General features: G+C 66.5%; 7 protein-coding genes across 15 annotated transcripts in view; 5 read left to right on the top strand and 2 right to left on the bottom strand.

The window, feature by feature from the left end:
• ELFN1 (extracellular leucine rich repeat and fibronectin type III domain containing 1) overlaps positions 1–26,690 on the bottom strand; it is a 38,797-nt gene extending 12,107 nt beyond the window's left edge. The window contains exon 1 of one of the 2 annotated variants that reach the window (XM_036315575.1): positions 26,558–26,690. The gene's annotated coding sequence lies outside the window, so the exon portion shown is untranslated. Of the gene's footprint in view, positions 1–23,103; positions 23,180–26,557 lie in introns of those variants that run through there. The other variant, XM_036315576.1, reaches the window with a different exon arrangement.
• On the top strand, positions 3,894–16,085 carry LOC118657823 (skin secretory protein xP2-like). Its single transcript, XM_036312458.1, has 3 exons — positions 3,894–3,931; positions 7,689–7,903; positions 15,400–16,085. The coding sequence occupies exons 1-3, from the start codon at positions 3,894–3,896 to the stop codon at positions 16,083–16,085; spliced, it is 939 nt and encodes a 312-aa protein (XP_036168351.1).
• Positions 26,691–46,658: 19,968 nt separating the features above from the next.
• On the top strand, positions 46,659–49,812 carry PSMG3 (proteasome assembly chaperone 3). Of its 2 annotated transcripts, none has more exons than XM_036314715.1 (3): positions 46,659–46,731; positions 48,615–48,857; positions 49,358–49,812. In XM_036314715.1, exons 2-3 carry the CDS (start codon positions 48,642–48,644, stop codon positions 49,508–49,510), a joined length of 369 nt encoding a protein of 122 aa, XP_036170608.1. In that variant the 5' UTR covers positions 46,659–46,731; positions 48,615–48,641; the 3' UTR covers positions 49,511–49,812. The 2 variants fall into 2 exon arrangements, with proteins under 2 accessions (XP_036170608.1, XP_036170609.1); XM_036314716.1 differs by lacking the exon at positions 46,659–46,731 and adding an exon at positions 46,891–47,136.
• Positions 49,813–56,973: 7,161 nt separating this feature from the next.
• Positions 56,974–67,625, top strand: TMEM184A (transmembrane protein 184A). Of its 3 annotated transcripts, none has more exons than XM_036313349.1 (9): positions 56,974–57,073; positions 57,667–57,894; positions 61,486–61,651; positions 61,964–62,054; positions 62,141–62,216; positions 63,090–63,181; positions 63,687–63,856; positions 64,257–64,454; positions 65,063–67,625. In XM_036313349.1, exons 2-9 carry the CDS (start codon positions 57,667–57,669, stop codon positions 65,560–65,562), a joined length of 1,521 nt encoding a protein of 506 aa, XP_036169242.1. In that variant the 5' UTR covers positions 56,974–57,073; the 3' UTR covers positions 65,563–67,625. The 3 variants fall into 3 exon arrangements, with proteins under 3 accessions (XP_036169242.1, XP_036169241.1, XP_036169243.1); XM_036313348.1 differs by having other exon boundaries at positions 57,043–57,161; XM_036313350.1 differs by having other exon boundaries at positions 57,043–57,161; positions 64,959–65,320.
• MAFK (MAF bZIP transcription factor K) lies at positions 67,317–78,920 on the bottom strand. 3 transcript variants are annotated; one of them, XM_036313351.1, is made up of 3 exons: positions 78,753–78,920; positions 70,424–70,503; positions 67,317–69,663 (listed from the first exon to the last, which is right to left on the bottom strand). In XM_036313351.1, the coding sequence occupies exons 2-3, from the start codon at positions 70,457–70,459 to the stop codon at positions 69,244–69,246; spliced, it is 456 nt and encodes a 151-aa protein (XP_036169244.1). In that variant the 5' UTR covers positions 70,460–70,503; positions 78,753–78,920; the 3' UTR covers positions 67,317–69,243. The 3 variants fall into 3 exon arrangements, with proteins under 3 accessions (XP_036169244.1, XP_036169246.1, XP_036169245.1); XM_036313353.1 differs by lacking the exon at positions 78,753–78,920 and adding an exon at positions 71,053–71,426; XM_036313352.1 differs by lacking the exon at positions 78,753–78,920 and adding an exon at positions 70,628–70,870.
• A 7,843-nt stretch (positions 78,921–86,763) lies between these two features.
• On the top strand, positions 86,764–110,614 carry INTS1 (integrator complex subunit 1). 3 transcript variants are annotated; one of them, XM_036313466.1, is made up of 46 exons: positions 86,764–87,103; positions 87,421–87,714; positions 89,369–89,565; positions 89,698–89,835; positions 90,092–90,251; positions 90,398–90,503; positions 90,674–90,860; positions 90,942–91,087; positions 91,182–91,323; positions 92,123–92,299; positions 92,830–92,938; positions 93,124–93,244; positions 93,671–93,748; positions 94,259–94,416; positions 94,721–94,817; positions 95,533–95,624; positions 95,822–95,882; positions 96,497–96,694; positions 96,927–97,056; positions 97,240–97,419; positions 97,500–97,649; positions 98,015–98,305; positions 98,930–99,097; positions 99,290–99,401; positions 99,894–100,055; positions 100,465–100,611; positions 100,891–100,989; positions 101,131–101,255; positions 102,083–102,337; positions 102,696–102,855; positions 103,119–103,259; positions 103,523–103,694; positions 103,771–103,894; positions 104,227–104,357; positions 104,884–104,971; positions 105,066–105,277; positions 105,381–105,504; positions 106,534–106,667; positions 106,943–107,135; positions 107,612–107,739; positions 107,884–107,996; positions 108,686–108,799; positions 109,469–109,539; positions 109,954–110,045; positions 110,165–110,274; positions 110,363–110,614. In XM_036313466.1, the coding sequence occupies exons 1-46, from the start codon at positions 87,046–87,048 to the stop codon at positions 110,476–110,478; spliced, it is 6,561 nt and encodes a 2,186-aa protein (XP_036169359.1). In that variant the 5' UTR covers positions 86,764–87,045; the 3' UTR covers positions 110,479–110,614. The 3 variants fall into 3 exon arrangements, with proteins under 3 accessions (XP_036169359.1, XP_036169358.1, XP_036169357.1); XM_036313465.1 differs by having other exon boundaries at positions 90,668–90,860; positions 99,897–100,055; XM_036313464.1 differs by having other exon boundaries at positions 90,668–90,860.
• Positions 110,615–117,426: 6,812 nt separating this feature from the next.
• The window catches only part of MICALL2 (MICAL like 2), a 20,192-nt gene continuing 4,749 nt past the window's right edge, over positions 117,427–132,869 (top strand). The window contains exons 1-14 of the mRNA XM_036314714.1: positions 117,427–117,751; positions 123,766–123,814; positions 124,440–124,581; positions 125,253–125,440; positions 126,208–126,323; positions 126,502–127,281; positions 128,476–128,744; positions 129,038–129,131; positions 130,487–130,647; positions 131,067–131,222; positions 131,869–131,933; positions 132,011–132,134; positions 132,446–132,536; positions 132,612–132,685. Of these exons, the coding sequence (XP_036170607.1) occupies positions 117,609–117,751; positions 123,766–123,814; positions 124,440–124,581; positions 125,253–125,440; positions 126,208–126,323; positions 126,502–127,281; positions 128,476–128,744; positions 129,038–129,131; positions 130,487–130,647; positions 131,067–131,222; positions 131,869–131,933; positions 132,011–132,134; positions 132,446–132,536; positions 132,612–132,685 (2,452 nt within the window). The 5' untranslated portion in view covers positions 117,427–117,608. The remainder of the gene's footprint in view (positions 117,752–123,765; positions 123,815–124,439; positions 124,582–125,252; positions 125,441–126,207; positions 126,324–126,501; positions 127,282–128,475; positions 128,745–129,037; positions 129,132–130,486; positions 130,648–131,066; positions 131,223–131,868; positions 131,934–132,010; positions 132,135–132,445; positions 132,537–132,611; positions 132,686–132,869) is intronic.

The raw sequence follows: 132,869 nt of genomic DNA, 5'->3' as shown, positions 1-132,869 counted from the left end.
GGCAAGTCACCAGCACGTCGCGCCAGCTCAGCCGGGGGGAGCATCACCCCAGTTCAGAGAGGGAAACCGAGGCCGGGAGGAGAGGGGGGCCGGGCTCAGCTCCACCAACCTCCAAACCCCTCTCCCTGCGATGGGGTGCCCACGGGGCGCCCACAGGCCCAGGGTGGCTCTGTCCCTGGTGCTGCACAGAGAGCCGGCCAAGGGCTGAGTGCCCAGCAGGTCACCTGGGGTCAGCAGAACAGAGACGGTTCCTCTGGACTCTTAGTCACGCTCAGCACAAGCACTTCCAGGGCCCGGCCGGCGTGGCTCAGTGGGTGAGCGTCGACCTATGAACCTGGAGGTCAGCGTTCGATTCCCGTTCAGGGCACAGGCCCGGGTTATGGGCTCGATCCCCAGTGGGGGGCCTGCAGGAGGCAGCCCATCCATGATTCTCTCTCATCACTGATGCTTCTCTCTCTCCCTCTCCCTCCCTTTCTGGAATCAATAAAACGTGTATATATATTTAAAAGCAAGTTCTAGGGACAAGGTCCCAGGAGCAGGAGCTGCAACTGGGGGGAGGGAGGCAGGAAGGGGAGACGGTTCAACATGCCGAACAGCAGACGTTCCATCTGGGAGGAGCTCCAGCCTCGTCCTGAAGGAGACCCGGGAGACGCGCTCCTCCCAGACCCGCAGGACTCGCCGTCTGTTCCGCCACCTGCCCTCCCAGGTGGGCGCCGAGACACCCACCCACCCGTCCCCAGGCATCGCTCCGTGTCTGCCGCCTGCTAGGAGGTGAGGGGAGCAGGCAGCCTGGGCTGGGAGAGCGAGAGGAGGTGCCTGCCGTGGGGTGAGGGCGCGGGGCCTGACTTGACCCGGGCTGGGAAGGCGGGACCTGGGAAGTAGGGGGAGGAACCTGAGCGGGTGTCTGCGGGGTGTCGGTGTCACGCTTAGGGGGGGCACCCGCCACTGTACGCTGAGCGCCCGCTGTATGCTGAGCGCCCACTGTATGCTGAGCGCCCACTGTGTGCTGAGCACCTACTGTGTGCTGAGCGCCCGCTGTGTGCTGAGCGCCTACTGTGTGTGCTGTGTGCCCGCTGTGTGCTGTGTGCCCGCTGTGTGCTGAGCGTCCACTGTGTGCTGAGCGCCTGCTGTGTGCTGTGTGCTGTGTGCCCGCTGTGTGCTGAGCGCCCACTGTGTGCTGAGCGCCTACTGTGTGCAGGATTCACACCCCCACTGAACGCTCGCCTCAGGGGAGAGGGCGCCTCCACTTCACAGATAAAACCCAGGAGTTGGAGGTCAGTGACCTGCCCGGGCTCTGAAGACCTGCAGAGCGGGGACCGTCCAACACGTCTCCCCAAAGGCAGGCGGACTTGGAAGAGGGGCTTCCAGGCAAAGGCACCGGGTGGGAGAGCACAGGGCTGTTGCCAGGAGTCCCCGCCAAAGCCCAGCTCTGCTCGCCTGCCGGTCCTGCACCGTCATGGCCATGACAATGGCCTGCGGTCAGCACCGCCGAGCCCGCCAGCCTGGCCCTAACTGTCCGTGCTCCACCGCAGCCCGGGCCCGGGGTCCTGTCCATCCCCCGCTGCCACGACCACGGCCGTGTGGTCTCCGCCTGATGCCCGTGAGCACGCTCAGAGCTGATGCCCACCCAGCTGCCCGGTCCCCTCCACACCTTCTCAGTCATCCGTGCAGAAGGCTCTTGGGGACACGCCCATGCTCCAGACAGGGAAACTGAGGCCCACAGAAGGGAACCCAGCCCCAGGGCTCCTGATGATGTCGGCTGAGGGAGGGCGGGTCCTCACACCCCTCCCTCTTTCTAGACTTGGAGTGCCCGAGACGGGGTACCGCCGAGCACGGCCTGGCCCACCGCAGCGCTCGATGGAGCAGCGAGGGAAAAGTGACCATGGCCTGGCCGCCCGGCCCGCCAACGGCCCACCCCACCTCTGCCCGCTGGTTCCCTCTGCCCTCGGCCCTGTCCCCACCGTGGCCTCCCTCCTGCTCACCCTCCCCTCCCAGCCCCTCCCGAGTGTCACTCGAAGCCTCGGAGACGTGCGGGGTGCAACCGCCACCGGCAGAGAAAGGCAGGTCCTGGAAGGCGGAGTCGCCACAGATCCCCGGCCGCCCGCCGCAGAGCCGAGGCGCTGTGGTCACTTTAATGAGCAGGCGGGCCACCGACTGCGGAAACCAGGCCCAATGCCCAGACTCTGACGCCCGGTCACTCCCAGCAGCACCCCCCGCTGGTCAGGTGAGGGGTTACAGCCCAGCTCTGTCAGCCGCGCCAGCGGCGGAAACCTGAGCAGTCTGCGTCGCGGACCCGCGCCCAGGGCCTCGGCCCGAGCCGTCCGAGGACAGGTGACCGGAGGCCACAGCCGTGATCTGCAGGCGCCCGCGGGGCAGACACGGCAGACACGGCACAGCCGAGGGCAGACATGGCAGACACGGCACAGCCGAGTCACTGGGACCCTGGTGCCTCCGGGAGCTGGCCTCGGCACCGGGGAAAGCTTTCCCACAGAAGAGCCGTCTCAGGGACGCCGTGAGAGGCAGCACCAACGTGCCGTGCTGGACACGTGGTGGGCGGACACGCAAGTACACGCGCCAGACGTGTTCCCACCCAGCGCGGAAGGCGGGACCCGAGTCAGGAGGACCCTGGACAGGCCTGAGCAGGGCCACCTCCTCCTCAGACCCTTCCAGGCCCGCGAACCCCAGCTCCCCCGTCACACCCCGAGACAGCCCTTCCTCCTCCACCCTCCCCTCTGAACAGGAGCCCGTGTCTAAGGGACGTCCGCTCTGCAGAGCAGCGAGCGCCCCCGCAGGCCTGCCCCTTGGGGGGGCCTTACCTGTGGTCAGGGCCCGCCCGTGACCGCACGTCTGAGAGGGGCCGGCGCTGGCGTCCTCCCCCCAGGGGTCAGGAGCACCTTCTCATTCCTGGACACAGAGGACGGTGTGAGTCCGGGGGGGGGGCGGCCGAAGGGTCCCGCGGCGGGTCCACTGCAGAGGGACGGGGGGGTGAGCGGGCGGCCAGCGGGCGGCCTGCAGCCTCCGGCACCTGGAGGACCCGTCCTGGGTGCACGGACCATGTGGGAGTCAGGCCTCCGTGAACACAACGGAGAAGCTGGGACGTGCCAGCCCTGAAGGAGGCACAGGGGCACGGGGTGGGGGTGACGGGGGCACGGGGAGGGGGTGACACAGGGGCACGGGGTGGGGGTGACACAGGGGCATGGGGTGGGGGTGACACAGGGGCACGGGGTGGGGGTGACGGGGGCACGGGGTGGGGGTGACACGGGGGCACGGGGTGGGGGTGACGGGGCACGGGGTGGGGGTGACGGGGCACGGGGTGGGGGTGACGGGGGCACGGGGTGGGGGTGACACAGGGGCATGGGGTGGGGATGACAGAGGGGCACAGAGTGGGGTGACACGGGGGCATGGGGTGGGGGTGACAGAGACCAGAGAGACAGAGTGCAGACTGGCTGTGGGGCCCGGAAGCTCCCATGTGCACCGTATCCCTCAGCCCAAGCGCCCTGCAGGGTCAGCCAGAAACCCCCTCCCTGACGGGCTCTCTCCACCGGTGCCCTCCTCCCCCTCCTCCCCCTCCTCCCCCTCCTCCACCCCCCCCCCAGGGCACCCTCCTCCCGCCCCCCCCCCCAGGGTGCCCTGCTCGGGCTCCGGAGCCAGACCAGCTGGCGACTGACTCAGGACGCGAGCAGTGACCTTGCCGCGCCCAGGCCCACAGGGTCATGGTTCCCTCAGCCACGCGCCGCCCCCCCCCTCCCCCCGCAACACTGAGCATCGCTCTGGGCTGAGGACGGTCACGCGTCGCCTCACCTCGCCCTCACTCATTATTCACCCGACCCCCGTGTCGCAGGCGGGAAACTGAGGCTCAGAGGGGAGCCCTCTTCCCAGGGCCCAGGGCCGAGATGGGCATGGAGCCGGGCGTGGAAGAACTGGCCGCTGGGTGACTGGCCGCACGTGATCCACCAACTCCCATCGAGGAGGGAAGGGGAGAGGGGTGCCCAGAGGCCGCGGTCGGGGTGTCTTTGGGACAAGGGGGATTCTGGGAGCAAGGTTTGAGGGGGCTCGGGTTCACCTTGAGCCCCTGGAGGTCAGTGGTGACCCTCAGGAGGACCTGGGCGTGTCCCCTGCTCGGTCGGCCTGCACCCCCCCCCAGGAGCCGCTCCCAGGCTCCGGGGCTAAGAGTGGGAACTGAAAGGCAAGAAGGAACCTGCCTTGTGAGGGAGTGTGAGTGTGTGAGTGTGAATGTGAGGGTGTGAGTGTGTGTGTGTAAGAGTGTGAATGTGAGGGTGTGAGTGTGAGTGTGTAAGAGTGTGAATGTGAGGGTGTGAGTGTGAGTGTGTGTGTGTGTGTGTGAGGGAGTGTGAGTGTGTGAGTGTGAATGTGAGGGTGTGAGTGTGTGTGTGTAAGAGTGTGAATGTGAGGGTGTGAGTGTGTGAGTGTGTGTGTGTGAGGGGGTGTGTGTGTGAGGGGGTGTGTGTGTGAGGGGGTGTGTGTGTGTGAGGGAGTGTGAGTGTGTGAGTGTGAATGTGAGGGTGTGAGTGTGTGTGGGGGGGGTGTGTGTGAGGGGGTGTGTGTGTGTGTGTGTGTGTGTGTGTGAGGGAGTGTGAGTGTGTGAGTGTGAATGTGAGAGTGTGAGTGTGTAAGAGTGTGAATGTGAGGGTGTGAGTGTGAGTGTGTGTGTGTGTGTGTGAGGGAGTGTGTGAGTGTGAATGTGAGGGTGTGAGTGTGTGTGTGTGAGAGTGTGAATGTGAGGGTGTGAGTGTGTGTGTGTGAGGGGGTGTGTGTGTGAGGGAGTGTGAGTGTGTGAGTGTGTGAGGGAGTGTGAGTGTGTGAGTGTGAATGTGAGGGTGTGAGTGTGTGTGGGGGGGGTGTGTGTGAGGGGGTGTGTGTGTGTGTGTGTGTGTGTGAGTGTGTGAGTGTGAATGTGAGTGTGTGTGTGAGAGTGTGAATGTGAGGGTGTGTGAGTGTGTGAGTGTGTGAGTGTGTGAGGGTGTGTGTGTGTGTGTGTGTGAGTGTGTGAGTGTGAATGTGAGTGTGTGTGTGAGAGTGTGAATGTGAGGGTGTGAGGGTGTGAGTGTGTGTGTGTGAGGGGGTGTGTGTGTGAGGGGGTGTGTGTGTGAGTGTGTGTGTGTGTGTGAGGGAGTGTGAGTGTGTGAGTGTGAATGTGAGGGTGTGAGTGTGTGTGTGGGGTGTGTGTGTGAGGGTGTGTGTGTGTGTGTGTGTGAGTGTGTGAGTGTGAATGTGAGTGTGTGTGAGAGTGTGAATGTGAGTGTGTGTGAGTGTGTGAGTGTGTGAGTGTGTGAGGGAGTGTGTGTGTGTGTGAATGTGTGAGTGTGTGTGTGTGTGAGGGGGGGTGTGTGTATAGAGTGTGTCTGTGTGTGAGTGTATGTGTGCGAGGGGGTGTGTGTGTATAGAGTGTGTCTGTGTGTGAGTGTATGTGTGTGTGAGGGGATGTGTGTGTGTGCAAGGGTGTGTGTGTGTGTATAGAGTGTGAGTGTGTGTGTGTATGTGTGTGTGTGTGGGGGGGGTGTGTGTTAGGATGTGTGTGTGTGTGTGCACGTGGCACACGCGCAAACAGACGAGTGAGTGGCATGTAATTACCTAAAATTGTTGGTTAGAAGCAGATGTAAATAACCAAAAAATATGGGGAAGTGGGGGGAATGTTCATCAATTAGAGCTAATTACTTAACAGCTAATTGAAATAATAATAGTCTGTATTTGAATATGCAAATGAGACTGAACCTATCCTGGAAAAGGTAATTGGAATAAAAATTGAGAGGCTGTGGGAACTCAGAACTTCCAGGCGGCACCCCAGCCCCGGGCAGTGCCATGTCCCTTCCTGCCTCCAGGCCTTCGCCCCACTAGGTGCCCCCTGAATGCCCCCCCCCCGGCCCCCGCCCAGCACCACCTGCTCTCCCCTCCTGGGTCTGGTGCCCTGACAACCAGCTCCTCTCGGGCTCTAGCAAAGGCCGGGCGGATGGGGACCCCCCCACATGGGTCAGAAGCCAGGCCGTCCCCTGGGGAGCTCCGTGCTCCCTCCGGGATAGCCAGCGGGTCCTGCGTCCTCACCCCGGGCACCTCCCCGGCTCTCACTCCCCATCAGCATCACTGCAGACGCACAGACCCGGGTCCAAGGGCCCTGCCAGGCCGGAGCCCTACACCCTTCCCACCTTTCCTGTCCCCAACCAGCCCGAGGTGCCACCAGTGGCAGGGAGCACGGCGGGGGGGGGGGGGGGGGGGGGGCCTGGGGCTGTGCTCCTGGAGGATGGGGTGAGCCCGCTGGGGCGCTCGCCGAGCCGCTGAAATCGGGTGAAACTGGTCCAACTCCAGGAGCCCTGCCGTGGGGGGAGGGGGAGGGGGAGGGGCGCGGCACCAGGCGGAGCTGCCAGCGCACGGGGTGACCTTGACGCCCTGGAATGCTGTGCCTCAGTTTACCCCGTCAAAAGGGGGTGATGGTGACTGCCTCTGAGGGGGTCACAGCCCAGGAGTGTCTGAACCCACAGGCCTGGGAGCCCTGAGATCCTCAGAGGTCGCCTGGGCAGAGGGGCCAGGACACCCCACCCTGGAAGTGCACACACAGTGATATGTGGGGTCCACCTGGGCCCCCAAAGACCATCCAGGGCTCCAAGTCTCCACTTGCAGGTGGGAACCCACCTGGGGTTCCTCAGGTGAGAAACTGAGGCCCAAGCCCATCGACGGATTGTCGAGGCACCAGTTTAGTCTGGAGGAGCGTGGGTCCTGAGACGCAGATGGGTAAACTGAGGCTGCAAGCGGCAGCGGGCTGAGGCCCCTCCTCAGGCCCCATGTGCAGCTGGGTGGGGCCCTGCACCCCGCCATCCGGTGCCTCACAGGCGGCTGAGAAAGCCACAGGGAGCAAAGCCCAGCCTGGCTCCCCAGCCTCGGGAGGTGCAGGTTTGGGGGGAGGCGCCCCATATCCTCCTCCTCCTCCTCCTAGGACAGGCAAGCCGGGTAAGAGGGTGGAAAATGAGAAGCCCAAACTTGACATTTGCATTTCAAACACTTATATCAGCAAAACAAATAACAGTAATTATACCATTTGCATATTTTGTGCGGTGATTGTTTAGCCAGGAGGGAGGGGGCTCCTGCTGACGCCAGCAGCCTGCTCCCCACAGCTGCACCTGCCCCCCCATCTCCACAGCGTCCCAGCCCCCCACCAGGCCAGGAGACGGGGAGCGGGAAGACTCGACCAGCCCAGCCGCGATCGGGGTGACCTCCCTCCCCCACAATCTGGGCCTGGCCTGTCGGGAGCCAGGAGCCCTGTCTGTGAAGTGGGGGGCTGCCGGCTGCTCGGGGGCCTGCAGGTGCACCCCCATTACCTGCCACCCTCAGGCTACACCTCTCCCACTGCAGGCTCCGTCCTTCCTCCACCTCCCCCAGCATGTGGCCCCTCAAAACCTCTGCACCTGATGGTGCCCCAGCCAAAGGCTTCCTCCCACAGCTGCCCCTCCTGACTCCTCAGCATTCACAGTCCAGCCCAAGGTCGCTTCCCCACCGATCGACCGACCGACCGACCGACCGACCAACCGACCGACCACCCGGTGGGAGGAGCAGGGCTGCCCTCTCCGGACCAAGGGCTGCCAGGCCCCAAGCTGGCCTCACTGCAGGCCCAGACCACTGCCTGGCACACGGGTGGCCCTACTCACCATCCCATTGCGCCCCTCCCCTCCCCGTCACAGCGGGCCAGGCCCCCCCAGAGCCCCCACAGGAAAAGCCCTCGGACAGACGGACGGCAGCTCCCCTTTCGCGAGCAGCCAGGCCAGCGCCGCCGCCACTAAGCACCGCGTGGTCCCCCAGAGCCCGCCAGGTGGGGGCCGCGACGTTATTGTCCAGATGGAGAAACTGAGGCTGCGGGAAGGGACGTCCTTGCCCAAGGTCACAGAGGTGAGCCAAGGTTTGTGCTGGTCGGCCCGACCCTGGCTTTTCGCAGGACCTGCGCCCACGGCATGGACTGGCATGGACTCCCGGTGACGACACACAGGACGGGGCCATTAGTCCAACCCCCCCCAGTTCAGACACATGAAGACACGGGCCCCAAGCCTCTTCCCCCCCCCCCCCATCCTGCTAAGCTGCACTACCAGCTTTTGCTTTTGATTTGAATTTGGGCAGAGTCTCCGCCTGGGACTGTCCGGATGCTAATTAGGGCTCCGCCATCCCCTCCAGCTGCACCAGGCCCTCCCTCCTCCCTCTAATCCCCCCCCCACTCAGCCGGGACTGGGGTGGTGGGGGCTGGGGGTTTGGGGGCAGAGCCCCGAGACTCCAAAGTGCAAATGAGGTCCCTCCCCCGGAAACCTGAGCAGCAATTAACTCCCCGCTTCACACCCCACAGCCCACAAATTCCAGACGGAGTCAACAGTTACCTGTGAAATATTAAGCCATAAAAAAGCCAGATGAAAACAGAATCCAATACTTATCAGCCCTCGGGAGGGAGCGCGGCTTCCCAGCTCCGGGGCGCCGAGCTAATCGGAAAGAGAAGCGGGAGGCAGACCTGACCATGAGAATGAGGGAAGGGGCATAAAAGACAAAACAAAAACGAAAAGATGGGCAACGTTAAGGGGGGACGACTGTGCCAAACCGACCGAGAAACGATAACTGGCTTCGCTGGGCAGCGATCTCGGGGGCTGATCAGGGGACCCCGACGTGAGGCTGGCGACGAGGGGTGCAGAGCCGCGCAGAGGAGGGCACGCGGGCGGCTGGCAGGGACACGGGGCGACGGTCACCCTCCTGCATAACCAGGGAAACGCACGTTTGAAGGGTACAGTGCGACACCCTGCAGGCTCGTCAATGAGCGGGGATCTGAAAACCACCACAGGGGGCCCCAAGGTGCTCCGGGTGCCGGCCAGGCGACGGCGGAACGGGCGGGCCTCTCTGGGAAGCCGGTCGGAAATACAGACACGCGGTTCCAGCAGGCAGTACGCCAACAGCGAGACCTAAGCGTTTCCTTTGAGATCAAGACCGACCAAGGACTCCCACTGGCCAGTGTGGCTCAGTGGATAGAGCGTCGGCCTGTGGACCAAAGGGTCCCAGGTTCGATTCCCGTCAAGGGCAGGCTTCTCCCTGGGGCCCTGGCCGTGCAGTAGGCAACCCATCGATGTGCTTCCCTCACACGGATATTGCTCTCTGCCCTTCCCTCGCTCTAGCAATCAGTGGGGAAATATCCTTGGGTGAGGATTAAAAACAACGAAAACAAAACGACAGGCCTCCTGCCAGCGCCGCTGCCGCCCGCACTCGCCCGCACTCCGCCGGTGCAGCGAGGGGAGAGGAAGGAGGAAACACGGCAGGATTCAGAAAGGAAGACGCAGAACTGTGCTTGTTCTCAGTGTGCGACTGTGGGCATAACAAACCCCACGGACAGGTCAGCACAGCCCTGGCCACGGGCTGGAGACAGACACCCACAGGCCAGCGTGGCCTGGACTTCCTGGGGCCTCAGCCATGAGCGTCCGCGGGATCGATAGGCCCGATGCGTCGCCGTCAAACTCCCCGGAGCCTTTCCCGTGACACGCGGCTCTCAGATCCCTGGAGAGCGAGGGGCTGCGGGAGAGTCGCCCGAAATGAGCACACGGTGGAGGGGGCGGTGGCCAGTCCCTGAGCAGCCACAGGGCCCGAGGCCGCCTGGTCGTGGGACACGATCGGACCAAGGCTGGGCCCAGTGTGACCCTGTGTGGCCAGCCCCTCCCCACGCAGGCCAAGTGGACACACGGGACTCTGACGCCTTGACCGCCAGGTGGGCTGTGAGGGCAGCGTCCTTCCACCAGCCCACGGGGACCGCGGGGGACAGCGCCACGCCCCTGGCTGGCGGGCGATGGGGCCGGGGAGACGAGCCCCACCTCTGTGTGACAGAAGGTGTTTTTTCCCCAGAATGAATGGATCTAGTTCCCATGGGACAGGACCCCCACTGTCCCCTCCCTACCGCGGGGCCAGAGCTCACCGAGAGCCAGGGGGCCCAGGGAGGCGCCTGGGCAGAGGCACTCGGAGCCGAGCAGCCGGCAGCCAGGCCTGGTGACCAGGAGTCTGTGTGTCCCAGCCTCGTGCCTCGTGCCCTCGCTCCTGGGAGGGTCCCCACACGGGGCAGGCGGGTGTCTGGGTGTTGGGGGCCCCTCCTTGGAGGTGTATCCCTCTTGGAGCAGCGGGGGGGGGGGGGGCTCCAGTGTGGAGCGCACGCCTGTGAGGCTGAGGAGCCAGGAATCCCCTCCCGGGCTCGCCCACCAGCTCCAGCCTCCTGGGCCCTGGGTGAGGGCACCCGGTTGCCATGGGAACCCTGCCAGCTGCGCTGACTTCGCGGGCGGCCAGCAGAGGGAGAAGCTGGCTGGGCCTGCTCTACAGCAAAGGTCTCCGGACATCAGGCAAATGGCAGGGGGGGCGGGGAAGCCGCCGGCAGGAGGCAGAACCTGTGAAGGCAGTGAAGGCGAGGGCAGCCTCGTCCCCTCCTACAGGGAGGGGCATGGAGGTGGGCAGGGCCTGCGTCCACCCAGGGCTGGCCGGCGGGACGATGACTACAGCTGGCGGAAGCCTCAGTTTCCCTCCCTAGAAGGGGCTAGAGAGCACACACGGGGCCCCGGGGCGGTGCGGCTCTGAGCGCTGGTCCATGGCCGGGCCCGCGGCCTCGCCTGGCAACGTCCCAGCACCCAGGGCTGGGCTGCCCTCCCGCGTGAACCACAACCCAGCGGGGCCTCCCGGCTGACCCCACCCAATGCCTCCCACTCCTGCTGCTCACGGGGGACGGGGAGAGGAAGGACTTCCACACCACCGTCACGTGGGCCCCACCTGTCAGCACCGCTTCCATCGCCCAGACACCTGCTCTGCGCGCTTGGCGTTGCCATGGAGACGGTGGGAGGGGTGAGTGTGGCACACCTGTCTGTGTTCACACAAGGCTGCGGGCACCACCAAGGTATCCACACATGGTGTATACACAGGTCTGCTGGTGTGCCCACATACAGCGCCCGTGTCGTGTGCATGCTTGCACACACAGCTGCTGATCCACACACATGTGCATGCTTGCACACACCGCTGTTTGTATGCACACACATGCATGCTTGCACACACAGCTGCTGATCCACACATGTGTGCATGCTTGCACACACAGCTGTTTATATGCACACGTGTGCATGCTTGCACATAGCCATTTATATGCACATGTGTGCACGTTTGCATGCACAGTTGTTGGTCCACACATGTGCCCACTTGCACACGCAGCTGCAGATCTACACACATGTGCACGCAGGCTGTGTGCAAGCACACGTCAGCCAGGGGCGCATGTGGCCCAGCCAGGCCGCACACAGGCCTGACCACCATCTGTCACATTCTCACTTCAACTTAGCCCCTAACTCCTCGAGGAAGGAATTCAGGACACTTCCCACAACTTCCAATGAAAGAAATACAGACTCAGAGCAAGAGGGGAACTTGCCCAGTCACTGAGCCTCAGAAAGTCCAGAGCTGGGGGGGGGAGGGGGGGAGGCATCACCCGCCAGCGAGCGGCCGCTGGGCCCAAGCCTCTCGTGTTTGTGGCGCCGAGTCTGACACACACGCGAGGGGAGCTAATGTACTGGATTCCACGTTTACAGCCTCAGGCGCCTCCGCCCCGGGGAGAGCTCTCATTTCTCTTGGCTGCTGCTTCCCCAGGAGGCCGGCGCTGGGGCCTGGCAGGGTCCACACGGCAGCCTGGCCCGGCCCCGCGGCCACGCACGGAGCAAGTGGGGCCCTCTGAGAGCCGGGGCTTGGCCGGGAGGGCAGGAACCAGCTGTCCAGGCCCCAGAGACCAGCCCTGGGGGCTGGGGGAGGAGGTGCCGGCAGCCCCTCTGCCCCTGAGAAAGGCCAGCCTGCCCCTCACAGCCAGCATCTCCCCTGGGCACCCGGTCACGGAGCTGTGGGGAAACCGAGGCCCGGGGTCAGGGTGGCTTGTCCAAGACCACACAGCCAGGTGGCCCGGGAGAGGCGGCCGGAGCAGTGGGGACGACAGGAGTCCCTGGTGCCAGCACCGCCAGGAAGCCACCCTGGCGCCCACGCGCCAGCGCAGCCGGTGGCACTGCAGGCCGCAGGCAGACGGCGCTGGTCAGGAATGCAGAGTCGGCCTTGAAGCCCGTCGACTGCTTCATGCAGGGCCACCTTCCTCGTCCCGCCGCCCGAGGCGCCAGGCCGCGCTGAGGCCTAATGAGCTGTGAAGGTCCATTTTTCAAAGTTAAACACCTCCCAGGCTCCCCAGCCGGCCTTGCATGCAGCCTGGAGACAGCCCAGCGCGGGGCCCAGAGCCATTCGGGGCCTAGCCCAGGCCCGGCAACAGCAGGTGCTCAATAAGTGCTGCTTCCAGGGCAGGTCACTGAGGCTGCAGAACAGCGTGTGGGCGCCATGGATGGAGACCCCGGGCTCCTGGATCCCCCACCCCACCCCACCCCCTGCGCAGGCCAAGGTGGTCAGACTGACCGCCGTCTGCTTCCCAGGGAGGTGACCTGACCCCTGGGTGAGACCCCGCCACTGGGGGGAGGGGGGTATGAACCTGGACTCAGGCAGAGCGATCGCCTACTCCGCTCCTCCCAGGCTCCATGCAAGCCGCCCCTCTGGGCCCTCGGGGCAGCTTCTGCCGTCTGATACACCAGTCTCTTGAGCTGGGGTTTTCCTCACTCGTTTCTTCCAAGCCCTGGCCAAGCTCGCACTGTCTTCTCCCAATGTCTGCAGGTGTATCTACCTCATCCGTCCATCCATCATCCACTCATCCAACTTTCAGCCATTTTATCCATCTATCCACCCATCAATCCACCGTCCATCCACCCATCTATCCACCATCCATCCATCTATCCATCCATCCACCCATCAATCCACCGTCCATCCACCCATCTATCCACCCATCTATCCATCCATCCACCATCCATCCATCAATCCATCCAACCATCTATCCACCATCCATCCATCTATCCATCCATCCACCATCCATCCATCAATCCATCCAACCATCTATCCATCATCCATCTATCAATCCATCCACCATCCATCCATCATCACCTTTTCATCAGCCAGCCAGCCAGCCACCATCCATCCACCATCCATCCACCCATCCTTTTTATCCATCCATCCACCATCCATCCATCCACACACCCACCACCTTTACCCATCCATTCACCCATTCATCTATAATAATAAAAGCATAATATGCTAATTAGACTGGGCAGCCGGACGACCTTCCGGACGAAGCTGGGGCTGCGAGGTCCGAGGTAAGCGGCTGCGGCTGCGAGGGCCAAGCCCCTTGCACGAATTTTGTGCATCGGGCCTCTAGTTGGTCTATAAATACATCAAACATGTGAGGTACCAGTTCTGGACTAGAGCTAGAGCCCAGCTCCTCAAATCCTGGCCCAGCACCTTTTCAGGGTGCCAGGTACTCAAGCAGCTCAAGGAGGGCCCATTCTGTCATTGGCTATAGAGATGGAGACATATTAGGGGTCAGAGGTGGGGCTGGGGACGGAGCAGGGTGCGGCTGTAACAGAGCAACAAGAGGGAGCTGTGTGGACGGACTGTTCTGTGCGTGGTCTGTGTCGCTGTCGATACCATAGCTGCCTGCACCACGGTGCTGCAAGGTAGTGCCACTGCGGGAAGCTGGATAGAGGGCGCGTGGCTCCCTGAACTACTTCTCACAGCAGCAGGGGACTCTACAGTGATCTCAGCACTAAAACCCTAATTCTGAATGAGTTAAATAACCCCATTGGAAATGGTACTTTTAATCAAAGGTGGAAGATCAACTGGACTTTTATATATATATATACTAGAGGCCTGGTGCACAAAATTTGTGCACGGGTAGGGTCCCTAGGCCTGGCCAGCGATCAGGGCCAATCTGTGGGGCGACCGGTGGGACGATCCGGGGGGTGGGGGGGCCCGCTGGCATCCTTTTGGCTGGCCTGGGGCCTGCGGGCTGGGGGCAGCTCCTGCGTTGAGCATCTGCCCCCTGGTGGTCAGTGCATGTCATAGCAACCGGTTGTTCTTATGTTCGGTCAATTTGCATATTGGGCTTTTATTATATAGGATGGAGAAATGACACTTGACCCCTACCTCACGCCACAGGGAAAAATTTAATTCCAGGTGGAGGGAAAGTCTAAGAGCCAACAGCGAAAACGTGAAGCTTCTAGAAGGTGAAAGGCACCGTCCAGGACCCAGGGCAAGAAAAGACGTGGGACAAGCAACAAAACACGCTGCCCAGGAGGGACGGACGGCGTGGGCGGCGGGAGGAAGAGCTTCTCGTTAAACGGCGTGATGGGAGGCGTGGAGGGCCAGCCTGGAGGGGGCGGAGGGAGGCACTGGCGACCTGCACATTCAAGGAGGGAAGAGTGAGCCCGGCCGGTGTGGCTCAGTGGTTGGGCACTGACCTATGAACCAGGAGGTCACAGTCCGCTTCCCGGTCAGAGCACGTGCCTGGGTTGCGGGCTCCATCCCCAGTAGGGTGCATGCAGGAGGCAGACCCATGGTTCTCTCTCATCACTGATGTTTCTCTCTCTCTCCCTCTCCCTTCCTCTCTGACATCAATAAATTTTTTTTAAAACGTAAAAAAGAAAGAATGGAAGAGTTGCGGATACGTAGAGAATTCCTACAAACGTGCACGATAAAGACAGGCATCCCCACAGAAACGCGGATGAAGAGAAACAGATACTTCACCAAAGAGAACATCCAAATACCCAAACCTAGGCAGGGCTAAGGTTAAAAGGACCGACAAGCTCAAGTGCTGGCGAGGACGCGGGCAACCCGCGCTGAGCTGGTGCCGACGGGCGGCACTCACCGGGGGACTACATTGGTGCAACCGCTTCTGCAAACTCCTTGGCAATACCCACTACAATGGAACACACGCACAACCTCCACCCCACCTCCAGGTGACTGCCCAGCAGAAATGAGGGCGCGTGCCCCCAGGGGGGAAGCACAGGGTGTCACACAGGACGCCCGTAACTCCCGAAGCCGGGAGCCCGAGTCATCAGCAGCAGAAAGCTAAGCGGGGCGCTGTCTACAGCCCAGTGCTTAGGCCCCGACATGCTGAGCTGAACAAAGCCGGCCTCCGATGAGCCAGCGGGGGCTCCACCCCTAAAGCATAGAAACAGGAAAGCGATGTTTCCCTTTGAGGAGAGAAGGGGTGGGATCACAAGGGGGGGGCAGGGGGGCGTCTGGGGGGCGGGAAAGGTCTGATTCTTGCCCCAGATGCTTCTCATGGGAATCGCGCTCTGTGATCATCCACGGAGCCCCGATGCCAAGGGTGTTTTGTTTTTTCATTTTGTTTTTAGAAGCTGGAGTCACAGGGCTGCGCCTTCTGGCAGGCGGGAGTGAGGAGGCGCCAAGTCCTCCCCGAACAGCCACGAGCCAGTCAAAGCCATCAAAAGAACCACTCAGCCTCCTGAAGTTCACGAGGAGCTGCCGCCCTTGGGCTAGAAAGGCGGCTCTGTGCGCCCTCCCGGACGGCCCGGCCCGGCCCCTCCCCGCTCAGCGGGCGGCACCCAGCGCCCTGCAGGCCCTGGGCTGGCAGCTGCCCGGTGAGGCTGCGAGACTCAGAGCCGAGGCACCAGCTCCGGCTCGGCAGCACTGACGGCAGGATAGGCAGCCCCGCGGCCAGCAAACGGGCAGCCCCCGCGAGGCCCCAGGCCGAGGCCGGTCCTTCCCGGGCCTCGGGCCCCCGCTGCGACTGGCCACAGGGAGACGGGAAAGTGGCCATCTCGGCGACGCTGGGCGAGCTGTCCGTCCTCACGAGCCGGGGCAGCAGGCGGGCACAGGGGCCACGCCGCGAGGAGCCGGGACCGGCACGCCTCCGGGCAGGCAGGGAGTCAGGCAGCCGCGAGAACGCCGGGCCCAGCGAGCTCCCACCCCGCGCAGACCCGCCGCAGGGTGGCGGCCACCCCGCAAGCCAGGAGCACGAGGGGGCGTCCCGCCGGACGGAGGAAGGCCGTCCTGTGGTTTTCGTGGGACCCGCGGCTCCAGCGCCCGCCTCCCGGGAGACCGGCCGCCTCTGCGCTCCGCGCGGCGGGACTGATCCGGAGCCCCGTCAGCGCGAGGCCGGGAGGGTGCCACAGGCGCCCGTGCCCGAGGGCGGCCTCTCCTCTCCCGCTTGCCCGGGGCCGTGATGGCATGTGGGGAGCCTCCGGGGCCACGGGAGTCCCCTGGGACACACGTCACGAAGCCCAGCAAGGTCACAGGATAAAAGATCAAGACACGAAGCTCATTTTGATTCTGGTGCCCTGGCGACAACCCGGAAATGGAATTGGGGAATAATGCCACTCACCAGAGCACCCGAAAAACACAACAACAAATTCCGCTAAAGAAAATTCATCAGCCCGTACATCAGTGGAAAGAGTTGAGTTTGGAAACAAACCCTTACTGTGTACAATCCCCAGAAAGCTTACTGCAGAAAAGGTCGTCTTTTCAAAAAATGGTGCTGGGCCCTGGCTGGTGTGGCTCAGTGAAGAGAGCGCCAGCCGGCGGACTGAAAGGTCCTGGGTTCGGTTCTGGTCAAGGGCACAGGCCCGGGTTGCAGGCTCAATCCTCAGTAGGGGGCGTGCAGGAGGCAGCTGATCAGTGATTCCCTCTCATCGTTGATGTTTCTCTCTCTCCCTCTTCCTTCTCTGAAATCAACAGAAATATACATATTTTTAAAATGGTACGGAGACAGTGAGATACGCACAAGGACGCAGACCCTCGCACACCATCCATACACATTAAAAATGCACAACAGAACTGAATGCAAGAGCTAAGGCTACGAGAACCCTAAGTGAACGCACAGAGGAAATCTTTGCATCTTGGATGAGGCAAAGCATTCCTGCACACCGACATGCGCCATGAGAAAACAGTGGATACTGGGTTTTATTAGAAACAAAACGTTTGTGTTCTAACGGACACCTTTTTTAAAAAAAAAAAAATGGCCGAAACCGGTTTGGCTCAGTGGATAGAGCGTCGGCCTGCGGACTGGGGGGTCCCGGGTTCGATTCCGGTCGGGGGCGTGTGCCTGGGTTGCGGGCGCATCCCCAGTTGGGGATGTGCAGGGGGCGGCTGATCGATGTTTCTCTCTCATCGATGTTTCTGACTCTCTATCTCTCTCCCTTCCTCTCTGTAAAAAATCAATAAAAAAAAAAAAAATGAATGACACGCTATAGACTGGGAAAAGCTATTTGCAAATCATGTTTCTGATAAAAGATTTGTATCCAGAATGTGTGAAGAACTCTCACAATAATTCTGAATACTGTTAAAGCGCAATAATGAGATTTTTTTAAACCATTAAAATGGGCAAAGGAGTTGAATAGACATTTTACCAAAGAAGAAATATGCATGTCTAATGAGCACATGAAACAATGCCCAACCTCATGGGTCAGTAGGAAAATGCCAATTAAAACCCAGTGCGATCCCACGGCCCGCCCACCTGAAGACCGAGAACAGACAAGACGACCGCAAGGACCCTGGGGACGTGGAGGCACGGGCCCGTGCAGCCGAGGGCGTGGGAACCGGTGCCGCCCCTGGAGCCCTGCTTGGCCGTTTGTTAAAAAGTCAAACCACCACAGGTGGTTCCCGCCAGACTTGTCAGCCACACAGCATCACAGGACCCTCAGTTTCCTGATCTGTGAAATGGGCAACACGACCAAACCTGCTTTCGCCACTGGACAGGCGTGCTTTGGGGTTCTGGGGGTGTAGGGGTCCTGAGCAGGCAGACTGTGGCTGGCGGGGTGGGGGGGAGCCAGGGGTCCCCTGCACGGCCCGGAAAGGGAACAGGTCCCAGCCTGTCCCTGACCCGCAGCCTGAACCCTCCGCCTCCCCCAAGACCCCTCAGGGCACAGCGTGACCGCGGGCCCTGGGCTCCAGGCTCTGTGAGGTGTGGGCCAGGAGGGAAGTTGGGGTGGGGCTCTTGGGGGTTGTCCCACCTGCACAGGTACCTCAGGAGCACAAGCCCCCCAGAAAAAGGCAGTGTCAGGTCAGCGTGCTGGGGACACACCCGTATGAACGGGCACGCGCCCACGTGTGGAGACGCACCCGGGGATGGCATGGGGGGTGCATGCCACTTGGAGGGGCTGGGCACAGCTGTGCCCACATGAGCTCGGTGCTTGTAGGTGTGCCTGGGAGATGAGAGCATGGACATGTGCCGTGTGCTGTGCCCCCGGAGGCCACACTGTGCGCCCGAGAGTGAGTGTGTGTGCGTGTCAGATGTGTGTGTGCGTGTCAGTTGTGTGTGTGCCTGTCAGATGTGTGTGTGCGTGCGTGTGCATGTGCGTGCCTGCAGGTGTGGGTGTGGCAGCCGCTCGTCCTCGTCCTCACGTGTCAGTGCAGCCGGGACGTGGCCGTTCAGCTCCAGCTCGAGTGGCTGAGGCGGAGGTGACACTGATTTCTGGGGAGCTGTTTTTCTAAAAAGCCGTCTGCCCTTCAGAGGAGATGTGGCCTGTGCTTGCTCCGTGGGGACAGCCTGTCAGACAGCGGAGTCCCGCAGGCCTGAGTCCCCCCCGCCCCCCGCCCCCGCCCCGCAGACCCGAGGGCACGGCCGCCAAGCAGTGTCCCAAGAGCCCGAGGGAGCTCTCCACGCACCCCGATCCGCAACCTCGGGCCGCTCCACTGAGTCTGCAAAAAATAAAGCCAGAAACAGGTTCATTCCACAGACTGAGGGGCCCGGCATGGGGCGGGGACCCGGGCCGCACACGCACGCAGGTGTGCAAGGCAGGCACTCGGGCACACCCAGTGCCCGCGCTCCACGCTCACACTCGAACGGAGCCCTGAGCTGTGCCCCCCCAAGGAGCCCCCGCTGCACCCCGGCCCCTCCAGGCCTGGTGCCAAAGGCACCGTGGTTCACACCAGTCCATTCTCAGGGGTTCATCTCCGCCAGGAAGAGGCCTGGAAAGCGTGAGCGGCTGTCAGAGGGGAGACTCGGCTTCCTGCACGCAGCCCGGCCCCGCGCGGACGCGCCCTCGCGCCCTGACGGGTAGAGATGGGGCGGGAAGAGAGCGAGCGGGCGTCAGAGCCCCGTGTGGGCTCCCCGCCCCCCCCCCCCCCCCCCGTCTCTCCAGCCGCCGGCTCACTCCCACTCGTGCCCCTAAACACCCCTCCCAGCACCGGGAACCCCTGAGCTGTGCGCCCCCCTCGCCCTCGGCCGCTCAGGCCCCGGGGCCCGAGGCAGAGACAGCGCACGGGCTCCGAGCACCGCCACCCTCACGCCGGGCCTGCGCCCGCTGCCCTGGCCTCTGGCCCCGGACCCCACGCTGGCCTCGCCTCCCTCCACCGCCCCACGCTAGCTGCTGCCTCCGGCCTTCGGGCCTGGGGCTTCCTCCCGCACCCTCCCTCTCTCAGTCTCTCTCTTGGTCTCTCTCTCTTTCTCTCTCTCTCTCGGCCGCCTACCGGGCCCCCCCACGAAGGGAGACCGGCTACGAGGGGCCAGGCCTCCGGACGGCTGTGCGGGTGGGGCCTCTGCAGGGGCTGCTCCTGGGGGCAGAGGGTGGGGCCTGCAAAGCCCCCCTGCCCTCCCCAAGGGGGGTGTGGTCCGGGGGACGCGCCTGCCAGCTCCCCGTCTATGCAGCGGGTGCAGGGACGGCTGATACCAAAGTCCCCCCACAGAGTCCCTCACTGCCACTCTCCGGCCTGGGCCCCAGCTTCCCCAGCTGCTCAATGGAGGGGCTGACTCCGGGCCTCTCCGAGACAGTGGACGGGTCCTCACTGCCCGCAGGACGGTCCCCTGGCTGTCCCCACCCTGCCTCCCTGCCTGCCCTGGACACCGGACTCCCTCTCCCTGCACCAGCCTTGGTGGGTCTGAGCTTGACAGGGGAGGGGCCCAGTCTGGGGAGGGGGGGCGGGGGAGGAGCGGGGGGGGGGGGCGGTGGGGGGGGGACGGAAAGAAACCGGGCGATGACAGCAGCACCCTCTGCTGGCCGCTGCCCCCAGGCCTGTGCTGTGCTGGGGGCCCCTCCTCCCAGACCACCTAAGCGCTGCCACCCATTAAGGGCCAGCGCCCCCTCCTCTGGGCAGAGCCCCCCCCAAAGAGCTGGGGGCTACTCGGGGAGGGGAGCCCTGAGGGCGAGCTGGGCCTTAAATCCTGAGGAACTAAGGCTGGTGGTGGGGCAGGGAGGGAAGCCCCGCTGAGTCAGACTCAGGTCCCCCGCCCTGGGGGCTGCCCCTGAGCTGGGGCACAGATGCAGATGTGGGGCTGGGCTCTGGGACTGTCCCCCGCTCCCCCCCCCCCCCGCCCGCCGGCTCCAGCTCTCTCCAGCTGAGGCCAGCCTGGAGGGGGACTCCAGCCGCAGCTCTGCCTCCCTGCCCTGGGACCCTGGGGCCCCATCGGGGGATGAGGACACAGACTTCTGTCTGGGGCACTGCCATCTCCCACCTCCCACCCTGGACACGGCTCCACCACTGCCAGAGCCTCGTCCCCAGGCTCAGGCAGAGCGCACAGTAGGCCCTCAGCGTGGCTGCTGCATAAACCGGCAGGGACCCTCCCAGCTCGAATGGCCAAAGGTCCCGGTCAAGGTCCCGGTCCCTGCCCCGCGGGCTGCTGAGCCCAGGAGGTCTCTCCAAGCCTTCTCCTCTGCCCGGAGCTGCTCCGCCAGGTCTCAGCCGGTGGGCGAGACAGCCCGGCGCGAGGCCCCAGCAGCCCCCCTGCTCACCACCAGGGCCACCCTCTGGCAGCGGTGCCGGGGGGGGGGGGGGGGGGGGGGGGGGGGGGCAGCAGCCAAGGCAGGGCCTGCGCTGCTCAAATTCCCAGCCCTGAACCCACAGCCGGAGCGCTCGGCCCTCTCCCACCCCCTCTGCCCCACTCACTGGCGTCCTCAGACAAGCTCCTGCCCCTCGGCCTCAGTCTCCCCATCTGTACAGTGGGTGCTGGGATGGCTGATACCAAAGTCCGCCCACACGCCCACATCATGGTTCATGTCCCTGCGTGGGCTCCCGTCAGCCACCCCAGCAGGGCAAGGCCGGGCACCTGAGCTGCTGGAGAAATCGGAATCCACACGGAACAGAGAGAGGGGCACAGGGGGGGGGGGGGGCAAAGCGGCCGACGTGCATGCTTCGGGGCCACCTCGCCTCCAGGTTCCCGCCCGGAAATGTATGGCCCCTGCCCCCGCGCTGGCAGTCCATCTCCTGCCTGTCACTCACGCGTTTTTCCTCCCGCGTCCCCCCCACACCACACACAGGTGCTGCCCGCTCCCCGGCCAGCGGCACGGGCCTGCCGGCCTGCTTCCCCTGAGACAGATGAACCCCAGTCCACGCATCTCTGCTCGCACTTCCTCCCCGGCAGCCGCACCCCCGGGAGTCCTCGGCCGATGGGGGTGCTGCAGAGTCTGACCCCGGGTCCGAGGGGCAGTCTCCTGTGTGTTTAGAAACCCACGGACACCTAGAGCTGGTGTGAGTGCTCATGTGCGCGCTTAGTGCACGTGTGTGCACGTGTGAACGTGTGTGCGCTTTGTGTGTGCACGTGCGTGTGTGCACGTGTGTGCGTGCTTGGTGCATGTGTGTGCACATGTGTGTGTGTGCGCGCGCGCGCGCACGTGCTGGGGGGAGGGGACACAGCTGTGGGACCCAGGCCAACATCCCATTTCACCCTCTGACTTCCCTCCCTCGGAGCAGGTGACACTGACGGGACGTTTAGGGGCCAAAGGCTCAACCCCCTAGGAATCTAAGGGCAGGTCGTGGGGTCCAAGCTGTGGCCCAGGCTCTCCTGGGGGCCCAGCCACCTGTTTCTTGGGGGGAAGGGGTCCTGCTGCCAAAGGCACTTGTTGAGTTTTCCAGGGGGTCCTGCAGGGTGAGGGAGGGGTGCTGTTCTCCCTGCCCAGGCCCTGCCCTCCCCCTCCCCCCACATGCCCTCCCCCTTCCCTCCAGGGCTCCCAGGCCTTGGATAAGGTGCCTGAGCAGCTGCTCTGCTGCACGGGCAGGTCCAAGGTGGGGAGGCGAGCCCCTGACCTGCTGCCCCAGGAGCCCCAGGTCCTCTGCCCACGAGAATAAGGACCACAGAGCCCGGTCCTGGCCCCGCCAGCTGCCTCCGGAGAGATGGTGCCCGACCCTCCCCCCCTGCCCTCCCCGCCATCTCTGGGTGTCTCCTGTTCCCAGAAAGTGGGATACAAACCTGGAATTGGGGGGCTGTTGGTGTGGAAAGGGGGGCTGTGCGTCTGCCCCCAATACTACAGAATTATAAGGGGAAAGTTGCAGGACCCTGAGAGGAGGCCAGGCTGCCAGGAGAGGAGCCGTGGCTTCAAGGCCCGGCGCGCAGCTCCCTCGGCGCGGGCAGGGGGGGACCTGAGAGTCGGGGAGGCACCTTCCCAAGCCGGGGCCTGGGGGTCTCAAACCCTGCGCAGCCCTCAGCCCAAGGCGGGGGTGGGGGGGCGCTCCCACGCGGGGCCCCGCGGGCTCTGCGAACCGAGGGCTTGGGGGGGGGTCCCTGTGCTGAGCCGTCACTGCGCAGTTCCCTCCCTAACGCCCAGGTTCCCATCATCCCCCCACTTCCCAGATGTGGAGACTGAGGCTCTGAGCGGTGATCTGCCCCAAGGTCACAGCGGATGCCTCCTCCGGGGAGCCGGGTTTGGATGAGCCCCTGGGTCTGTGTCCGAGGGGAACCCCGGCAGGCCCCCCGCCCCTCAGCAGAAAGGCGGCCTGAGGCTTTTAGATGGAAGAAGGGACCCCACCTTTAGAGGCAGGCTGAGGCCAGGAAGCTCAGCTCACGCGCCCCCTCTCCCCCCAGGAATGACGCTGGCAAAGGGTTCAGGGCCCGGTGCTGGTGCCGAGAGAGGCCGCGCACAGCACGGGGTAGGGTGGGGGCGGCGGGCGGGCAGGGGAGGTGATGCGCACGGCGGCGAGTCAGGACAGCGGCCGCGGGGGCTGGCGCGCAGGGAGCCGCCGCTCGGGGCTTCGGCCGGGGGCGCAGGGCGGTGCAGGGGCGCTGAGGGCAGAGGCAGGTCCGCGCGAGGGAGCGTCAGTGAGACGGGGCGGCCAGGAGACCCACCGGACCCCGCTCCGCCGGCTCCAAGTTCCTCCAACTTCGCCCGCTGCGCAGGGAGGCGGCGCGGGGCCGGGCACACCGAGGCCGGGACTCCGGAGAGAGCGGGGCGCCCGCGGAAGCGCGACGTGCGGAGCGGCCGGAGTCGCGCGCCCCGGGGCCGGGTCCTGCTCCGCCGCGGGCTCCTCGCTTACCTGCCGCCGCCGTCCGGGCGCTGCGCCCGCCGCCGTCCTTCAGCTCTAACTTCGCTCGGGGACTGAACCGCCTCCCGGCTGCGCCCATCGATCCGCGCGCGGCCCCGCCCTCGCCTCGCGGGCAGGAGGGCCTCGTTCCCGCGCGCCGCCCCCCGCGCGCCGCCCTCCCGCCCGCTCCCCCCGCCGATCCGCTCGCGGGCTCGCCCCCCCTCTCCCTCCCGAACCCCCCCCGCCGCGCGCCCGGCCTCCACGCCGCCCCATCCTTCGCGCCGCGCCGGGAGCCCGGGGGGAGGGGACGGAGCCGGGAGAGGGAGGCGCTAGGAGCCCCGGGTTTCCTAGGTCCCGCCGGCCCTCCACCTCCCGGCGGCGGGGCGGGGGCGGCACTGGAGTGGGGAGCGCGGCAGCCGAGGCCCGGAGGCCCCCCACCGCCCCCTCCACATAAAGCGAAGCCCAGGCGCCCTCGGTCGGCCCGGCCCACGTCCGAGAAGGCGAGGACCCAGGAGCAGGGGCACGTGGGGGGCAGGTAGGGCCGGCCCCTCTCCCCCCGCCGGCCCCGTCCTGCGCGCACTCACCCCGCCGCTGCGGGTGCCTCCGGGAGGCTCTGCCCGCTCCGCCGCTTGTTGGACCCTCGCGACCCGGGTCTGCGGCTGCCCCGCTTCTGCCCGTCACCGGCGAGGAAACTGAGTCAGGAGAGGCCCGAGCGGCCCCAGGCCGCGCTGCTCACCCGAAGCGGAGCCGGAGAGGCAGCCTCCACCCCCAGGACGGAGCCGCCTCCTGCGGACTCCTCGCCCGGGCAGTGCCCTCGGCCAGCGGGTGGGCGCCCCCCGCGCCTCCGGCCGCTGTCCCCACGCACCCGGCGCCCCGGCCCGCGGCGCGCCCCTCCCCGCTTCCTGTCCCCGCCCGCCTCTGCCTCCGGCCTCAGTACCCCCAGCACGCTCCGCTCCGCGGCAGCTGGGCAATTCACCGAGCATACAAAAGAGTTGACTCAATTCAAAGGCAGCAAATCAAGATCAGTCCTATCGTGTGTGGCGCCGGGAGGGATGGACCCGGCACCCGCGGCACCAGCCGCTCCTGGACGGGCGGGCACAGGGCTGCCCGGGCCGGGGAGTGGGCGCTGAGCTGCCCTCCCCCTGCCTGCCCCTGAGGCTCCTTGGAAGGGGGTGCAGAGCCATAAGGGGGCGTTGGGACAGGAGCCAGGGTGCCCCACGATTACCTACAAGTTCCGGGGTCAGGCGAGGCACAGGAAGGAAGGCGGTTGGGCCCCCGCTCCCCTCCCTCCGCACTGAGCCCCAGCTTCCCCTCGCCTGCTCCCTACTGACCCTGTCCCCGCAGGTGCAGGCCGGGCGAGGGGCGGCCATGTGTCACCAGGTGGGCACTGCAGACCTCCGGGTGCCGGCCTGGGCACCGGAACAGAGCGGGCGTGAGCGGGCTGCGCTCCTCCTCACTCAGAGCCCCTCTGTGTGCGGCTCCCACCCGAAGAAACGGGCCTCCCCGAGGTCCGAGGTCCGAGAAACAGCCTGCCAGCCTCTGGCCTCGCGGCCGTGCAGGGCTGGCCACAAGGGAACTACAGCCCCAGGGCGGCTGTCCCCTGGCAAGCCCCGCCTCCCCCAGACCCTGGCCGTGCAGCCCCGCCGGAAGGGAAGGCCTGAGGGCATCCGATGTTGTCTCAGGGCGCAGGGACTGTGCGCGGTGCCTGCCAGCCTCGGATCACGACCTCGCTGGCTGGCTACCCCCCTGGCAGGAGGCTGAGCCCATCTCTGCTGAGCAGCCGAGGAGGAGGCCCTGGACCCGCACCCGCTGGGCCTCCCCAGCACCTGCCGCCCAAGGTCAGAGGTCCGCGGAGGAGCTCAGAGGTCGAATGGACGAATGGACGGGCAGTGCAGGTCCCCGCGGGAGCCTGGGCACTTGGAGGCTCCGGGAGCCAAGAGCAGCGTGGGGGGCACCCAGGTCCCCCCCACACGCACTCCCCAGCAGAGATTAGCCATCCTGGCGCCACCTCCTCCCCTGAGTCTCAGCTGGGTCGCCCTCCCCCGTGGCCAAGCGGATTGGGGCCTGCGTGTAAGTCATTAATCCTGTGCTGGAGACGTGGGCCCCACAACCCCTGACCCCGAACTGCGCCCCACAACCCGTGACCCCAAGCTGGGAGAGGAGGGACCCTCATTCACCAGGGGTCTGAGGCAGCGGGGCGCCCAGCGCTGGAGGCCCACGGGGTCCCAGAGCCACCGGAGGGGGCGGGGCCGGCAGCCCTAGGGACTCAGACCCCAAGCTGCTTGGGCCGGGGTTCAGCAGGCCCAAGGAGGGAAGAACAAGTTTGGGGTGCAGTGTGGTCGGGTAGAGGGAACCCAGTCCCCGGGGGCCTTCCCTGTAAGGGGGGCACCAGGACGTTGCCTGCTCCGTGCACTTGCATCTGAAGCTACACCCCAACCCGCTCAGGAGGTTCGCAGACCTCTCTGCTCCCCACCCCCCCTACACTGCGTGGGAAATCCCCACACCCCCAGGGGGAGGGCTCGGCTGGGCCCCTGCCTGATGGGGCAGCCACCGGCCACACCATGCAGTCTGAGAAGAGAAAAACTTGGGGGGTGACACCCCAAGACCAGAGGAGAAACAGTGGGAGGAGGGCAGGGGACTTGGAGGGAAGAGCGGCGGGATGGGGGGCTCTGAGCGCTGGGGAGCAGTCAGCCCTGGCCTGGGGTCCCACCCTGCCCGCAGCCAAGCCCAGCGTCAGGGCTCCGGGCCGGGGGTCCAGGTCGCTGGTGCCTATTAATAGCCGAGAGCGGTGGATCCCGCGAGCTCGGTGCCGGCTCGGAGACCGGACTGGGGGTGGGGGTCCCCCCCCCCCGCCAAGGACTCCAGCGGCGAGCGGTGCTCTGCCCCCTCCCCGCCCGAGGTGCGAAGGCTGGGCACCCACAGCCCCTCCCTGCGTGCCCTCCACTATGAGATGGGGTTCCGGATGGGGGTGCTCGGGCCAGCTTGGGGCGCCGCGACTCCCACCGAGCGCTCGCGGGCAAGGCCACCCCTTCCCCCGCTCCCCGCCCAGCCCGCCTGTGGCTCCGGAAAGTTACAGGGTCCCCGCGGCGCCGCGCAGCCCGAGGGGTCCGAGTCCCCGCCCTTTCCACCGCGGCGTCGGGGAGGGAAGTTTGTCCGGCGGGGCTGGAGGACGCGAACTTCGGGGGCGTCCGCCTCGGAACCGGGGCGCCGGGAAACCGCGGACGCTAGGCGCCGCAACAACAGCCCCGGGCGGGGGGACTCGGCCCCGCGCGGCCGCCCAGGGCAGGGCGCGGGGGGCTGGGGCGGCCGGGCTGGGAGCGCCGCTGGGGACCCGCGTCCACCCCCGCGGCTGCCGGCGCGCGTCCTCCCCGCCTCCCCCCGGGGCGGGGACCCACGGGCCCGCAGCTGCGGCAGAGGGACCCCCGCCCCCGCCTCCCCGCGCAGACCCCCCCCAGCCCCTTCCTACCTGGGCCGGGTGCGGGCCGGGGCCGGAGCGCGGTCGCGGCCGCGGGGCGTGCGTGCTCGGTGCCCGGGCGCGGCGGCGGCTTCCCCTCCTTCCTACTCCTCTTCCTCCTCCGGGCTCGCTGGCTCCAGACGGATCTCCTCCCCCTCGCGCCCTGCCCGCCCCGCCCGGAGCCCGCCCGGCTGGGCTCGGCCTGCGCCCGGGAGCGGCGCGGAGCCGGCGGGGACCCGGCTGCGGCGCTCACTGCGTCAAGCGCGGGGCGAGCGCGGGGCGGCGGCGGGGACCGCGCGCTCGGAGTCCGGGGCCGGCAGGGCAGGCCGGGCAGCGGCGGCGCCGGCCCCTGCGCGGTCGTGGTCGCGGTGGCGGTGGCGGTGGCGGCGGCGGCGGCGGCGCCGAGGTTGTGGCTCATTCTCTCTGAGCGCGAGCGCGGGTTCCGTGGCGGAGCGGAGCGGGGAGGGCGGGGGCGGGGGCGGCCGGAGGGGCGGGCGGTGTCCCTCCCGCTCGCCGGTGCGCCGAGGGGTGACCTGTTCAGGGAAGTTGGGGCGCGCGGAGGGGCGGTGTGGGGAGCCCAGAGGCAGACTCGCCCCCTCCTCCTGGCCCGCGCCCCCCGCCCCCCATTCGGAGCGGAGGCCCCCCACCCATGGTCTGGGAGTCCGGACCCTGGTGGCGAGGGGAGGTGAGCACCTGGGGGACGTGCACGCGCGTGGACCTGCCGTGCGCACACCTGCCCGGAGAACCACGTGGAAGTTGACCCCAAGTCGGACCTGCGTGGGCGCGCGCAATGCCCGTAGCCGGCAGGGGCGGGGAGGAGGGGGCGGGAGCCCCGGGGCTGGCCCACTCCCGGGTCGCTGACCCTCCCACTTCCCTCCTCTTGCCCGTCCCCCGTTTCGGCGGGAGGGAGGGAGGGAGGGGGCGCGGGGTCCGCCAGGCCCCTCCGACTCCCGCGAGGCTGGGTTTAGCGGATTTCCCTCCCATCGACCCCCATCCCCCTCCTTCGCCTCCGGAACCCCGCGGCGTCCGAAATCGCTGGGTCGGCCCCTAAACTAGATGCTCAATCCGCAGCCCCCTCGTCCCCCGGAGCCCGCCCGGAGCGGCCCCCCGGCCCCCGGGGCGTCTCCCACTGCCCCCCGTCCCTGCCCCTGCCTGCGGAGAAAATGCCAAACGAGGCTCACGAGCGCCCCCGCCCGGCGGCTGCGAGCAGGCCCTGCGCGAGCGGCGGGAGCAGCGGGCCCCGCGCGCCCCCGGCCCCGCGGCCTCGCCCCGGGTGGGCAAAGGGAGGCGGGGCGGCGAGGCCGGCTGCTGGCGGGGAGGGGGCCTGGGGACCCTCCGCGAGGAGGGCCCGGGACCGGGTGGGAGTGGCGCGTGAGGCCGGGATCAGCGGGACTGGGGGTACGAAGGTGGCTCCGCCTCTGGTTCGGGTCCGGGGTCCGATCCAGAGGCCTCTCCAACTCCGTCCCGGCTGCGGCGCGGGCCGCCTGCCTCCGCGCTCCCCGCCCTCACCCCCGCCTCCGCTGGACGGGAAGTCCGGGTTTCAGAGACCACACTGGTCACCTGCATTGCGTTTGAGATTCGTTTATTTTGTAGGGCGGTGATTTTCTTGTTTTTATTATTATTTATTTTTTTAAATACATTTTATTGATATTTTTAGAGAGAGGAAGGGAGAGGGATAGAGAGTTGGAAACATCGATGAGAGAGAAACATCGATCAGCTGCCTCCTGCACGCCCCCCAGTGGGGATGTGCCCACAACCCAGGTACATGCCCTTGACCGGAATCGAACCCGGGACCCTTGGGTCCGCAGGCCAACGCTCCATCTACTGAGCCAAACCAGCTAGGGCAGGGGCAGTGATTTTCAACCGGGGTGCCGCGGCGCACTGGGGTGCTGCAAGAATTTCTTTGCCCCGGCTGGGGTTGCTCAGTGGATAGAGCATGGGCCTGCGAACTGAAGGGTCCCAGGTTCGATTGTGGCCAAGGGCACAGGCCTGTGTTGTAGGCTCGGTCCCCAGCAGGGGGCGTGCAGGAGGCAGCCCATCCATGATTCTCTCTCATCATTGATGTTTCTCTCTCTCTCCCTCTCCCTTCCTCTCTGAAATCAATAATAAAAAAATCTGAATTAAAAAAATAATTGTTTTAAAGCATGCGTGCCTGACTGGCCAGGGACACTGGCCTCTTTCTCTCGCATGTCAAATACAAGTGGCCACAGCCAACACAGGAGCCGTCCTGTGCGAGTGAGCCAGAATCACGCCCGTCTGCGTGAGATGCCGCAGGTCCGGCGTGAGTGTGTGCGCCAGGAGGTGAAAACAGTTTGGAAACGCTGCTGCAGGGCCCTCCCCACGCATTCCTTTATTGCCTAATAACACCCATGGCACGGAACGGTGGGCCGCGTCCCATCCACGCAGCTGCTGGCAGGCATTTGCGTTGTTCCCACTTTGAGGACATTACGAATATGCTGCTATGAATATTCACGGACAGATCTCTGTATGAACTTGGGTTTTCATTTCTCTTGGATATACAGGGGGTCCCCAAAAATGTACACACACTGTGAGTGATCATTCATTCCAACGGGGTGAATCTGAGAAGGAGCATGGTTCAGTGTCTCTCCAGGTGCTTACTGCTGTGTCGCTGTGTCGCGTGGGGACCCACGGCGTCCTCCGGGGACGGACGGGCGCCTGGGCCTCACCCTGCACCACCACCACCTTGTTCTCAGCCACAGGAAGGCAGACGATGTTTGAAGCCCTGGACAGCCATGCTGCTCCCATGGCCCCGCTCCGGCCTCCACACCACTCACCTGTGTGAGCCACCAGGTCCTGTTATCTCCCAGGCCGACAGGCCACTGCACCCCGAAGCCGGAGGAACCCCCGGTCCTGGCTGCAGGGAGACCAGGCACTCAGGGCCACGCAGCCTGGCCTTGTGCCTCGGCAACCCCCCCAGCCCCCCCAGGCCAGTGCCTGCACAGGACCTGTCTGACCAGGGGGGTCCCTGTGCCCCTATGTATCTTCTATTCCTCCTTGTTGGGGGTCCAGCCAGACACAGGCACCCCTCACAGAGGCCATAGGCCGCGGGGGACGCAGCACAATCAGCTACCCGGGCATCGGTGGCGAGGTGCTGCCCACCCCACTTTGCAGACGGGAATTTGAAGCCTGGAGACAGGGAGAGGCCTTGCCAGCATCCTGGCCGGTCCAGTCGGGACAGTGCTGGGCTGGGGGCGTGGCACCCAGAGCCTGAGGGGCCCCACAGATCAGGCTGGGTCTGCAGACCTGAGGAAGGCTGTGGCCTAGGCAGACAAGCCCCAGGCACCGGCCTTTGCTGCAGCTTCGGGTCTGCGGGCCCAGGCCCTCCCAGGCCCAGTGGGCACAGAGCCACTCCCGCCCAGAGGCGGCTGCGCCCAGCAGCGAGGGTCCGGAAGGGCTTCCAGGGGTCTCGCCTGAGCGGGGTCCCGGGGCCCCTGCGTGTTCCTGCCTGTGCCCCTGCCGGCTGGGCAGGTCCGAGGAGCCCTGTGAGCTGCCCGTACCACCCCCCAGGCCCCTCGGCAGGGCAGCTGCACACGGGCCTCCCCTGGCCTGGCCGGGTGCCCCAGGGACCGCACTCACCCCAAGCGGCTGTGGCCTCCAAGGAAGCAGGAGGCAGCTGAACTGAGCGCACGCCGTTTCCTCCTGCCAGAGTTGCTGGGACCTCGCTGTCCGCGGAGCCCGCCAGGGAGGCAGCCCGTCGCAGGCAGAGCCAGTAATGAATGAAAATGGCTAATGATGGACCATCTGTCCCGCCCGCGCTCCTGGCTATCCTTACGCACCCCTCTCCTCTGCCGCCCCCCACAGATGGCGGTGGCAGCGTGGGGCCCATGGGAAGCCAGGGGGAGCATGTTCAGGGGAGCAGCACAGGGTGCACCCCAGGGCTCACACAGGGTCAGGCTGAGCCAGACCCACGGACAAGGGGCCTCCGTCTGTCCTCCACCCGGGAAGGTGGCACCAAGAGGGAGGCAGCGAGGCGGGCCTGGCTCCGCTGTGCCCCGTGCAGCCCTGGCACCAGACTCCGAGCTGCACTTCCACACACACCCTCCCCGCCCCCACGAGGGCCAGGTGGGCGGACTGCGTGCGGGCCGAAAGCTCAGGGCCAGGGCCAGGGTCCCACAGCCTGCACTCCACTCCAGAGCGAGGACTGGGCCTCACACACGGGCCGCTGTCCATGGAGCCCAGAGTCAGGGACACCTGACCCCAGGCCTCTCTGGTGACCGTCCCCAGGAACCTGGCCTCTGGCCTGGCCCGCCCTCAGGGAACCCAAGCCTCCAGCTGTGTCCCCAGCACGCAGGGGCACCCGGAGAATGGAGAACGGAACCAGAGAGGGCGGTCAGCCTGGCCGGACCCTCTGGGGACAGAGGGCCGTGGAGGTCGGAAGGGACACTGAGACTCGGGTTGTGGGTTCAGAGTGGAGTCGGAGCCTCGCCCTCCTGAGCCCAGGCCGGGTCCTTCCATCCCAGGCCGGGGGCTCCCAGGACCAGGGGCTCCCTGTGCAGCTGGTGGTCACTGGATGGAGGCAGGGCCCCTGGAGGTCAGAGTCACTGGAGAGAAGAGGGAAGCTCTGGGGGTGCCCAAGGGAAGGGGATGGAGAGGCGGTGCATGATTATCGCCGTGAATATTCATGTGATACATGAATATTCATAGATGCTCTCCCACCACTGCTGTGGCAGAAGCAGCTCCTCCACCCCTCTGCCAGCCAGCCGCTGGCTGGGGCAAGAGGCCTGGCTTGGGAGCCCCTCCACCAGCACACCCAGCGGGGTCCCTCTCCAAAAATGGCCGGGGAGAGGGGTCCAGAGAGTGGTCGGCTGGAGGCGGGAGGGCCTGTGGCTGCCCCTGCATGGCGGGCCCTGGCTGCCTGGCTGGCTGCCGGGGAAGAGCAGTCTGGCAAGCAGCCACAGGGATGGGGGGTGGGGGTAGGGGGGGAGGGGGCTGCTGCTGCTGCTGCTACTGGAAACAGGATCCCCTGGGGCTGATGGGAAGGGATCATGTCCTGCCAAGGGAGGAGGGAGCCCAGAGAAGGAAAACCAAGAAGGCTCAGAGAGGGTCAGCAACTTGCCCAAGGTCACACAGCAAGCCCAAGGGGCAGCCGAGGGCTGCTTCCTGCTGGTGTGTGAGTGCGGAGGGGGCTCCATGTGCAGAAGGGTGACAGCTCCTGCCCTGGGACAAGCGTGTAGCTATTCCCGGCACAGAGCAGTGTTTGTGAGTGAACGAATGAATGATGCACAGCCCTACGTTCAAAGATGAGAGAACTGAACCCATTCAGTGTGACTCGGTGGTGGAGCATCGACCGATGAACCAGGAGGTCAGGGTTTGATTCCCGGTTGGGGCACATGCCTGGGTTGCAGGCTCAATCCAGTGTGGGGTGTGTGCAGGAGGCAGCTGATCAATGGTTCTCTCTCATCACTGATGTTCTGTCTCTCTCCCTCTCCCTTCCTCTCTAAAATCAATAAAAATAGATTTTAAAAAAAAGATGGGAGAACTGAGTCTCAGAGATGAAGGGTGCTGCTGGGGGAAGGGGGAGCCTGATTTGCTGGGTGCCATCTGCGTAAGACCAGGGATCCAGTGCCCGGAGGAGCCTGGCAGAGTCCACAGCCTGTGCCTGCGGGCAGCCCTGCCCCCCAGCCCCTGCGAAAGGTGAGCTGGTGACACTCCCCTGGCAGGGCTGGGTGACGTGGGACAGGGCCGGGGGGGGGGGGTGCAGGGGGTGCGAGCAAGGAAGGCCTGGCACACACACCCCGTCTGTGTGGGCGAGGAAGCAGACGGGGGACCGCAGTGAGCAGAAATCAAATGAGGAGGCTGACAGTGAGCGGAGAAGCAAAATAATCATAAATGATGGTTTTTATTAAAAAATATCACCTGGAAAATGTATGCTCATTTCAGATGCCCAAAAAGAGCCCAAAATGCAATCAGGGGGAATAGAGGGGTGGGGAGTGGGAAATTAAAGTCACGGTGTAGCCCGGGAAAGCAGCTCTCTGCCGGGGCCTACGGTGCGGGTGCCGGGGGGCGGGGGTGTCACTGTTGTGTGAAGTGATAAACATTATTCTGCAACCAAAATAGCAAACAGATAATCCATCACGGAGCAGTGACGGATGCTCCGGAGAACAGCCGGCCGGGGCCTGGGTACCAGGGGGTGGGCGGAGGCCCCTCGGAGGCGGGCGGCATACCTGTCCCTGGTGGCCCGGCCGGAGGCCGCTGCCCGGCTAAGTTGCCTGGCTGTGCCTGGCAGTCCCTGGGCACGGACTCCAGAGGGTGAGAGGAGGGAGACAGGCCCAGAGCGGGCAAGGCCCAGCCCAAGTCACACAGCACCCGGTGTCCCTCGGGGAAGGGGTTGGGGGAAGGACCGGAGGCCCCCCCAGAGCTGTGCCCTCGCAGAGCAGGCTTGCAGAGGGGAGCAAAGCCTCCTTCCCCTGAAGACCCCAAGAATCCCAACTAAGAACCCCGAACTGCCCCCAGGCCCCGCCACGGCCACCCACCTGCCCCTCTTCAGGTCCTTTTGACCCGATAAACCGCAGACCAGGCCTGGAGGGTGGGGAAGCAGGAAGCTGGCCCGTGGCCTGGCCAGGAGGGCTTCCCTCACCTTCATCAGAGGCGGCTGCCGCCCCCAGCAGCTCCCTCCCTGGCTCCCTTGCCGTCCCCACTGCCAGCCCCCACCCCAGGCCAGGCGGACCCCGCCCCAGCTCCTGGCCCCTGATGTGACACCAGCCTGCTCCCTGCACCTCCCCAGGGCCGATTAAGATGTCTGGAGCTGATTAGACTCTGACACTGATGAAGCCCAGAGGTAATTAGCAACGGAAAAAAGTTTTGATTAGTCCTCAGCATAATTCTCTCCAATTATTCAAAGTTCATGCCCGCAGGGGGTGGACGAGCTCCAGGAATATTTATTTATATCCGGGTTCCTCATCCACGTCGTGAATCTAGTTAATCACCCGACTGGTAACGGGGTCTGGCAGCACCGAGCGGCCTGACGCTGAGGGCTGGAAAGGAGCCTGGGGCCCCCACAGACACATCTCGGGGCTCGCCCGGAGCCTGCGGGGTTTGTGGTCACCTTAGTCCCCATGAGAGCAGGGTCTGTAGGTAAGAAAAGTCAGAGAGCCCAGCGGAGTGGCTCAGGGGTTGAGCATCGACCGATGAGCCAGGAGGTTCCCGGTCAGGGCACAGGCCTGGGTTGTGGGCTTGATCCCCAGTGCGGGGCAGGCAGGAGGCAGCCAATCAGTGATTCTCTCTCATCATTGATATTTCTATCTCTCCCTCTCCCTTCCTCTCTGAAATCCATAAAAATATATTTTGAAAAAAGAAAAGAAAAATTAAAATAAAAGTCAGAGAGAGGAGCCACAGTGGCTCCCAGCCCCGGGGCCCGTCCAGGGCCTGACCTCCGGCTCTTGGCCACTGACCCACCTGGCCCCGCCCTGTTTGCCCAGGTGCCCAGGGTGGGAGCCACTCCCGGCCCCTCTACAGCACAAAGGCACCTGCGGACCCACCACGGGGCCTGGGCCAGGCGGGGCACCTCACCCAGGGTCAGGAGACGGGGCCTGCTCTGCCCTTGACACTCAGGGCTGATGTGAACATCCCGCACACACCTGTGCGAGGGGCGAGTCTCGCTGGGGCGTCGGGAGCCGGCGGGGGGCTCCTGGGGCAGGTGTGGGTCTGACTCTGAGGGGCCTCTGGAGCCGCAGGAGCCGCGCGTCTCGCCGGCATCGCTGGGGTCTGTGTGCGTCCGTCCAGGTGGGCCTCGCAGGCGGAAGGTGTCTGCTTCTCACCTGCGTCTCCTGATGGGGAGGGGCTCACCCGCCGTCTTCCTCAGGAGCTGCCTGTGCCCTCGGCCTCTGCAAGGACGGTGGTCGGATCCTGGCCCGAGCGTCCGCCCCAGTGGCCGAGGGCCTCTCCCCGCTCGAGGACCAGTGCCACCGGGTGGGCGCAGGGCCGGTCTGGCCGTGGGGTCCGGCCCAGAGGGCACGTGCGGTGAAGCACATCTTTTTCACAAAACCTTGGGGTGACTTGCTGCACAGCAACAGCTCACACACAAGCCATTTGCTTCCTGAACCAAAAGTAACAGTGGTCACAGCCCAGGAGCCAGGCTGGGTGGGGCTCCTCCCCTGGGGCGTCCCCACGAGGCGGGGAGAAAGCACAGGTCCCCCAAACTGAGCCCAGACTCACCGAGTCCCAGCAGCCGCCTCCACAAGGCAGGGCCAGGGGGGGCTCCCCAGGCCAGTGACCGTCCCCCTCTCAGGCAGAAACCCTCTTGTTCAGAGCCTGCCCTTGGGGGAGCCCTGCACGTCCAGAGGCCGCCTCTTCGTGAGCTGCAGGTGTCGCCCGGGGGTCAATGGGTTTCTTGCTCTTCCTGTGTCTGCCTCCCCAAGGCCACGGGCAGGGCCAGAGCAGAGAGCGCTGTGGCTAAGAGAACCCCTCCATTGTCAGCTCCGTGCTGCAAGGAGTCGCCACCCACCTGGGCCTCGGGGAGGGGGGCTGGGCTGCCCTGGAGAGCAGGGGGTGAGCGGGAGAGAAGGGGCTCCACTGCCTCCACCCCGCATGCCCACCCCTCTTCCCTCCACCCGAAGGCCACCCCCTGGACCTGAGCCCCGGGCCCCGGGCTACTGCACTCAGCCCAGCCAGGGCGCCGGTGTGCACTGCAAGCCGCTCTTGGCAAGCCAGGTGAGTGGGAGGGGCACCAGGTGAGTGGGAGGGGCGCCAGGTGAGTGGGAGGGGTGCCAGGTGAGTGGGAGGGGTGCCAGGTGAATGGGGGGGGGTGGCCAGGTGAGTGGGAGGGTGCAGGTGAGTGGAGGGCGCCAGGTGAGTGGGAGGGGTGCCAGGTGAGTGGGAGGGTGCCAGGTGAGTGGGAGGGGGTGCCAGGTGAGTGGGGGGGGTGCCAGGTGAGTGGGAGGGGCGCCAGGTGAGTGGGAGGGGTGCCAGGTGAGTGGGGGGGTGCCAGGTGAGTGGGAGGGGCGCCAGGTGAGTGGGAGGGGTGCCAGGTGCGTGGGGGGGGCGCCAGGTGAGGGGAGGGGCGCCAGGTGAGTGGGGAGGGGGGGCAGGGCTCCAGGTTTGAGACGTCGGCTTGGGGGCTTCAGGCTCCATGGCCTGGGCCAGGCCCTGGGGTAAGATAAGCCTGAGCTTCAACCGATGAACCAGGAGGTGACGGTTCAGTCCCCGGTCAGGGCACGTGCCCAGGTGTGGACTCGATCCCCGGTGTGGGGCGTGCAGGAGGCAGCCGACTGATGATTCGCCGTCATCACTGATGCCTCTCTCCCTCTCCCTTCCTCTCTCTGAAATCACTAAAAAATATATTTTTTTAAATAAAGAATGAAGCTGGACCCCTACCTCACACCAAATACAAAATTAACTCAAAATAAATTTTATAAAAAACTAAAAACAATACCTAAAACCATGAAGCCCTTAGAAGAAGCAGAGGCCAACCTTCCGGGCGCTGGGCTTAGCCACGGCTCCTTAGACACGGCACCAAACGCCACGACAAAGCAGACATGGACACGCTGGGCTTCATCGAGTTTTAAAACTTCCGTGCATCGAAGGACGCCACCAAGAAAGCGGAAGACGACCCGGAACCGGAGGAGAAACTTGAAAAACCTGTTACCTGTGAGGGTCTGAGGAAAGAACGCTTACAACTCGAAGCCGGAAGCAAACACCCGGTGCTCCGATGCCAGGGGCCTGGTGGGCACTCACTCCTCCAACGAGGACACGACGCCCACTGTGGCCTGAGAGGAGACCCAGTGTTAGTCCAGGAGCCACACCTGGGTGAGCGGCGTTCACGTCCCCCACTCCGCTCCCCCACCCCCCACTCCGCTCCCCCCATTCACCCCCCACTCCGCTCCCCATTCACCCCCCCCTCCGCTCCCCCATTCACCCCCCCACTCCGCTCCCCCATTCACCCCCACTCCGCTCCCCCATTCACCCCCCCCCCCCCCACTCCGCTCCCCCACCCCCCCCACTCCCACTCCCCCCATTCACCCCCCCACTCCGCTCCCCCCATTTCACCCCCCCCACTCCGCTCCCCCCATTCACGCCCCCCTCCGCTCCCCCCACCCCCCCACTCCGCTCCCCCCCATTCACCCCCCACTCCGCTCCCCCCATTCACCCCCCCACTCCGCTCCCCCCATTCACGCCCCCCTCCGCTCCCCCCATTCACCCCCCCACTCCGCTCCCCCACCCCCAATCCGCTCCCCCCATTCACGCCCCCACTCCGCTCCCCCCATTCACCCCCCACTCCGCTCCCCCCATTCACCCCCCCCACTCCGCTCCCCCATTCACGCCCCCCTCCGCTCCCCCCATTCACGCCCCCACTCCGCTCCCCCCATTCACCCCCCCACTCCGCTCCCCCCATTCACCCCCCACTCCGCTCCCCCCATCCATTCACCCCCCCACTCCGCTCCCCCCATTCACGCCCCCACTTCGCTCCCCCCACCCCCCCACCCCCGCCCTGCTCCCCGCCCCCATTCGTGCCCCCCCCCCCACCTCAGCAAAGAGGAAGGGAGAGCAAGGGGGCGGAATGGCCAGGGGTGGGAGGGAGCCGTCGGGGGGTGGGAGGGAGTCTGGGGGGACAGACTCTGCCGTGCAGGGACTTTTCCTCTCAGGGAACGGGACCACGGGGTCGAGTAGGAGCCCAGCGTCCCTGGCCTGTTTCTGTCCTAAAAAAGCTAGAAATACAATTTTTAAATTTTTTTAAAATTAGTTTCAGAGAGGAAGGGAGAGGGAGAGAGAGAAACAGCAATGATGAGAACCATCGACCGGCTGCCTCCTGCACGCCCCACATGGGGATCGAGCCCCCAACCGGGCACGTGCCCTGACCGGAATCGCACCTCCACCTCCTGGTTCATAGGTCAAGGCTCAACCACTGAGCCGCACTGGCCGAGCTAAAAGTATGATTTTCATGTAAAACGTTTCCATGTTAAATCTCGGCAGTCGATCTTAGTTTTTCTAAAAACATCGTGCTCCTTAGTGAGGCCCAGGCCTGGGTGCCGGGGGGCCTCTGGTGAAGGGGGTGAGGCAGCGGCCCTGGGTCAGCCCCCCCCCCCCGTGCCTCCCCCTCCTCACCAGCCCCTCCAGGTCAGGAGATGCCTGATGCCCAGGCTCAGAAGCCAGAGGTCAGCCTTGGAGGTCAGTGCTCATCCCCGCCTGCAGGGCCAGGCCACAGGCAGGAGGAGCCCAAGCTGGGAGCCGGCACCGGCCTCTCCCCTCTCCCACCCACGGCGTCAGCGCCCTGCGACCCTGTGATCCCAGATCCTATTATCCCCGTCTGTCAGCCCCCCACCCCCCGCCAAAGCTCCTGGGCTCCAGATCCAATGCCAGGTCCAGGGGAGCAGGTGGGGAGACGGGCCACCCGGGACCCCCTTCCTGGGCCCACGGCCAGACCCCAGCTCACAGCCCGCCACGGCCCCACGTGACTCGGGCCTCTCCTCGCCCGGCTTGGAGGGGACGGTCCACTCGGTGACCTGGCCCAGCTCCGGGGAGAACGTCCGGACCCAGGAGGGCGCCTGCGGGCGGGGGGGGGGGGTGTGAGGACGGGGTGATGGATGGACCCCGCAGCTCCGCTGAGGGTTGGCCTTGAGGTGGGAACGGGCCTCCCTCCCTTCTCCCTACAAAGCTGGGGCTCAGTCCTTGAATGCGTGTGGGGGTGGGGGGGACTGGGCACTGTGCCAAAGGTCCTACGTGCCCCCTCCCCCCCCCCGCAAGGCCCAGGGCTCTCTGTGCCACGTGGAGGCTGGGACACTTGCTGCCACCACCTGCTGGCAGGAGGGACCCGGTGCTGCCCGGCCATGGACGGGGCTGCCCCGACCCCACACCTCATTCACGGGTGGGGGAGCCTGCGGGAGGCTGGGGAGGGCAGGCCCTCCAGCTGACAGGGACAGGCAGGCTGTGTGGGGCCTCCTGGCTCAGGGCCTGCCCCCCCAGCCAGACCCTGAGACAGGTTCTGTGTGCAAAGTGGACTCACCAGGGGTTTGGGGGCTGGACACAGAGGAAGACGGGAAGGGGCGTCTCGGTGTCGTCACCTTCCGTCTGGGCGGTGGGCACGCGGGTACCAGGCCTGTCGTGGCTGCGCTTCTCAGCGGCCTGAGCGCAGCCGACTTGTCCAGGCCACCGCCAGCCCTAGGCACCCGCTCCTCGGCCCTTCCCCTCTGTCGCTGCCCAGGGCGGGCCTCCTGGCTCCACACACCAGCCACATTTCCAGGGCGTGGGGTTTGGGCTTGATGAGTTGGGGGACACAGCTCGGCCCATAGCAGCCGACCGCCCCCCTTGGCTCAGGGTGCGCCCCCCACCGTCCTCTCCCCGGGATTTGTAGCCGGAGCTCGAGGGAGACAAGCCTTTCCCGTCTGGTGGCAGATGGGGGTAAAGGAGAAGAGGGGTGTCTAAGGCTCTGGGCCTCGTCCCCCAGTCGCCCCCCCAGGGGAAGAGGCTGCCCTGGAGGTGCTGGGTGTGCTGAGCCCAGCCAGCGGGGTGGCCCGAGCCTCCCTTTTATGTGCAAACCCCCGGAATCCTGCCTCCGCACATTCCAGCCAGACCTCTGTTGTTTGCAAACAGTAGAGGAGCCTGCGGGGCAGCCGGGCAGCCGCTGTGGCGGAGGCAAGAGGGGTGCCCTCTCCACGTGGGCCCAGCTCCGTGGCTGGAGATGGCGAGGGGCACAGAGGGGCACAGAGGGGCACACAGCTGCCTCAGGGCGGGGCAAGGACCAGCTCCGGACTCCCTCAGCCTCGAGGGCCTGCGCTTCCCCCTGGACATGAAGGGTAGACCAGGTGGCCGGGCGGCTGGGAGGGAAGGGTGACGTTGGAACTGTCTGCTGTCGCCCCCAGGGGCAAGGACACTCTCGTCACGACCGCACTGACCAGTCAGGCAATGGGGCCCTGGGCACAGCTGGCTGTGGCGCGAGTCCGGTGCCCATGCCCTGGCCACCCAGCAAGGCCCTGCAGCTCGGCCGCCGCTCGGCCACGCGCCTGTCGGGTTCCTGACGGTCGGGACGAGGCCCTGCTCAGCCTGCTTTCCCCGGAGCCGCCGGAGGTTGTGCAGCGACAGCCACGGGCCGGCAACGTGCCGCATTCTGCTCCTCGGGCATCACTCTGCCACCTCCGTCCCCCCAGAGCCTGCGCCCCAATAGACGCTCGCAGCTCCCCGCTCCCACAGCACCTTCCCTGTAACCAGGACAGGCCTGGCTTTGTCACCTCCGCACAGTTAGGGCGGGGCCCCAGCAGCTGAGGTATTCAAGCAGATAGGGCAGCTCTGCTCAGGGGCCTCGTCCAGGGGAGCAGGGCCTCATGCTCCCTCGGCCTCTGAGTGCCGCGGCCGACGGGCTCCGGGGAGCGAGCGTGCGCTTCTGCCTGAAAACGAACCCTCGCCTCTCGTCCTCCCTGCACGTCCTCCCGCCGCAGCTGCGAGGAATCACATTTGCACCTTCTCTCCGCCAGTGGAGTGCAAATCCGCCTCGTGATCCCAGGCAGAACGGCCGCTTCTCCCCGACTGGGAGCCACCACGCCTGCCAAGTCGGGCTCTGCAGGGGGGAGGGGGGCGGGCGTCCAGCTGCTGCTCACGAGGGCGGCTGCTCCTCGTCCTCTCAAGCCCGCTGGCCGGTCACAGGGCCTCCCAGGCTGTGGCCTCCTTGTCCCGGTAGCGATAGCGCTTCTGCGGTTGGCCGGTCTCCCAGGACTGGCGGTGGGGCCCGAGGGACATCTGGGTGCACTGAGCATCCACAGGGGCACGCGCAGCAGGAGCCTGCCCGCCCCCTCGCCCTGTGTCCTGTTAGGAGGGGCGGGGCTGCGGGCTCAGCCTCCCACATACTCCCGGGTCCCCCCCCACGGATGCTGCATGGGCGAGGTCGCTGGCTCCTCCCCTCCCCACCTCCCTGCTTTCCCATCCCCGGGTCCAGGTGCCCTTCGCTGCCCAGTCCATCGGGTTCCCCCGGCCCCACACTCAGCGAGACTCGGGCCACCACTGCCGGGCCCTGAGGTGCTACCCAGGCCCAAAGCGGGTGGAGAAACTCCCTTCTCACTCAGACCCTGGTCGCCCCACTTTGTCCCTGGCTCTGAGCTCCATGGAGCAGCTCCGAGGCCCAGGCAGACCTCCCAGCTCTGATCCGGGCGAGGCCCTCCCTCCTCCTGGCCCCAAGGCCTCAGGGTTCAGGGCTCAGCCCTGGGGCAGGACGTCAGGGGATCATTCTTGATGCCTCAGGACCTCAGGCTGTGACCCGAGGGTGGGGGGAGCGTAGGGGAGCGTGGGGGAGGCTGATGCTCCGTGTGGCCACAACGTCCTCCGTGTGGGATGAGCGCTGGGCCCACGGGTCAGCGCACAGCATCCGCTCAGAGGCCTGCTTCCGGAGCCTCGGTTTTCTCACCTGTAAAGAGGGCTCATAGGGGCCAACTCAGATCTTCTGAACGAGACACTGTCCAGAGCGTAGCTCCACCCCTGGGACCTGCTGAGTGCCCGGCACAGGACGTGAGGTGGGCAGGTTGGGGTGTGGAAGGCCTTTGGAGGGGTGGCCGGCAGGCCTGGGGCGGGCCTTTGTCCCGCGCTCTCAGCCAGCTCCGTGTGGGTGGAGGGAGGGTGCCCCCAGCCGGTGCCCCTGTGGGCTGGGGGCAGGTGAGGTCAGGGGGCTGTCCTGGGACCCCTTCCCCAGCCCCTCCCCCCGCTCCCTCCAGCTCCCTCCTCCTGAAGTGAGAGGCAGGAGACAGCTGAGAAGCCTGGAGAGCTGAGGGCAAGCGTGGATTCCGAGAACACCAGGTGCAACTTAACCTGCAAGTGAGCCGTCCTGGCGATGAGAGGGGAGCTGTGCGGGGAGGCCCGGGGCGGCGGGCTGGGCTGACGCCTGAGGAAGAGGCGGGCCGCAGAGGGGCGGGCGGCTGGGGAGGGGTGACATGTGGATGAGGCGCCCCAGGCGTCCCATCGCCTCACGCCCTTGGGGGCCACAGAAGGACCCCAGCCACGTGCGCACCTGCAGGAGGGCAGGTGTGGGGAGAGGGGCGGAGGGAGGGTCCCCCAGGCAGGGCTGGCCCCTGGCGAAGCCGCTCGGATGAAGCCCTCCTGTCCCTCCAAAGGCACTTAGCAAATCCGGGTGCAAATAAATAACCGAGTCCAATTGAATTAACCTTCAGCGATCAGCACAGCTAAACAAATTACCCGCGGCCCAACGAGATTACGCGGCCGGCGCAGACGCTGCTCCCAGGGCCCATGGGTTTAACGAGTTTAAGCCCGATGCCCGCTCTTCCCTCCGGTTCCGGCACTCCGCTCCCGTGCGCCTCGGGGGCCTCGGCCCTGGGGATGCCGAGGGCGCCAGACACACGTGGGGCGAACGGGGGGGGGGGGGGGCAGGGGCGCAGCCGCGGGCGCGCAGGGTGCAGGGTGCGGGCGGCCGGGCCAGACAAGGAGGCAGCAGGTGCTGGTGGCAGACGCGTGCCCTCCCCGTGACCCCCACGCCCAGAGGCACCACCTCACACCCACCTGCCTGAGACCTGTGACCCAGGAGGGACCTGCTGGGCAAGGTCGGGTCCGCCCTGCCCCACGCGGGGCCGTCGGGGGTGGAGGCCCTTCCGCGGGCGCTAGTGACGGGGTCGGAGTAAACGGAGCTGTGCCTCGGGGACGCAGGGAGGGGCCGGGCCAAGGACGAGGGGGCAGGACAGCCCCTCCCGGGGCGGCGGGCGGCGAGGAGTCAGGACGCCTGGTTCCGTCCACACCGGCTCAGCCGGGCCTGCTCCACCGGAGCATTCGGTGGCCTCCGCCGCCCCCCAGCGGGGTTGTCTGGCAGCACAGCTGCCGCCCGCCGGCCCGCCCGCCGGCCCTGGGACCAGGACCGCCCTGCAGCTCCCGGCACAGCCCTCCTCCCGGTCCCCAGGCCGAGACCCACCTCGCGCCCGCCTGGGCCAGGGTGGCCTCCACGGGGCAAGTCCCTGCTGCAAGGCCCTCTCCTTCCTGCCTGCCTCTTCCTTCTGATCATAAACGTAAAGGGTGCCACTGGCTACAGCAAAGTACAAGCCGCGCGTCGACGTGGAAAAACGAAACACAAGTCCCACTAACCCCCCATGGCTCTGGGACAGCGTCCGCCCGGCTCACAGACGGCACCGGGGCCTGTGTTTCCAGGACGCGGCCGACCTCTGCCTAGGAGGTTTTCCTAGGAGGCTTCTCTCTCTCTCTCTCTCTCTCTCTCTCTCTCTCTCTCACACACACACACACACACACACACACACACACACACACTCTGCAGCCCTTGCCTGTCCCGTCTGTGGCAGGAGGGTTCTCCCGTTCTCTCCTGGGACCCGAAGCTGTTTGCTCGTCGTCATGTCTGGGGGAGGTGGGCCCAGACCAGCACCCAGCAGGGGGCGCTCACTGAGTGGGTGACCAAGCAGGTGTCTCCCATTTCACAGACTGCGGCCACGGAGGCCGGGCTGGGGGAGGAGCTGTCCCAGGCGGCTGGCTGGTGAGAGCCAGAGCCGGGCAGGGCCTGGTTGCTCCCTCCCCTCCCCTCCCCACCCCACCCCCCTTGCTTTGCCCACGTGAATGCCCCCCGGTCAGCAGGCGTTTGTCATGGCCCCTGGCCAGCAGCCCCGGCTTCTGTCCCCTCCTCGTAGGAGACAAGAGGGTGCATGCGGGCCCCGGGTGGTCTGGCTCCTTCGCTGTGGGCTCCACAGCCCTGTGTGGGGTGGCTTCCTTCCAGGGGAAGCAAGAATTTAAAAAGTTGAAAGAAAGGCTTTCAGGAATTGCACGTGGACTGAAGTTTCCTTTATTAAAGAACTGAGCAGCCCTGGCTGGTGTGGCTCGGTGGATAGAGCGTCAGCCTGCGGACTGAAGGGTCCCAGGTTGGGTTCCGGTCAAGGGCACAGGCCGGGTTGTGAGCTTGACCCCCAGTGGGGGGCGTGCGGGTGGCAGCCGATCCATGATTCTCTCTCTCTCCCTTCCTCTCTGAAATCAATAAAAATTTATTAAAACTAAAAAAGAGCTGAGCCAACGGCAGGAGGCGTGAGTGCCACGCAGCGGACGTTCCCAAGGGGGCAGGGCCTCGCTCTGGGGTGCCCGTGGGTGGGCGGGGCGGGCAGAGGAAGAGTGACAGCCCAGCGCCCGGGTTTGGACCCGGATGGAGCTGGGAGCAGGATTTTCGTTGTTTACTGTGTGATGTTAATTAACATCCTCCTGTGACACACAGTCCCCGTGCAGGCGCTCGGTCCGCCCACGGGGGTCCCGCCCACGCCGGCCGGGCAGGCCCACACCCGGCGGGACACCACCCGGGGGCAGGACGCCTCCTGGGCGGCCGCTCCCCTTTGGATGAACTGCTCCCCGGGTCCCTGGAAACTGGGCTGGGTTTTAGCGGTTTTGTTAATTTCCCTTGGGGAACATTTGCATTTCAGAGACCCAGGGTCTGTTTTGTATTAAAATACACGTGCTTTTCAGTTGGCTGCCTTTAATCCTTTTTCTCCAAGAAAACCTCAGTGGCAGTTACATTCTTACCCCCCCCCCTCGCCACATAGACAATCTTCCTTGGGGAAAATTCCTGGCTCGCTGGCTACCTTCCCGATACCTGGGCGTCGAGGCAGCTGCTGCGACGGAGCCGTCAGACCCTGTGCTGCGCTTCCACTTCTGCGCTAGTCACCCCGTGCCCCTGTGACCAGAGGCTCTGCTGGGGGCACAGCCAGTCACACGGGCAGCGGCCCAGGAGGGCGACGACCAGGCTGGGCAAGCCACACGGACGTCCCTCCTCCCCAGCAGAGCTGCCCGGGGAGATGGGGGCACATAGCAGGGAGAGTGGCCTCAGCCCCCGCCCCACCTGCTGCCTCTGCTTCCCACACTCGCGCATGCATTTATTTCCTGATACAGGGGACCCCGCTTCTACCATCACCTTTCTCCAGGGACGGGCGGTGGGATGGACCCCGGGGCCTGAACGGGCGGCGGAGGCTGCTCTGACACTTACAGACCAGCCGAGGGGACCCGGGACCCAGGCCGCCTGGTAACGGCCACCCCCGGTCCCGGTGCCCCTGCAGGGGGCCTGCGTGCAGACAGAGACCTTAGGGGGGGACGCTATTAAATGGGCGTCGGCCCGCGGGGAGGCCCCCTTGCCACCGTGATGTCAGCGAACCTCCCGGCTACTCAGCAGGCAGGAACCAGTCCCTCCAAAGGCGAGACCCTCTGACACGTCGACGAACCCCAAAAACATGATGCTGAGGCCGCTGGCGAGGCTCAGGGGGTGAACGTCATCCCGAGCTCCGGGTCGCTGGTTTGATTCCCATCACAGCACGGGCCTGGTGGCCGGCTCGACCCCCAGCAGGGGGCGTGCAGGGGGCAGCAGGTCAATGTTTCTCTCTCCCCCCCTCACCCTTCCTCTCCCTGAAATCAATAAAAACCTATTTCAAAAGGAAAGCATGACGCTGAGCGAAAGAAGCCGGACACGAGGCCACGCACGAAGGCCACACGGCGTGTGCGCTCAGGCCTGGCCCGCCACCTGCACGGCTGCTGCGACGGTGTTTGGAACGCGTGCCTTCTCCGCGGGCCGCCACGAGTCGCTGGAGGGAGCAGCCTTCACTGGACTAGACTCGGGCTGTACAGGAGTTAAGTCAGCAGAACGGGAGTAAACATACTGGGGTGCCGGGGCTCCCCCGGGGAGGTGCTGTGGGCTGGGGGGCGGGATGCGCCCTGACGGAAAGGCCTCTGAGCGTGGGGTGCGAGGGGTGTTGTGTTAACCCGCGAGGAAGAGTCTCAAGGCCCAAACTGCTGTGGTGTCAGCACATGACTCCCCACCCTGCCTGTAACATTAGGAGAAAGGGAGGTTGTGTGTGGGGGGGCGTCTGGGGGGTCCCTCCCCCCCTTTACCTGGGCATGTGTGACCCGTAATTAAGGGTAAAGTTCTGAAAGCCCCACGGGAAGACAGCTCTCACTACCAGCAGAATCAGTGCCTGCAGCTCAGGCAACGCTGCTTTAGGCCCATCAGGGACACAGGGAGCTGACAGATGCCACCGGGAAGGCCCGGCTGCCCCCCGCCCCCCGCCCCCCAGATGTCCCCCTCCTGCACCACGAATCATGCCTGGGAAGCGGCCGGAGAGTGACGGGGGCAGCAGAGGCACAAGAGGACTGGCGCGCGGGCGGCACGGGGGTCCAGACGAGCCTTAGCCACCAAACACCGACCCTGCGAGATGGCGAGGACGGGGGAGGGGGGAGGGGGGCGGGGGAGGACCACTAGCTGGACTTAGGTCTCCTGCTCAAGGCGCCAGGTGCACCCATCAAATCCCCTTTCACTACCTCGTCCTGGACTGACAGCTCAGCCGGCGGCCCGCGCTCCGGCCAAACGCCTGGTGCACGGGAGGCTGAAGAGCATAAAAACCTGTAAAAACGAGGGCGGGAAAGGCTGGAAGCCCGATCAGCCCTGGTCAGCGCCGTCAGCTCCCTACTCGGCGGGGCTGTGACGGAGCCACTAATAAAGCACTTACCCCGCCTGGCCCGCGCTGGGGGCCTCAGGGTGGGAGCTGTCCTCTGCCCGGGGGTGCAAGGCCACCAGGTGGCGGGGGGCGGGCGCCCACAGACCCCGCCCGCTGGAGGGGCCCCACCCCACGAGGCTCCCCGACTCGACTGCCACGAGGCCTGCACTTTTGGGCGTCGGTGTTGTTTCTGCATTTTCCAGTTTCAGCAAGAAGCCCCGGCCTCCGTATCTGCCCACCCTCCCCGGGGAAGGGGGTCCAGGTCACCTGGGCCTGAACCCCTCTGGCTGGTCTGGCGAGAACCCCCTCACCCTGGTGTTTCCTCTGAGTAACCTGCCCGCCGGCCCCGGGGCCCTGGCGGCTGGGGCTGAGCGGTGCGCAGAGGCCCGTGCAGCATCCCGCACACCGACGGGGCTCGAGGGGGCGACTGGCCCCGAGTCCCAGCCGCGCAGCTCCCGCCCCGGGGCTCCGGCTGCAGGCAGGGCTGGCCGCTGCCACAGCTGCCCGTCCCCGGTCCTCGTGCGTCCAGGCGAACACACCTTAGAAACAGCAGCGCACACGCCCCCCTGGCCCCGAAGGCCCGGCACCGGGTTCACTGGCGCCCATCCGGGCGTTTCCCGGGAGCCGGAACCCAGCTGTTCACCCCCAGCTACTCACAGGCCGGAAGGCTCGGCCAGGGGACCGGAAGCCCTGCAGATTGCACTTCCGGCAGATCCGTGGGGCGGGGCCTAGGGGGCAGGTCCGCGTCGCCCTGCGTCACTTCCGGGCGCGGTGAGCGAGGTGAGTCCCAGTGGTCGGCCTGCGGGGTCTGCGCCCGGCTGGCGGGCCGCCTCCCCAAACGCAGGAACTAAGCCTCCGGGGGCGGCGGTGGCAGCGCCGAAGGCCGCCCGCTGGGTGGGCCGCCCGGGGTGCGGAGCGGCGGCAGCCGTGGAGGTGCGGCTCGGGGAGCGAATGCGGCCCCTCGCCCGCCTCTAGAGGCCGGGGCGCGGGCGGGCGGGCAGCCTCTCGCCGGCCTGTCGGTGCGGACGTGTGCGCCAGTCCGGATCCGGGAGGCCCGGGGCGGCCCGCGTGGCGACCCTGCATCCGGTCCTGCTGCCCGGAGCCCGAGGCGGCGCTGACGCGGGTCGACTTGCTCTTTTCCTCCCTTTCTCCAAGCTCCCTCCGTTCCTGCTTTTTTTTTAACAGGCACGTGTTTATTTTGTTTCTAAGTCTCTGTTGCCGAGAGCTTTACGGATGTGCCTTCTTGCTGCCCCATCGCCCCGCCCACACCACCCTGCAGTCGGTGCCCGTAGGTCGGACCCTTGGCTGACCTCTTCCGCCCCGTGCCCCTCCCGTGTGCGGGGTGGAGCTGCTGTGTCGCCCGGAGCTGGCAGGGTGGCCGGTGCAGCAGGTGCCCCGCAGGGCCCAGTGGCTCAGGCTCCCGGCACCTGAGCTGGGCTCTCTGGCGCCCCCTGTGGGCTGTGTGCACAGGCTTGTAGCTGAGCCTTGGCTGCTGCGGGCGTCCAGGGAGGATTGACCACCAGGCCCGCTGGCTGCGAGGACCGGCTGTGGCCACAGCGGGAGAGCTGCTGTGCAGGAGGCACCCCGTGGAGCAGGCCTTGCTCTGGTGGGGCTTTGTGCTCCCTGAGTCTCCCCCCGAGTGTGGGGCTCACGGTGTGTGGAGCTGTCACCTGCTGTGGTCGGAAGCTGTGCCCTGGGCGCAAGGTCAGCCACTGGCCGAGGCCACCTGGCAGAAGCTACAGAGAGAGCTTCAGACCTTGGACGGGCTTGGGGGTGCCCGGGTGAGGCCCCGCTGTGAAGCAAGGCAGGCTGGCGCTAGAGCCGGGTCTGGGCCTTCTAGCGATAGGCTTGGGGCACGCTGTCGCCCGCTGCAGCTCGTCTGAGAGGTTTTAGCGAAGGCTGAAGCCTGAGCCAGGACAGGCCGTTCACATGGAAAAGTGCAGCAAACAGCTTGGGCGGGGCCTCAGGGAATCGCAGGGGGGGCGAGCGGGTGGGCCCGGCCGGGGAGACAGATACGGGTGCCAGTCACCCTGCAGCAGGGGAGGTCCCAGCGCAGGAACAGTGACCCCTGTGAGCACCCCAGGAGGAAGCCACCCCTGCCCAATGCCAGACAATCCAGCCCCCCACACACACACGGTTTGTGTCTGGGTCCCCAAAGCCGCCCGGTGCTGGGAGTAGGAGTGAGATAGTGCACCGGCCTCTCAAATGGAATGCCTGGGTCTGCAGCAGCCTCCATGTCACGGAGCTCCAATCCCCGCTGGGTCCTTCAGCCCGTAGTTACAGGGACTTCCAGCCGTGGAACCCAGCTGGGGGCCGGTGAGGGGCCGGGACCCCTTGCTCCTTACGGGCGGCCTCTGCAGCCAAGACATCCCTTCCGACTGGAAACACGGCTCACGAGGGGGTGGGACCCGCCCCTTCCACGCCTCCACCCCCACCACTGTCAGCGCATCTCCTCTCCCCTCCCCTCCCCGGCCCTCCCCTGCCCTCCCCTCCCCTCCCCTCCCCGTGGGGCTCCCATTCCGCCAGCGTTCAGGTGGTCCTGATGAGGTTGTTCTGGGCTTTGGTTGTAATTTTGATGTGGTCGTGGGAGGCGGCGAGTACCGGCGTTTACCCGCGTTTACCGGCGCCGCCGTCTCTGCTCTCCCCTTCCTGTCTCATGTCAGCCAAGGCGCCATCGCAGGCACTCAGCCATGGAGGGCAAGCCCGTGGTGACGTCCAAACAGAAGACGGAAGTGGTGTGTGGGGTCCCCACCCAGGTGGTCTGCACGGCCTTCAGCACCCACATCCTGGTGGTGGTGACCCAGTTCGGGAAGATGGGGACCCTGGTCGCCCTGGAGCCCAGCGCTGTGACCAGTGACATCAGCAAGCCCGCGCTCACTACCAAAGTTCTTCTCGGGCAGGACGAGGTAATGGGTGGGAGGACTCCGTGGGGAGGTGACAGGGAGTGTTGGGGGGCAGCAGCCCCACCTGGGCGACAGCGTTTTCTGGGTCTTCGTGGTGCGAGGTGTGTGCCCGGGGTGGGTGCTTTTCCCAGCCCCTCAGCATCTTACCCAGCAGGCAAGCAGCACGCCCCCCCCCCCCCCAAGTGTGACCCTGGGGTGAGACAGTGCGGTGGCCGCCATGCTCCGTCCCGGGAAGATGCTCCCCTGGGCAGAGTCCGGCCACAGACCTGTCCTTCGGGAGCTTCCCGGGTTAGAGAGCAGACAGACAGGAGCCAGAAGCACCAAGGAGGCAGCGGCAGTGACGCCTTCTGCGGGGGGGGGGGGGCCAAGGGGTGCCTGGCGTGTTCTGAGCCCCTGAGCTCGGAGTTACTGTCATAGCGAATGCCTGGAGTGCTGATCTCCTGGGGGACACTTCAGGCATAAAAGCCATATGTGACGTGGTTTTCTCCCCTTCCCTTCACCAGCCTCTCATCCACGTCTTCGCAAAGAACCTGGTGACCTTTGTGTCTCAAGAAGCCGGAAACAGAGCCGTCCTCCTAGCCATGGCCATGAAGGACCGGAGCATGGAGGGGCTGCGGGCCTTGAAGGAGGTGATTCAGACCTGCCAGGTGTGGTGACCTGGACTTGCAGCCGCACCTGTGGCTCCACAGAACCAGGGGGAAGGCAGGGACTCGCTGGGAGCCCCTCCTGCGCCCTGGAAGCCGGGGAGAGGAGCGGGGAGAGGAGCGTGTCCCCCCAGACTCCTGCTTGGCCTCTGACCCTGACCTTGGAGGGAGGGAGCGCGGGAGTGCGTGGGAGAGTCGGGATGGTCTCACCAGGGCCCAGTGGGTTTGAGAATTGAAAGGAGTCCTGGCCCTCAGTGTGTGGTCCCGGCCAGTGGAGGGAATTGCTTTTGTATTAAAACAAGTGCAGAATCCAAGCTGCCCCACCCGCCCTCCTGACAGCTGTGGACTCCAGCCTCGGCACAGTGGGCCTGCGGGGGCAGGAGCTTGAGTGGCTGACGCAGGGGCTTGGTTCCCACGGTGAGGGGCCCGGGAGCTGTGTCTCGCCCTCATCTTGCTTCTCCTGTGGCTCTTCTGAGTGAGATGGGGCTGACAGGGGGCTGACCTCCATTCCATTCTTCCCATCTCGTTGTGTGTGGTCACCTCGATGGGCCGGGGGCACAGGCATGGGACCAGCCAGGGGAGGGCTGACAGGGCAGGCCAGGTGGGGACCGTCCAGGGGAGGGAGTTTCAGCAAAGGGAGGAGGTGGGAAGGGCTCAGCAAGGCTGCAAGGGCCTCGCCAGGAACAGGCCACGCCCCTCTCACGTGGGACACGGCTCGGTGGCAGTGAGGACCCGGGCTCTGGAAAGGTGGTGAGGAGTGGAAGGCTCTGAGCCCGGGGAAGTGGGAGAGAGGACTTTTTTTTTTCTTTTAATATATTTTTACTGATTTCAGAGAGGGAAGGAGAGGGAGAGAGAAATAGAAACTTCAGTGATGAGAGAGAATCATGGATCAGCTGCCTCCTGCACACCCCCTACTGGGGATCGAGCCTGCAACCCAGGCGTGTGCCCTTGACCAGAATTGAACCTGGAACCTTTCAGTCCACAGGCCGACGTTCTATCCACTGAGCCACACCAACCAGGGTGAGAAGTGAGGCCATTGTGATGAGCATGCTCCCCAGCAGGACCCTGAGCGCCCAGGGCAGAGGCGGGCTGGCCGGGCGCCTGAGTGTCGGGGCAGGGACAGCCGTCTCCACAGGCCGTGTCTCCTGTGAGCCCACAAGAGCCCGAGGGTGGGCTGCACAGGACGGGGAGGTCCCTCACCGCTGGGGAGAGGTGGCGGGCCCAGGGCCGGGCAGGACGGCACAGGACAGAGGACCGTGGCACTGGAGGGAGAGGGGAGAGGGGGAGAAACCAGGAGAAAGTCTCTTAAGAGAAAAACCCAGAAGCGAGCCCTTGAGCAGGTGCCGCAGGCCCACAGGGGACCGGCACCCAGGCCCCGACTCGTGGGTTTCCTCTGTTAATCTTCATCCCCCACCGTCTGGGACCCTGAGGATCTTTGCACCCACTTCACAGATGGGGAGCACCTCCCTGCTGCTGGGCCCACACCCCCAGCCTGGGCCTCCTCCTGGTAATGAGCTCATCCCCCCCCCCCCCACTTTCCCGCAGGTGGGCACTCCTTCAACCAGTGGGAGGGGCTGTCCCAAGACACCCTCAGGCTCCCGGGCAGAACACTCGGAGGGAAGAACGGAAACAGACCTGTGAAGGGGGGGGACTGCCACCCTCTGGGGGTGACAGGCACTGTCCCACTTCACCCTATGAAGTGGCCTCAGACCCTCACCCACACAGGCCAGAGGAGCAGCCACCCAAAGCCACACCTGGTCAGTGATCCAGACACAGCCCACACTGAGATGTTGGGGTCTACGGCCAACGTGTGCCCCCCCCCCCACAGGACGGTGGGGGGGGGAGGACTGGTCTTGGAGTAGGTGGGGCCTGGGGAGGGTGTGGCCCAGGTGCACCTGGGCAGGGAGGGCTGGCCAGCCCTGGAGAGTTGTCTGGGTCAGAACAGGCCAGAGCTTCCCCAGGGGCCACCCTGCTGCTGTGAGGACAGCAGAGGGCGGGGCCTCCAGGTGGGCCCAGCACCCTCACACCTCAGGGTGGAGCAGTGGCCCAGGGAGCCACAAAGGAAGTGAGCTGTGGCGGGCGGGGGTGCATTCACATTTGTGCATGTGTGTGTGTATGTGCACACGGGAGGGGTGTGGTGTCCAGGCTGAGCCCCAGGCAGCCCGATGGGGTGGGGGCTCCTGGAGGAAAACTCCCACATTTGCAATTCTGAGGGTCACACTGCCTCACCCCAGAGGCCGTGTCCCTGAAGGAGCCAGGGTGCCCGCTGGTAACCAGAGTGTCCAAGGCCCCAGGGGCACCCAGGGCTGCAGCAGACTCACCTGAGGGGCAGGTACAAGCGGCCCAGGGCGCGCAGGTTCTCCCTGGAGACCCAGCAACGGGCCTGGGAGGGACGCGGGCCGGCAGGGGCAGGACAGGAAGGACAGGAGGAGGGAACAAGGTCGGGGGTCGATGGGCTTGCTGGGCTGGTCAGTCCCTTGGCCTGGAAATGGAGAGGAGCCCACCCACGACGTGCCCGGCTGGCAGGACACCAGGCGGAACGAGCCAGCTGGGCCTGAGTCCTCCGGCGGCAGCAGCTGACCAGCTTTTTTTCGCTTTTATGTTTTTATTGATTGTAGAGCAGGAGTGGGGGACATCCGGCCCACGGGCCACATAAGGCCCAGAAATTGTCTGCTCTGGCCCTGCCAAGGATTAGGGGTGAGTTAGTTAAACGTTTGGCCTAAGTGAGCACATGGGTAAGGGGGTGGAGACACGTGAAACGAGCGGTCTCGTGAGGAAGGAGGCCGAGATGGAAGGGATGTGGCAGGAGCCCCCAGAAGCTGAAGAGGCAGGAAGGACCCTCCCTGGAGCCCCCCACGGGAGCACAGCCCCAGACGCCCTGATTTCAGATTCTGGCCCCAGAGCGGGGAGAGCACGTGTTCCTGTGGGTTTAGGCCAATTTGTTGTCATGGGAGCAGCAACCCCAGGAAATAGACGCCCTTGTTGGGGCTTTGACCGGGTTCTAGGCACAGCTGAGCCCTGTGCCCCGGCAGGGGGACCCCCTAGACCTCTCACTGCAGGGCTCACAGGGAGACCATCCCTGTGTCTGTGCCTCGGCCCTGCCTCCCGCTCCCCCAGGCTCCTCGGCAGCGACGGTGCAGTGGGCGCACCCGGCAGGCCGCTCAGTGGGAAGCGCAGGCCATGGCTCAGGGACAAGAAAAATGATTGACTAAATATAACGGGCTAATTGTTAAGTTGGTAATTGTGTATGGCCTGCGAATGATGTTATAAATATCAAAATGGGCCGGCTGGCGTGGCTCAGTAGTGGAGCGTCGACCTATGAGCCAGGAGGTCATGGTTGGATTCCTGGTCAGGGCTCATGCCTGGTTGTGGGCTCCATCCCCAGTGTGGGGCGTGCAGGAGGCAGCTGATCCATGATTCTCATCATTGATGTTTCTCTCCCTCTCCCTCCCTGAAATAAAAAGTATATATTTAAATAAATAAATATATATATATATATCTCCAAATGGAAAGGAGAGGGAGAGGAACATCGATGAGAGAGAGCCATGGATCGGCTGCCTCCTGCATGCCCCGCGCTGGGGATGGAGCCCACAACCCGGGCCTGTGCGCTGACTGCATCCACCGGGGACCTCCTGGTGTAGGGGTCGACACCACTGAGCAACACCAGCCGGCCGTGACCACCTGCGGGAGGAGGTGACAGGAGCCCCCTGAGCCCCTGCTCTGACAGGCTGACCTGCTGCACCTGGGGGTTCCCATCGCCTGTGGTTTGCCCAAGGTCATATCACAGGCACTGATTGGTGGGTCAGGGTCCCCCCATGAGTCCTACCCCGGGCTCTGGGTCCAGTGCCCTGGCCCAGGTGAGGAGTGTCAGTCCTGACCACCAAGAGGCGATCCTTCCCTGCTCACCCACCGCCTGAGGGACCCCAGAAGGAGTGCTGGGAGGACCCAGGTCCCCACCCCCTTGAAGCCCAGAGGGAGGGAGGAGTGGCTTGGGGTCCCCAGGCTGGTGGGTGGCCAGGCCGGGCTGTCCTCCAGGCTTTCCCTGTGCTGCAGGGAGTGCTGGGAGGCAGGGGCCCTGGGTCCAGCCACTGCCCCTCCCCTCTCTTCCTGTTCCCCCGGGTATGGGGGTGACGGAGGCCTGAGCACTGAGCCCCTGGCCGACATTGAGTCCTGGTCCATTCGCCCCGGCCCCACGCCCTGGTGGTGGTAGCTGAGCCGATGGCCTTTGCGTGGCCGGGACAAACGCTCAACGATGCGTCCTGCCCCTGCCTGGCACCAGCAGGGGAGGACCCAGGGGAGAGCAAAGCACCCCGGCGTGCGGGCCTGGGGAGGCAGGGTGTCGGGTCATCGCCCACAAGCCACCATGGCCCCCGCCTTGTCTCTGCCGGTTCAGGGCGCAGCTCAGCCATGGAAGGGGCAGGGGCAGGGGAAGGGGGGCCTGTCCCTCGTGGGAGAAGAGATGTCCCCCGACGGCCCGCTGGTCTGGAAGGAGGTGCAGTGCCAGCGTCGAGGGCCGCGGCAGTAGGTCACTGGGGGAAAGGCAGGTAGGTGTTGGGACGAGGGCACTCCGGTCTGGGACTGGCTGGCAGCTTCTCGCACCCCCCCAGGCCCTGGGACCTGCCAGGGCCTGGCCACCCGCTCAGAGTAAACAGTGGTCAGAGGCCCCCGCTGCCCGGATCTGGGCCGCAGGTCTGTCCTGTGACAGGCTTGGTCCGTGTCCAGCCCCAGACAGGAAAGTCAGGCCCAGCCGGCCCGGCCACCTCCCGAGTGGGTGTGGGCCGTGACACCAGCTGCCCAGGGCCAAGGTCTCGCCCGGCCAGAGAGTCCCAGGGTGCAGAGCAGCCGGCCGCCCCCCAGCCTCCTGGACATCGGCTCAGCTAACACTGCCATGGTGTGGGGCTGGCCCCTCGATTTCATTGTGCGCGGGCTTGGCACAGCCGGGCCCCCCCCCTCCCCAGGGAGGGTCGCCTCACCCACCCACAGCATCGCCACCTTCCCCTGAGCTCAGGGCACAGCAAGGGGGCGTGTGCCAGGCCCCCAGTGATGGCAGAGACCTGCATACTCCACCCCAGGGAGGGGCAGATGGCCCCAGACTGACCTCAACAAAGAGAAAGCGGAGGCCCGCAGCAGCACGGGCTGTGAGGTGGCTGAGCAGAGCCCGCGTTTATGAAAGGCACACCAGGCCCGTGCTGGCAGGAAGGGCCAAGCCGGAGCCAAAGCTGCCCCGTGAGGCAAAGCCATTGCCCAAGGTGTGCAAGAGGCTCTGGAGTGGGGAAGCTTCAGAGCAGGGCTCTCTGGAGGCCTTCCTGGAGGAGGTGGCTAAACAAGAATGTGCCAGGGAGGACAGCTGCGAGAACAGCCCAGAGGACACTGGGTCTGACCTCCACCATCAGGGGTGGCCTGGAGCGGAAGAACCTTCCCGGGAACCAGGGACCCTTGGGAACCATAAACCAGCTGAGTCTGATGTCAAAATCCCCTCACCACCCCCCCCCAAAAAATAATAAAAATAGTTTTTAAAAATCCCCTAGCCCTCTAAAACAAAATAATAAATATAGTTTTTAAAAATCCCCTCACCCCCTAAAACAAAATAATAAAAATAGTTTTTAAAAATCCCCTCGCCCCCTAAAATAATAATAAAAAGAGTTTTTAAAAATCCCCTCGCCCCCTAAAATAATAATAAATAAAAATAGTTTTTAAAAATCCCCTCGCCCCCTAAAATAATAATAAATAAAAAGAGTTTTTAAAAATCCGCTCGCCCCCACTCGTCGCTGGCAGAGCTATGGGACAGGAGGCCTCCAGGGCTCCGCCCACCTTCCTGCACAGTGCAAGCTGCCCGCGGCCTGGCTCGGGGGTCGAGTGTGGACCTGTGAACCCGGAGGTCCCGGTTTGAGTCCTGGTCAGGGCACACGTCTGGGCTGTGGGCTCAGTCCCAGTGTGGGAAGTGCAGGAGGCAGCTGATCAATGATTCTCATCGTTGATGTTTCTCTCTCCCGCTCCCTTCCTCTCGGAAATCAATAAAAATATATTTTTTAAGAGGGAGGGAGGGAGAGAGAGCGCAGAGCGAAGCCAGCACCCTCGGAGCCATCCGAGTGGCCCTGCTGACCCAGCTGGGAGTCCCGGCATCGAACCACAGTGGCCCCTGCTGTGTGCTCACTGGTCCCAGCGTCCGCCTGGGAAGGACCTAGACCTTGGCCGCCCCGCCCGGCGAGCGAGTGGGTCCCCGGTCCCGGACAGCCTGCCCCTGCCCCGAGTCTTCGCCCTTGGAGGCCCCTGAGCCCCGGTCTGCGCAGCCGGACAACTTGTGCGGGTTCCTGGGGCGCGGGGGGGGGGGGGGCGGGAGGGTCAGGGTGGCCCCTTTGGCGCCGGGAGGCACTCGCTCTGGCTGGAGGCGGGAGCCCACAGCGCCCCCCGCTGGGTTCGTGGGAGCCCGCCCAGGACGCCGGCTCCCTGCACACGCTGTGGGCCGTGGCGCGGTCCCGGGAGCGGGGCGGGGACGGCAGGCGGCGGGCCGGTGACACAGACGTGGGACAGGCGGCCGCCGGGGAGACGCTGGTGCGGAGGGTGCGGCGGAGCTGGAGGGGCCCTGCGGGTTGGGGCTGGGCTGGCGTGCCCTGGCTGGGGCTCCCGGGGGGCTGTGAGTGGGGGAGCAGGGGGTGCATTCCAGGGTTGGAGGCCTCACCCTGGGCCTTCCTGCGTTCTTGGGGGACCGTGGGAACAGCGATGAGCCTCCCTGGGCGCCGTTCCCACCTCTAAAAGGAGCCCAGCAACCCCAGCGCTGTGGGCGCGCCCCCTAGTGCCCAGGGCGCGGGAGGTCCCGGACCCCACAGAGCAGACATCCTCGGGCACCCAGGACGCACAAGCCCACTGTCACCAGAGCAGGGCCAAGACCAGCCGAGGCCCCCCCGCCCGCCCGCCCGCCCCCCAGGGCTGAGCTGGCACCTTGGGGGGGGGGCTGGGCGCGGGGAGTCGGGTGCCCCGGCTGTCACTCCCTGCCCCCCCAAACCCAGAAACGTTTCCAGGGCACCCCTTGGGGAAGGGGTTTTAAACCGAGGTGGGATTCCGGAACACATTTCACCCGTTTCCAAGGCACTGAATGCGCCGCGATGTGGTGCAAGCGTCACCGCCGTCTCCTCCGGAGCCCCGTCCCCTGCCCACCCCGCCCCGCCCCGCGTGGGGCCTGCCCTGCGGGAGCCGCCAGCCCAGCTCCGCCACCCGGACCCCCGTCCCGGGCCGGAGCAGCCGCCTGGCCAGCTGGCGCGGGCAGGTGAGCGCACCTGGCGGCTGGCGGGTTCGGGCGAGCCAGCTGCCGCCGAGCAAAGCCCGAGGGATCCGGTGTCCGCCGGGGGCGGGGCGGGGCGGGGCGAGGACGGGGAGGAGCGCAGGGCGGCCCCGCCCCCGTGAGCGCAGGTGGAGGCAGGTGGGCGGCCCCGCCCCTGCGCTGGCACCGCCCCAGCAGCGGCCTCGCCCCACCCCCAGTGGGGCCACCGGTGAGGGCCACGTGGCCACACAAATGACCAGCCGGCTTCCCCGGAGGCCGGGCCTCGCAGGGCTGGGCCCGGAGCTTCCTGCCGGGAGGTGGGTCTGGGCCTGCGAGGCCGGAAGGAGGGGAATCCCGGACAGCCCGGAGCCAGCGCGGGAGGAGGGGGTGCCCGGGCCCCAGCAGGTGGGCAGTGGCTGAAGCAGGCGGGGAGGCCAGTGAGTGGCCAAGCGGGGCCCCGAGCGTCCCAGGGAGCCCGTGGGGGCTGGGCTGGCCCCCTCCAGCCACCTGCTCCCGGACTCCAGCCTGGCAGGCCGGCCACTGGGGCTCCCCGACTTCCCCAGACAACTTTGGCCCCTAAAAAGCGGGCTCCCCACAAGCCTGGCCGCAGAGGGGGGACGGCCCAGGTCACAGGCAGGAGGCTGGCGTCTGCGCCCAGGTGGCTGAGCCCGGGTCGGAGGCGCCCAGGCTGGGCCTTGGAGCCGTGGGCCTTGGAGCTGCGTCCCTGTGCACAGGGCGCCCGGGCTGCGGGAGACAGGGAAAGAGGGCAGGGTTGTCCTCCAGGCTCCCCTGGAGCCACGGGCCCACACCAGCGTGTGTGGGCTGCCTGGAGGGGGAGCCCGCCCTCCCCTGCCGGCCCTGGGCTGCTTTCAGACTTTGCTCTCTCCCCGTGTCCTCCCTGCCCCTGCAGATGGCTGACACCTCAGGACTCCTGGAGGCGGCCGGTGCCTCCCAGGTGTCAGCCACCTGGCTGCCGCCCAGCCCCCCGCCGGCCATGCCCACGGAGCCCTCGGGGCTGCAGATGGACCGCGGGGGGAACAGCTCGCAGGCCGCCCCCCAGCTGTTCCTCACCAGTGCGCTGGCCCGCGGCATCTCCGGCGTTTTCGTGTGGACCGCCCTGGTGCTCACCTGCCACCAGGTAAGCCTCCCTCCGCGCCTCCCTCGGGACAGGGCTCATGGTGAGACGTGGCCACAGCTCAGCCTGGCCCTGCTGGCATGGTGGGACCTCAAGCCGTGGCCTTGGTGATGCCGTCAGAGACCAGATAAATGGAGGAACCGTGCCTGGGGCTCTCCGAGGTGGCAGCAAGCCAGGGCACAGGCGTGGAGGGGGGGGAGGGCGGGCCAGGGGAGCTGGGGCTGAAGATGAGGTCTGCCAGGTAGAGGGCAGAGGCCCCATCACCCCTACTCACCAGCCCTGCTCGCTGAGGTCAGCAGTATCGTCCCATTTCACAGAGGAGAAGACTGAGGCTGAGAGAGGGCTCCCCTAGCCACAGGGGAAGGTCTCGCTTCCTCCAGAGGCGCGGCTGCCCCAGAAGTGAAGGCGGCTGAGGGCTGGGACTCCCTCTGTGGGGTGCTGAGCGGGGCACTGAGCGTCAGGAGCAGGGTCAGAGCTGCCCCTCAGACTCCTCGTGAGGGAAGCAGGGGACCGAGCAGTGTGCCCAGCCCAGAGGACATGTCTGCCCCTGTGAGGCGTGTGAGCAAAGCTGGGAGGTAGGAGCTGGTGGCAGCCAGGGCGAGGGCCACCTGGGTGGAGTGGCCTTCAGCAGGGGGTGCTGGGGAGCCATGGATGGCTGCTGAAGGGGAGCTGTGAGCAGCACTGCCCTTCGGGATGCTTCAGCTGGCACCAGCTTGGGGACTGGATTGACAAGTGGGCTGGTGCAGGGGGCAGCAGGAGACTGGCAGGCCCGGAAGTGGGTACCCCTCTCGGTGAGTTGCCTGCTCCGTGGCCTCAAATAACCAGACATAGAGCAGACACAGCGTGTGAGGGGGCCAGGCAGACCCCGGGGAGCTGAGGGGTGGGAGGGGTTGTGCCTTCTTGTGAGGCCCTCAGGGAGGACTGCCTGTGGGAGGCAGGAGCTGCAGCTGGACAGGAAGACGGGCAGGCGGGTGGCACATCTGATTTGCATGAAGCTACCATCACTGCCTGGTGGCGGGATGGTGGCAGGATGGTGGAGGCAGCAGCCCAGAGCCCGGGGTCGGCCGTCTCAGTCCCGGCTGCAGGCTGAGCCTCCGTTTCCCCATCTTCTAACCTGGACCTTCTGTAACTTGGGGACCAGCTGTGTGTGTGTCTGTGCTGCTGGGGGCCCCACCACCTGGACGGGGCTGATGGAGACACTGGGGCTGCAGCTCTCGGGCCCCACCCTCGGCCCCCACCCCCGCCCGCCCCCGCTGCCCGGCCTCTGCCATCCGGAGCCCCGTGGGACAGACAGGAGCACAAGCCCTCGCTTTAAAGACAAGGACCAGGCTGGCGAGGGCAGCGGCTGGCCAAGGCCACGCAGCCAGGCGGTGCCGGCTCCCGGGGCAGAGGTCAGGCCTCTGAAGGGCTGGTCACGCCGTGCCCTGCCCACTCGCCAGCGAGGGAGTGAACGACTGATAAGACGCCGGTGCCTGCACCACCTGCCCCCGCCTGCCCTCGAGCTGCCCCCGGGGAAGCTGGGCACACAGGCCTCTGCAGGGGCACGCCCTCTCCCTCTGCTCACGGCGCCTCCTCCTGGGAGCCCTCAGAGTGCGCAGCCAGGCGCCAGCTCCCCGGGCTTCTTCCTCTGAAAGGCCTGTCACTTTTTTTCTCACCTGAGGACATTTTTCCATTAATTTTTAGGGAGAGAGGAAAAGACAGAAATATCCATGTGAGAGAAACACATCGATGGGTTGCCTCCTGCACGCACCCTGACCAGGGTCCAGGCCGGGGAGGAGCCTGCAACCGAGGTACGTGCCCTTGGCCGGAATCGAACCCGGGACCCTTTGGTCCGCAGGCTGATGCTCTATCCACTGAGCCACACTGGCCAGGGCCTGTCGCCTTTGTATGTTCCCATAGAAAAACCTAGAAGGGTTTGAAGACGAGCTGTTGTCACCCTGCTTCCTGCTGTCCAGGGGGGGACGGCGCTTCTTTCCTCCATCTTGACGGTGCATTTCCAACACACTCGGGTGCTGCTTGGCTCGTCACCTGGCGTGTCTGTGCCCCGTCCTGTCAAGGCGTCCCATTTTCCTGGCCGTGTGGCACCCTGGTGCGTGGCTGCACCACAGTCTAACCAGCGGCCACCGCCCTGCGTGGTCCTCATGGTGCACGGCCGGGACTAGCATCCTTCATGGCTTTTTAAAATATGTTTTTATTGATTTCAGGAAGGAAGAGGGAGAGGGAGAGAGACATAGAAACATCAGTGATGATCAGGGAGAGAATCACCAGTTGGCTGCCTCCTGCACGCCCCACCCTGGGGATGGAGCCAACAACCTGGGCCTGGGCCCTGACCGGGAATTGAACCCTGACCTCCCGGTTCATAGGTCGACAACCACTGTGCCACACCGGTCAAGCCCTTCTTCCTCTCCTCTACCAGAGGGGGGCCAAAGGGTACCAGCCCTTCTCATGTCCCCGTCGAAATGCCAGACTACCTTCTGGAGTGTCTGTGCCCACTGGGACTGGGACTGTCCCTTGCAGGGTCTCCTCAGATGAATGAGTCAGTGAGTGAGGGAGTGAATGACTGAGTAAATGAATGAGTGAATGAATGAGTGAGTGAGTGAGTGAATAAGTGAGTGAGTGAGTGAATGAATGAATAAGTGAGTGAGTGAGGGAATGAGTGAGTGAGTGAGGGAATGAGTGAGTGAATGAATGAGGGAGTGAGTGGATGAGGGAGTGAATGAATGAGTGAGTGAATGAATGAGTGAGTGGATGAGTGAGTGAGTGGATGAGTGAGCGAATGAATGAGGGAGTGAGTGGATGAGGGAGTGAATGAATGAGTGAATGAATGAGTGAGTAAATGGGTGAGTGAGTGAGTGTGTGGATGAGTGAGTGAATGAATGAGTGAGTGAATGAATGAATAAGTGAGTGAATGAATGAATAAGTGAGTGAGTGAGGGAATGAGTGAGTGAGTGGATGAGGGAGTGAATGAATGAGTGAGTGAATGAATGAGTGAGTGGATGAGTGAGTGAGTGAGTGAGTGGATGAGTGAGCGAATGAATGAGGGAGTGAGTGGATGAGGGAGTGAATGAATGAGTGAGTGAATGAATGAGTGAGTGGATGAGTGAGTGAGTGAGTGAGTGGATGAGTGAGCGAATGAATGAGGGAGTGAGTGGATGAGGGAGTGAATGAATGAGTGAATGAATGAGTGAGTGGATGAGTGAGTGAGTAAATGAGTGAGTGGATGAGTGAGTGAGTGGATGAGTGAGTGAGTGGATGAATGAGTGAGTGAGTAAATGAGTGAGTGAGTAAATGAGTGAGTGAGTGGATGAGTGAGTGAGTGAGTAAATGAGTGAGTGGATGAGTGAGTGAATGAATGAGTGAGTGAATGAATGAGTGAGTGAGTAAATGAGTGAGTGGATGAGTGAGTGAGTGGATGAATGAGTGAGTGGATGAATGAGTGAGTGAGTGAATGAATGAGTGAGTGAATGAATGAGTGAGTGGATGAGTGAGTGAGTGGATGAGTGAGTGAGTGGATGAGTGAGTGAGCACATGCACCTCCGGTGGGTGGGTGACCCCCACAGGGTGCGGACACCCCACGCCGCTCTCCCCCCCCAGATCTACCTGCACCTGCGCGCCTACACGGTCCCCAGCGAGCAGCGGTACGTCATCCGCCTGCTGCTCGTGGTGCCCGTCTACTCCTTCGACTCCTGGCTCAGCCTCCTGCTCCTGGGGAGCCAGCAGCACTACGTCTACCTGGACTCGCTGCGGGACTGCTACGAAGGTGAGGCCGGCCAGGCCCGACAGCTAGGACCAGCCGTGCGCGGGGCGGGGGGGCGCCTGGTGGGTGTGGGGGCACCCGGGCCGCCCAGAGCCCAGAGGGAAGTGGGGCTCTCCCGGGCGGTGGGCCCCCAGGGGCGGGTCGGTCCCAGAGCTGAGCTGGGAGCCCGTGGGGGAGGGTCCTGCGAGGTGACCTGAGCCTCAGCGTGTCCTGAGAAATGGGTTCAGCCTGGGGGTCGGGGAGGCTTCCTGGAGGCGGTGCCACTGGACGCCCAGACTCACCGCGCCCACCGCGCCCGCCGCCCCGGCTCCGCAGCCTTCGTCATTTACAGCTTCCTGAGCCTGTGCTTCCAGTACCTGGGCGGGGAGAGCGCCATCATGGCTGAGATTCGGGGAAAGCCCATCCAGTAAGCGCCTCCCCGAGCACCCCCCCCCTCCCGGGCTGTGGGCAGGGCCCTGTCCTCCGACCCGGCCTCAGGGACTCGCACCCCAGGTCCAGCTGCCTGTACAGCACCTGCTGCCTGCGGGGCACGGCCTACTCCATCGGCTTCCTGCGCTTCTGCAAGCAGGTGAGGGTCTGCCCCTCGCTGCCCGGGTGCCACTCCCACATGCACCTCTGCATCCCTGCACCCCTCACCCCTCGCTGCCCGGGTGCCCCCCCCACGCACCCCTCACCTCTCACCCCTCACCCCTCGCTGCCCGTGCCCCTCCCACACGCACCCCTGCACTGCTCGCTGCCCGTGCCCCCCACACGCACCCCTGCACCGCTCGCTGCCCGTGTGCCCCTCCCACACGCACCCCTCACCCCTCGCTGCCCGTGTGCCCCTCCCACACGCACCCCTGCCCCTCGCTGCCTGTGCCCCCCACACACGCACCCCTGCACCCCTTGCTGCCCAGGTGCCCCTCCCACACGCACCCCTGCACCCCTCGCTGCCCGGGTGCCCCTCCCACACGCACCCCTGCACCGCTTGCTGCCCGTGTGCCCCTCCTACACGCACCCCTGCACCCCTCGCTGCCCGGGTGCCCCTCCCACACGCACCCCTGCACCGCTCGCTGCCAGTGTGCTCCTCCCACACGCACCCCTGCACCCCTTGCTGCCCAGGTGCCCCTCCCACACGCACCCCTGCACCCCTCGCTGCCCTGGTGCCCCTCCCACACGCACCCCTGCACCCCTCGCTGCCCAGGTGCCCCTCCCACACGCACCCCTGCACCCCTCGCTGCCCGGGTGCCCCTCCCACACGCACCCCTGCACCCCTCACCCCTCGCTGCCCGGGTGCCCCTCCCACACGCACCCCTGCACCCCTTGCTGCCCAGGTGCCCCTCCCACACGCACCCCTGCACCCCTCGCTGCCCATGTGCCCCTCCCACACGCACCCCTCACCCCTCACCCCTCGCTGCCCGGGTGCCCCTCCCACGTTCTCCCGCCCCTCGCCCTCTCCCAGGCCACGTTGCAGTTCTGCGTGGTGAAGCCGGTCATGGCCCTGGTCACCATTGTCCTGCAGGCGGTTGGCAAATACCACGATGGGGACTTCAAGTAAGGCTGGCAGGAGGGTGGGCCGGCCGGGCATGGGGGAGGTGGGCAGGGCTCCGCGGGGGGCTCAGCACCTGGGGACAGGCCCCTCCTCTCGGGAAAGTGCTGTCCCAGGTGAGCCCTCAGGAGCCCAGGCCCAAGGCCCAGGCAGCAGCCAGCCCACCCGAGGGAGAGCAAGGGCTGGATTCCAGGCACCCGGGCCAAGGTCCACACACACACACACCCCACACGCATGCACACACCACACACATGCACATGTGACAGCACATGCGATGCTCATGTGTGCACACAAGCACACGTGCACACACAGGCACACCTACAAGGCAGTGCGCGGGCAGGTGGGGAGGGGCAGGAGAAGGGCCACATCCTCGCGGCTGGGTCAGGACCCCCTGCCAGGCCCCCGCCCGCCCCCAGCTCCACCCCCTGGGGCCCCTGCGCCTTTGGAGGGAGGTGCAGGCCCGGTCATTGCTGGCAGCTGTGGCCCTGACCGCCCCTGCCCTGCCTGCAGCGTCCACAGCGGCTACCTGTACGTCACCCTCATCTACAACGCCTCCGTCAGCCTGGCCCTCTACGCCCTGTTCCTCTTCTACGTCGCCACCAGGGAGCTCCTACAGCCCTTCGAGCCCGTCCTCAAGTTCCTCACCATCAAGGCCGTCATCTTCCTCTCCTTCTGGCAGGGTGGGTGGGCTGCTGAGCCCCAGAGCCGGTTCCCCCACATCCCCCCGCCCAGCCTGCTGCCCAGCTGTTGGGTAGGCGGTCCCAGCCCTCTCCGCTGGTGCCCTGCAGCCTGGGTGCTGGGCTGCTTGTGGGAGGGGTGGGCCCGCCTGACCCACCAGCCCTGGGCCGGGCTGCGGGCATCCCTGGCCCACTTGGCAGCAGAGGGCGGCGAGGGTGGGCGCAGGTCTGGGTGGCGGGGGCATCTTGGATGTTTTCTGTGCCAAGACCCCGGCGTTGGAGCCCCTCTGAAGCTCGGTCTCCCCTCAGCCCCCATGGCAGGCAGCAGTGGGGTTCTTGGCTGGGACAGCTCCGGCCCAGCCTCCTGTCCAGGTGGGTGCCTGAGTGGCTGTCCCCGCCCCAGGGATGCTGCTGGCCATCCTGGAGAGGTGCGGGGTCATCCCTGAGGTCCAGGGCATGGACGGGAGCAGGGTGGGCGCCGGCACGCTGGCCGCCGGCTACCAGAACTTCATCATCTGCGTGGAGATGCTCTTCGCCTCCATCGCCCTGCGCTACGCCTTCACCTGCCAGGTGTACGCGGAGAAGAAGGACAACTCGCCAGGTAGGCAGCCCTGCCAGCGGGTGAGGAGGGGGCTCCCGGAGGGCTCAGCGGGGGCAAGGCACGGGTGTGGCCCACCTGCCCTCCCCGGGTGCCCTCCGCACCGTGTCTCCATCCGGGTCCCCACACGTGAATGTCCACTCGATGGGCAGGAGGACAGGGCAAGGGGCAGGGCGGGGCAGGAGCCTCGTCTGCACCTGGTGCAGGGAAGACGGGCAGGAAGCAGGGGGGCCGGGGCAGGCCGTCTGACGCAGAGATGGCTGGACCCGATTGGGCCCCAGGCCCCTGGACAGCCGGACGGGGTTGGTTGGTGCTGGTGTCCCTGGAAAATGGCCCATTCGGGCAGCAGTGGCCTGGGGCTGCTCTGGCCACCCAAGGCGTCCCCCACCTGTGACCTGGTGGGGTCTGGCTGGGCAGCTCCCGGAGGCAGGAGCAAGCTATGCCCGGCTGGGGTTCGAGGGGAGATGGGCCCAGGGAGACCCAGCCCCCCATGTGCACTGCCCCCAGCACCCCCGGCGCCCATGCAGAGCATCTCCAGTGGCCTCAAGGAGACCATGAGCCCGCAGGACATCGTGCGCGATGCCATTCACAACTTCTCGCCCGCCTACCAGCACTACACGCAGCAGGCCACCCAGGAGGCCCCGGGGCCCGGCGCCCTCCCCGCGGTGGGCGGGGACCGGAGGAGCCGCAGCATGGAGAAGAGGATGCTGATCCCCTTGGAGGAGTCGTAGGGCCGGGTGGTCTGGCTGCTGGGAAAGGGCAGGGCTCCTCGCCCCTGACCCTCCGCCAAAGGTCCACCCCTCCCAGAGCCTCCTGCCCGGCCCGTGGCAGAGGGCGCCTGCGCCTGTCCAGGAGCCCAGGGACCCGCCGGTGCAGCTGGCCATGCCCTCAGGGGCCACGTGGCCGCCCTGACAGCGGGTCCCAGGCTGGGCGGCTGCAGGCGACAGCGTCAGCTCAGGCTGTGGGCGGGTCTCGGCTGGGCCTGGCTCTGGTCCTCTTGGGCGCTGCTGCACATCCCTCAGCCACGGAGCCCTGGCCAGCCCTCACCCCGGAGGTGCTCCCCGTGGGGGCCTGGGGTGCCGGGGCCACCAGCCGGGTTATTTATACATAAACCCCTGGGTTTGCTATGACTCTCGTGGCCTCTGTCCCGGCAGGGCCGGTGCTGGTGGATGCGGGGCGCGAGGTGGAAGGTGCCCATGGTGCCAAGTCTGGGAATTGGGGGCAGCGTCCCAGCTCCGAGCCGGACAGGATGAGGAGCTCACCCCACCACCGAATGCCCTGCCCTGTGCCCCCTGAGGCGGGGGCACGCGCGGCCTCCTCTGTGCCAGCCCCACCCTCCGTGGGAGGTCACGCGCGCAAAGCCCCACAGGCGGGAGGAGCTGAGACCTGGAGGCGCCTCCTGTCCTCTCCCTCGTGGGACACGCGGCTGCAGAGCTGGGGGAGCGGGTCTGGGTGCTGCCCGCCCTCTGGGAGCCTGGAGGTTGGGGTCACCAGATGGGCAGGGCCTAGCAGGAGGTGCAGCAGAGGCTGCAAGTCTTGGTCGGCCCTGTGTCTGGGTGTCCAGCAGGTAGGGTGGGAGCTGGGGGGGGTGTGGGGGGCTGGGCAGCGGCACGGGCGCCTGAGCGCCTACAGGCAGGAGGCCCAGTGGCCACCGCCCCGCGCCCCCCCCCCCTCCGGGCCGCCTGCTCCCGTGTCACCAAGGAAGGAGGCAGAGGTGCCAAGTCCCAGACTCACCAGACGGACTGGCCAGCGGTGTCCACGATGGGTGGGGTCTTCCCTGCCCCTTGCTCCCTGTGCCTGGGACTCCCTGATAAGACAGGCCGGGCCTCCCCTGCGCCCGCTGGAGAGTCCCCCACGACTTATCTCGGGCTCTGCAGCTGGCGGCCCCCCCACGTCTCAATCCGCGGTTTGAAAGCGGAGGAAGAGGTGCCGACCACGCAGGGGCCTTCTGGAGGCTGCGGGCGGGGAAGCGCCAGGCCCCGCTGTGAGCCAGGGTGCTCCCCGCACCCCCCCGCGGGCCTGGCTGCCCCAAGCTGTGCGCGCGGATAGTCAGAGGCCCAAGGGACACGCGTGGGCTGCCGGGCGCCGTGGGCCAGCTGTGCAGGTGGCAGTGCTGGGCTTGGTGCTTCGGAGGGAGAGGAGGTCGGCGTTTGCCAAGCACCTGGCCAGACCGCACGCCCTTCCTCCTCGCGACAGCCCGGGAGGCGGCCCGGCCCAGAGAGGCTGAGCCACCTGCCAGGTCACAGCTGCAGAGACCTGTCCTCTCCCATCCTGGCCCCGCGACACCTGTCGTGGGCAGAACAAAGTCCAGCCATGAGGACAAAACAGGTGTCCAGGCTCCTGCCTGTGCAGGTGAGGGGACCATGGAGCCGGTCAGGGCTGCTGCTCAGGCCTCTGGGGCCTTGCCCTCCGAGTGGGGGGGCCTGCAGTGGCCACACAGGCAGGCGCGGCTTGTCTTGGCCTCAGTATTCTCATCTGTAAAATGGCCCCAGCGATTCACATAGAGGGCCTGGGGGACAGGGAGCCCAGTGGGGAACCAGGGCCTCCTCCCCAGCTCACACGCACAGGCTGTGACCAGCTCCAGATCTGGAGGCTCCCCGAGGAGGAGCAGGGTTGGTTGCAGGGGGTCTGCTCGGCTGGGAAACATCAGTGGTTGCCACTGACAAGCTCAGGGTGACAGTGGCCATTGCCGAGGCTGCATCCGTGGACTGGGGCCCCTGGCCAGCAGGTGGGACCCTCCGAACCCCGTCCACCAGCCAGGGAGTGAGCCTGCTGCCCCTCCCACCGGGTGACCCGCTCACAGCAGCACCTGATTTGGGTAAAGGGATGTGGGGGGACCACCAACCACACAGCAGGACAAACCTGAAACCAGAAAAGTCTTTATTGCAAAGGTACAAAAGCGTCACAGCAGAGATGTACAGCAATAAATTAGGCGGTGGTGTGGGCGCAGCACGGGGCACGCCCACAGGAACAAGGGCCACGCAGAGGGTCTCCTCAATAATTTATATCGGGGTCGAAGCAGCACAAAAATAAATATTGAAATGAAATTGCTGAGTGCTGAGGTGAGGGGGTGAGCTGCAGACGGAGCCTGCCCTGGGGCGGCAGGTGCCCTCGAAGACTTCGGTCTGAGCACAGGCCCTCGCCTCTCCTCTTAAATAAAGTCCATATATTAAATGTGACAGTGAGTTTCAATAATCTGAAAGGAAAAGCATGAGGGACACGCCAGGCTTCCTTCCGTGACCCTGTCCGCGGGGGGTGGGGAGCCACCCGTGTCCCGCGGGACCGGGCATTCTGGGAACCCAGCAAAGCGGCCATGCAGGACGCCCGCCAGGCCCCAGGCGGTCGCAGAGCCCGCAGAGGGCAGCGGGACGGGGTGGTGGGCCGAGCTCCAACCTGGACCCTCCGCCTGCAGCCCTGCTGTACATTTACAGTATCAAACAGGAAAGGTACAAAACCCGACAATAAAATGTGTATAGAACTTTTTATATATATATATACTCTCTCTTAAATACTCCCAGTCCTTACTGATATCCAATGTGGATTACCTACCACAGCTATGGCATCCACAGCTTCCTCACCCCACCCCGGCCTCGCTCTAGGGCGGCTCGCCCAGCCCCCGCTGCCCCAGGACAGGACACAGGACACAGCCGGGGGCAGCCGGTCCGTCCGCAGCCCCTCTGCCTCCCCCGGCGGCGGGCACCTGGGGGTGGGGGCTTCACGGCTTGCTCGGTCTTTCTGGGCGGGGCCAGTGGTGGGGCTCGGGCCTCTTCCCAGGACGGCAGGATGGGGGCAGCACCTGCAGCAGCGCTGAGGGCGGGGAGCCCCAGAGGAGGTCACCGAGGTCACCCGTGGCTCCAGAAGGTTCCAGGCGATGATTAAGCACCAAGGTTGCAGGGTCCCACCCTCTGTGCAGGCAGACCATGCAAGCGCCCCCACCTTCCGGCCTGTGCCCCCACCTCCCCGCAACGCCCTCCCCCACCTCCTGCACCCCACCTGTCATCCTGCTCTCCCTCCTCTGGCAGCAGGAACAAGCCCAGCTCCACCTCCAACTTCCACAGCTAAGCAGGCCCCCTGCAGCCAACCCATTCCACCCAGAGCTCCCCTTCCCCTTCCACTCCCGCCCCACCCCCACCCCCGGCCTCACCGTCCCAGGCTCTGCGGGTGGCGGCCAGAGGGCTGCAGCTGGGAGGTGGGGACCTCACTCGTCACCCCAACACAGGGACACTTTGCAACACGCATGCAACTCTCCACACGGACGCCCCAGTGATGCCTGTGAGCAGCTGCTGCTCCAAGCCCCAGGGCCGCTGGCCCCACCACAGCCCCCCTTCGCCCGCCGGCACAGGGCTCGGCCACGGCAGTGACGGTGCGTGTGGGCCAGGACAAAGGTTCCTCCTGGGACAGCAGGGCTGTGGGCAGTGGGGCTCCAGGCCACAGCAGGACAGAGGCTGATGCGGCTGAGGCCGAGGCTGGAGGCGGGCAGGGCCCTGGGCCTCAGGCCAGGAGCCTCCGAGCCCTTCCCCACCCGACTCCCCGGGAGACAGACCCCGAAGCGACAGCCTGGAGAGTGGGTGGCCGAGGGTGGCCAGTGCGTGTGCGTGTGCGCGAGTGGGCACATGTGGGCGCGTGCAGGAAGGCGTGCGACACACAGGTTCACGAGACCCTCCTCTCCACCCGGCCCATGGGGGCCCCGTGGACTCTGCACGTGGACTTGGTGTCGGGGATCTGTCCCCGTGGACCCTGACAGCACGAGGGGCGTGCCCAGCGCCCTGCACCCGGCGCCCGGCCTCGGGCACTAGGAGGCGGCCGAGAAGGGCACGGAGGGGGATTTGACGATGGTGATGACGCTGGTGGTGGCCACCTTGGAGGGCGTGACGGGCCCGCGGGCCACGGTGCGCGCGAAGGTCTGCAGCGCCTCGTACTTGGAGCGCAGCGCGTCCAGCTCCAGCCGCATGCTGGCGTTCTCCGAGGCCAGCTTCTCCACCTCCCGCTGCAGCGCCACCCGCTGCCGCTCCAGCTCCTCCTTCTGCGTCACCCGCTTGATGCGGCAGCTGGCGGCGTAGCCGCGGTTCTTGAGCGTGCGGCGCCGCTGCTTGAGCCGCACCACCTCCTCCTTGGACAGGCCCCGCAGGTGCTGGTTCAGCTCCCGCACCGACATGGACACCAGCTCATCGTCGCTGAGCACCGGGGCGTTCTCGCCCGCCTCCTTCTTGACCTGCGGGCCCGGGCACAGGTCAGCACCAGGCCTGAGGCCGGCTCAGCAGACGGGGGTCTGGGTCCCGGCAGCCCCTCCCCCACCAGAGGTCACTCGAGGTGCACACACGTGGCCATGACCCGGCTACTCGGCCACCCAAACCTGCCAGGCCACAGCCCATGTGGGTGTTGCCCTGTGACCCTCCAGTGCCTGGAACACACTGACACAGCAGGTGGGGGCCAGGAGGGCTTGGAGGTGCACAGCCCACAAGTGCATGGAGGTCCCGTGGGCTCCTGGGACCAGAGACAGAGGCCCAAGGGCACAGCCAGCCTCAGGCTGAGAGGGAGCCAAGAGCAGGCCCCGGGGCAGGGCCACCCGCCCGCACGAAGGAGTCCTCCTCCTGGACCTGAGGGCTGGCGCCTCCTGAGGCCACAGCCTGACTCTGCCCCCCTCACTCGGTGGCGCTTCCTCAGCCCACAGCCCTGGGACAGGGCCTCCTTCCTCGCAGCGGACGGGCACAGATGGCCTGGGCTGCCCCCTCACCCCTGCTTACCTTGTTAAAAATATATATATCCTAATTGATTTCAGAGAGGAAGGGAGAGGGAGAGAGAGAAACATCAATGACGAGAATCACTGATTGGCTGCCTCCTGCACGTCCCCTATTGGGGATCAAGCCCGCAACCCAGGCAGGTGCCCTTGACTGGAATCGAACCTGGGACTTTTCTGTCCGCAGGCCGACGCTCTATCCACTGAACCACACCGGCTAGGGCGTCCCGCTTACCTTTAATGCCTTGTTCGGTTTGGGATTAGTCGTCATAACCTGGGCACCGTCACCCGCACAGAACGGCCTGGAAATCGTAACTAGAAAGCAGAGAACACAGAAGGCACACGGTCAGTCCCGCTGGCCGGGGGCCGCCTGTGCCGCCACCAGTGACCGAGCAGGGCCATCCCGACAGCGGAGAGGCCCCGAGGAGGTTCAGCTCACCCTCCCTCGGTCCAGTTGCAGCGCCCCGAAAGCCCGGCGGGCCCCCGCCCCTCCTGAGGGGCTCCCCCGGGGCAGGCTCCTGGCCCAGGCGGTGTGGGGCCCCAGGGACCAGGTGGGTGCCCAGCCACGCCTTCCACTCCAGCGGCAGCCCGAGGAGCTCCCCTGCTCCCCCCGTTACAGGAGTGCCAGCCCCGGGGTGACGCCAGGCTGAGCAGAGCTGCTTCCTGCGGACTCTCCCTGTGCCTGTGGGTACAGGACGCCACGTTCAGGGGCCGAAGTACGCACGTATAGGCTCCGAGAATGACCCCACCAGGCGCCTGCGGGGCCACCAGCCTCGGGCAGCACCTGCCCCATAGGAGCCCGTTCTCCCGGAGGAAGGGCCCCGCCAGGGGCAGTGGAGTCGCCCGCACTCCCAGCCGGCCTACCTCTGCCAAGGGCACTACAGCTGTGACATCACCGCCTCCCCCTGGGCTGCCCCTGGCCCTGACCTGGGCTCAGAGGGTGGGCAGGGCTCCTGGGCCAGCCTGGGGCAGGTGGGGAGCCAGGGAGCCGCTGCCCTGGGAGCACATCGCCCGTCTGGCGGGAGCTGTCCCTGCCGCCGCCAGCCCCTGCCCTCCTAGTTTTTGCGTCTGCATTGTGTCACACATTCTGATCATTCATGAAAAAGCCAGCCAAGCATCCCAAGCATGACTCCCCTCTGATAGTTGCCATGGCGACCTTGGGAAGTAGCCAACCCCTGATGGTTGTCATGGAAACAGAGAAGCCCACAGCAACAATGGCTTTGGGGCAACAGTGCAGACACCGCAGGCTGTGGGACAGTAAACTCACTCCTGTGCCCCCGTGGCCAGGGCGGGGGGGGGGGGGGAGGGAGGGGGGGGCAGGCACCAGGCTTGCTGGTGGGCTGTGTTGCCAGCTCGCAAGACCCCGTATACTGGACATCCTGACACCAGACAAGCACCACAAAGGGTCCTCGGGCCTTTAAGCCGCATCACAGCCTCCATCTCAAGCAAGACTCCACCCCACCCTCCCTCAGCCGGAGCCCAGGACCCTCAGGCAGCACCCCTGGGCCCTCCACCCCCTCACCACCAGAGGCCACAAACTCAACCCAGGTCTCAGCACCCACGCCTGCAGGCCCCGCACCGTCCATGGGGCACTCTGCTGGGCCTCAATGGGGATGGAGAGCAGGTCAGGCTGGGGGCAGCTGGCGCTCCGGGCTCCCCTGGCCCTCACGTGGTTACATGCGTGTGCCCCAGACGACGGGCCGCAGTTTGGGGAGATCCTAGCAAGGAGCTCAGAGCTGCTTCTGACAGTGGCTTGACCCCTGGCATCTGGGGTGGCCAGCCCCGCTCTGTGCAGGGGTCAGAGCGCGCTGGAGAGCCGCGGGGCTGTGGGAAACTTTTCCACGCCATCGCCATCATCGCCAGCAAGGAGGGGTGGCGGTGTCCGGCTCCCATCCCAGCCAGCACGTCATGAGGCCCGAGCCGCCAGGCATAGCTGTGTGGTGAGTCACCGGCTGTTTACAGAGCAAGAGCTCACATTCCCACAGACCCGGCCCCACCCCGAAGGGAAACGGAAGGCCCGGCCAAGGACCTGCCTGGAGCAGACCCCGACCCGACCCGACGGGCTGCTGTGTCCAGAGCCAGCTCAGCCAGGGCAGGCGCAGGGCAGAGTCCTGGCAGGGACCTCCCCGGGTGCCCACCTGCCCACCACGGGATCTGTGCTGGGACTCGGGACGGAACCAGGATGCACACGGGGGGGCTTCAGCCCCCTCCCCCGCAATCAGGCCCCAGGAGGGCCAGCCTCCCCCACACCCACCAAGTCAAGGAGCCCCGGCAGGGACAGGAGGGCGGCCCGGGTCCCTCCCACCGGGGCCTGACCTCGGCCCCTGTCTAGTCCGCAGGCCTTCTGTCCAAGGAGAACAGCAGGGCCGAGGGCGCGATGGGTGGTCACCGAGCTGAGGAGCAGCCCGGGAACCCTCTCCCCCGGGGGTCCCCATCTCCTTCTGGAAACGAGGGGCCCCAGGGTCCTGTCCCAAAGGCCTCCGCTGGGCAAGGCCCCACCTGGGCTCTGCCCTCTGCCCCCAGCGCTTCCGGCTGCACCGGGACCAGGAGCCAGGGGCCCAGGGGGGAGCGGGGCAGCAGCAGGCACCCCACTGCCTCCGGCGCCTGCTCCCATCCACTGGGTCTCCCCCAGAGCGGAGGTCTGTCTCGGTGCCCCGCCCCAGCGTCAGGCCTGCCTGCACCCAAACACCACCAGGACCCCGCGCTGGCCCGGGCACGCCCACGTGAGGAAAAGTGCGTGTGGAAGGTTTGGAGAACAGCCTGTGACACAGCTGCTTTTACACGTCTACACCTAGCGGCCCCAGCGGCAGCAAGAACCGTTCCAGACGCGGGCACCCCGCGGGGAGACTGCAGCCCCCGCACCACGGCCTGAAGCCGGGTCCCCGCATCAGCACTGGTCGGCACCAGACACCAAACACGCTGCCCTCACAGCTTCCCGGGCGGACGCTCCAGGCCCAGCCCTGGAGGAACAGAGCTCAAACCCAGGTCCCAGGGCCGGCGGCCGAGGACCGCGCACCGCCTGAGGGACGGCCACAGGCTCACCTCCCGCCCCCACGAGGCCGCCGGTCCGTGTGCCGACCGACCGTCAGCACCTGTCGCTCAGAACTGTTCACGGTTCTAACTCAGGACGTGGTTCTCAACCCAAAGCCAGCAACCTCCCCCGGAGGCACATCGGACAAGGACAGGAAAGCTCTCTTCCTCCGAAGGAGGGAACGCAGCTCCGAGTGAAGGAGGGACCCTCGTCCCTCCCCTTCCGGCCCCAGAACAGGGCCCAGGGCCGGGCGGCTTCACCGAGCTTGGCCAGATTCCGCCCGGGCGCCGGGCACCGGGCTGGGCAGCAAGCGCAGTCCCACAGCCAAGCACTGTCCCCCTGGTGGGCAGGAGGCAGGGGCGCTGAGGCCAGGGTCCGGGACCCTTGGTCACTTTTCTCTCCAACTCCCAGCAAACCCCGGCTGCTGGCCACCGCCTCCTTCCCTCGGCTCCGGGCTGCGGACCTTCACGTGTGCTGGCTGCTCTGGGCTGGACCAGGTTCGGGGCCATCAGTGAAGACCGCTGGGGGCAGTGACCACACCCAGGCAGCCCCGGGCTCAGCCAGCCAGGCAGAAAAGGCAGCGTAGACCTTGGGAGGGGCTAATTCTTACCCAGATTAACCAGCGGCCCAGCCTGGGGTGAGCCTCGGGGCGGGCGGGCGGGAAGCCGAATCTGGGCTCAGCATGGGGGGCTCAGCATGGGGTGGTCTCAACACTTCCTGTCAGGGGGAGTGAAGGGGCGCGGGGCGCTGCCCGTCAGCCCTCCCAGCCAACCCGATGAAGATGCGCCTCCACTCAGTTCTCCCGGGTTGGGGGTGGGGGGCGGGGACAGGTCCTGGCAGGGCAGGGGCAGCAGGGAGACAGGGAGGGAGGAAAGGGGTTCCTTGCTAGGGGAGCAGCCCCGACTCCAGGCAGCAGAGCAGCAGCTGACTCCCCCGACCACCCTGAGGTGGCCACCTCTGCTCTAGGGGCCGGGGACCCTCTCACAAGTGGCCCAATGCCGCACGCCCTCCCACTACAGACGGCACCGCACGCCCATGTCATCCAACTGCAGACGGCGCCCAGAGCCAGGAGGGCTCCCCACCGTCCGGCCACTTGGACACCAGGCGCTGATGTCCTGAGCCAGCTCCCCTCAGTGTGGGGTGCGTTCCAGAGCCTTGCTGGGCACCCCACCAGCCCGGCCCACACCCAGCTTGCAGGCTGGCCCTGGCCGGCTGCCCTCCAGCAAGGCATGACTGTCTCCGGGGCTGGGAGGACGTCTGGTCACCTTGCCTTTGCAGTTCGGGGAAGCTGTGTCATCCTGGCTGCTCTAGAGGTGACTAAGGCAGTTCCAGCTGATGCAGGCTGAACGCCACACCCCGGCCAGCCGTGCCCTGGACCCTGGCTCTCCTCACGCAGCTTCTGCCCGGCTGCTCCCCCCACAGCTCTGCGTGGTCCTCCGGGCCCCCTGCGGCTGTCCTCCCCCAGCCCCTCCTAGCTGCCCAGGCATGGCCCCCGGGAAAACGGAGGCCCACACGCCCAGCAGGCCCCGTCCTGCACCTGCAGCTCAGGTGACAACCCCACCACATTTTCACCCAGAAATCGTCCACAGGGCCTCCCCTCTCCACTCGCAAACCCTGGCCTGCGCTTCAGCCTGTCTCCCTGCTCTGGCCCAGCTTCCCTGTCTGGACCCTGACCTCAGTCCCGCAAGTGCAGCCCCCCAGCCAGGCAGAGGGATGCCATTCCCAATCAGCATCCTTCCAGAGCCCTCCCCCGCCCTGGCCACCTGGCATCTGCTGCAGACCAGGCCTCCACCTCTGGCTTCTTGAGAGCCCCCCACAATCTGCACTGGCTCCCAACTACTCCCCTATTGCCCCTGCCCTCCCTGGAGTAGGTGGGCGCCCTCTCCCTGAGCACACATACTGGCTGCACCCAAGACCTGCCCCCACTCAACCACACCTGCCCACCCACCTGGAAGACGGGGTTTGCTGCATAAGCAGGTGTGTCAGCACTGCACTGAGCGAGGGGCCTGGAGGGCGGCTTCCACCCATACGGCTCCGCACCCCCTGCCCGGCACCCAGACAGGCGCACAGGAGAGCAGGCAGGCGTCGGGCCAGGCCAGGGCACCAGGCTGGGCTCCATCTAAGACGAGGTGAGTGTGTGTGCTTGTGCGTGGCTGTGTATGAGTGTGCGTATGTGTGTGTATATTAGTGACTGTGTGTGTGAGTGTATGACTGTGTGTGTGAATGTGTAACTATGTGAATGTGTAACTATTTCCACTTCTGGAAATCCGTGCCAGACTCCTCCACAGTTGTGTATGAGTGTGCGTATGTGTGAGTGTGTGTATGTTAGTGACTGTGTGTGAATGTGTAACTATGTGTGTGACTGTGTGTGTGTATATTAGTGACTGTGTGTGTGTGACTATGTGTATGACTGTGTGTGAATGTGTAACTCTATGTGTGTGACTATGTGTGTGTACATTAGTGACTGTGTGTGTATGACTGTGTGTGTGTATATTAGTGACTGTAAGTGTGTGTGTGACTATGTGTATGACTGAGTGTGTGAATGTGTAACTGTGAGTGACTGTGTATGAGTGTGTATATTTGTGAGTGTGTGCGTGACTGTATGTGTATGACTGAGTGTGTGAATGTGTAACTGTGTGTGAATGACTGTATGAGTGTGTATATTAGTGACTGTGTGTGCGTGACTATGTGTATGAGTGTGTATATTTGTGACTGTGTGTGCATGAGTGACTGTATGTGTATGACAGAGTGTGTGTGTGTGAATGTGTAACTATGTATGTGTGACTGTGTGTATATTAATGACTGTAAGTGTGTGTGTGACTGTGTATGACTGTGTGTGAATGTGTAACTGTGACTGTGTGAGTGTGTATATTTGTGAGTGTGTGAGTGACTGTATGTGTATGACTGAGAGTGTGTGTGAATGTGCGTGACTGTGTGTATGACAGTGTGTGTGAATGTGTGAGTGACTGTGTGTGTATATTTGTGAGTGTGTGCGTGACTGTGTGTATGAGTGTGTATATTTGTGAGTGTGTGCGTGCGTGACTGTGTGTATGACAGAGTGTGTGTGTGACTGTGTGTATGAGTGTGTATATTTGTGAGTGTGTGCGTGCGTGACTGTGTGTACGACAGAGTGTGTGTGTGACTGTGTGTATGAGTGTGTATATTTGTGAATGTGTGCGTGCGTGACTGTGTGTATGACGGAGTGTGTGTGTGAATGTGTGTGTGTATATTTGTGAGTGTGTGCGTGCGTGACTGTGTGTATGACGGAGTGTGTGTGACTGTGTGTATGAGTGTGTATATTTGTGAGTGTGTGCGTGCGTGACTGTGTGTATGACAGAGTGTGTGTGTGACTGTGTGTATGAGTGTGTATATTTGTGAGTGTGTGCATGCGTGACTGTGTGTATGACAGTGTGTGTGTGACTGTGTATGAGTGTGTATATTTGTGAGTGTGTGCGTGCGTGACTGTGTGTATGACAGAGTGTGTGTGTGACTGTGTGTATGAGTGTGTATATTTGTGAATGTGTGCGTGCGTGACTGTGTGTATGACGGAGTGTGTGTGACTGTGTGTATGAGTGTGTATATTTGTGAGTGTGTGCGTGCGTGACTGTGTGTATGACAGTGTGTGTGTGACTGTGTATGAGTGTGTATATTTGTGAGTGTGTGCGTGCGTGACTGTGTGTATGACAGAGTGTGTGTGTGACTGTGTGTATGAGTGTGTATATTTGTGAATGTGTGCGTGCGTGACTGTGTGTATGACGGAGTGTGTGTGTGAATGTGTGTGTGCGTGACTGTGTGGTGGTTACTGTGTGATCGGAGGGTCATCCCCACCTGCCCTAAAGCTAGTTTTAAGCTGGCACTTGCGACTTCCTGAAACGGTGAGAAAGAGGAAGCATGACGAGTGTGTGATTATGAAAAGCAAAAGTAAATACCGAGGGAGCCACGTACCTTCCACTGGTGGGGAGCGGGGGAGCAGGGGGGCAGAGGTGAGTCACTGTTGACTGCGGAGCAGCCGCAGAGCCCGCGGACCTGACCGGCACCCAAGTCCACTCCAGAGCCTTTAGCCTCGGCCAGCCCGGCCACAGGCAGGCTGCTCCCCGGCAGGAGACTAAACACACTCCCCGCGGAGTCCAGAGAGGAGGCCGCTCGGCTGTGGGCACAGAATGGTGCCGGGAGCGCTGCCCACTCCCCAGCTCCCGCTCCAGCACCAGCTTGAGGGTGGGCGCCCTGGTCCCTGGAAGTCAGCCCCCCGCCCAGCCTCGCTCTGTGTTTTCAGTCTGATGAGCGCCCAGCGTCAGGGGACCGGGCAGGCCCCCTCTGGCCCTGGCACCGGGGCAGGGCAGGGCTCCGGAAGCTGCTCGGCTGCCCGCAGGCAACAGGTGCAGGTGCGGCCCACCCGCCGCCTCCAGCCCCGCCCACCCGGAGCTCGCTGGGTCCGAGGCCGTCCCCGGGCTGCACCTCACCCAACCCCGCGGGCGGTCACTGCAGCCAGACTTCCATCCACACAGGGCCGAGGGGCTGCTGGGCAGCGGGACCCAAGCCGGGGGACCCCCGATCCTCCTGCCCGCTGTGGGGCAGGCGCCTGACGACAGGGCGGCGGGTGCTGGTCCGCGGGTGGATGAACTGGGCGGAAGACCCCGTCTGCGGCCGGAGCCGGAGCCACACGCAGGGGCGACAAGGGCGTCATCAGGAGCCCGCAGAGCGCGCCCTGCACGCAGGGCAGGTGTCCGGTGGGGAGACCCGCCACAGCGTGGGCGTCCTAGGGGGTCCGGGCAACAGCTCCCGTCCCCTCTCCTTCCTCCCCGATCCCCTCCCCTCCCCTCCAGCGGGGGCAGGCGGACACGGTCCGGTGTCCAAACTCGGCAGAACCACGGAAGGACGCGCACTCGGAGCGAGGAGACGCCCGTTCACGGAGGACAGCGACACGCGGGCCACAGGGTTTGGGGGGAGAGACACGTGCGCCCAGACCCCCTCCCCACCAAGGCCTCCCCCCGGGGAACCCCGGGCAGGTCAGCTGCTCAAACGTGACCTCGGCCGGCGAGTCCCCTGCTCCTTCCCCTTCCGATCTCAGCGGCGGTCGAGGTGGGAAGGGGCCGCGGGGCCGGCGGGACCGCACGCGGGAGGCGCCGGGGCCCGAGGCCGAGTGGCCCCGCGCGACCACGCGCTCCCTGCACGTGGCGGGTTATTTTCGCGGCGCCTTCCCGCCTCGGCGCCGAAAGGCCGGCAGGTGGAGCGGGAGGGAGAGCGCCGACACGCGGGCACCCGCCCCGCCCTCCCCGGGCGCCCAGTCTCCCGGCTCCCGCTCGGGGCGGAGCGCGCTGCCCGGCCCCGAGAAGAAAGGAAGGCGACCCGGTCCCCGGGCCGGGAACACACCGCCCGCGGACTCGCTCGGGCGGCGCACCTGGCGGCAGGTGCTCGGGCCGGCGGGGGCTCTGGTCCCGCCCAACTTTGCCCAGAGTCCCAGGCGGCCCCGACTCGGCGGCCGGCTGCCCCACCGCGCCCCCGGCCCACACCGCCCCGCCCGGCCGCCCCTCACCTGGCGTCGCGCGGGGACCGCGGGGGCGCGGCCGACTCCTCGCGGGCACGCGCTCTCCTCCCGCTCGCGCTCCCCCCGGGCCGCCGCCCCCGCCGCGCGCTCCGCTCCGACTTCACGAAGAACAACAAGTCCCCCCCGCCGCCCGCCGCCAGCGCGCCTGCCCGCCCGCCCGGCTGCCGAGCATCTGACACCGCTTCCGGGATTGGCGTCAGCGCGCGTCACGCCGCCCCGCCCACCGCGCCCCCCTACCAGCGCGCCCTAGCCCCGCCCACCACGCTCCACCACACAGAGCGCGTCCCTGGCCCCGCCCACTTAACCACGCCCACCGCGCGCCACCACCCAGGGCGCGCGCCATCGCCCCGCCCTCTGCCCCGCCCACCAGGCCCGACAGCGCGCCGTCGCCCCGTCCACCTCCCCGCCCTGTCCCTCCCGCCTCCTCCAGGGCCCGGGTCCTCCCACGGAGGCGCATGGAATTCGCCGGGTTCGCCCCTCCGGAGCCCGCATGTTCCCGGCGTGGGAGCTGGCCGGCCCGCCGCTCCTCCAGCGCCCTGGTGCCGCCCCTGTGTCCACCTGTGCCGGGCGAGCAGCATGCACCTGTGTTGCAGGTGTGGGGGTGCGCCCGTCCCGCATGCTGGCAGCTCCGCACGTGGCGCAGGCGTTCTGAGCCGGGAGCACCCCTTGTACCCCTGGAGCGCGTTCTCTGGGCTCGGAGATGGGACCCCATATCCCTATTCCCTGGGGGCCTCACCGCGAGGCTCAGAGTCGTGGGCTACCCTGCCGGCCCCAGGGCCCCAGGACAGGGCTGTGGACATCCCAAACAGGTGGCAGGGTCCCCTGTTTCACCACAAGAGGGGATGGGCCGGATGTGTGCAGGGCACCCAGATCTCTGCCTGCACCCAGGCCTGGAAACAGTCCCACCGAAGCCCCCGCTGATGGCGGCCACCCCCGGGAGGGGGCAGGCCCACCGAGGCAGGCCCTGGGGAGGGGCAGCCTCCTCCTGCTGCCCACGGAGGACAGAGCTGGAAGGTCACACACACACACACACACACACACACACACACACACACGGCCTGGCCCCCGTCAGCGCTTGGGTGGGAGGCCAGGCCCCCGAGGGTTCTGGATGCCCCCTCAGAAGTAGTGAGCTGCCTCCATGAGCTGCCCACAGGAGTGGTGAGTAAGAGGGAGGGGCCCCCCTTGCTCAGAGAGGAGCGGCGGCCTCCAGGGGCACAGCGCACCTGCCAGGTGTGGGGGCCTCAGGTGCCTCCTGCAGCTGGAGCGCTAGCTGCCCCCCCCCCCCCCCAGGCCTCCGCAGGCTGTTCGGAGCAGGCTCCTCCCGGCACCCCACCGGCCGGGTGGCCTCTCCCTCCTGCCCGCCCTCTGTGGCTGGTATCGTTCACTTTCTCACTGGTGTCCTCCCTTTCCTAACTTGACTGCAGTCTTGTCACACTACAGCCTGGTTACGAGCGTGCGGTCTAACAAATCTCACTCGGCCCTGCGAGCAGGACGCTGCACGGCGGGACTCGGGCAGGGGGGGAGATGGTGGTCGCGCTAAAGGCGTGGCTGGGGGGCGGGGCGGCCTCGTCACTGCTCCACACTGGGCCTTAGTTTCTAGACCCGATGTTAACGTCTCTCTCTCTCTCTCTGAAATCAATAACAACGTCTTTTAAATAAAATGGGCTTGCTAAAACAGAATGAGGATTGGGTTTATTGTTGTTTTTTAAAATATATTTTTATTGGTTTCAGAGAGGAAGGGAGAAGGAGAGAGATAGAAACATCAATGATGAGAGAGAATCATCGATCGGCTGCCCCCTGCACACTCCCCACTGGGGATCGAGCTTGCAACCCAGGCATGTGCCCTGAGCGGGAATCGAACCCTGACCTCCTGGCTACACCAGCTGGGCTGGAGTTTTAATAAACGATGTTGCGGTAACGTGATAACCATCTAGAAAAAGATGAAGTTGGGCCCACAGTTTGTCCACACTTAAACTAGAGCAAAGATTTAACATTCTTTTATATATATATTTTATTGATTTTTTACAGAGAGGAAGGGAGAGGGATAGAGAGTTAGAAACATCGATGAGAGAGAAACATCGATCAGCTGCCTGCTGCACATCTCCCACTGGGGATGTGCCCGCAACCAACGTACATGCCCCCGACCCGAATCGAACCTGGGACCCCTCAGTCCACAGGCCGACGCCCTATCCACTGAGCCACACCGGTCAGGGCAGATTTAACATTCTTAAAAAGAAACCATGAAACAACAAGAAAGTTCTGGAAATGGAGAGCAGTGAGGATCGTGCAAAAATGTGAGTGTACTTCGGCCACTGGACGATGCACTTAATGCTTAAAATGGTCAATTTCACGTTAGGTATATTTTGCCACAAAAAAACAAATTAAAAAAAAACACACTAAACTGTTTGAGGAAAACATAAATAACTTCCTTTAAAACTCTGAGTGGGAAGAGAGTTTTCCAATCATGATTAAAAATCCAGACACCATAAAAAAAAACCAAAGACGAGGCAAACATCACCATAAGCCAAGTCAGAGCCCCAAGCACGGGTGTCCCAGGAAAACGACTTGCAGCCCACGCCCCAGAGGACTGTCTCCCCCCACGCCGGGGGCCCCTAGAATAGAAAAAGGAAGGACAGAGGAGCGAAGGCGACCACAGAGGGAAGAGGCCGTAATAGGAGGAACGCACATGAACATGACATTGCAATTCCGTTCCCGTCTATTGGAAACCCACATGGGTCCACGTCCTGCAGGGCTGGGGCGGCGGGTGGGGGAGGGGGGGAACGGAGGAACAGGGCAGCCTCTTGCAAACTCCCGTTGGGCCTTCCTTGCCGTCGGACCCGCAGGCCCACTTCTGGAAATCTGTGCCAGAAACTCCCGTCCACGTGTGGAATTGGGGGCGTGCAAGACTTACCACGGGGCCTCGGCTGTGGCAAAAGGTCGGAAACGCCACGTTGTCGTGGTTGAGGCCATGGCAGGATGTAGTCTGCGCAGCTGTGAGCGGCGCAGCGGGTCCCTGACGGGGGCGTGACGGCTTCGGGGCGCTGTGGGCGCAGGGCACGCGCAGGCCTGGTGCACAGGCGCTCGGGCCCCGGGAAGGAGGGTCCCGGCCTGTGTCTGAGCTTGTCACCCAGGGGAGACTGGGAGGGTTAACAGGGACAGGGAGGATCCTTGGAGGGGGGTGCCTGGGGTGGGGATAGGAGGAGGTCTCTGTGCGCACCCCGGTGTGTCTAGGTGTGACTGTGGGACCATGTAAGAGTGTTACTGTTCAAGACTATCCGGCTGTTAAAAATGAAATGAAATAGAGGGAACCACGCAGGCCTGGGCGAGGGTTCGCTTCTCTTTTGTCTGTTTTTTAGTCTTTACTGTTTAAGTATTCCGTAGGTCCTCCCTCCCCGTGGACCTCTCCGGGCCGCTCCGCCCGCGAGAACAGCCATCCACGCCTTCACACGGCCCTGGTCCCTTTTCTACGCCCACTGATGCCAGACTCACTGCCCCGCACCAGGGAGGGTCCTCTGACCCACAGGGCCGGAGGCTGGTGGACAGACCTGCCCCATCACAGCCGCGTGGAGCTGGTTCTCGGGGAGGCGGCTGGGGCCACAGGGCCCCCCTCCCCTTTTCGGAGAGGTGGCGGCAGGGAGCGGGCCGGCTGGGGTCCCGGGAAAGAGGGACCTGAGGCCCGAGAGCAAGGACTGCAGGAAGCTGTGTCCCCGCGGGCGGCAGGCGGCCCTGAAGGCGCCCCAGCCCCCCCAGCGCTCCGGGGCACCTGTCTGTTTACTCACGTGTTTTTAAGACGCGTGCGAGGGCATTTTCCTCATTTCAAGCGGAGGATACACTATATGCTCTGCAGGAAACTGGGACAAGGTCACACAAGGGGACAAAACCCCCTGGCCCCCACCCGGCAGTGCTGGGGACATTTGGATGGTGTGTAGGGACAGGGGGACAGAGAGCTGAACCCAGGACCACCCTGGTCCCTGTCCCAGGGGGTGCCGGCGGGGAGGGGGAGGGGGAGGGGGCTGCGGGGGGGGGGGGGTGTCCCTGGAGCTGTGCCTGGGAGCAGAGACCCTGCCCGCCAGCGGCCAGCCAGGCGGTGACAGGGTCAAAGGACCCGGATGCCCCTTCCCCGGCGGGCGGATGGGCGGGCGGGCGGGTGGTGGCCTCGGAGACCCAGGATTTCAGTCCCGTCCGACGCTGACCTGGGCCCTCCCTGCCCACATGGCTCTGGTCACAAGGTGCCCAGGAGCTTCCTCAGCCTCGGCCGTTTGGGGGTTCCTGGAGTTTGGGTGAGTGCTGCCTGGGAGTGGGCAGCTGCCTCCAGGGGCCCCCATTCACTAGTGCGGGCCGGCTTTGGCCTGGTTCTCAAACTGGGTTCCCTAGAACACTGGGGTCCCACAGCAGGGGAGCTGGGCAGAGGGGTCCAGACTCCCCTGCCACCCCCGCCCTGGAGGCACCCTGTGTCTGTGTGCCCTGCTGCCTGGGGCCGCTGAACCCTCCCACCTGGAGTGTGACAGGCCTTTGAGCGCTAACTGAGCAGAAAGTGAACCTGAGGCCTGGGGGGCGGCCCAGCAGGGGTCACGGGACAGAATGCCAACCGCCCCCCCACGCCAGGCCTGGAGGAGGCCCCGCGGCCGTGAGCACAGCCTTTCCCCGGGCAGCACCTGGGGACAGTGCCGGCCCCTGCCTTTCAGCCCCCCCCCACCCATCGAGGGGGAGACCTTAGCCCCCCTTCCCGCGGCTGGGACTCATTTCCTCGTGAGCCGTCCGTTTGGTCTATTTTGAGGCAATTGTTGGAGAGGCTTCCCGCCTCCGGCCTGGGCTCCTCTGGAGCTTCCTCCTCCCGGGGTCGGCTCCTGCTCCGAAGGCGCTGGGCGGGGCGGCCGGGGCGCCAGCCTTCCGCTCCCCAGGAGCCACTGTCACCTCCTCCTGGGGCGTCTCCGAGGCCCCCCCTGGCTCATGCGCTGACACAGCTCTCAACTTAGAGGACAGGCAGCGGGAGATGACAGCCCCCAGGGCGCCCTGTGGCTGTCCCCGTGTACCTCACCTCACATCCCGCCCCCCCAGCGCTGGGGACACCGGGCTGGGCAGACACCTGCCTGGGGCAGGGACATACTGCCCGTCCTGCCCCAGCTCGGGCCCAGGGGCAGTGGGCACAGCTGCTTCCCGGCCCAGAGGCAGTTAGACCACAGCAGCTGCAGCCCTGCCGGCCCCCTCCCCCCTCCCCCTCCCCCCTCCCTCGGGCTGCCCCAGTCTGCTCTCCTCCCCCAGGGGCCAGTGGGGCCCACCACGCCGTCACCAGGTCAGGGCTGGGAGGGGAATAGGGGTTCTCGCCTGCTCCAGGGTCACCGCAGGGATGACCAGGGGCTGTGGGGTCAGAAGCCTGGCCTCCCCCCCATCACTCATCACCCCATGTAAGCCGACGCGGCCCTCGGCTCGGCCCACACGGGAAGGCAGGCCATACAGAGAGACAAAGGGGTGGGTACCAGGGTCCGGGGAGGCTTTCTTTTATGTATATTACTATCTAACGGTATATATACATACTAGAGGCCCGCCCAGCGCACACAAAATCGTGCCGAGTAGCTCGCTTCCCCTGCCTCAGCTGGCTGCCCCGCCCCCCGCGGCTCACAGCTTGCACCCGCCCTGCCCACTGGGAAAGCGTGACAGCGTGACGGCCACAGGCCTTTTATATAAGAAGGAGCAGCCAGGGGCCTCCTCGGCGGCAGCTGGTGGGACCCAGGCTCCCCGAGGACGAGGACGCAATGCAGGTGTCTCCGTGCCTGTGACGCACCCGCAGACCAGGCGCCTGAACGCCGGGCACTTATTCTCTGATGGCCCCGCGGGTCTGAGATGGAGGGAGGAAAGGAGAGGGAGAGATAGAAGCACCCATGACACCGGGGCCTGTGCCCTGACCGGGAATCGAACCGTGACCTCTCGGTCCATAGGTCGAAGCTCAACCACGGAGCCACAGCCGGGCTGGGGTGACGGCTTTCTAAGTCGGGGCTGAGGCCGTGGTTTGGGGGGCGAACGAGAAAGGCCCCTCTGAGCGAGGACCAGGCGGGGGAGGGGGCCTGGGGGCCTGACAGGGAACAGCCCGAGTAGAGGCCCTGAGGGGGGCCAGGCGAGTTCTGGGAACGTGGGGGACAGCGGGGGGGGGGGGACAGCGGGGGGACGGTGGAGCTGCAGGGCCCCCCTGGCTGCAGGATGGACCGTCTTGAGAGAACAGGCCTTGGTCCTTGGTAGGTAGAAACCAGGTGAGGGTCTCAGGCTGAGGTGACCCGCCGGAAGCCTGGGGCCTCTGGACGCAGCAGCCCCCCGCCGCCGCCGTCTCAGACCCGCGGGACCATCAGAGAATAAACGCCCGGTGTTCAGGCGCCTGTTGGGGGGCGCGTCACAGGTACGGGGACACCTGCGTGAGTCCACGGGGCCCTGGGTCCCCACCGGCTGCCGTGGAGGAGGCCCCGGGCCGCTCCCCCTTCCTGTGCTGGAGGCTGAGCCCCAGGCGGCAGCCCTCCCCTGCGATCTGAGCCCCAGGGCTGCTGCCGCCTCAGAATCCCATGAGGGAGAGATCCCGCCCGACCCCCCCGCACCCTGACCCCGCACCCTGACCCCGCACCCTGACCCCTGCACCCTGGGCTCCTCCCGGCCGGTCTGTGAGACAGTCCCGGGGAGACTGCCCGTGAGCACAGTGAACGGCTCTGACGTCGGTGCAGGTGCCCGCAGGAGAGCAGCCACTGCCCGCAGGGTCCGGAGGCCGGAGGGCTTCACGGAGGAGGGGGCGGAGCTGGAGGCTGGGCTTGGTGGGAGGAGGAGGAGGCTGTGGGGGGAGAGGGTGGGGGATCGTGCGGAGGAGCGGGAGGAGGGGCGGGCGTGGGCCTGGACCGCGCGGACCTGTGCTGGGCAGGGGAGGCTGGGACAGCCCGGGGCAGGGCACTCTGCTTTTCCCACGGGAGCGATTTCCATAACTGCAAACCCGGAACACGGGCGCTGGCTGCGTGGCCTGCCCTCCGCGTAACCACGGGAACCGCTTGGGTGTCCTGCCCAGACTTGGTCCACCGGAAACATTTTTATTGATTTTGAGAGGAAGGGAGAGGGAGAGGGAGACCCATGATGAGCCTCCTGGGACACAGGTGGGTGTTCAACCCTGGGCCCTGCGGGCCAGGCCACTCTGTCCACGTTTAGAGCGACGTGGCCGCGCCCACGTGCTGGGCCCTAACTGCTTCCTCCCCAGCTGTCCGGCCCTTGGCAGCAGCTTCTGGACGCCCGGGGGCTGCACTGACCCGTCCAGTTGCTGGACACCCGACGGTGACCCTGCCAGCCGCGCCACATGCACACTGACCCCCTGGTACCTCTCACCCCAGCCCCCAGCCCCGCCAGCAGATCCGAACACCGTTTCACAGCTCTGACCCGGCGGCTTCGGTTCCCTGGGGTCCCGCTCCCCCATGCGCCATGCGGGGCGTCAGCTCTTAGGGACCCCATGACTCCCCCAGAGGAGGTCGCGGGCAAGGGCCGGGCTTTGGGCCAGGCTGTTGCTCCAGGTTCCTTACTCCTGGTGGGGAGGCGGCTGCTGAGGTCCTAGGATGGCCCGAGACCCCCAAGAAGAGGAGGCGGCTGGGTCACTGTGACAGTGACCCCCGCGCAGGCCAGGAGCCCCAGGCTGTGATGAGGGGCGGCCTCCATGCCCAGGGACCCGCTGGAGTTGGCAAATCCCTCCTGCTCTGACTGTGTCCCCTGGGCCCCTCCTGCCTCCCACGTGGGGACCCAGAGCCTCCCCGGGACCCACAAATGGGAGAGCAGGTCTCTGAAGGTCCCGCATGTAGACGAGAACCCCGAGGCCACCGGACAGACACCCGCGGCTGCGGGACAGCGCCAGCCTCCCGCCGCCAGAGGGCGCTGCAGGCCCCGCGCAGGCGCCGCAGCCCCTCTCGCCTCCGTGCCCGCCCTCCCCGCCGCGTTGTTTTGCTTCTGGTTTTTCCGGAAGTTGATTCGCTAAAGTCGGCTTCCGGTTCCGGGGTAGAGCCTTGGCGGTGGCAGCGGCGGGGCGATCGGTGCCGTGCGTAGCTGGTGGGGGCCTCGCGCCTGCCGGCGCCCCGACCCCCCCCCCAGCCGGCGGCTCTGAGGCGGCGCTCGCGCGGCTCCTTCGGGCCCGCTCCGCCCGGCGGGGCCCGTTCGCCCCCGGCCCGAGGCCGGCGTGGCCGCGGGAGGAATGAATGAGCGAGCGGGCGAGCGCTCGCCTGGCGCCGCTGTCCCCCGGTGACGGCCCCGCGCGGGGCGGCGAGCAGGCGACGCGATGAACCGCGCCAAGGCCCCCGCCGTGCGCAGGCCCAGCGCCGCGGCCAAGACCTCAGGTGCGCGCTCCCCCTGCGGCGGCGCCCGCCGGTGCCGTGGCCGCTACGGGCTGCGGGAGGCGGCGGGGACCCAGGCCTCGCCCTTTGCCAGCTGGGGCCGCGGGCACGCAGCTTGGCCTCGGTGCCCGGAGTCCCCGTCTCAGACCCGGTGCCCGGCTGGCAGGCGGCGCCGACCCTCGGCATCCGCCGGGGACCCCGTGGCCCGTGTCCTGCCCCGGGCCCCCGCTGGGCCCCCGAGGTGGCGGGAGGTGGGGCCCGGCCCGGTCCCCCGCCCCGGCCGCTGGGTGAAGGCGCACACGTCCCCCCTCCCCCCGCAGGGCACCCTCCGCCCGGCGACTTCATCGCCCTGGGCTCCAAGGGCCAGGCCAGCGACTCCAAAGCGGCGTCGGCCCTGCTGAAGCCCGCGCCCCCCGGCCTGCCGTCCGAGCGCAAGAGGGATGCGGCGGCCGCCGCCCTGGCCGGAGCCTCGTCCCTGCCCGGCCTGGCCAAGCGCCCCAAGCTGCCCGCCACGCCCCCGCTGAGTGCCCTGGGCCGCCTGGCCGAGGCCGCGGTGGCGGAAAAGCGCGCCATCTCTCCGTCGATTAAAGAGCCGTCCGTGGTCCCCATCGAAGGTCAGTCGGAGCCCAGACTCCCCTGAGGATGTCGCCCACCCCGTCCCTCCCCCGGGATCCGGGGGCCACTTCTAGGCCAGCACTGGGGGGGGGCGGGGCTGCACCTCTTGTGCCTCCGAATTCTGTCGGGTGCGGTGACCAGGACAGGCACAGCCCCGGGTCCTGTTGTTGACACAAAGCCTCCAGTTCTGCAGCCCAGCCTGCCCCGCTTCCTGCCTCCCATCCCCATGGATTCTACCTGGTGGCTCCGTGACCCATAGGTCAGATCTGTCAGCTGTCAAGGGCCGCAGAGGTTGGGCGTCTAGGTGCTCGCTGGCAGCTTTGGAGAGGGGCCGCCAGGGAGCTGCAGTGGGAACCCGGCCCCATGGAGGGCGGAGGGCTCACAGGCAGGAGGTCCTGGAGAAGGACCGCCAGGCGGAGGCCCGCGCCCGCCCGGCAGCTGGAGCTGTGCTCGGGGAACAGCGACGCTGGGCGCACGCAGGGGTCAGGGGTCAGGGCCCAGGCCGGCGGTGGGGGGAGGCTTGCGCTGGACTCGGTGCCACTAGGGACCCCGGGGACCGCAGGGTCGGGGACACAGCTTTGGGAGTGAGTCAGGCGACAGCTGCCCCGGCCCCTGACCCTCGTTCAGGGGCCTCACCTGGGCCACTCGCGCTGGCGGAGCCTGAGCGTCTCAGGGCTGAGGCTGCGACGCTCCCTTACTGCCTGAGCTCCGTTCGTTTTTAGCATCACCTCCCTGGAAGGTGGTTGTGAAGATAAAAGTGAAATGTGGTTATTTAAGAACATTCTGGATGGTAACCGACTTTATAGTTTTTTATTGGTTTGAGAGAGAGAGAGAGAGAGGAAGGGAGAGAGAAACATCGATGAGAAACATCGATCGCTGCCTCCTGCACGACCCCCACGGGGATGGAGCCCAGCCCCCGGGCCTGTGCCCGCCTGGGAATTGAAGGGCCACCTCTCGTTGCCGGGAAGACGCTCAGCCAGCGGAGCCGCACCAGCCGGGCACGTTTTCCGCAGAACAGGGAGGAGGCTGCTCCGCTGTTTAATGTCCGGCCTTGAGGGTGTCGTCAAGGCGGGACCTTGCTCACTCCCAGCCCTTCCGACCCGCCCTGTGGGCACCAAGCGGGGCAGTGAGGGTGGAGGTCAGACGACACTCTGGGGAAGCAGGTGCCAGGGCTGAGTCTGCAGCGGGGGAAGTTAAGAGAACAAGCGGATGAAACTCAAAGGGCTCTTTGCAAAGACACTGAAGCAGGCGCCTTGCGGGGGTGGGGTAACCACGAGGGACAGACCACCCCCGCCACTGGAAGGAGCAGTAAGGCCCTGAATGGCATTGTGCTAACTAATTTGAAAACTTGGGACGGATTGAACAACTTGTAGAAAAACAGATGTGCTGCGGGACAAGTCGGGGGGAGGTGTGGGAGGCAGGGAGGTCAGGAGGTGGCTGGTCCCCACGTGGGCCATCGGCACCGCGCCTGCCTGGCCGTCCCTGTCCTGCTCGACCGGGAGTGGTCGAGCCCCTGCCTTGCCCCCACCTGCCGGGACTGCTGTTCCTGGAGCAGCCAGCGGGGCCATCGCCCGAGACCCTCGCTGCGGGGCGGTCGGGCCCGTGGCTTTGGGGGGAACCTGATGGGCAGCCTCGGCGCCTCCTGCTCCGCAGTCCCGCCCCCGGCGCTGCTGGACGAGATCGAGGCTGCCGAGCTGGAGGGCAACGACGACAGGATCGAGGGTGTGCTGTGCGGGGCCGTGAAGCAGCTGAAGGCAACCCGGGCCAAGCCCGACAGCGCCCTGTACCTGAGCCTCATGTACCTGGCCAAGACCAAGCCCAACATCTTCGCCACAGAGGGGGTCATCGAGGTGAGGGGGCGGGGGGAGCAGGCCGAGGGCTGTGCGGCTGCCCCCTCCCAGCCACGCACACGCACACCCTCCCCCCAGCGGCTGGCTCTGCCCGTGTGCAGGCGAGGCTGACCCGCGCGCCGTCTCCTACAGGCTCTCTGCAGCCTCCTGCGGCGGGACGCCTCCATCAACTTCAAGGCCAAGGGCAACAGCCTGGTGTCCGTGCTGGCCTGCAGCCTGCTCATGGCCGCGTACGAGGAGGACGAGAACTGGCCCGAGATCTTTGTCAAGGTGAGTCACCACCACTGCTTTGGGGTGAAGAGGACCGAGTGCCCCGGGAGCGGAGGGGAAAGAAGCAAACAGTGTTCCCTCGGGGGTGGCTGTCCGATGGCCCTGGACGTCTTCTCTCCTGCACGGGCCGCTGGCGGGTTCCTGGGAGCCCCCTCCAGGCGGCTGGCAGCGTGTGGGAAAGCACTTGCCTTGCTTCTCCCCGCGGCCCAGCGCTCGAGCTGCCCGGGGGCCTGGACGCCAGCCTCTGTCCCCGCAGGTGTACATTGAGGACTCCCTGGGGGAGCGGATCTGGGTGGACAGCCCGCACTGCAAGGCGTTCGTGGACAACATCCAGACGGCGTTCAACACCAGGATGCCCCCCAAGAGCATGCTCCTGCAGGGGGAGGCTGGGCGCAGCGGAGGGGACCTCAGTGCTGGTGAGAGAAGCCGGTCCGGCTGGGGAGGGAACGGGGTTTTCAGCGGAAGGGGGGGCTGGGGTTACTCCCGCCAGGGAGCCCGGCATTAGGGGAGTAGGTGCTCACGGGACAGGCGGGTGCGTGTTCCATGAGGCCTCCATCTACAGGGAGCAGCCCGCACCCCTCCCTCACTGAGGAGGAGGACAGCCAGACGGAGCTGCTGATTGCCGAGGAGAAGCTGAGCCCGGAGCAGGAGGGCCAGCTCATGCCCAGGTAGGGTGCGGCCTGGCCCCAGCTGTGAGTGTGTGTCAGTGTGTGTGTGTGTGTGTGTGTGTGTGTGTGTGTGTGTGTGGCTGTCTGGCTGGAAGGCAGGCGGTGGGCTCGGAGGAGAGCCGCCCTCCCTCCCTCCCTCCTGCCTCCTCCCTTCCTCCCCTCTGGCCTAGGTATGAAGACCTCACAGAGAGCGTGGAGGAGTATGTTCTGGACATGCTGCGGGACCAGCTCAACCGGCGCCAGCCCATCGACAACGTCTCGCGGAACCTCCTGCGGCTCCTCACCTCCACCTGCGGGTACAAGGAAGTGCGGCTGATGACGGTGCAGAAGCTGGAGATGTGGCTGCAGAACCCCAAGGTGAGGGCGGCACACGGGTCGCCTCCTGGGCCCGGCCTGTGGCCGAGTCTCGGGGCTGGTGGTGACTCGGCCTCCCTGCAGCTGACGCGGCCGGCCCAGGACCTGCTGATGTCCGTGTGCATGAACTGCAACACGCACGGCGCCGAGGACATGGACGTCATCTCCCACCTGATCAAGATCCGCCTCAAGCCCAAGGTTCTCCTCAACCACTACATGCTCTGCATCAGGTGCGGTCGGGGCGGGGGGGTGGCCGGGGGGGGGGGGGCCTGGGGCAGCCCGGCTCGTGCTCACCCGCCGCCCATCTGCTCGGCCCATGTCCAGGGAGCTGCTGAACGCGCACAAGGACAACCTGGGCACCACCATCAAGTTCGTGATTTTCAACGAGCTGTCCAACGCCCGGAACCCGAACAACATGCAGATCCTGTACACAGTGCTGCAGCACAGCGCGGAGCTGGCCCCCAAGGTAGGGCGGCCGCTGTGCGTCACGTGCCTCCGCCTGGGACCCACCGCCGGGTTGGAGAGGGCGCCGGCCTCTTCGCCGAGCCAGGTGTTTAGCCGAAGCCGCGTGTGGCGCCCAGCGCGTGGGAGAACGCGCGAAGGGGTGGCGGGCCGTGCCCAGGGCACTGGGAGCACTTGAGTCTGTCTGACTCGCACTCAGCTCCAGAGTGTCCCTCACGTGTCCCTCGCCCTCCTGGCACTGGCCTGGGGCCCAGCAGTGAGTCTTGTGTTCAGTGTCCCTTCTGAGGAGACCTAAGAACAACACTCCTGTGACTAACGTGCCAGGTTTTGAACCACTTGGTTGTGTGTAAAAAATCCGCGCGGACACTGCCAGACGTCACGGCTGCCCTCTCGTCCTGTAGCCGCTGTCAGGAGAGGTGGTGGCCAGGGGTCTGCTTGGAGTTAGTGTGGGGCTGAGCCGGCTGCTCAGCCCGAGGGCTTGGGTGCCCTGCAGCCCGTGTCTGCTGTCATCTGTCCCCTCACTGAGCAGGGACCGGCTCCCACAGGGCAGCTGCCGGCGGGGGGCGAATACGATGCAGCACTGCTCTCGAGCCGGCTGTGCAGTGCACAGGCTCGTCCCGCGGCCTGGGATCGGGCGGGGTGGGTCCACGCTGGGCGTGACTGCGCATTCGCACGCCCTGTGGGGCTTTGGAAAAACAGGCGGCACTGTGTCCTGGAAGGGCTGGGGGCTCTGGCAGGGCCGAGCCAGGCCCTGGGGGCGGGCCTGGGGCGCTGGTGCTGAGCTCCTGCTGGTCTCTCCCCAGTTCCTGGCGATGGTGTTCCAGGACCTGCTGACCAACAAGGACGACTACTTGCGGGCCTCGCGGGCCCTGCTGCGGGAGATCATCAAACAGACCAAGCACGAGATCAACTTCCAGGCCTTCTGCCTGGGGCTCATGCAGGAGCGCAAGGAGCCGCAGTACCTGGACATGGAGTTCAAGGTGGGCGCTCACGCTCGCTGCCTCTCAGCTACATACAGTGCCCACGTGTGCAGCGGCCAGTCCCAGGGGGCACCGGGGCTCCATCCTGTGAGGACCAGGGAGGGGCTGGCCAGGGACCCCTCTGGGCTGGGTGTGGAGGTGGGGACAGATGGGAGCTGGTGGGCCAGGGAGCCAGGGGATGGGGACTGGGGGCTGGGTCTGCTCTGGGTGGGATTTAGAGTGAGCGACGGGGTGGAGGGAGGTGATGCTAAAACGCAGGGATTGGGGCCGGTGTGGAGGATGTCAAATGCCACGCAGGCGAGTTGGCACAGGGCCGTGTGGTGCACGCTTCTCCGGGGCAGGCTCTTGTCCAGCCCTATTGGCTGCATCTCCTTCCCACAGGCTCTTGGTCCCTTGACCTCCTCCCGCCTGGCCCTCTCCTGGGATGGGCTTTCCCAGCACCGTATGGACCGGTGTCCTGTCCAGCGGCCTGTGTGCTAGGCCTGGGGTGAGGCCTGGGTGTAAGCCGCTGTGCTGGGCTGTGCTTGCAGGAGCGGTTCGTGGTGCACATCACAGACGTGCTGGCCGTGTCCATGATGCTGGGCATCACGGCCCAGGTGAAGGAGGCCGGCATCGCCTGGGACAAGGGAGAGAAGAAGAGTAAGGATCGGGCCAGGCTTGACTATCGGGGTCCCGGTCGGAGACAGCAGGGTGCAGGGGTACTCCTGGGGCTGCCGGCCATGCCCCAGGGCCCAGGCCTCCCTCCCCGTGCCAGCCTGACCCTGGGAGGCGTGGTGGCCGTGAGCTGCGTTCAGGCGCCCCGGTGACCTGCGTGTCCCTTTCAGACCTCGAGGTGCTGCGCTCCTTCCAGAACCAGATCGCCGCCATCCAGAGGGACGCGGTCTGGTGGCTGCACACCGTCGTCCCCTCCATCAGCAAGATGGCCCCCAAGGACTACGTGCACTGGTGCGGCCTGGGGCGTGCTGCCCTTATGGCACCGGGAGGGACAGGGCCGGCCACGCAGGAGCCTGTCTGTCCCCGTGGATGTGGCCACTGGCTGACGCGAGCCTCAGAGGAGCCAGTGGGCAGCAGCAGCCCCTCGTGCTGCTGACATGGGGTCACCCTGTGCTGTGACCTCGGGCAGACCTTCCGGACAGGGTGGAGGTGGGGTCCCCTGTGCCTGGGGTTGGGGTATGTCTACACCCCGTCACCTGCCAGCCCGCGGGCCTTGTCGGGGCTGCTTGTCGTGGTTGCTGCCGGCTCTCGGGAAGGCGTGGGGCGTCACAGGCCTTAGGAAATAGCCGCCCCTGGGGGACGTGCCCGCCTTGGAGCTGACGGGCGGCTGGGAGGGCCCTGGGGCACCCCCTGACGGCTCTGCCTGCCTCCCCGCAGCCTCCACAAGGTGCTCTTCACCGAGCAGCCGGAGACTTACTACAAGTGGGACAACTGGCCACCCGAGAGCGACCGCAAGTGAGCGTGCGTGCCGGCGGCGGGCGGGCGGGCGGGTCTGCTCCAGGACGAGTCCACGCACCCCGCCCGCCGCCTCCTGTGCCACCTGCTCTCCCAGAGGTGGAGCTCCGCCGGGGGCTCCCATCCCGACCCCTGGTGGCTCCCAAACGGCCGCCCTCCTTCCAAACCGCTGCGCACGCGTCCTTCCCCCCGGGCAGTCCCGCTCTGCCTCCCCCGAGCCCAGCGCCCCCGCCCCGGGCACCCCCCTCAGTCCCTGCTGCTGATGCAGCTCGCTCCGCACACTCCCCCGTCCATTTGGGGGCTCGCAGGCTCTGCTGGCCGCCCCTCGCTCTGAGCCCCGAAGGGCCGGCACCTTCTCACGCTCCTCCCTGGGAGGCCAGGCCGTGTCCAGAGGCCTCAGGAACAAGTGGCCGGGAGAGGGGATGGTGGCCCCTTTGGCACTTGGCACTGGGGTCACCTGCCAGTCTGGCTGGCCCCCCCGAGCCCAGCCTCTCCCTGCTTCCCCCACAGCTTCTTCCTCCGCCTGTGCTCTGAGGTGCCCATCCTGGAGGACACGCTGATGCGCATCCTGGTCATCGGGCTGTCCCGCGAGCTCCCGCTTGGCCCCGCGGACGCCATGGAGCTGGCTGACCACCTGGTGAAGCGAGCTGCGGCCGTGCAGGCGGACGGTAAGGGTCCCTCGGGGCTTGTCCTGGCCCAGTGGGCGCCGGCCGCCCACCAGGGGCTCTCACTCAGGTCAGCTCCCCCTGCCCGCTGTGCTGCTACCCCCAGCAGTCCTGCCTGCTCGCCAGACCGGCTCAGGCGCCACCCAGTGAACGCTTGCCTCCGTTTCCCCAGGGTGGCTCCTCCTGGTGCCCGTCAGTCCTCCCTCCGTCCCAGCTTCTGGGAGCAGGCCCGTCCTCTTGCTCCTGGTGCCGCGGCCTGACCCTGGGCCTCGGTGTCCACTGACGGGCTCTGGGCCTTGCGTTTCAGACGTGGAAGTGCTGAAGGTGGAGCGGGTCCAGCTGCTTGATGCCGTCCTGAACCTGTGCACCTACCACCACCCTGAGAACATCCAGCTGCCCCCGGGGTAGGCCTGGGCGCCCGGTCCGGGTCCCCTCGCTCTGCCCTGACGCTCCCTCCCTCCCCCAGGGGCTAAAGCGTGAAGCCAGCCCACTGGAGCCCGAGGCGCTTTCCTGCCGCCCTGGGGTTCAGGGGCCCTGTTCTCCCTCGGGCCTCAGGCTTGCCCTGTGTTGTCACACGCACGCTTTGTCACTGGACAGTGCTGCTCTCTCCCGCAGCCCTGTGTGGACAGCCACTGTGCTTCCCTCGTCTGAAGTTCGTGACTCAGTGTTTTAGTGCGTCCACAGGCTGGGCAACCGTCGCCACCCCTGAATTTTAGAACCTCCCCCTAAAGACAGTGAGGCACAGCCCGGGCTGTGCAATTTATTCATTTATTTATTTATAAAACATTTTTATTGATTTCAGAAAGAAAGGGAGAGGGGGAGAGAGAGAGAGAAACATTAACGATGAGAATCATTGATCAGCTGCCTCCTGCACACCCCACACTGGGGATTGAGCCCGCAACCTGGGCCTGTGCCCTTGACTGGAATTGAACCAGGGACCCTTCAGTCCGCAGGCCGACGCTCTATCCACTGAGCCAACCGGCCAGGCCCAGGCTGTGAACTTGAAAGCAGTTGCCGAGCTGGTCAGTCCCTGATGCGTGCGGAAGCCGCCCGGCCTGGACTGAGGCTCGTCGCTGACGCATGTGGCTGAGGCTGGCTGTCGACGCCCTTGTGTTTCAGGTATCAGCCTCCCAACCTCGCCATCTCCACCCTCTACTGGAAGGCCTGGCCCCTCCTGCTGGTTGTCGCTGCGTTCAACCCGGAGAACATCGGTGAGCGCTCGGCGCACGGCGCATCCTGGCTGGGCGTCGGCGGCTCTTCCTTTGGGCGTCTGGCTTGTCAGGACCTGGGGGGAGCAGGCTGGGCCCTGGATCACGAGCTGGGAAGGGGGCCCGGGGATCCCGGGTGCTGGTGGTGGCTAAGTGGGGGTGCTGTGTCCGGCTGCCACCTGCTGTCTCCTTGCCCTCAGGTCTGGCCGCCTGGGAGGAGTACCCCACGCTGAAGATGCTCATGGAAATGGTGATGACCAAGTACGCTGGCTCACCCGCGGCTGACGGACCCTGAGGGGCGGCCGTCTGTGCCGGGAGGAGGAGCGCCAGCCGACCTGCGCTGGGGTCCCTGTTCCTTGTGGGCTCGAGTTTCTGAGTCTTCGTCTCCAGAGCTTTACTCCCTCCTCCTGGCTGCAGGGTCGGCCTGGGGGCACGCGTGGGGTCAAGCAGAGGGTGATGTGACGTAGGACAGAACCGAGAGGAATGGGGGGCCGGACCGGGTGAGGCCGACGGAGACCAGGTGGCTTGTCAGGAGCAGGTGTGAAAGCTGCTGGGGGCCGACAGGTGACCCGCCTCTGCACGGCAGGCCCGGCTCAGCCTGAGCGCCTCACTCGCTCGCTCCTCAGTGAGCCCAGAAAGCGGCGCTGTGTGCGGCTCTGCGTGTGGCCCGGGCTGGGGACACGGCTCTGCACACCTTGGGCTGTTGTGTGGAGGGCGAGCGGGTAGCCAGGCCTGGGCTCCGGAAACACGGGCTGCCGTACGGACGTCTGACTTGGATTGCGGGGCTCCCAGTGGGGCCTGACGGCTGAAGCTGGGCACCAGGCGGGCCCTGAGCGCCTTGATGCCTGGTGACCGCTCCTCCCTTCTGGCCTCAGCAACTACTCCTACCCGCCGTGCACCCTGACGGACGAGGAGACCCGCACCGAGATGCTGAACCGCGAGCTGCAGACCTCCCAGCGGGAGAAGCAGGAGATCCTGGCGTTTGAGGGGCACCTGGCAGCCGCCTCCACCAAGCAGACCATCACCGAGAGCAGCAGCCTCCTCCTGTCGCAGCTCACCAGCCTCGACCCCCAGTATGAGCTGCGCTGAGTCCCCGCCCTCGGCTCTGACGGAGCCTGGCATGGGGGTGGGGGGTGAAGGGGCGGGATGGGGGTGGCGAGGGGGAGTCGCCCTGAGACCCGTGACCTGGGGAGGCTGAGAGCGGCAGGGCTGGGAGGAGGGAGCCTCGGGCAGCAGGCGTCCTGGCCCCACCTCTGCTGCCCGGGGCTGTGTGACCGGCCTCTCCCGTGTGCTCTGGGCTCGCAGGGGGCCCCCGCGGAGGCCGCCCCCTCACATCCTAGACCAAGTGAAAAGCCTCAACCAGTCCCTGCGCCTCGGGCACCTGCTGTGTCGGAGCCGAAACCCAGACTTCCTGCTCAACATCATCCAGAGGCAGGCGAGTGCGGGTGGGGCGGGTGGACGGGCCCTGCCGGGCTGCCGCACCCCTGCCCTGGTGAGCCCATGCCAGGCAGGGCCGGACAGGACTGCGTGCACGGCAGCAGGGACAGGGCCTGGGCGAGGGGTGGGGAGGGGACGAGGGCGGCCAGAAGCTGAAGGAGCTGCGTCCTGGCCCCTGCAGGCCTCCTCTCAGTCCATGCCCTGGCTGGCTGACCTGGTGCAGGCCAGCGAGGGCTCCCTGGACGTGCTGCCCGTGCAGTGCCTGTGCGAGTTCCTGCTGCACGACGCTGCTGATGACGCTGCCTCTGGGGAGGAGGAGGAGGAGGGCGGGAGCAAGGAACAGAAGGCCAAGAAGCGGCAGGTGGGTGCTGGCCCCTCCCCCCGTCCCCCTCTTGCCCCCCTCCCTCCCCTGCCCGCCCTGAGCTCCCCTTGTCCCCGCAGAGGCAACAGAAGCAGCAGCAGCTACTGGGCCGCCTGCAGGACCTGCTGCTGGGCCCCAAGGCGGACGAGCAGACCACGTGCGAGGTGCTGGACTACTTCCTACGGCGCCTCGGCTCCTCACAGGTGGCCTCCCGGGTGCTGGCCATGAAGGTGAGCGCAGCCGCCCGCTGTCCTGTGCACGCTACCCCGCAAGCGGCTCTCCCAGCCGGTGGCCGTGCCCACCAGGTCTCCTGCCTGGTTCTCACAGGAGGGCTGTGCTGGTGACACCCCAGACCCGCCTCTGCCCTCTCCCCGTGTCCCTCCCGGGCAGCTGGGACCCTGGCGTGCGTGTCTCCGGGCTGCTGAACACGTGCATGTACTGCTCTCTCTGCTGGGGCAGCTCTAACAGGACACAGTCCGTCCGTGGCAGCCTGCGTGCGCCCTGGGCTTTGGGAGCCTGTTCGTCCCCCCCTCTGCCCCATCGGGGTGCCCTGCGGAGGCATGGTGGAGGCCCGCTGACCCCCGTCTGCTTGCAGGGCCTGTCCCTGGTGCTGTCGGAGGGCAGCCTGCGTGACCGGGACGGGGAGGAGAAGGAGCCCCCAGCGGAGGAGGACTCGGGGGATGCGGAGACGCTGCAGGGCTACCAGTGGCTGCTGCGCGACCTGCCCCGGCTGCCCCTGTTCCACAGCGTCAGCGCCTCCACCGCCCTGGCGCTGCAGCAGGCCGTCCACATGGAGACCGACCCGCAGACGGTCAGCGCCTACCTGGTCTACCTGTCCCAGCACACGCCCGTGGAGGAGCAGGGCCCGCACAGCGACCTGGCGCTGGTGAGGGGCTCTGGTTCCAGGCGGGACCTTCGTTCAGAGCTGGCAGCAGGGGCGGGGGAATCGGGCCGCTTGCTGCCCGACGAGCCGCCATGGCCCCAGGCCTGGCTGCCCTGTTGCTTTGGGCCGTGCTGGCTGCTCTGCATGCTGCCGGGAGGGCCCACGTCTGTCCTCTCGTTTCCGTGGATCTGCTTTCCCAGGGGCTGGCGGCAGCTCTGGGACCCAGTGGGCTCCTGCGAGCGAGCCCGCGATGAGGGCCTCACGGAGAGCACGGTCCCCTGCGGGGCGGAGCCGTTGCCGGGGTCCAGCACACGGTGCACGGCCTCCCCTGTGGGTCCTGAGGTCTCACCCTCCTGTCGCTGGTGGGATGGTGTTCGTGGACCCCCTCCACGCTGGGTGGGTGGCTCTTGTCAGGACTGTGTCCCCTCCAGGGAGTGCCGGGGCCCTGCCCTTCTCCTCCCAGCCCTGTTGGCACTTCTTGTCCGTGTGTCTGAGAGGCCCTGTGCCGGCACTCCTCCCCTGCCGTGGGCACCAGGCTGAGCGTGGTGTGGTGTCCGGGGCAGCCTTGGTGCCCGGCTCTTGGCTGTTGGCTGCGTGAGAGGAGCCCCTGACGGCTTGCTCCCCCAGGACGTGGCCCGGCTCATCGTGGAGCGCTCCACCATCATGTCCCACCTCTTCTCCAAGCGCTCCTGCAGCGCCGAGTCGGACGCTGTGCTGGCCGCGCTGCTCTCCATCTTCTCCCGCTACGTCCGGCGCATGCGCAAGAGCAAGGAGGGGGAGGAGGTGTACAGCTGGGTAAGGCAGGCAGCCGCCCCCCCGGAGCCCGCCCGCCCCCGGAGCCTGCCCGCCCCCCAGAGCCCGCCCCCCAGAGCCCGCCCGCCCCCGGAGCCCGCCCGCCCCCCAGAGCCCGCCCCCCAGAGCCCGCCCGCCCCCCGGAGCCCGCCCGCCCCCGGAGCCCGCCCGCCCTCACGCCTCCTCTCCCTGCAGTCGGAGTCGCAGGACCAGGTCTTCCTTCGCTGGAGCAGCGGGGAGACGGCCACCATGCACATCCTGGTGGTGCACGCCATGGTCATCCTGCTGACGCTGGGGCCGCCCCGTGGTGAGCAGCCTGTGGGGGGGGGTTTGCTGCTTCATGTCGGGGAGCCTGCCCCCCTCGTGGGTGCAGAGTCGGAGGGCCCAGCCCTCATGGGTGTCCCCTGGAGTGGACGTGTTGGGGAGTCCTCTCCCTGCCTGTCCAGAGGCTTCTGGGGGGTACACAGCAGCACCCACACGGTCAGACCACAGATGGACAGGCCGTGACTCCTCACTGCCCGGTCACACTGGCCTGTGGTTATGTGATGCCCATGGGCAGCGCCCGGGTGCCTTCCTGTGCTCGCGCCCCTTCTCCCGGCCCAGCAGGAAAACGGGGTTTCACGAAGGACAAGTCCACTCTCAGCTGACTCTCCGCGATCCCCCAGATCCTAGACTTTCCCGGACGCGACGAGGAAGCACCTGCTCCCCCTGCCTGGGCTCCCCTCGCTGGCCTCAGTGCGCGGGGCCGGGGCTCCTCGGCCGAGCCGTGTCTGCTGCTGACCCTGTTGTCTCTCCCCAGCAGGTGACGAGGAGTTCCAGGCCCTGCTGGACATCTGGTTCCCCGACAAGAAGCCCCTGCCCACGGCCTTCCTGGTGGACACATCCGAGGAGGCGCTGCTGCTGCCCGACTGGCTGAAGCTGCGCATGATCCGCTCCGAGGTCCCGCGGCTGGTGGACGCCGGTATGGCCTGGGCTGGGCTGGGCGGGGGAGGGAGGCTCCCGCAGAGAGCCCGGCGTGAGCCGTCTGTGGGGACAAGGACCAAGCCACCCGGAACTTGGAGGGGGAAGGAAGGCAGGGCCACTCCTGGTGCTGGAAGATGTCCGTTGGGCGGTGCAGGCAGGGCTGGTCGCAGGAAGCAGCTTAGGGAGTGGTGGCTGCCTGGGCGGACGGGAGGAGGATGTGCTTGAAGGAGCCTGGACCCGTGGGAGGCTCGGGAGCCACGGGGGGTGCTGGGGAGCTCAGAGCCAAGAGGCCAGAAGCCACGGGGCTGGTACACAGCGTGGAGCATGCGTGCGACCCGGCTGCACCTCGACTGCCTTCGGGGCGGGAGAACCGGCCCCTGGTGCTGGCTGAGTGAGTGTGGCCTCAGCCCTGCAGGACCTGGAGCCCCAGCAGCTGCTGCTGTTCGTGCAGTCCTTCGGCATCCCCGTGTCCAGCATGAGCAAGCTCCTGCAGCACCTGGACCAGGCGGTGGCCCACGACCCCCAGACCCTGGAGCAGAACATCATGGACAAGAGTAAGGACTGGGTCCCCGCACTGGCCAGTCAGTGTCCGGGACCTGGCGGTCAGCCCGGGGCTTGGGATCTGAGGGGGCAGGGGAGGGGGTCTGTAGCTCCGAGCAGGAGTAGAGGCTGGGGTTGTCAGGAGAGGCCAGGCCGTCCCTGTCCATCGAGCCAGCTGGGCATTAGCACGCCCTTAGATGGGGGTACCCAGCACTACTGCTGCTGGCGGGCCCGTGGGGTGGGGTGGGGCCCAGCTCTGCCCATGGTGTTTACGCCCAGCTGCTGCTTCACAGATTACATGGCTCACCTGGTGGAGGTGCAGCACGAGCGAGGAGCGTCCGGAGGCCAGACGTTCCACTCCCTGCTCACGGCCTCCCTGCCCCCGCGGCGAGGTACCAGCCCAGCCCAGACCCAGGGGAAATGGTGGCTGCTAGCCAGCGTCTGGGCTCCTGCCCCCGGCCCCACGTCTGCTCTTCTCTCGGGCGGGGCCTGGCGAGGCGGGGACTCTGAGCCGACACCTCCCTTTCCCGCAGACAGTGCTGAGGCGCCCAAACCCAAAAGCAGCCCGGAGCCGCCTCCGGGCCAGGGCAGGATCCGGGCCATGACTCAGGTGCGGGTGCTCGGCCCCGAGGACGACCTGGCCAGCATGTTCCTGCAGGTGCGGCCACACTGCCGGGCCTCAGAGCCGGCGTCCCAGCTGTTCCTCTCCTGCCCGGGAGGGCTTGACCCTGAGACTCTGCTGACCCTCCCGGTGTCCCCGTGTTCTCCCCCAGAACAGCAGGCTCAGAACCGGCCCGCCTCTGGGTGGTTGTAAGATGCATTCGGTGTTGAAAACGGCCCTGAGGTGCCATGGCTCCCACCACCGCCCAGCAGCAGTGGCCGGCCTCTGGCCTGGCTCCAGCGGGCACCTGCCCTCGTGTGTCCTACGAGCCTGCATGTCACAGGCGTGGCCGTGCCTGTGCCTTTGCGTCATTATTGAGAAGGGGCTCGAGTGCGACACGCTGTGTCCAGAGTGTGTTTTGGCGATTTCTAGTGCGTTCAGCGTGCAGCCTGCCTCTGGCTGACTGTAGGCCCTGGGCCCGCTCTCTGCCCCGCCCTCCCTCTACTCCTGTGTCCGTGCTTTCCCTCTTCCTGCCACACATGGACAGGAGCCCCGCGGTGGTGGTCCCGTGTCCGTGTGTTCCCTCCACGTGCAGCCGTGTTTACCAGGTGCAGGACCACCTTTCTACTCGCACGCTCGCACTCTCCCTGCACCTCCCGCCGGGGGAGGCCGCCCTGTGGATGGAGGGCCGAGGGCGGTGTGCTCGCTGTGCTCTCGCTCCTGAGCTGGGGTCCCCACACAGGCCCTGGCCCTCCCTGGACGGAGAGCCTTGCAGGGACTGGCCTCTGGCCAAGAGGGGGGGGCGTGGTCGTGATGGGCACGGGTGAGGGCTGAGGGCCCCTTTCGGCCGCACCTGTGCCGACCACTGCCTTTCCTCTGCCCAGGTCTTCCCGCTGAGCCCAGGCCCACGGTGGCAGCTCTCCAGCGCCCGCCCTGTGGCCCTGGCGCTGCAGCAGGCCCTGGGCCAGGAGCTGGCGCGAGTCCGCCAGGGGAGCCCCGAGGGGACGGGCGTCGCGGTGCGCCTGCTGCAGGCCATGGCCTCGCTGCTGAACTCCCCGCACGGCGGCGCCCTGGCCGTGTCCATGCAGCGGCACCACTTCCTGGCCTGCCCTCTGCTGCGCCTGCTCAGCCAATACCAGGTGGGCTGTCTGCACGGGGGTGGGCTGGGCGGTCGTCCTTCCCCCCCACCCCTGGAAGTGTCCAGCCAGGAGCCGAGGGGTGGTGTCTGCCGAGTGCCTCCCACCTGGACGCACTGATTGGCCAGTCGCCGCACCTGCTCAGGTTTACGTGCCAGTGTATCTTATCGTTTGTGTCTCTGCCCATTACGTTCATTTAATCTCCCCGCCCTTGCTGCCCCCAGTGGCCCACAATGGTGTTCCGGTGACGACTGAGACCCGGGGGCACCTGGGGAGCACTGTGACAGGTGCTGTGACCGTGTCCCCGGCCACAGCCTGGGCGGCCCTGAGCGGCGTAGCCATGTGCCATGTTGTCCCACAGCGCTGCGTGCCCCAGGACTCTGGCTTCTCGTCGCTTTTCCTCAAAGTGCTCATGCAGATGCTGCAGTGGCTGGACAGCCCCGGCGTGGAGGCCGGGCCCCTGCAGGCCCAGCTCAAGCTGTTTGCCACGCAGTACTCGGCCCAGCGCAGGATCAGCGACGGTGAGGGCGGGTGGGGTTGAGCCCTGTGCTGGTCCGTGGGGAGTGACGGCCTTGCCAGCACAGGCAGCGGTGTGCTCCGGCCTGCGTGCCCTGAGGCCCGATTGGCTCCTGTGGGCGAGCCCAGGCCATGTAGGGCAGGGCTTTGGGGAGGCTCCCAGGGAGGGAAGTGGGGTCGGCAGTTCAGGGGCTTCTGGACAGACCAGGCTGACTGGTGGGGGTAGAGGCCACGCCAGGCCCGGGGTCACACAGGCGTGTTCCTGCAGTGCGGAGTGGGTTCCTGCACCTGGCGGAGGCCCTGGCCTTCCGTGGGGACATGGAGGTGGTCAGCTCTACCGTCCGGGCCCTCGTTGCTACCCTGAGGGCCGGGGAGAAGTGTGGTGTGGAGCCTGAGCTTATCAGCAAAGGTATGTGGGCCTGTGAGGACCCCTGGCGCCCCTGCTGCCCCCACCGAGGTCCCCACCCAACACCGTGAGCCAGTCCTGTGGCTCCCCAGCTCTCACCCTGAGGCAGGTCCCAAGCTGCACCCACTGCTGGCCGGCCTGGGCTGGCACACCGGCCCCTGTTGGCACAGGATCGGGGACTGTCCGTCTGGAGTCAGGTGGTCTGAGAGCCACCGGCTCCATCTGAAGCTGGAATGACACACCGATCGCCTCTGTCCCTGCCACAGTCCTGCGGGGCCTGATCAGGGTGAGGTCGCCTCACCTGGAGGAGCTGTTGACGGCGCTCTTCTCGGCCGCCTCTGCCCTCCCGGCCTCCAGGCCGGTTGCGGTGGTGAGCTCCCTGCTGCTGCAGGAGGAGGAGCCGCTGGCCGCGGGGCAGCAGGACACCGATGGCAGTAGGTGAGCCTGCGCTGCGGGGAGGCAGGTCTGATGGGCAGCTCCAAGGGCGTCACTGAGTCCCCTCCCCTCTCTGCAGCCTGGAGGCCGTGCGGCTCGGGCCTTGCTCGGGGCTCCTGGTGGACTGGCTGGAGACGCTGGACCCCGAGGTGATCGGCAGCTGCCCCGACCTGCAGCAGAGGCTGCTGTTCTCCCGGAGCAAGGTGGGCTGCGCGGCGAGGACCGGCACCAGGGCCCTGGCCACTCCGAGGCCCAGTTCTCATCCACGCTCCCTCCAAGCCCTTCACACCGACCGGCCAGATCTGGTTGCTGGGTACTCAGCTGGGAGGGTCGGTGCTTGTGGGCCCAGGTGCTCGCAGAGGGGACTTGGCGGTGCCATGGCTGACAGACAGGAGCGAAGCGCCGCTGTGGCTGTGGGGACGGGTCCTCTGAGCAGGGGGTGTCGGGCCCTGCAGGGAGGGGCGGCCACTGCCGCCTCCTGGGAATGGCTCCTCTGCTGCTCGGGCAGGGCCCACCAGGCTTCTTTCCTCCCCAGGGCAAAGGTCAGCCTGGCCCGCAGGTGCCCTCTTTCCGGCCCTACCTCCTGGCCCTCCTCACGCACCAGTCCAATTGGTCCACGCTGCACCAGTGCATCCGGGTCCTGCTGGGCAAGAACCGGGAGCACAGGTGAGCCCTCCTCCCACCGGCCACCAGCCAGCGGCCAGGGCCCGGCGGGGACGCGGCTCCGAGGCTCGGGCATCCGACCCAGCACCTCCCCTCCTCCTTCCTCCGGGCCCTGCAGCTCTCGCCCAGCCCTGGCTGCACCACTGCCCCAGGCAGGGGCCTGTCAGTGGGCATCGCCTCCTGGGGTACAGAGCACGCTGGCCCAGTGTCCCTGTTGCATGTGACCACCAGGGCAGGCAGCCAGGCCGGAGCAGCCCACTCTCCCCAGGTCACGCCCACGGCTGTCATCACACTGTGCCACGTGGGCACCAAATGACCCTCTGTGGCTGGCAAGTCCGGGGGTGGGCAGGGTCAGTGTGGGGCAGGGAGAGGTCAGGCAGGACTGCTGATCTGGGCCCTTCATCAGGAGCCCCTGGGAGTGTGGTGGCCTAACCGTGTCCTCCCAAGGAGCTTGTCTCCTCCGTCTGCCCCTGCCCTGCTTTCCTTCTGTGCCCAGAAACGGATGGCCTCGTGCTCCTTGCTCCCCCAGGTTTGACCCCTCGGCCTCCCTGGACTTCCTCTGGGCTTGCATCCACGTGCCTCGGATCTGGCAGGGAAGGGACCAGCGCACCCCTCAGGCAGGTCATGGGGAGCACCCGCTTGCGGGATGGGGTGACACGCGTGCGAGCCCATTGGTCCATCCGGGGCTGGCTGACTGGGTGCCCGTTGCAGAAGCGGCGGGAGGAGCTGGCGCTGCAGGTCCAGGCCCCTGAGCTCCTGGGCCTGGTGGAGCTGATCCTGGCCGAGGCCGAGACCAGGAGCCAGGACGGCGACCTCCTTCAGGCCCGGCTGCCCCTGCTGCTCAGCTGCTGCCGTGGGGACGACGACAGCATCAGGAAGGTGACGGCGCACCTGACCGGCTGCATCCAGCAGTGGGGTGACAGGTGAGGGTGTCCCTGTGCTGATGGGAGCGCCACAGTGTGAGCTGGCTCGGCTCCGGCAGCAGGAGGCGCCCTGGCCCTCACCGCCCCCTTACCCCGTCCCCAGCCTGCCAGGCCAGCGCTGCCAGGACCTGCTTGTGCAGCTCTACCTGCAGCGGCCAGAGCTCCGCGTGCACGCGCCCGAGGTTCTGCTGCGCAGCGTGGGCGCCACCGCCAGCAGCATCTGCAAGGTGAGCCGACGCCCTGCTCGCTGCGTCTGTTGCTTCTGAGGGGGGCACGCGAACAGGACACAGAGGGACACGTCTTCTCAGATTTGAAAACAAGCAGGAATCCGGTGCGAGGCGGGGTCGTGCCTGCAGCCTGTGCCTGCGGCCATGTGGAGGCGCTTGGATGTGGCTTTTCCCCTTAGAGGCCCTCGGTGTGGAGCAGAGACCTGTGTCTTCCTGCGCCCCGTCCTTCCTCAGTGAGGGACCCGGCCCAGGGCGTGTGGCGTGGGTGGTGAGGTCTGACGTGTGCCCTGAGACGGCGCACAGCCAGCAAGCGTGCCCTCGCCCGGGGCACCTCTGCCCCTCCCCGTCACCTCGTCACCTCCGCTCTCCCCGCGCATTAGCTGTGCTTTCTGTCGACAGACTCAGTGCGCCCTCTGGGCGGGCTCCTGTCACTCAGTGTAGTTCCTTTGAGACCCACGCAGGCCACAGCTGCATGGGTGGTGCGTTTCTTTGTGGTTGCGTGGCTTCTGCCATGGGCCAGGCCCACCTGCTTGTTGTCCGCCTCTGGTGGGCCCTGCGGGGACACCTGCCTCCACTTCTGGGGGTGGGCGGGGAGGTGGGTGGGGCCTCCGCACCCCGTCCTGGCGCGGGAGGAGCGGCTGTCTCCTGGCCACGCTCCCCCCCCCCCCCCCCCCCCTGTTCTGTGCACGTCTCTAACGCCCCACGCACAGCATACGCTTCCCCCGCTCGCCAGGTCGTTTCGGCAGAAGTGAGAGCGTTTGTTCTGTGGAAAGGGGTTGACTCAAGCGTGTGTGTGTGCGTGTGTGTTTGTCTGGAAACCTTGGCTGGGGCATGCCGACCTGCAGGGACACTGGGGGAAGGAAGGCTTCCCTGGTCACTGCTGGCCTGCCCGGTCCTGGAGGACGGGGACCTTGGCCCCGGACCCCGCACGCCCCGTGGTGCCCTGTTGCAGCTCCTTCAGGGGCACAGGCTCTGGGCGGGCAGTGAGGTTTGCAGGCAGCAGCCCAGCCTCTGACCCCTTCCTCCCAGCTGGATGTGCTCACACACCGCTTCATCACCCTCCTCGCCGACACCAGCGACTCCCGGGCGTCCGAGAGCCGCGTGGCTGACGCCAACATGGCTTGTCGGAAGCTGGCGGTGGCTCACCCCCTCCTGCTGCTCAGGTACGGCCCCCCACTCCCGGTGCCGTTTGAGAGCAGGTCTGGGCTGACAGCTGGTGCGGGCACATGCACAGCCTGGCCAGCCTGGAGCCCAGCAACTGGGCCTCGGCAGGAGGGCAGGGGCACCCAGACCAGGGCGCGGGCACGTTGCACTTCCTCATAGGCCTGGGGCCAGGCACGGTGGGCCAGACTTCAGATCAGCTGGGCGTCCAGCCGACTCTGGTGGGGTCTGCCCAGTGGCGGGCGGGCAAACCACCCAGCGCACTTCCTGTCTCCAGGCACCTGCCCATGATCGCTGCTCTCCTGCACGGCCGCACCCACCTCAACTTCCAGGAGTTCCGGCAGCAGAACCACCTGACCTTCTTTCTGCACGTGCTGGGCGTGCTGGAGCTGCTGCAGCCGCAGGTGTTCCAGAGCGAGCACCAGGGGGCGCTGTGGGACTGCCTGCGCTCCTTCATCCGCCTGCTGCTGGTGGGTGCCGCCCTGCGCGCCCGCGCCCTCCTCAGCCAGCTGCCCCCACCAGTCCCCATTCAGCTCCTCCGGCTGCTCTCACCGCCCAGGCCAGGCCCTTGGGTGGGGGCTCCTGGGATCCCTGCGGGAAAGCAGAGCCCCTTGGCTGCCCCTGGGGACCAGCGCCTGGGAAGGCCCCCACTTCTCAGAGGTCTGGGCAAACCCCTCGTTTTTCCAAACACAGTGGGGACTCAGGGCTGCGTCTGTGCACCCGCTGTGCCTCTGCTGAGCCTGTGGCCCTGTGGTCACGGCTCCCTGTCTGCACGGAGGTCATGAAGGACGAGGCCCTTTGACCCTTCGGGACCCTCCACCTAAGCCCAGTGGCTAGAGGTGGTGGTGGCCATGGTGCCCAGGGTCCCTGGGGAGGCCTGGGAGGCAGACGGCTGGGCGGGCGTGTTCGGCTCCGAGCTCTGCATCGCACGGTGGCCCCTTTGCAGAATTACAGGAAGTCCTCACGCCACCTGGCCCCATTCCTCAACAAGTTCGTGCAGTTCACCCACAAGTACATCACCTGCAACGCGCCGGCAGCCGCCGCCTTCCTGCAGAAGCACGCGGACGCGCTCCAGTGAGTGCACGTGGCCGTGGGTGGCCCGGGGATCCTGAGGCGGGCAGCGGCCAGGTCACAGACCTGCTGCCTCCTGGGGTCGGGGCCCTGCCCGCCCCCCCACACCTGGAGCCGTGTCCTCACAGTCGCCTGTGCTCTCCCCAGCGACCTGTCCTTCGACAGCAGTGACCTGGTGATGCTCAAGTCCCTCCTCGCGGGGCTGAGCCTGCCCAGCAGGGATGGCCGAGCCGACCACGGCCTGGACGAGGAGGGAGAGGGTGAGTGGGCCCAGGGTTCTGGGGAGGCTCCAGGCCTGGCCACCCCAGCAGCAGCAGCCCTAGACTGGCTCAGGTGTCCCTGGGCGGCGGCCCCAGTCGGGTATGTGCAGGCAGCACTGAGGGGTGCTGTGGCCCGTGTGACCCCATAGCACCCCGCCCCACCATGGAAGCTGGCCAGGCCCCCCACTGTTCTGTCTGGCACTCACGTGCGACAGTGACGCGGCCCCCACAGGCCAGGCCAGCGGCGCTCCTCACGTCCCCGACCAGTTGGTGAGTGAGCGAGTGACCACTGAGCCCACAGGCGCTGGCCCTTCAGGGCTGCTCTGCTGTCCATCGCGGGTGTGAGTGTGGCTCGCGGCAGTCCATGCAGCACTTAGCACAGAGCCCAGCACTCAGGTGCCTTTATTGAGCGCCTGCTGTATGCCAGGAGAGCACAGGAAGGGAGCAGCAGGTGACAGGCACCCCCCTTGGCTCCTTGTTGCATACACTGCTGAGCACCTGGCTCTGCTGGGGGGGTACCTTCTGGCCTGTGATTCGGGGGCTGCTGGGCAAGGACGACCCGCTTGTACCCACGGGTCCTGCAGCCTCGATGTGGGTGTTTCCTGACCGCCCTCCGGGCGGCCCTGCGTAGACAGCATTCCGGGACAGCCGTGTGTCTGCAGCCACAGGCCTGGCTTCCTGTCTTCCAGACGAGAGCTCGGCAGGCTCCCTGCCCCTGGTCAGCGTCTCCCTCTTCACCCCGCTGACCGCAGCTGAGCTGGCCCCCTACATGAAGAGGCTGTCCCGAGGCCAGACCGTCGAGGGTGAGGCTGGGGCCGGGCCTAGAGCCTCCCTGCAGGGCGCCCAGAAGAGCAGCCTTGCTGGCCTGGGAGGGGCGGGCCTGCTGCCTCCTGGGGTGCAGAGGGCGCTGGAGGGAGGGCAGCCGGCTGCAGGCAAAGGAGGTTGGGGAGACCCTGCAGTGGGGGGGCGGAGGTACCGGCAAAGGGGAGCTGGCGGCTGGCGGCGTCTGCAGGAGAGGAGGCCTCGGGGCCGGGGCCTCGGGCTGCTGGCACCCGGGGGTGGTGCTGGGAGGCCTGGGAGTGACGTGTGCCTGGGGCTGAGCTGCCACCTGGCAGGAGGGGTGGGGCGTCTGAGGAGCCTGGCACAGATGCAGATCCCTGGCCCTCGGGGCTGGAGCGGCTCGGGGAGGGTGTGCACCCCTGAAAGCCCCCCTTGGCCGGTGCCGTGGCTGGTCACTGGCCAGCGGAACGGGGGGGTGCTTTCCCCCCCGGGCCTTACCCAGCGCCGAGGACAGTGCAGAAGGTTCCAGGAGGCGGGGGCTCCAGGGATGGGCACTCTGCACCCAGGGAGCCCGCAGAGCTAGGCCAGCGCCTGGGATGCCCCTGACCTCTGTCCCTGCTGGCGGGTGGCACGAGGCACTGCCGGCCGGTCCTGCTGCAGCCGCCCCCCTCGTGTGACCCCTGCCCCCACAGACCTGCTGGAGGTTCTGGGTGACATAGACGAGATGTCCCGGCGGAGACCCGAGATCCTGGGCTTCTTCTCGGTGAGTGAGCGAGGCCTCCCGGGGGCCGACCTGCTGCCCCCCATCGGCTCCTCCTGGGGTGTCAGCAGCTCGTGCTGTGCCCGCGTCCGCAAGCCGGCATGGAGACGCCCACGTGGGCGCTGGCGGGGAAGCCCTGGGGGTGGGACAGCGCGTGTCTGAGCCCGGCCCCCAATGCCCACGGTCGAGCATGGACCACGCAGGGCCACCGCTCTGCTCGGGGGCTCACCGGCAGGCCTGAGGCCCCAGAGCTGGCCAGGCACCGGGGGGGGGGGGGGGGTTTGGGGGCAGGGTTCCCTGCTGTTGTCGTTGTCTTTGTCAGTGCACGGCGTCAGGAGGCCGTGACCCTGGGGGCTGAGGGCTTGTGCCTGGACAGCAGGCCGCCCGGTCACACCCCGCCCCTGCCCTGCCCTGCAGACCAACCTCCAGCGGCTCATGAGCTCCGAGGAGGAGGCGTGCCGCAGCCTGGCCTTCAGCCTGGCCCTGCGCTCCATCCAGAACAATCCCAGGTGAGCCGCGTGGGGGGAGGAGTGGGGGGCGGGGCCAGCCGTGAGCTCTGGAGTGGAGTCTGGAGCCTCGGCCGTCTGGGCGTGGAGGGGAGGTGCCCACTGAGCACATGCCTTCTCAGCATCGCGGCCGACTTCTTGCCCACGTTCATGTACTGCCTGGGCAGCCGGGACTTCGAGGTGGCGCAGACGGCCCTCCGGAACCTGCCGGAATACACCCTGCTCTGCCAAGGTGCGTGCTGCCCCTTCCCGCCTCGCCCTGCCCCCAGGCGCCTCTGTGGCCCTGCCCCTGTGGCCCACCCGCAGTCCTGTCTCCCCAGAGCACGCAGCCATGCTGCTGCACCGCGCCTTCCTGGTGGGCATGTACGGCCAGGTGGACACGAGCCCCCAGATCTCCGCGGCCCTGCGGATCCTGCACATGGAGGCGGTGATGTGAGCCTGACGCCCCCCATGCGGCCTGGCCCTCGATGCGTCCACCAGGCCCCCCCAGGCCAAGCCCAGATCTCCAAGGCTCGGGTCACTGGCCTCCTGCTGGGGGGTGGGCAGGGCGGGGCTGACTGCCCAAGGCTGGGCAGGGGCTGCACTCAGTCCATGGCCAGGGCTCTGGTCAGCAGCGCGGGAAGGGGGAGGGGGGAAGGGGCCACGGGGGATGGTCTGCCCGGCCTGCAGTGACTGGACTTGGCCAGCTGAGCGGAGACTGTGAGGGGCAGGTTCGAATGAAACTTTCTGACCTCAGTGCTGGCTGCTGGGCTTGTCTCCTGAGGTGTGTGGTGTTTAGGGGTGCGGAGCCCCGCCTGTGGCCTGGCCAGCCTGCTCCCCACAGGTGGACATGCGGGGTGACGGGTCCTCTGGAGGCAGGAGGGCTCCGCCTGCTGACAGCCTCAGCCTCTCCACTCAGGCAGCGACTGGAGAGGCGACCGTCCCTGGGCCCCCCGAGTCCTCGGTCCGGGCTTGGCCCTGCTGAGGAGAAGCCACAGGCCTCGGGCGCAGGGAGCGGGCCTGCGGGGTCAGCTGTGACTCCGCCCTCCACACGGGACCCCAGTCAGGAGGCCGGGGCCAGCAGGCCCACCTCCAGTGTGGCTGAGGGCAGAGGTGCAGAGCAGTTCCTGTCCGTACCCACCACAGGGCCTGGGGCGCACGGCGGGGGCCAGTGCCAGGTCAGCGCTCCAGTGAGGCCTGGGTCCCCGGTTGCACCAGCCTCTCCGGGTCTCCCCTGCCTTCGCTGTGGGTACTGCGTCCCGCCCACCCTCACCCGCAGCGGCCGAGGATCTTCCCGGCACAGAGGCCACCATCCTACCTCCCACGGCTCCCCGCTAGCCGAGCACTCGGACCCCTGGCCCCGCTCAGGGCCTGCTAGGGCTCAGGCGCTGGCTCCAGGTCCACCTGCACCCCCAGGCTCCTGCTCAGTTGGGCCACTGGGAGGCGCTGTGGCTAAAGACGGGCCAGGCCCTTGGAAGCCTTGGCCGAGTGGGACAAGACCAGACTGGTCCTGGAGATGGCCCTGGGGGGGCGGGACAAGGTCTCCTCACCCAGAGCCCCTGGGGGCTGCAGGTGCCTCCCCAACTGCAGGTGGCTCAGCTCCTTCCTCGCTGGCCCTTCCTCTCCAGGCAGCCCTGCTTCCATCCCCAGAGCCCCTGGCATGTCTGCCTGCAGGCCGCTGCCCCTACAGCGCCCCTCAGTGCCCACGTCCTCCCTGTGTGTCATGGACCTCGCTCGGGACACAGAAGCCCCTGATGGCCACTCCTGGGGTTGAGGCTCAGCCCGGCCCAGGGAAGGGCAGGCTCCAGGTCGCATAGCACAGGCGTGGAGCTGAGGGGCCCTCGTGCTGCCTGGCCTGGGTGCCGTGTGTGTGTGTGTGTGTGTGTGTGTGTGTGTGTGTGTGTGTGTGTGTAGGGGAGCCCCTGCCCAACGGGCCCCAAGCCTGGTTGCCAGGAACTGCCATGTCTAGGAAGCCCCCTTTGCGTCATGTCACTTACACAACTCCCCACACCACCCACCCAAGCTTGGGAAACAGCCATTAGGACACTCGGGTGCCCCAAAGTGCCACGCCCTCTCCCAGGGCCCCAGAACTACCGGCAAGTGGGTGGTGCATGTCCGTGTGGGGTGGGCTGTGCTGGGTGTGAGGGGCCCTGTGCCCGTGGCCTGCCTCCCTGTGCAGCGGGGCAGCAGGGCACCTTCACGTGGGGAAAGCCCAGGCAGGCGGCTGCTCAGCTGTGGGCGGTGAGTGGCGACGGGGGGAAGGCCCGAGGAGGGGCTGGCAGCACCTGCAGGGCCCACGCGGGCTGGGCCGAGCGCCATGGCGTTAATGTGGCCGGAGGCTTGGCTGTGGTGTGACCTGCGTTGGGTGCGAGCGTCCTGTCGGAGCAGGTGGCAGGGCTGCACTGCCCGTCAGCTGGTGCAGGCCCAGGCCACACGTGGAGGTGCCCCTCAGGCGGCGCCGTCTCTTCACAAGATGACACAGGCCTAGGAGGCAGGCTGGCGGCCGGGTCTCCCTGCTCTGGGCCGAGCTGAGCGTGCACCCAGCAGGCAGAGCCAGAGTCAACTCGCCCCAGAACCCCGTCTGGACCCCGGTCCCGCAGCCCGGCCTGCTGGGCCTCCGGGGCCTGAGGTTGGACCCCACAGGCCATGCCCTGGGGACTCAGCAAGGGCTGTTGAGAGAAGGCGGATGTCCAGTGGGTCTTGAAGGCGAGGAGGAGTTTTCTGGGTGTGGGCCTCATCAGCCCACAGCGGGGCACAGCTTTCGTCAGCCGCCACGTGTGGGTCGTGGGCCCACAGCCCTGGGTCCTCCCCGGTGCCTCCTGGTACAGCCTGGCCTGGCGGGGACGCGCCGTGTGGGAGCCTGGTGAAGGTGCTGTCGCTGCCGTCGTGGGCAGGGGCTGTGTCTGGCCAAGGACATGGCCATCAGCGGCAGGGCTGGTCCCGCCCCCAGGCCCCCCACCCACCCTGCCCCCTCAGGACCAGGAACTGGAGACGGGCCCCTTATGAGGGGCTGCAGCAACAGTGTGAGGATGAATAATGCATTTATAACACAGCGTCGTGGTAGCCAAAAATGATCTATAAACGGGTGGTAAATGTTTTATAATGTTTTTGTAACCCGTTATAAATGATAAATGGCAGGCTATAGATGCCGGATCAAATATTTATGGCGCATTGTGTGCGACGTTGGCTGCCTCCGCTCAGGAAAGCCATTAATAATAAAGTGGGTGGAGATGTAAAAGTTGCCGACATGCCCACCAAAGCCATTTATAATGAAATGTAAGTCGGCGTTGGCTGCAGCTCTCGAGCCCCCGCGAAGCCGGCCGGGCTCTCTCGGAGCCCAGAGGGGAGCGGGTTGTGAATCATGTGAGAACGGATACCACCCATGGCACGCCCTACAGATGTGCCATTGATACACCCGAGGCGGGCGCTGGCGTGCGTTGCTCATGGTGCCTGTTTAATTAACGGGAGACCCCTAAAATGGGTGTCAAGCTTACGGCTCCCTCCTGCCTGGGGCTGTGGGCGTGGTGCTGGGCTCTGGGCAGGGCCTTGGGAATTGAGAGGAGGGACGTCCCTTGGTCGTCCGTATCTGCCTCCTACCGCACAATCCATCGCTAGAGGGCCACAGGGCGGCCCTGGTGCCATCTGCCCTGCACCCCCAGGAGGAGGGGTCTTCTGACTGAGCGGGGAGCGAGAGGCCCCTGTCCTCGAGCGGCACTGTGTCCCCTTGGAGTGCTGTCCCAGGTGCAGCTCAGTGCTGGTTGGTGCACATGTATCAGTCAGGGAAGGATGCAAGCCAGCTGCTGTAACGAACAGGCCCAGGTTCCAGCAGCTGAACTCGGCCCCACTTGTTTCTCACCCAGAGGCCAATACAGCTGTTCCTGGGCAGTGCTGGCCTCCACCTGACCCTGCAGTGTCCAGGCCTCTGCATCTGTGGCCCCATCATCTCTAAGTCCTTAGTATCCAGCCAGCGTGGACCCCGGAAGTGGAGAGCCTGCTCCCCCCACTGGCAGGGACTCAGCCACACGGCCCCGCCTACCTGCAAGGCAGGCTGGGAAACTGGGTCCAGGCAGAGAAAAGAGCTGGTGCAAAGGTCCTGAGGCAGGGGCCTGAGGGTGTCCACTGTGCAGAGAGGAGGCAGGTGTCAGGATCGAGGGGAGGCTGGAGGGCCCATGGTGAGGACTGGTGCTCTGTGTGCGGGGGCCTGGGAGGGCTTTGAGCAGGCGCACCGCTCTCATTCCCAACATGAAGGGTTTTGTGGTCCCGGCAGCACACAGGAGGCCCCTGTACAAAGCCAGGCTGACACCAGGATGGGGGAGGGGGGGATGGGAGGTGCCATGGGGGACGCGCAGGGGGCAGCTTCCTGGGACCAGCAGGGAGAGGAGCGGAGGCAGGAGCCCTGCAGGGACCTGTGAGCAGCTGTGGGCGGGAGTGGGGGTCTCCGAGGCCCGGGAGTGGCTGAGTGCAGGGATGATGGGCCAGACCCAGGCCAGGAGGGCAGGGTGGGCGTGGGAGGGTGAGGCCAGGGAGCGGCAGGGGCCAGAGAGGCTGGACGGCCTGATAAGGTCTTGGACTTTATTCAGAGGCTGTGGAGGCAGCAGGGTGGGGCTTGTCCCTCAGCTGCTGGGAGCGTGTCCCTCAGCTGACTGGCCGCCCGAGGGCGGGAGGGAGCTAGGGGAGGCAGGGGAGTAAGAAGCCAGGAAAATCCCTTGGCAAGTGGCGTGGGGAGACTGAGGTGGTTAAGCGCAGTGTGTGGCCAGCTAGTCATTGCTTCCTGCTCTAGGACAGACACGGAGCAAATGGCCCCCACTCCTCCCGACCGGAGGGTGAGCTGCTGAAACCAGCCACTCGGGGAGGCAGCAGAGACCCAGACCCAAACGTGCCATTGCCGGCCGCCCCGAGGGCGGGTGACGCTAGGGGAATGGAGCTCCTGGGTAGTCCATTGAGATCCTCCCAAGACTCCCCTAGACTCCCAGCCTTTAAACCCCCAAGAGCCAAGGCCCCGGGGAGGGCTGGGAGGGGTGGAAGAGGGTGTAGGGTGCACACTCTGCCTCCCGGGAGCACACGGGCCTTCCCATCCCCCTCTCCGTTCCCCGCAGGCCTGCACCTCCTAAACACTCAGGGTCCCCAGGAGGCTTGCGACTAGGGGAGTATGGGCCGCGGCAGCTCCCCCAGGTTTACCCCGAGCCCGTCTCCGAGGCCCCTGGGCCTCCTGCCCTTCTCATGTCAGTTCCCAGCTTTAATAAACACACTTTTTTTTTCATTGATTTCAGAGAGGGAGGGAGGGAGAGAGAGAGATAGAAACATCAATGATGAGAGAGAATCATGGATTGGTGGCCTCCTGCACGCCCCCTACTTGGGGGTGGGGGTAACGAGCCCATAACCCGGGCATGTGCCCCTGGCTGGAATCGAACCCGGGATCCTTTAGTGTGCAGCCCGACGCGCTATCCACTGAGCAAACCAGCTGGCAATAAACACACTCTTAAAGTCACCTGGACTCGCCCTCGCTGGTTTGCTCAGTGGCTAGCGCATCGGCCTGCAGATTGAAGGGTCCTGGGTTCAATTCTGGCCAAGGACACATGCTTGGATCTCGGGCTTGATCCCCAGTGAGGGGCCTGCAGGAGGCAGCCGATCAATGACTCACGTCACTGATGTTTCTCTCGTCCTCTCTAAAATAAAAAACTATATAAAAAACTTTAAAAGTCACCTGGACTCGTCTTGTGAAACTGCCCGCATGACGTCTAGAGCCCGCACGCCACCAGCTGGCGCAGGGCAGACCCGCTCATGGCCGGGCCCCCTTTGGGGGACGGGAGCTGGCAGAGCGGTCAGGATGAGGCGAGGGTGGGTGCATGGGAGGCAGGAGGAGGTGGGCTGGGGCCCTGGCTTTGGGGTCTGGAGAGGAGCAGGGCCCACAGAAGGAAGTGCTGTGTGAGGTGCTGGTGGGGACACCCCACAAATGCGCCTGTCACTGCCCCAGAGCAGCCCGCGTGGGGACATCTCACCGGCTTTTCCAGTTCTGACTGCTGCCCTGCGGTCAAGGAACCCAGTTGTTCCCTGTTCTGGGCCGGGCCACCTGTCTGGCTGAACCGGACGCTTTGCCCTTCGTCCTCATGCTGGGAACCCCCAGCAGGTATGAGCAGCAGCCATGCCAGCGAGCATCCCAGGTCACATGCCCCTGAGACGGGGAGCTCACCGCCTGTGCCAGGGCCTCACGCACCCGGTTGGGCGGCCGGTGTCCACACCTCAGGGCGAGCTGCAGGGAAGCTGGGATGCCGAGCCGGGTCTGGGGGGAGGACCCAGTTTCTGGCCCTTCGAGTGGGCACGGACCACGCTGCCTCCCTGCCAGGGCCACGCTGGGCCAGCACCCTGCTTCCTTCCTTCCTGCAGCCTGGTCTGGACAAGCCTGGGGCTGGGCCACCAGGGGGACCGCACGTTGTGGTGTCAGTGTTTCCGGCCGTCTGTCCACGTGGCCACAGGCAGGCTTCCTGGGGAGAACGTGTAGGGAGCCGCCCGATGGCGGAGGGCCCTCGAGAGGTGCTTCTCCTTGGCCACTTGTCACAGACACACAAAGTGGGAAACGGAAACGTCGCCACGACCCCAGGAGGGCTGTGTCCCAGGAGCAGCCGAGTGGACCAGCCCTGGACGGGAGGCGGGTGGCCCACACCCGGCCCAGCCTCAGGCGCCTCTGTGAATCAGGAGTGAGCCCCGCCTTGGCCGGCACCACCCAGGCCTAAAACCCGGAAGAATGCTGCCTTTTCCTCGTTAATCCTCACCTGAGGACATGTTTGTAGAGAGGAAGGGGGAGCGAGAGGAACAGCCATCAGTTGCCCCCCCATACATGCCCCGACCAGGAATCGAACCCGCGACCTTTTGGTGCATGAGACGATGCTCCAACCAGCTGAGCCACCTGGCTAGGGCAGAACCCGATGGGAAAGTCCTTTCCCCCTGAAACTGCGGTGCTGGCTGTAGGGGCGCTGGGGGGGCGAGGGGGACCGAGGGGGACCGAGGGGGGCACGTGTCCCCCGGAGGCCACAGGCAGGCCAGCGGGGGTCCATTTCCCGGGCATGGGATCCCGGCAGCCTCATGTCCCGTCTGTGGTGGCCATGAGGCTGGTGGTGAGGGGGCCATCGAAAAGGACAGTCCCGAAGCCTCCGGGGGAGCAGCGGGGCCGGCACCCCAGGGCGGGCGCCCCCTTTGCCCTGGCTCGCGGCTGCAAGGGGCGGCCGGGCCCTGGTGGGGGCGGGGCCTTGACCCTGAGGGGGCGGGGCCTGGCGGGAACCCCCGCCTGGAAGGGGCGGGGCCGAGGTCTGGAAGGGGCGGGCCTGATCGAGGCCGGAGCCAATGCGGGGCTTGGTGGGTGGGACGGGGCCCGAGGGGGCGGGGCCCGGCGGGGGCGGGCGGACGGGGACCCGGGCTGCGCTCTACCGGCCGCTGTCCCGCCGGCTGCGCGGCCCCTTCCCGTCCTCCCGAGGGGATCCTGCCCCGCGTCCTCCCGCTTCGGGGATCCGGCTCCTCGTCCGCCCGACTCGGGGTCGGGCTCCTCGTCCCCCGCAGGCGCCGTCCGGCCCCCGCGCCCGGGCCGCTGCCCGCATGGCGGCCATCCAGGCGCTGCAGCAGTGGTGCCGCCAGCAGTGCGAGGGCTACCGCGACGTGAGCATCACCAACATGACCACGTCGTTCCGCGACGGCCTGGCCTTCTGCGCCCTCCTGCACCGCCACCGGCCCGACCTCCTGTGAGTGCCCGGCCGGCTTCCCGCCCCCGCCCGGCGCCTGCCCACCAGCGGGGGGGGGTCCTGGGGGTCTTCGCGGGCGGCATCCGCCCCCCACCCCCCAGCCTGTCCGGGCTCCTTTCCGAGCAGCGCAGGGGCACCGAGGGGGCGGGGCCGACGCAGAGCAGGAAGCCCGAGCCCCCCACGCCGTCAGGCCGCTGCACCCCCGGGTGACAAGGGGGCGGTGGAGGCAGTCCCCCTCCTGGGAGCCGGGGAGGGGGGCAGGGGAGGGGCCGGGGTCAGAGTGAGGCAGGGAGGCGGCCATGCCTGGTGCCAGCCTTGCCCGCCCCCGCCCCCCGCCCCCCCCCCCGTCCCGTTATTCACCCAGCAGGGCCCTCCCCCGGGGCCGCCCGGCTGGGGAGACAGCTCTGAGCTCAGCCCTCCGCAAAGCTGGAGGGAGGGCGCTGGGCAGGCCACCTGCAGCCCGGCCGGCGCCGTCTGAGGGCGTCTGAGGGCCTTTGACCGTTTCCTGCGAAGCCCAGGCCGGAGCCAGGGGGTGGGGCGCGTGTGCAGGGAAGGGGGAGGCAGCCCTCGCTCGGGACGCCTGAGCTGCAGACGGGAAACTGAGGCTGACGGGAGACACCTGTTCAGGTCCCAGAGCGTCGGGCAGTCAGGGCTGCACTGGGCCCCCTGCGCCCAGATGCCCTCTGTCCTCCCAGGTTCGTCCGTGGGGCCTCCTGGGAGTGCCCGTGTGGCACCGGGCAGCAGCCTCTGCTCACCGCCCAGCGGGTGCCCGTCCCCCTGGGAGGCAGACGCTGTGGGGGCAGAGTGTGCTTCCACGTTGAACCCTGGAAGCTGAGCCCTGCCGGGCTGGGTGGGGACTGGGAGAGGGACCCGGAGGGAGCAGAGGTGGGCAGGCAGCGCCCGCATGAGGCCGGCTGGGGTCCCAGCCCACACAGGCCCCACGAGGCGGCAGGAGGACCTGCGACCAGAGGGAGAGCTGGAGCCGTTGTCGGGGGGCTCAGCCGCCACATGGGTGTAACCGGAGACTTGGGGTCTTTCTGGGCCCCAGGAGCTTCCCAGCTGTGCTGGGGTTGAAGGCCGTGCGTGTGCGTGCGTGTGTGCGCGTGTGTGCGCCTGTCCCAACATGCCCCGCTGCCTGCAGTGAGCAGGGCTCGCACACCTGGGCGTGTACAAGCGCTGGCACGGCCCGAGTCCCGCAGCCGCTCACCTGGCCGTGGGGGGCCTGCCGCGTGCCAGCACTGCATCTGCGCAGGCGGCCGTGCCCCTGCCTCCGGGAAAGACATTTTAGTCACAGGCAGTGAGGGGAATGAATGGAAGCTCCAGGCCGCTTACTTCCGAGAGAGAGCGGTGAGGCCGCGGGAGGGGCGCCCGCCGCCCGGCCCGTGCACGTGACCTGCTTGCTGACTGGGCTGCGGTCCATCTGCCCCCTGGACTTTCGGCTCCAGAAGGTGGGGCGTCGGCTTGTTCTGTTCGCCGCCGCGTCCCCAGCGCATGACAGGTGCTCAGTGGATATCAGCGCACAGCTGGAGGTCTAGAGATAAGGGCTTGCCCTTGGGGCTCCGTAGATATGGTAGGAGTTCGGTAGTTGTCTGAAAGCAGGGGCCGTGCACGAGGGCGGAGGGGCGGCCATGTGACCACGGAGGCGGATATTGGAGCGATGCGGCCACAAGCTAAGGGCCGCGTGGAGCCACCGGGAGCTGGAGGAACAGGGAACAGCATCTGCCAGCCTCCGGCGGGCACACCCGGGCGATGTCCGGCCCCCAGAGCTGTGGGGATAAGTGTGTTGTCCAAGCTGCCCGGTGTGTGGTCATTTGTTACGGCAGAACCAGGAAGTGGTGCAGGCTTCCACCTGGTGGGTGTGGCTCCGTAGATACTGGCTGAGGGAGCGGCTGAGGGGGCTGGGGTGTGGGCACCCGCGTGTCCCGTGCACGAGCCCTTCGCTGTGCCTGTGTCTGTGCCTTCAGCACCCACCTCCACTCTGACCCCTCCGTGCCTCTGGGCAAGGTGGTGGCTGGGAGGGGCATCTCCCCAGGAAGCAGAGAGCTGCCCGCTGGCCCCAGAGGTGCAGGGAGCAGAGGGGCTGGGAGGACCCGCAGGGAGAGACCACCCCCTCCGTCCGGTGAGACCCTCTGCAGCCGGAGGGGACATCCTGTCCCGAGTCCCTTTGTTTCGTCTCAGTCCTTCCTGCTACACAGGAGCCGCTTCCTCTGGGCCTGGCGGAGGGAGAGCGGCCGTGAGGAGCTGCAGGCGCGGGGCCAGCCAGGTGGGGACGGCGCCGGACGCTCCCGCAGGGTCTGCCTGCCGCCCGGCCCAGGGGTTCCTGTGCGGCCGCTCCAGGAGGCTATGCGGCCTGTGTTGGTGGCTCCTCGGGGGCCTGGAGGCGTGGGTGAATCTGCTGTTGGGGGACAGGCTCGTGCCCACCCCGCAGCTGTAGGTGGGCCAGGGCCTGCAGGTCTGTCTCCCCGTGAGGCCAGGTGAGCACCAGCTGAGCCGGTGCCGCCCAGCGCGGGCGGCCGAGGGCATAAACCTGAGGCCTGTGCTGGGGCCAGACCAGGAGGGACTAAGGTCCCCTGGACGGGGGCCGGTGTGAGTCAGGTGCCCGGTGCCCGGCAGGAGCCCCCAGCAGCAGGCAGCCCCAGGCCGGCTGAGGAGGGGCCGTCGTAGCAGCTCTGGACGCCCGCCCGAGTGGTGTCAGGGCGCAGCTGCAGGTCGCGGGCCTCCCCGTCCCCAGCCGTGGTGGTGACCTGTCCATCCCTGCCCGGAGGGGTCAGGGCCCAGGGCCAGGCAGGGCGGCTCCTGGACCACGATTCTAGACACGCCTTCTGGGGGGTCAGGAGACTCCCAGGGGCCCCCCAGCAGCTGAGGCAGCACTGTCCCTCCCGCATGAGGTCAGCAGGAAGTGCCTGAGGACAGAGGCCTTCTGTCCCCGTCTGAGGGCCTGCTGCCCAGCCTTCCGGTCAGAATCTTTGGGATGGACATGGGGGGCTGCAGGACCCCCTCCTTGGGGACGGCCCAGAGCCCAACGCCCCCCGAGACCCCCACCCCGGGCACCGGAGCAGCCCCAGGGCTGACCCCTCTGGCTGGGGTAGGGAGCAGGGTGGTGCCGGCCTGGGGAGGCCTGAGCTGGGCAACTGCTGAGGTGCCTCAGTTGCCCACCGCGCACAAGAAGGGGGGGCCTTGGACCTGCCCGGGGCCTCAGGCACCTCGTCCCTCCCGGCCACCCTCTCCCCATGTCCGTCCCAGGTGTCGGCCTTGGGGTCACTTTCCCTTGAGCCCTGTCCCCCCTCTCCCTGCTGTGTCTCTCCCTCCAGCTTCCGTCTGTCCCTCTGCCCCTCCCCCTGCTCCGTTCACGCAGGATTAACTCCAGGTGCGCTGAGGGGCCTGGAGAAAGCTCGGGAATGGCTTTCCCTTCTGTCTGCCCTCGGCCCCAGCGCCCCCCCGCCCCCCCCCCCCCCCCCCCCCGGGGGCTGCATTTTGTTCCAGGAAATAAACAGCATGAGGTCAGCTCTCCAGGAATTTAGAGGGACACATGCCCCGAGCCCCCAGGCGCTGGGGCCAGGAGGCGGGCTGGCTCAGCAGCCACAGTCCCGGTCAGCTGTGGCCGTGGGAGGCAGGCAGGGGCGCGGGCCAAGCGAGCCATCGCCAGAGGCCATGTGCCCAGTGGGGCTGTGGGTGGCTCACTCGTCGGTGTTGAAAGAGTAAGTGGCCCAGCCCAGTGGGCTCAGCGGTTGAGCGTCGACCTATGAACCAGGAGGTCAGGGTTTGATTCCCAGTCAGGGCACAGGCCCGGGTTGTGGGCTCGATCCCCAGTGGGGGGCATGCAGGAGGCAGCCGTCAATCCATGGCAATTCTCTCCCTCTCCCTTCCTCTCTGAAACCAATAAAAATATACTTTAAAAAAAGAAAGAGCCAGTGAAGGCCAACAGAACGCTCCCCCCGCAGGCATTGACGGAGCACCAGCTGTATGCCTGGCCCGTCTCCAAGGACCAGAACCTCGTGGTCCAGCAAGGCCTGAAACAAGGGGCCACCTCCCCAGGGCCAGCCGAGCCCGTGTTCGCCAGCCGGGCCCGACCAGCACCCCCGGGTGCTCCCGCGGCAGCAGTGAGGGGCCGGGCTGGGTCGGGTGTCGGCCGGGGCCTCCTGGGGCCGCCCTGGCTGGAGGCGCGTCTCCCTCTGTGCTCCGTCCCAGTTCCCTTTCCGTGAGGACACGGTCACTCTGGGCCGGGGCCACCCCAGTGACCTCGTTCGGTGGTTCTCTCTGTAAAGACCCTCCTGTTTGTTAGGAGACAAAACAGAACTTGTTTTCCTGCCTCCTGCCAGGGGGCACCTCGGGGGAGGTCGTGACCCGGGGCAGGTCTGCGGGGGACGCAGGGCGGGGGGGGCGGGGGGGAGGCTGAACTTTCAAAGGGGTGGGTGGGGGCAGGGGGCTCCGAGCCCAGACTGCGGGCATAGTGGGCGCCCCTGGGGGTGCAGGGGACCCTCACTCTGTGGCCGTGGCCGGGATAGAGCCAGGTGGACGGGGTGCGGGCTGTGCTGCACTCGCCTGGCCCACCTCCCGCCCCTCCGGCCGTCTGTCCACCAGACACACCTGCCGCCCGCCCCGCGCACAAAGCGCCCTCTGTGCCGGGCGGTCTGGCATCTGGAACGCGTTGCCTGCGGGGTGGTCGGGCGGAAGGGGGGTTTCCGGGCGCCGGGCCGGGCGATGGACAGCAGGGCCCCTAGGGGGGCGGGGGGCAGCCGCGCTCGCATCCCCTCCCCGCGACCCGGCCTCAGTTTCCTGGTCTTGGTTGCGACAGGTCTCGGCTGCCCCTCGTCTGAGACCTGCCGGCCGTAGCCGGGGCCCCTCCTGCCCAGCAGAAGCTGGTCCCCCCACTGGGTCACTGCGGCCCTGGGAGCAGGGGCTCACCCTGCGGGAGTCAGACCCACGCTCTCCCCGGCTCTCCCTGCTGCGAAGCTTCCAGAACAATCCAGGTCACACGGAAGCTTCAGGGGTGCCGTTCAGGCCCCACAGACAGCCCCCTGGACAGACAGACAGACAGACAGACGTGTGTGTAACCGCCTCCTGAGCCGCCTGCTGGTCTGGCTGTGTTGTCTGCTCAGACCACCCTTCTGGGGTGCCAGGGGCCGTGGTGCCTACGTTGGGCGTGTGCGGGGCTCGGGCAGCCTGGTGACGGGACCCTGTGGCTGGGACGTCCTGCCCCTGTGGCAGGTGTGTGTGGGGGGCGGGGCTCTGTTCCCTGGGGAGGGGGCTGGGCACCAGGTGGGCGCTTAGTACCACGCCCAGCCTGGCCGCGTGGCTCGGTGGTTGAGCATCGACCTAGGAACCAGGAGGCTGTGGTCTGATTCCCGGTCGGGGCACAGGCCCGGGTTGTGGGCACGATCCCCAGTGTGGGGCGTGCAGGAGGCAGCTGATGGATGACTTTCTCTCATCATTGATGTTTCTGTCTCTCCCTTCCTCTCTAAAATCAATGAAAATATATGTATTTTAAAAACCATGCCCCAATTGGTCGAACCTTAACTCCCCTGGACGCTGGGGCCATGGCCTGGCTTTGGTCTTCTCTGCTGGGTGACCTCAGGCAAGTCGCCGGGCCTCTCTGTGCCTCAGCTTCCTCATCCCTGAGAGGTGGGCATCGATAGCATGTGGGGGTGTGAGCACCGACTCAGTGGGTGTTTGGGGAGGTGCCTGGGGATCAAGGTGGGGGGTGGCCGAGTTCTGTCCCTCATTGCGTGTCGCTGTCCCTGCCCTGGAGCCCCCCGTGTCCACCTGAGGTCCCATCCCGGGACATACCAGGCCTCTGAGCTGTGCCCTCGGTTCAGGGCTGGGCTTGGCTGTGCGGCCAGCAGGGCCCAGTGCCCCGGTGCTGGCTGGCCCTGCCCTCCTGAGGCTGCGGCGACCGCATTCCTTCCCCGGCAAACCGCACACGCGCCTCGGTTTCCCCATTCGGGCAGGCTGACCCCCGAGGCCCCCCAGCCCTGCCTCCCGGGTCTGAGCTGCTTTGCGTCGTTACCTTCTAGAGACTTCGACGCGCTCAGGAAGGAGAACGTCTACGAGAACAACCAGCTGGTGAGTCCTGTCCTGCCGCACCCGCCGTCCCGGGCGTGAGGAGGGAGGCTGGCCCTGCGCTCCCCTGTCCCCTCCTGGGCGGGCGGGTGGCTGGGCCCTCCTGCTCATCCGAGGCAGAGCCGGCCCAGGTGGCTCTGGGGGCAGCGCCCGGTGGGTCCTGGCTGGGCCGTCGGCTGCTCCTCACCCTGGAACCACCGCCCGGCCCAGCCTCTCAGCCGGCTGCCGGGGTCCCGCTCACGCTGCTCCTGGCCGTGCTGCGGGCTGTGGTCCCAGCGGGAGCCTCCCGGCCCAGCCAGCCCGTCTCGTTGCTGCAAAGCGGGCTCCGTGTCCCAGACGCTGGGGACCGAGGGCAGAGCCCGCCCCTCGCCCTCTGGGTACCCTGTGCCCCACTGGGTGGGCGTTGACATCCGGAGCCCGCGGGGGCTGGCTCCCGAGCGCCTTCCGTCCTGCGTGGTCGGGACGTGATCCCCATTATGCAGACGGGTAAACTGAGGCCCAGGGAGGACACACAGGCCAAGCTGGAACCTTGGGCCCAGGCTTTTCTGGGCTCCCAGTGGGGTCCTTGCTTCTGGCACCTCGGGGTGAGCTGGTGGCCAGGCCGCTCCCGCTGACCGTCCCTCCCCAGGCCTTCCGCGTGGCCGAGGAGCAGCTGGGCATCCCGGCCCTGCTGGAGGCCGAGGACATGGTGGCTCTGAAGGTGCCGGACCGGCTGAGCATCCTGACCTACGTGTCGCAGTATTACAACTACTTCCACGGCCGCTCGCCTAGTGAGTGCTGCTCCGCCGCCCCTGGCGGGCACCCCCCTGCCCCGTGGGCGTGGGCAGCCCCCTGTGCTGCGGCCTCCTCCCAGGGGTCCAGGGCCCGTCCTCCCCGCACCCGGCTCAGAGCAGGCTGGGCAGGCCCCCTGAGAGACACGCCAGCTCCCGCCTCCCTCCCCCTCGCTGGGTCTTGGCAGCTTGGCAGACCCCTGCGGGCTCCCAGGCCCAGCTCCGATGTCCCCCCATGTGGTCCTGACGTGGTGGCGGGGGGAGGCAGCCTGCCATTCTCTCCCAGTGCTCTGTGCTTCCTGCTCCCCCCACATTCCTCGGCCCGGCCTTAGAAATCCCCGGAATCGCTCTGGGCTTGTCTGGGCTCGGGGCCAGCCCGCCTCCCCGCCTTCCATCCCACTTGGTGGAGAAACAGAAAAGTCCCCTCTCCTGACCCCAGCAGGGTCGCAGGGCGGGAGGCGGGTGAGGCCAGGCCCCAGCTGGTGGCGCTGGCTGTTGCTGGAGCTGCTCCCCCCCGCCCCCCGCACCCCAGCAGGAGCTGCCTCCCACCCCCTCCCCCATTCCAGGCCCCAGCTGGGCACCCACATCTCCAAGGGCTCAGGCAGGGGTGGCCCAGACACTAGGAGCCGGGTGGGGGCTGGGCCGGCCCCTGACCCTGTGTCTCCTGCTAGTTGGGGGCATGGCTGGCGTGAAGAGGCCCCCGTCTGAGGCTGAGGAGGAGCCGTCCGGGAAGAAGGCCTTGCCCCAGCCGGCCAGGCCCTCGCCCACACCCGCCCGGGGGCTGCCGCTGTCTCCGGTCAGCACAAACGCCATGGTCCAGCGGAAGGACGGGGTTGCAGAGGGCCCCCCGCTGAAGGCTGTAAGCGCCAGCCCTGCCTGCCCTCTGGTTCTGGGGTTCCCACGGGTTCTCCCTGAGGGGGCTGGGCGGGCTCAGTTTGCCCCTGAACCCATGCTGGGGGGCGGGGGGGTTCCTTGGGGCCCGCTTGGGTTCCGGCCCAGCCTCAGCAACGTTTACCAGGAGCCCACGGGCACTGGCTCCCGAGTTCCTTCAGTCCTGTGTGGTCGGGATAGGGTCCCCATTGTGCAGACGGGTAAACTGAGGCCCAGGGAGTTCCCCGCCGGCTGAGTTCCCCGTCGGTTGAACCTTGAACCCAGACATATCGGGGCTCCGAGTGGTTTTCTCGACTCCGACTGCTCCCTCTCCCGTGGGTCCAGGAGAGAAAGTGGGTGCGTCTTCCCTCCTAGGCCGGCCCACACAGGGAGCTGTGTCCCCACTTTTCAGAGGTGGAGCCTTGAAGGGGCCATACCTTGTGCTCGGGCGCCCTCTGCTGTCCCCCGGCCGTCACACCAGGCTCCCGGGGCTGGGCCCGACATTCGGAGTTGGATTGGATTTCTGTGCCTTGGGGTGGGGACGTTGGGGGTCCTAGCTCCTCAAGAACCCCCAAACCAAGCCTCCAGCCGCACCCCCTTGGCCAGGCTGGAGACCCTGGACTTGGCGTCCAGCTGGCCTGGGCTTGGGCCCTGGCTGCTGCTCTGTGGCCTCAGCTCTCCAGTCTGTGAAGTGGGATCTTTTTGCGGCTGACGGGGCCGCCCGAGCTCAGACGCCGCTGTCCCCTCCCACGGCAGGGCCAGGGCTCGGCGGGCGGCGCGGTGAGCAGCTCCTGCGGGGTCTGCGGCCGGCACGTGCACCTCGTGCAGCGGCACCTGGTGGACGGGAAGCTGTACCATCGCAGCTGCTTCAGGTGGGGCCTGTGTGTGGGGGGGCCCACGGCACCGACGCTGCTGGGGGGGGGGCACCCCTGAGCAGCGCCTGGTGGAGCTGACCGGCCTGGAGAGCAGCCGGAGAGGCGTCTGCGCGTGACCGCGGTCTCCGGGCCACGTGGCCACGTGACGCCAGCTGGGCCGTGTCCTCCGCCGCAGGTGCAGGCAGTGCTCCAACACGCTGCGCCCGGGCGCCTACAGGCCCACGGCGGAGCCCGGCGTCTTCGTCTGCTCCAGCCACCGCCCCACAGCCGCCCCCGCGAGCCCCATGTTGCTAGGCCGGGCCCCCAGACAGCCAGGGGCCGTCCCCACGGACTCCCAGCCCCCCAGCGCCCCACAGACGGCCCAGGAGGCACGTGGACGGAAAGACGCACGGCCAGAGGCCGGGCCTGCAGCCCGGGAGCCCAGGGTGGGCAACGCCACGGCCAAAGGCTTCGTGCCCGCCGCAGCTGCCCCTCGGGACGCCCCCTCCTCCCACGTCCCCTGGGGGAGCCCGGCCGGGTCCAGGCCCTCAGTGGGCCCTGTGGGTGGCAGAGCCAGAACACAGGTGGCCAATAGCTCCCCGGCAGGGTGGTCATCGGCTGCACAGGACGCGGCGGCGGTCAGCCCCCGTCCTGCTGTGACCCCTCGTGCCCCGGACCCTCTCCCGGCCACGCAGCGAGGCAGGGCAGCCTCCCCAGTGTCAGCCCCCTGGGCCAAGGTCAGTGCAGGCCCAGCATCTGCGGGTCCAGCGGGAGCCCCGGCCTGGACCCCGTCGGCCTCCAGGACGCAGCAGGCCCGCGAGAGGTTCCTGCAGGCGCCCGGAGCCCCCAGCACTGGGCCGGCCAGCAGGGCCCCGGCCGCAGCTGACGCGCCCTCCAAGGCCGACCGCAGGGAGCAGGCGCTGAGCTGTCTCCGGAAGGCCCTTCCCGGGTTCGGGGACGCTCAGGCGCCAGGCAGGTGCGTGGGGAAGGAGGACTGGGGTGCCCTGTCTGCCCATTGGGGATCCCAGAGGCCAGAGGGGTTGGGATGGTTGGGGTTCTGCACCACCTGGCCGTGTGATAGTGAGGCCTCACCCTCCAGCCTCAGTTTCCTCATCTGGGAAATGGGAGAATGAGACCAGGGAGCCAGAGTGCTTGGCGGGCAGCGGGAGGGGGACACAGCTACCATCTGAGGCTGCCACCTGCATGCCGTTGGGGGTGCGGGTACAGGGGCACTGCCACGGGGTTCCCATGTGGCTCGGTCCTGCTGAGGACCCCTGTTTAACACCCAGGTGTCACCTATCTGACCTGGGTGTTCTGAGCCGCCCGTGCCTTCTGCACACAACCGGAGCGGGTGCCATCCTGGGATGGAGGAGGGTCGTGCCAATGTCCCGGGCTGGGCCAGCCCAGGCTGGTGTGCGGGCAGCGCTGGAGCCCAGGGTGGGAGATCGAGGTGTCGCAGGGCCCCTCCTTGGCTCTCGGGGCGGGTCCTTCCTGCCTCTTCCAGCTTCTGCTGCCCGGGCACCCCTTGGCTCGCGGCTGCCTCCTCCCTCTGTGCCTGTCACCACGTCTGTCTCTCTGTGTCTATCTGCCTTTCTGTCTCTCATAAGGACGTGTCATTGGATTCAGGGCACCTTAATGCAGGATGACCTCACCCTCACTTGATTACACTGGCAAAGAGCCTGTCCATGCCGGTGGACAGGAATTGAGGGGGACACCATTCAGCTCACTACTCACCTAGTGAGTAAGGAGATGCCACGCCTGGCTGGCACAGCGCCCACTGCCTCGTGCTGCCCTCTGCCCAGAGCGGCCCATGGCTCCCGGGTGGCCACGGACCAGGAGGGCGAGCTAGGCTGGCCCGGGAGGGCCACGGCTCTGCACAGGTGGGGGAGGGAGGGACAAGATGCGGCCGCTCCTCGCACACCCCATACCTGATTGTTTGGGGGGCATTTTAACCTCATCCCACACCAGCCTTAAACAGGAGGGTCAGGTCAGACATACGGCAGTGCCGGGAGTGTGTCCACGGCCTATCCCGCCTCCCTGGAGGGGCCTGCCCTCCCCAGGAGGGTGGGCATTGGAACCAACCACCGAGGGAGGCCGAGGGGCTTCTGCTGGCATCATGGGAGGGACTTCTGGATCCACCTGTGCCTGATCCCCGCTCTCGCACCCACAGGCTCTCCCCAGCCACTGCCTCTGCTTCCAACGGCCTTCCCAGAGCCGAAGGGCCACGAGCAGGTCCATCGGCCAAGCTGCCACAGTCGGCATCTCCCCCGGCCCTCAGCCGCCCGGCAAGGACTGAGCTGGCAGCCCCCCCAAGCGTGGGCACCACCGCACGGGCATCCACGTCGCCCCAGGCGGGCAGGACGAGCTCAGCGGCATCCTCAGGGGGCAGCCGGGCAGCTGCTGACTCCAGGCTGAAGCCAGAGGCCCCACTGGCGAAGGGTGAGAGCCCCGCAGTGAGGGTATGGGGCAGGGGGTGGTCCCCCGCACGGACAGTGGGCAGTCGCGGACTCACTGGACATACCTGTTGGGCAGCGGGGAAGGTGAGGCCCAGAGAGGCGGTGTGAGTCCTCCAGGCACACAGCCTGTGCCCGCCTCCCAGCATTGCTCCTTCCCGGGGCCCTGACTGCTGGGCGCCTGTGGGCGGAACGGCTGCAGGAAGATGGTGGGGCCCAGCCTTTCCCACAGACTCTCCCCAGAACCCCCCAATATGTCCCGTCTCTGCCCCCCGCCAGGCCCGAGCGCTGGCTCCCAGAAGGACCAGGTGGACGGGCCGGCAGCATGGAGGAGCCACCTGAAGCCCGTGGCGAAGAAGCACCCGGCTGAGAGGTGAGGGGCGAGTGGGCGGGCTGGGGGGCTCCTGCGCCTGGACCTGCCCCTGTGCCTGTGGGTTTGTGCTCATGGGGCCCGAGCAGGAGCCCGTCCCAGGTTTTCCCGGGGCCTGGCACATAGTCGGTGCTCAACAAATGCTCCCGAGTGAAAACACACACCAGCTGATCAGCACCCACAGCAGGGATGTGGGCACGTCCCAGCACCGCAGCTGGGCAGCCGAAGCCAGCTCTGCCAAGGGATGGGACAGTTCACACCAGCCTGAGCGGTCACAGCAGCCTGTCTCTGAGTGACAGGGGACGGTTCACACCAGCCCGAGTGACAGGGGATGGCTCACACCAGCCTGAGTGACAGGGGATGGCTCACACCAGCCCGAGTGACAGGGGACGGCTCACACCAGCCTGAGTGACAGGGGACGGTTCACACCAGCCCGAGTGACAGGGGACGGCTCACACCAGCCTGAGTGACAGGGGACGGCTCACACCAGCCTGAGTGACAGGGGACGGCTCACACCAGCCTGAGTGATGGGATGGCACACAACAGTCTGAGTGACAGGGGACAGTTCACACCAGCCCGAGTGACAGGATAGTCACACCAGCCTGAGTGACGGGACAGTTCACACCAGCCCGAGTGACAGGATAGTCACACCAGCCTGAGTGACGGGACGGCTCACACCGACAGCCTGAGTGACAGGGGACAGTTCACACCAGCCTGAGTGACAGGGGACGGCTCACACCAGCCCGAGTGCCAGGGGACGGCTCACACCAGCCTGAGTGACGGGACAGTTCACACCAGCCCGAGTGACAGGATAGTCACACCAGCCTGAGTGACAGGGGACGGCTCACACCAGCCCAGGTGACAGGGGACCGTGTTCCCATTGGAAAACTGGAAAGGCAGGAAGGTGGGTGGCTAGGTGGGTCCATCAGGGGCCCTGGAATCCTCACTCAGTGAACTGGCCTCGGTGGCTGAGGGACAAGAACACTCAGTGGGCCTGACCCTGGAGTGGGCTGGGGCCCCCCCACCCGTGTGTGGCCGTGGGAAGGGGTGGCTCTCACAGACATGCCCCAGGCAGGAGGGTCCAGCAGGTGCTTGAGTCCACCCTGGTCTGGGCAGTGGGCCCAGGGTCAGCTGCCCAGGGCGGCCTGACCCCCGAGCACGTGCCCCACCTGCAGGGGCTGAGGGGGCATAGACACACTGTGCTCCAGGAGGGTCCCAGGAGGCATGCGCGTCGGCCTCGGCGCCCCACACCCCACGCTCCACGTGCAGCCTTCCTCTGGCGGTGTGTGTGCCTCAGGCGTGTCTGTGGGCGCAGGGACACCGCCCCTTTCTCTGCTGACCTCCTGCCTCCCGCCCAGGGCCCCGGAGCTGATGGAGCCGCGGGTCCTAGGGGAGCCGAGGGCGGAGGCTGCTCCCCAGAAGGTCCCTGGGAGCTCCGAGGGGGGCGTCTGCATCACCCTGACCCCCGTGCGGCCCAACAGGACACCGGGCCCTGCTGGCCCCCAGCCCAGCCTCTCAGGTAGTTCCCAGCAGGAAGCCAGGGTCCCAGTGACCTCCCCCACCCCAGCCAGGGGACAGGGTCTAGGGGTCGCCCCTGGGGGCGGCGTCCGGGGCTGGGACTGTGGGCCATGCTGTGGGGAGGGAGAGTGGTCCTGGTGGGCCTTGGGGCATGCACGTGGTGTGTGAATGGGTGAACACGCGTGTGCCTGTACATGTGCACGTGTGTGTGAGTGTTCCCACCCTCAGTCACCCCTGCATCCCCTTTTCCCGCCTGGCCTTGAGCGGCCGCCGGCCCCGGGCTGTGCTGAGGATCCTGCCCGCGCTGCTGGAGGGGCCGCCTGGCTGTGCCCGGCACTGGGAGCTGTGGTGCCCGCAGTGGCCCCGCTCGGGGAGTGACGGGTCTGCTGGCCCCACATCAGGCCTGTGTCTTGTCCACAGCAACCACCTCCCCCAGGGAGCCCTCCCCGTCCGGTCGCAGGAAGCTGGCCGTCCCCCCCAGCTTGGACGTTTCTGGCAACTGGCTTCAGCCCAAACCCCCGCGGCAGGAAGCCCTGGTCCGGACCCAGGAGGACAGACCCCCTCCGGACCAGCCAGGTCAGCCAGAGCGGCCCAGCCGTTCCTGCTGGGGAGCGGGCTCGGGCGAGGGGAGCGGGCGGGGGGAGCGGGCAGAGGGGTGCGGGCGAGGGGAGCGGGCGAGGGGAGCGGGCGTGGGCGAGGGGAGTGGGGGTGCGGGCGAGGGGAGCGGGTGGGGGGTGGGGGGAGCGGGTGAGGGGCTCGGGCGAAGGGCACGGGTGAACAGGGACTTAAAGGGTGACCAGGAGTCCTCAGGTCTGGAAGGAGGGAAGCGCACGGGGCCAGCAGGTTGCAGGAGGCCGAGCCATGTGGGTCTGGGTCTCGGGTGGGACAGGGTTGTGGGGGGAGGGGGAGAAGGGGGGAGGGGGAGAAGGGGGGAGGGCTGGAGACCGGACAGGCCTGAATCTGAGTCGCAGACCTGGTGCCGCTGGCGGGTTGGCTCCTGGCGGTGCTGAGGGTGCTGCCCTGCAGGCGGGTGGGGCCAGGCACCAGGGGACGCCTGGGGATGGTGCCCAGATCTGTCTGTAGGCTCTGCCCAGGGGCCTGCTGGGTAGACAGGGAAGCTGGTGGGGGGGGTGCAGGAGATGTGGGGGACAGAGCTGGGGGGACGAGTTGTTGGGGGTCAGACCCTGGTCCAGGACACTCAGCCTGCCCCTTCCTTCTCCAGGGAGGCCCGTGGGCCAAGCCGCTGCCCCTGCCTCCCCTGGCACGGCGGTGACCTCCCCTGTCAGGGTGAGTGGGCCGGGCGGGGGGCGGGGGCAGGAGCTCAGCCCCGGGCCTGGATGGCCCCTCACCCCCTTCCTCCGCAGCTGCACCCTGACTACCTGCCCCCTGAGGAGATCCAGAGGCAGGTGCAGCAAATTGAGAGGCAGCTGGACGCCCTGGAGCTCAGGGGCGTGGACCTGGAGAAGCGCCTGCGGGCGGCCGAGGGGGGTGAGCGGCCCTGCCCGCCAAGGCACCTGCCTGCCCCTTGCCAGCCTGTGGGGCCCCCTGCCCACCCTGCCCTGCCCACAGCCAACCTATGGGGCCCCTGGCCTGGGGCTGCCCTCGGGCCCCTGCCTGCCCCATGCCAGCCTGTGGGGCCCCTGCCCGCCCCGTGCCAGCCTGTGGGGCCCCCTGCCCACCCCGTGCCAGCCTGTGGGGCCCCCTGCCCGCCCCGTGCCAGCCTGTGGGGCCCCCTTCCCACCCCATGCCAGCCTGTGGGGCCCCTGCCCGCCCCGTGCCAGCCCGGCTCCTATCCGCAGACGCCTCTGAGGACGCGCTCATGGTGGACTGGTTCCGGCTCATCCACGAGAAGCAGCTGCTGCTGCGGCTGGAGTCGGAGCTGATGTACAAGTGAGAGCCCAGCCCCGAGGGCCTCCCTGGGCGGGCGGGTGGGCAGGCGGCCCCGCCTCACACTGTCGCCCGCAGGGCCCGGGACCAGAACCTGGAGGAGCAGCAGCTGGACATCCTGGGGGAGCTGCGCCAGCTGATGGCCCGACCCGGTGCGTCCCCGCCTCCGCACTCGCCCGCTCTGAGCCAGGGTGTCACCTGCTGCCCAGGGGACACTGGCTTCCAGCTCCTGCTGTGGGGAGGGTGTGCTGCTGGGTGTTATGGGTCAGGTGGCCGAATGGCTTGGTCCCGAGCCATTTCCACATCTCCCCCCGCGTCTCTCCCCCCGCGTCTCTC

Source organism: Myotis myotis, unplaced genomic scaffold, assembly GCF_014108235.1.
Source record: "Myotis myotis isolate mMyoMyo1 unplaced genomic scaffold, mMyoMyo1.p scaffold_m19_p_6, whole genome shotgun sequence".
Lineage (NCBI taxonomy): Eukaryota > Metazoa > Chordata > Mammalia > Chiroptera > Vespertilionidae > Myotis > Myotis myotis.
This window is presented reverse-complemented; position numbering and strand designations above follow the sequence as displayed.

What these genes read in the sequence shown, in the direction of transcription:
- TMEM184A (XM_036313349.1), top strand. Translation starts at nt 57,667, where the DNA reads ATGGCTGACACCTCAGGACTCCTGGAGGCGGCCGGTGCCTCCCAGGTG. An exon ending in TCCTGCGCTTCTGCAAGCAG is followed by an intron (nt 62,217 to 63,089) that starts GTGAGGGTCTGC and finishes GCCCTCTCCCAG; the next exon opens with GCCACGTTGCAGTTCTGCGT. An exon ending in TACCACGATGGGGACTTCAA is followed by an intron (nt 63,182 to 63,686) that starts GTAAGGCTGGCA and finishes CCCTGCCTGCAG; the next exon opens with CGTCCACAGCGGCTACCTGT.
- LOC118657823 (XM_036312458.1), top strand. Translation starts at nt 3,894, where the DNA reads ATGGGCATGGAGCCGGGCGTGGAAGAACTGGCCGCTGG. An exon ending in GTGGAAGAACTGGCCGCTGG is followed by an intron (nt 3,932 to 7,688) that starts GTGACTGGCCGC and finishes TCCCCGTCACAG; the next exon opens with CGGGCCAGGCCCCCCCAGAG. An exon ending in GGTCACAGAGGTGAGCCAAG is followed by an intron (nt 7,904 to 15,399) that starts GTTTGTGCTGGT and finishes CCCTTGGGCTAG; the next exon opens with AAAGGCGGCTCTGTGCGCCC.
- PSMG3 (XM_036314715.1), top strand. Translation starts at nt 48,642, where the DNA reads ATGGAGGGCAAGCCCGTGGTGACGTCCAAACAGAAGACGGAAGTGGTG. An exon ending in TTCTTCTCGGGCAGGACGAG is followed by an intron (nt 48,858 to 49,357) that starts GTAATGGGTGGG and finishes TCCCTTCACCAG; the next exon opens with CCTCTCATCCACGTCTTCGC.
- INTS1 (XM_036313464.1), top strand. Translation starts at nt 87,046, where the DNA reads ATGAACCGCGCCAAGGCCCCCGCCGTGCGCAGGCCCAGCGCCGCGGCC. An exon ending in CGCACAGCGACCTGGCGCTG is followed by an intron (nt 98,306 to 98,929) that starts GTGAGGGGCTCT and finishes TTGCTCCCCCAG; the next exon opens with GACGTGGCCCGGCTCATCGT. An exon ending in TGGCCAGCATGTTCCTGCAG is followed by an intron (nt 101,256 to 102,082) that starts GTGCGGCCACAC and finishes TCCTCTGCCCAG; the next exon opens with GTCTTCCCGCTGAGCCCAGG.
- MAFK (XM_036313351.1), bottom strand. Translation starts at nt 70,459, where the DNA reads ATGACGACTAATCCCAAACCGAACAAGGCATTAAAG. An exon ending in AACCGAACAAGGCATTAAAG is followed by an intron (nt 69,664 to 70,423) that starts GTAAGCGGGACG and finishes CCGGGCCCGCAG; the next exon opens with GTCAAGAAGGAGGCGGGCGA.